General features: G+C 33.8%; 14 protein-coding genes, 2 long non-coding RNA genes and 1 pseudogene across 19 annotated transcripts; 7 read left to right on the top strand and 10 right to left on the bottom strand.

Annotated features, from left to right (window-relative positions):
- Positions 1-2,798: 2,798 nt before the first annotated feature.
- Positions 2,799-7,922, top strand: LOC122591767 (annotated as a pseudogene).
- Positions 7,923-8,168: 246 nt separating this feature from the next.
- Positions 8,169-11,813, bottom strand: LOC122591768 (probable protein disulfide-isomerase A6). The gene is made up of 10 exons (XM_043764011.1): positions 11,772-11,813; positions 11,537-11,634; positions 10,886-10,941; positions 10,239-10,356; positions 10,118-10,145; positions 9,934-10,025; positions 9,638-9,794; positions 9,037-9,161; positions 8,850-8,949; positions 8,169-8,519 (listed from the first exon to the last, which is right to left on the bottom strand). The coding sequence occupies exons 1-10, from the start codon at positions 11,811-11,813 to the stop codon at positions 8,454-8,456; spliced, it is 882 nt and encodes a 293-aa protein (XP_043619946.1). The 3' UTR covers positions 8,169-8,453.
- A 2,705-nt stretch (positions 11,814-14,518) lies between these two features.
- LOC122591119 (GTP-binding protein SAR1A) lies at positions 14,519-17,357 on the bottom strand. The gene is made up of 3 exons (XM_043763335.1): positions 17,175-17,357; positions 16,928-17,059; positions 14,519-15,069 (listed from the first exon to the last, which is right to left on the bottom strand). Exons 1-3 carry the CDS (start codon positions 17,301-17,303, stop codon positions 14,749-14,751), a joined length of 582 nt encoding a protein of 193 aa, XP_043619270.1. The 5' UTR covers positions 17,304-17,357; the 3' UTR covers positions 14,519-14,748.
- A 2,150-nt stretch (positions 17,358-19,507) lies between these two features.
- Positions 19,508-24,020, bottom strand: LOC122593437 (pyrophosphate-energized vacuolar membrane proton pump 1-like). The gene is made up of 8 exons (XM_043765849.1): positions 23,781-24,020; positions 22,545-23,119; positions 22,073-22,452; positions 21,906-21,992; positions 21,083-21,413; positions 20,393-20,803; positions 20,019-20,078; positions 19,508-19,881 (listed from the first exon to the last, which is right to left on the bottom strand). The coding sequence occupies exons 1-8, from the start codon at positions 24,013-24,015 to the stop codon at positions 19,675-19,677; spliced, it is 2,286 nt and encodes a 761-aa protein (XP_043621784.1). The 5' UTR covers positions 24,016-24,020; the 3' UTR covers positions 19,508-19,674.
- A 2,397-nt stretch (positions 24,021-26,417) lies between these two features.
- Positions 26,418-29,321, top strand: LOC122591769 (pentatricopeptide repeat-containing protein At1g25360). The gene has a single exon (XM_043764012.1). The coding sequence runs from the start codon at positions 26,418-26,420 to the stop codon at positions 28,812-28,814; it is 2,397 nt and encodes a 798-aa protein (XP_043619947.1). The 3' UTR covers positions 28,815-29,321.
- A 704-nt stretch (positions 29,322-30,025) lies between these two features.
- On the bottom strand, positions 30,026-33,709 carry LOC122594482 (RNA pseudouridine synthase 1). Of its 2 annotated transcripts, none has more exons than XM_043766929.1 (3): positions 33,323-33,709; positions 30,990-31,716; positions 30,026-30,379 (listed from the first exon to the last, which is right to left on the bottom strand). In XM_043766929.1, exons 1-2 carry the CDS (start codon positions 33,627-33,629, stop codon positions 31,058-31,060), a joined length of 966 nt encoding a protein of 321 aa, XP_043622864.1. In that variant the 5' UTR covers positions 33,630-33,709; the 3' UTR covers positions 30,026-30,379; positions 30,990-31,057. The 2 variants fall into 2 exon arrangements, with proteins under 2 accessions (XP_043622864.1, XP_043622865.1); XM_043766930.1 differs by lacking the exon at positions 30,026-30,379 and adding an exon at positions 30,401-30,657.
- An 811-nt stretch (positions 33,710-34,520) lies between these two features.
- On the top strand, positions 34,521-39,249 carry LOC122594481 (peptide chain release factor PrfB2, chloroplastic). Its single transcript, XM_043766928.1, has 7 exons — positions 34,521-34,977; positions 36,033-36,245; positions 37,021-37,122; positions 37,478-37,615; positions 37,925-38,229; positions 38,558-38,711; positions 38,826-39,249. The coding sequence occupies exons 1-7, from the start codon at positions 34,573-34,575 to the stop codon at positions 38,958-38,960; spliced, it is 1,452 nt and encodes a 483-aa protein (XP_043622863.1). The 5' UTR covers positions 34,521-34,572; the 3' UTR covers positions 38,961-39,249.
- Positions 39,250-40,985: 1,736 nt separating this feature from the next.
- Positions 40,986-42,452, top strand: LOC122594483. Its single transcript, XR_006323019.1, has 2 exons — positions 40,986-41,126; positions 41,512-42,452. It is a non-coding gene; the product is annotated as an uncharacterized LOC122594483 (long non-coding RNA).
- Positions 42,453-48,683: 6,231 nt separating this feature from the next.
- LOC122594208 (nicotianamine synthase-like) lies at positions 48,684-49,855 on the bottom strand. Its single transcript, XM_043766678.1, has one exon. The coding sequence runs from the start codon at positions 49,811-49,813 to the stop codon at positions 48,842-48,844; it is 972 nt and encodes a 323-aa protein (XP_043622613.1). The 5' UTR covers positions 49,814-49,855; the 3' UTR covers positions 48,684-48,841.
- Positions 49,856-54,212: 4,357 nt separating this feature from the next.
- On the top strand, positions 54,213-55,346 carry LOC122593477 (nicotianamine synthase-like). Its single transcript, XM_043765892.1, has one exon. It carries the CDS (start codon positions 54,257-54,259, stop codon positions 55,223-55,225), a length of 969 nt encoding a protein of 322 aa, XP_043621827.1. The 5' UTR covers positions 54,213-54,256; the 3' UTR covers positions 55,226-55,346.
- A 725-nt stretch (positions 55,347-56,071) lies between these two features.
- LOC122592640 (protein SEMI-ROLLED LEAF 2) lies at positions 56,072-64,372 on the bottom strand. The gene is made up of 20 exons (XM_043764923.1): positions 64,217-64,372; positions 63,649-63,787; positions 62,609-62,683; positions 62,391-62,506; positions 62,177-62,291; positions 61,383-61,511; positions 61,221-61,268; positions 60,907-61,100; positions 60,177-60,373; positions 59,780-60,063; positions 59,538-59,687; positions 59,071-59,451; positions 58,805-58,954; positions 58,629-58,707; positions 58,410-58,534; positions 58,129-58,320; positions 57,604-57,741; positions 57,351-57,485; positions 56,526-56,723; positions 56,072-56,419 (listed from the first exon to the last, which is right to left on the bottom strand). The coding sequence occupies exons 2-20, from the start codon at positions 63,781-63,783 to the stop codon at positions 56,318-56,320; spliced, it is 2,943 nt and encodes a 980-aa protein (XP_043620858.1). The 5' UTR covers positions 63,784-63,787; positions 64,217-64,372; the 3' UTR covers positions 56,072-56,317.
- A 14,575-nt stretch (positions 64,373-78,947) lies between these two features.
- On the bottom strand, positions 78,948-83,675 carry LOC122591770. The gene is made up of 2 exons (XM_043764013.1): positions 82,333-83,675; positions 78,948-79,623 (listed from the first exon to the last, which is right to left on the bottom strand). Exons 1-2 carry the CDS (start codon positions 83,673-83,675, stop codon positions 78,948-78,950), a joined length of 2,019 nt encoding a protein of 672 aa, XP_043619948.1.
- Positions 83,676-84,816: 1,141 nt separating this feature from the next.
- LOC122591771 lies at positions 84,817-85,320 on the bottom strand. The gene has a single exon (XM_043764014.1). The coding sequence runs from the start codon at positions 85,318-85,320 to the stop codon at positions 84,817-84,819; it is 504 nt and encodes a 167-aa protein (XP_043619949.1).
- Positions 85,321-88,692: 3,372 nt separating this feature from the next.
- LOC122591773 (protein ALP1-like) lies at positions 88,693-89,856 on the bottom strand. The gene has a single exon (XM_043764015.1). The coding sequence runs from the start codon at positions 89,854-89,856 to the stop codon at positions 88,693-88,695; it is 1,164 nt and encodes a 387-aa protein (XP_043619950.1).
- Positions 89,857-93,194: 3,338 nt separating this feature from the next.
- LOC122594236 (UPF0481 protein At3g47200-like) lies at positions 93,195-95,013 on the top strand. The gene is made up of 2 exons (XM_043766707.1): positions 93,195-93,277; positions 93,369-95,013. The coding sequence occupies exon 2, from the start codon at positions 93,405-93,407 to the stop codon at positions 94,863-94,865; it is 1,461 nt and encodes a 486-aa protein (XP_043622642.1). The 5' UTR covers positions 93,195-93,277; positions 93,369-93,404; the 3' UTR covers positions 94,866-95,013.
- Positions 95,014-104,778: 9,765 nt separating this feature from the next.
- LOC122591349 lies at positions 104,779-115,850 on the bottom strand. Of its 3 annotated transcripts, none has more exons than XR_006322694.1 (3): positions 114,727-115,850; positions 113,796-114,611; positions 104,779-105,277 (listed from the first exon to the last, which is right to left on the bottom strand). It is a non-coding gene; the product is annotated as an uncharacterized LOC122591349 (long non-coding RNA). The 3 variants fall into 3 exon arrangements; XR_006322693.1 differs by lacking the exon at positions 104,779-105,277 and adding an exon at positions 106,923-107,183; XR_006322692.1 differs by lacking the exon at positions 104,779-105,277 and adding an exon at positions 106,923-107,183 and having other exon boundaries at positions 113,796-114,599; positions 114,727-115,849.
- LOC122591347 (UPF0481 protein At3g47200-like) lies at positions 104,811-107,668 on the top strand. Its single transcript, XM_043763611.1, has 2 exons — positions 104,811-104,952; positions 106,131-107,668. Exon 2 carries the CDS (start codon positions 106,164-106,166, stop codon positions 107,445-107,447), a length of 1,284 nt encoding a protein of 427 aa, XP_043619546.1. The 5' UTR covers positions 104,811-104,952; positions 106,131-106,163; the 3' UTR covers positions 107,448-107,668.
- Positions 115,851-129,320: the final 13,470 nt, after the last annotated feature.

The raw sequence follows: 129,320 nt of genomic DNA on the forward strand, positions 1-129,320 counted from the left end.
TGCCCTCAGATTGGCTATATTGGTGTTGTGGTCGACCTTTATTGAACGATGAATAGACAATGTCGCTGAGTCCAATCATTGAAAAGATAAAAGTAAAAAAATAATTAACCTCTATATATAGTTATAAACAATATATCTAGATATTTTCCATAAACAGAATTCGTACTTATATTATTTATCCACAATTTTGATTTTTGACTTGTAATTAATATGTCTTTATTTTGACCAAAATGAAACGAGATGTAGCCGGAGAAGACAATGGATGCTTCCAGCCCTCCCGAGTCTACCGATACTTCTCTCACTCTTTGATTTTCCTTTTTGCAATTAAACACATGAAGAAAATATAGTGGATGCTATGCTACCACCCCATATAATACCCACGGAGAAACACAAAAAAGCCACCCCATTGACACTTACAACAATAATTACCAAAGACCTGAAATTAGAAAGATACTAACAACAATAATTATATGCTTCTCTGACTCTTTAATTTATTTTTCTAAATTCAAACACATAGTTAATATGTTGTCACATAAATTAATGTAACTATTCAAAGATCATATGTTGTCACATAAATTTTTTCAAAATATATGTCAATTCTTTTGACATAATAAAATCATGCCAAAACCCAACTCTTTTTAAAATTTTTAGGGCTCAAATTGGAGGTTTAAGACAAAAGAAAATTTGTTATATAATTACAGATTTTGTCAAGGGTTAATAGCCTTGCGGTAAAAAAAAAAGTTCTTCTGTGAGAATTTGGATTTGGGGGATCCAGATTCGAGTTTAAGGGACAAGGTTTTCTCCTAATATATTATCCTTTTTTTTTTTACGGATTATTAAAGGACTTTTCCATCTTTTTAGGTATTGGGTGAGTGGACATTTTTTGTATGGACCTGGTTAAAACAATATAATATAGACTCTCCATTATAATATTAGATCCGCACCTGTCACATATATGTAGTCGTTAGGTAATTTGCCTATAACTAGTATACCTATGTTGTAAAACTTGGTTATGTTGTTAAAAGAAGTTAAGTAAATATATGTGTATTGAGTAAGTTTTTATGGTCATTCTATTCTTACTACTAGGTAACTATTTGAATTTGGCAAACTGATTTTCATGTAAAAATTTGAAGGTTTACCCAAGTTGTCATCTAACGGGTTGATGCGGGTAATGTGATCCGTTTGGTCATTGTGATATTAAAATTGTGTCAAAAGAGTTTGTTAAGTCCATATACATATGTTTGAAGTATTAAATTGGTAATATGTGTACTTAGTCAAATTTTATCCAAGCTGTCTCGTGGTGGGTAAATGACCCGTTTGGCCATCTTTTGATCAAAATAGGGGTTCAACTTGTCTTAGAAACTTGTTATGGTCAAATGGTTAACTTGTTAGTGTATTAGTGTCTTTGTCTGATCATTTTATAACTTGGATATTGTAAGAAAAGCTGTTACAAAACTGCAGCTGAAGCTGTTATACAGTTAGTCCTAAATCCGTTAGAAATCTGACTGCTGTTACAAAACTGATCCTGTTTTTTGTGCAAAATCAGTCCTGTTTACTGTTTCTGTTAATCCTGTTTGCTGTATTCTGTACAAAATCAGTCCTGTTTGCTATATTCTGTACAAAATTAGTCCTGTTTGCTGTTATAGTTTGCTGTTACAAAACCTATCCCGAAGCTGTTAACAGCCGTCAGGGGCTGTTATTTTTATTTTTTGTCCTTTTTAATCGTTTAAGGGTTATATTCAATTGTTCAGGTATGTGTGGTCTATAAAGGAGTCTAATACACATTTCCTTGATGTATTTAGTATATGCATATAAATTTTAAAAATACTGGGGTGCGAGACTTGTGTTTATTTACTTGTAAAGTTATATATATATATATATATTTTCGTTTTTGGGATGGGTTTTTACACCACCTATCAAAAATAGAAATAAAAATTATAAGTGTAGTTTCTATCAATTAAGTTGGTCAATTTTAAACATTGCATGTACAATTAATAACTTTGTTTTGATTATTTATATTGGATTGCAAACTTATTAAGATTTTCCCCCAAGTCTTTTTAGGCCTGTTCTGCACGGTTGAATTAGTTACCATTGGTCAACGAATCACTTTGGACGGAGTTTTTGGGCTTCAAAATTAGATTACTTGTTAGAAAAAACCTATCATTATGTAATTAGTTATAATACTTCATCTCTTTTTAACAATTTTTTTATAATTATTTAAAAAAAGGCAAATACACCATTTAGTTATATAAGAAGTAAAAAGTTCATGTCAATTTAATTATTTTTCCCCTTATCAACCAGGTTTTCTTTGCAACTGATTGTTCCCGAGTTTATTTTTAAAAATAAATGATAAAAAAGAAATAATTTTTTTTTAAAAATGAAATGAAAATAACAATCATATTATTTCTTTTCAATCAACCCATTTCTAAGAGACAAAAAAATATGATAAAATATAACAAGACAATTACATAATTTATTTTAAAACTAGTTTATTTTAAAATGAAAATGATTTATCCTTTTAAAAATACAGCCTAAAAATCCCCCAAATAGCTTTAAATAGTGACATGTGAATATCACTAATTTTTTTTTCTAATTTTACTATCTCATTATCTCATTTTCCACATGTTATAATCCTATTAATTAATTAGAATTAATCTTATTAATTAATTAAAAGTATTTTTAGGCTAAATATAGTTTTAGATTGGAAAGGAAATACATAAGCGCGGGAAGTGGTTTTTTGAGTGGGGAAAAAAAAGAATAAATAAAAATGGCGAGAAATGACGATGAGAAAAGAGAAGATGGAGATAGAAAAAACAAGGTTGATAAAGTTGGCACTTGAATTAGGATTTGATCAACAATCTGCCATCACTTGTTTAGATCATCTTATTCATCTCTATGGTATGGTAACTCAATACTAACTCCCTCCTTTATTAACCCTAGAAATAATCCTCATTTTTTAATTTTTTTTACATTCTTACTGACTGATTTTTACCCCTTGTTTCATAAATTTTGTTTGTTTTAAATAAAATTTTGGTGGGTTTTTTTGGGATTGTTTATTTGACCTTTTAAATATTGTTATTGTATGTATCCGGATTGATGTGTCATCCATATAAGCTGCCACATCACCCGCTTACAAGCTTTTGAATTTTTGATCTATAGTGGTCAGACGCCTTCGTGTTCTCATAAGATGTCTTTTGGTAACGGTCACGGGGATCCCCGATTAGGCCTCAAACACATGAGTCAAAGACTCGCTTTTCATGGGTAAAGCCTCAACTGTTTGCTCGTTAGTTACATCCATGAATAGCAATAGTAAGAAGTTTTGATATACATATTGGCAAGATATATCTAAGTATGATTGTAGCTGTAGGCAGTACATATTCTAGGTTTAACATTATAGTAATTTACTGAATAGTTGTTGGGTTGATAGCCCAATGGCAAAGGGGAGTCCTTCTAATGAAGGCTTGATTCAGGGTTCGAGTCCTGAGGAGGCAACGTGTACCCCTATTAATTGTCGCGCTTTCAGGCAAATTAGTAGGGTTTTTTTCTCCTACTAGGTATTGGGTGATAGGGCTCTCTAGCGTGAACCCGGTCAAGACAACATAGTCTAGACCCCCCGTTGTAATATTTGATCTGCGCCTGTTTAAAAAGTAATTTTTCATTTGTTTAGGCAATGATGGGAGGGACTTTATTACCGTGGAGCACTGTGGTGATGATTTTCTTGCGCCACTTGCCGAAACTATGCAAGATAGTGAGGAATGGGATGATTTACAAACTTTGGAGACCCAGGCTTCTGAAACCTAGGGAGACATGTTTAACAAGGACGCAATGATAGATGATGAAGCCGTGGATGATGGACCTTTTGTCCATGTAAAAAATGACGCACCTGAAATTCAGAAACATCAAAACTTGATGCATTTGGATTCCACTAGTAAAGATGAAGACCTGGACTTTAGTATCTCGAGCAAGAAGGATACAAAATCTCCCTACTCTGGATCCAGTAGTAAAATGCACCTATTTGTGGATGGCAGCACTTCAAAAATCAAGGTTAGACTGCTTATTTTACATATTCTCTAAGGCATTTTTAGGATCTCCATTATATAAATTGCTTAAGTCCTATAATAGAATGTGTTTTCTATATCTATTGTTTACAAGGGTGTTTAAATTTACGATTGGATTTATGTTTGGATGAACCGATTCTGTGTAGATAGTCTGATTATTTAGAGGTCAGGTACCTAGCTTTGGATAAAAAAGCAATAAGTATAGTTTTATAAAGAGTGGACAGGAAAATCAATAGATTGATTCGGTTAACCTAATTAAGATACTTCTTTTACTCCCATTTCACGAAAACATCACTTATTTTTCAATTGCTCATTTTGGTCATTTCACCTCTAACATCCTTGAAGTAGTTAGAAATTTCCAAACACTGAAACATCGTATTGCCTGATTAGTATTTTAAGTAGAAGAAGCACATCCAAACGCTATCTTCTATGGCTCGTTTTTGTACACATCTGGTTCTGATTATTCAAATCACATTATTTCTTTGATTCTTTCAAAATGCACATCCACCCACCCACCTTGGTTGAAAGCATGTTAGTTAAAAATATAATTTAAGAAGTATGCATATTCTAAATTATAACATTTAAAAGATATTCTTCAAGCAAAGATGTGAGTTTTGCATGGGATTGATCCAGAAAATTTATACTTTAAATAGATATCTTTGAAATAGGATTATTTTAAAACGAGAGTCATACTGTATTGGTTTACCATGAACATTGATTTGTTTGGTACTTAATGTCGGATGGCAAAAGCAAAGCTACACAAACTTCAGTATTATCTTTCATTAAGAAGAATAGCCCCACTGTAGAAAATGATGGGGAGAAGGGAACTCTTAGCTATGAAGAGTTGAAGAAAATAGATGATCTTGAATTGGCAGATTTTGTGATATTCAGTAACAAGGCATTACTTGGAAGAAGACATTATACCAAGTCAAAAAGGCTTACTTGGAAGAAGACATGTCAGTACTTTTGAAAATACTGACTGTTCTTTTAGATTGCAGTGATGAACCACCTGCAATCTGGAGTAGAAGTTACCTATTTAGAAATTTAGTTTGTATTAACGGGTCATTTAATGCAATCAACCTTACTCTAGTTTTACTAAATGCCATTGTTGGCTGGTCAAGTGACTATAGACTAACACTATAGAGTGATTAATAAACTTTTATTTTGTAGGAGAGAAAATCCATCATGCAAGCTCTTGTATGTGACTCCAGAAAGGATTGCTGGGAACATATCATTTCAAGAAACCTTGCATTCTTTGCACCAGAAGGTTTGGTTCTAGATTTATAGAAGATAGGCTATGTCAACAGCTCACACCAAAATTTTATAAACCGAATTTTAATTGCCATTGATGAACAATGTTAATCTTTATACAGAGACAACTAGCTGGATTTGTTGTTGATGAAGCACATTGTGTGCGGTATGGCCTTGCTTTTGTTATATATATGTTAATAAATCATAGATTTATTTATGCATATAGGTTCATTTCTCTATTGCATCAATCATTTTAGTTTGGAATATTTTTTCCTTTGTTAATTCAGCCAATGGGGACATAATTTCCGTCCAGATTATAGAGCATTGGGGTCTCTTAAGTTTAATTTTGCAAATGTTCCTGTGATGGCGTTGACTGCTACTGCAACAGAGTCAGTTCGTAAGGTATTGCTTATTTGGTTATGGACAGGTCGAATGGGTTGGGTAAATGGTCAAAGTAGTACTGGGTCAACAGGGGTTCTGGTTGAAACAGGCCATCTTTTAGGACTGCCTGATACTGTCAAGTTCGTGCTGGCCCGTACACACTTTTTTTGTTCATTTAAAGGTTTTTTATATAACGCATTATCTCGATTACAAAAGAAGATTGTTATAGCAACAATCTAAATCGTTGAGAAAAAGTGATCAAAGGGTTATATGCACTAACAATATACTTTGGGAAACTTTTAACCTGTTTGACTTGTTACGTATTTTGACTTGACCCATCTAAGATAAATCACAAGCTAAATTGACTTTCAAAGGTATATGTATTTGAAATTGCCACCTCTAGTTATACATTATTATGGGCAAAGTTCATATAACAATGCCTATAGTAGTTTGTTGGACATTCTGAAATCTTTAAAAATCCCACGTACTCTTGTTCTAGAGACAAGCTTTCGTAGGGCCAAATATGAAGTATGAAGTGATTGAGAAAAACAAAGAGTCTTTAAGCAGCTTGGAAAATTACTGTCTGATCGCTTCTATGATTCTTCTGGGATAGTGTATTGCCTTTCAAAAACGAATGTGTGGAAGTTTCCAACTTTTTAAATGAGAAATGCAAGTTAAAACAGTATATTACCATGCTGGTTTGTCTGCTTGTCAAAGGACGACTGCTCAGTAGAAATGGTACACAGGAGAGGTGCATGTGGTGTGTGCCACTATTGCTTTCGGCATGGGAATAGACAAGCCTGATGTTGTAAGTGTGTGTGTGTGTGTGTATTTCCGATTTTACTCAAAAGTTAGATAATTTAAGAATCAAGATATGACTTCTATCCCTGCTTTGATAGGAAGCTGATAGAATTAGCGTACCTTACCAAGTGTATAGGTAAATAGGTCACATGGGTTTTTTTTTGTAACTAGGAGAGTTGACAAAATGGAAGGGTTGTTTGCTTTTGGTATCATGTTCGGGTCAAAAGGTGTATCTTATATAATCTTTCCATAACATTTTTAATCCTCAAGAAAACCATATAAGGTTTTCCTCTTTTCTGCATACCAATCCATAACTGGAGTGGTACCCGTTAGGCCCGTTACCAATGCAACTTCGGCCCACATGTGAAGTTGAGACACCCGGATCGATCCTTAGGGATGCCCAAATCATGTGAGTATTAAGTCAAAGCCTCAATGGTATTTTACCGGCATGATAACCCTTACGGGGTGGGATGATGGGGACCCCATGTGGTGCCGAGGAAAGTGCTCTCCTTTATTTTTTCTTAGGAGGTTTTATGCATCTTAAATACATGCTGTGCAAGTGTGCAACTTATTTCCTTTGAGCCATCTGACCGTTTCTTTTAAGCTACAGTTTTCAAAATGTACTTACTTTTATTATATTAATCGCTTTACACGCTAACATGACTTGTATCAACTCCCTAATAAGTTAATAGGCCAACATTGCCGGCTATAGTGTATGTCGATCATCATTTTCAGCGGTTTGTGATTCACAATACACTTTCAAAGTCTATTGAAAGCTATTATCAAGAACCTGGAAGGGCTGGAAGAGATAATCTCCCTTCAGAATGCCTTGCTTTGTATCAGAAAAAAGATTTTAGCAAGATTGTCTGAATGTTACGAAGCTGAAAAAGCAGAAATTAAAGAAAGTTTTAAGATTGCAATGGATCCAGCTGGTAAAATGAAAAAGTATTGTGAACAGAAGGTTAGCATAGTTAGGTTTTGCCAACAAGTATATCTGGCTACTGGCTTACTTCAAAAATCATGGTTTTATTTCGATACACATAGATCTGATGCATCTGTGAATTTTGCAGGCAAAATGTCGTAGACAGATTTTACTGGAGCACTTTGGGAAATCTTTCAATCCAAGATTGTACAAAAATGGATCTAGCCCTTGTGATATTTGTCTAAAGTCACCTTCGTGATCAAAATTCACCAGCTACACTGAACAATGGAGAGTTGATATATGCAGGGATGATCATCTTTTTGTAGTCAACCTTAAATACTATCTATGTTAAGTACGAGTAATTATTAGTTAATAGTTGACAGTGCCCCATTCTCGAGGGCATATAAGTGCTTGCAGGGCCTCCACTTTTTTGGGACCCCCAAATTCAATAGGAAGGGAAGTTTGATCAAACACTCTAAAAGTTAATCTATTACTTATACTTTTTCTTATTCATTTAGTCGAATTCCATTTTTTTAGCCAATGGGATTGGTGGTCAATTAGTAAGGTTTTTGACGTTGGGTAATAATCTACCAGTGTTCAAATGTGGATTATTGAGGGGGATTTGTTTTTTATTTAAAAAAAACACCTAACCAAGTTAAAACCTTCACCCAAACTTCACTTTCTGAACCATGTAATTAGTGTTTCGGTCATATTGCGAAGAAACTTGAATTGAAACAAGGCAGTGAACATCGAAATATAGTTTTGCATGTGTCATTTCATGTAGATCTTGTAACATGCTACAATAAACCATACAAGTCTACTATGACATGCCTATCACTTATTTATTCTAATCAACTAATGTTCTTCCCTCAAAACTCCCTGCTCTAGGCAGAGGACTTGCAAACACAAAAACACCTCGTGAGCTGAGGTAGCTCTCTGTAGTAAAACCGATCTAACTTACCACTGGAATGACCCCCTTCCTACTTATGTTGCATAGCTGTAACTCAAACTTTTGGAGCCTTACTCATCTGTGTTTCTTATCAAGCAAATGCAGATAGTATATTCTTCTTCAGCGTGAATTCATCTGCCTTAAATGGGCTAATCGACTGCAAAGCCACAAAGTAAATATAACCTTTCATGGATTGTTATATAGTCAAAGAGTCAAAGATGTAAAATCAAACCATAATAATAAAATCAGTCATTCAGTTGTGTAATTCTGAAATGTTTGGATGTGGGTTTCCAAAGTGATATTGTGAAATTGAATCATCAGAATCTCTATAAACAAGTTGTAGAAGATGTATAGTGTTTGAATATCTTTTTCCCTGTTTGAAGTTGTAATAGTTATACATGAGACGTTTGAGTGTTCATTAAGATATGCAGTACACATTGCTACGAGTAATAAAATGATTATGTGGACAGATCATTGAAATTCTTACCTTGGAAAGTATACGTTCTATACGTTGGGTTTCATTCTTTGCATAGTCGACACCTTTAGCCATACAACTGTGGGCAACTTTAATGTAGATTTTCCCATATCTGTTTCCAATATGTATCCAAAATTTAGTTAAAAGAAATAGATAGAAATGCAAGTAAAAGAGTGAGAGCATGAATTCTGACAGTAACCTTGCCATAGGACCATCGAGATTTCCAGCTTCCTCCTCAATCTTGGTGAATACCTGTTTCTTATCATCATCACCAGCGTTCATGAACTCCTTCACCAAGTTATCCAAAATCTTAACTATTCCAGCCTGTTATCAGCAGGATTATAAACTATCAGATTCAAAAGATACAGTGAAAATGGCAATTTTGACATATCTACCGATGTGTACTTTTATAACAACCTTCAAAATAATTTTTATTCAAAAATTTGCTATCATTACAATAATTTTGGTTTTATAATTAACCTTGACAGCTTAAAGTTCTATAAAAAGTTTAAAGAAATGGACATTAAGTGTTACCTAATCAACAATTCCTAAACCGGGCCATTCTGACTCTGGACCAGATAGTAATACTTTAAATAATACTCAATAATAAATGCACTAATTAGTTATACATATGGGCAGGAAAGCGCTTATGGGGCAGTCCAACCAGACCCGAGCCATATAAATCACTACTAAAATGTTTGTTGTGTTACTCATTACCCAAGCCAGACTAACTCGCCCATCTTGCCACCTCTAATTCGCAAATGGCTTAAAGCTTAGTTTTCAGGTAATGAAGTACTAACTGAGGAGGTAAGTCGTCCTTTCCCATCACGGCTAGTACCACACTTGTCATTTATGAAGGTCACAAGACTATCTAAATCCAGCCCTCCTTCATATTCTTCACCAGCTTTGTCATTCTTTGAGAAGAATTTTATAGTCGGATAACCATGTACAGAATACCTGCGTACACCATTCCTTAGTTTAAACGACTTCAAAATAAGTAGAAAAAATGTCCTTCAGCGTTCTTATTTTGGCCGATTTTAAAGAACCAAGATTTGAACATTTAGGCGATAATTTGAAGGTCATATGAGTTTCTTACCTCTCTCCAAGATCTTTGTAATTGTCAGCGTCAATATTTGCAATGACTACTTCGTCCTCATTTTTAAATGCGGTTGCAAGACTTTCATAGATCTGCAACAAAATATAAAATGAGGGAGTTAAACAGATTTCTGAAATCAAAACTTTCCATTTAGCAATGAAATCAGAAGAGAAGATTCACATACAGGAACAAGGTCATTGCAATGATGACACCTGCAATACGACACATAAAATTGTGAATAAACATGAGCAGTTATTGCTAAACTGGCATATCTTAAGTTCATGGACGATATGAAAACGACATACCAGGGTGCATAGAACTCAACCAAAACATTTTTAGTTTTATCCAAAACGATATCGTCAAAGTTTTCTGAATTTAGTATTGCCACATTTGTTAAAATTGGACCTAGCTTGACAGCTGTCCCTGAAAATAATCATAAAAGTTTGCTATGTTAAACATACGGTGACACAATATATTTGCAACCAAATACCACTTAGACACTTAGATGATCATTGGAATGTCATTAATAGGTGAGAAGATCAAGTAGTTGTTCTAGTCCACTATGGATTAATTGTAAGTATATGCATATGTGTGTGGGTATAATCCTTTCAAATTATATAATAATCCAGGATTCTGAAAAATATTGGACTTTTGACTGTCTATAATCAGGGTTAATACCAAAAAATAGTAACTTATGTTCACTTTTGTTCCAAGGTACTTAATGTACTCTGTAACCTACCTTGGAACAAAAGTGAAAGTATGTCGCTATTTTATGACATTTACCCGATTGTTACTACTAGTATGAAAGTATGGAAGTTCGATAGCTTATACACATCACAGAGCATAAAGACATAATGAATGGATCACCACACAGAAGATAAAAATGGCAATCAAATTTTGTTTACAGAATCAAATAACACAGATAAACACGCGAAATAGAGAAGGAATCTACCTGCTTGAGTATTTATATACTCTGCAAGTTCATCAGCAGAGCGGGCACCTTCATATCTGAGGAAAATAAATTCTAGCTAGCTTAATTATGCAATTATAATTATGTTAATGCTTGTTTATCTGATAACATAATCGGGCAACAACAAGTGATCGAAACTTGAAACCAATAGTACTTAAAATGAAATTAGGAAACATATATATATATATATATATATGGGAAAGATAATTTGAGACCAACTAAAAAAAGTCCAAAAAAGGACCATTGATTTTCGTAACTTACACACCACCATCATCATCTACTACGATATACAAGACTTTTTTGTAAAAACACTAAGACTTTCCAACGACGGGCTCACCAGAAAATCATGTAATGGTCCTAGTTGATCCTAAAATAAGAGATGGTTTCAAAATATCTCACCCCTATATATATATATATATATATAGGGGAAAGATAATTTGAGATCAACTAAAAAAAGGACCATTGATTTTCGTAACTTACACACCACCATCATCATCTACTACGATATATATATATATATATATATATGATGGTGTACAAAAATCAATGGTCCTAGTTGGTCCTAAAATAAGAGGTAGTCTCAAAATATCTCATCCCTATATATATATATATATGATATATATATGGACTCACTCTATGGGTTCCAAAGACCCTTTGGGGAACCATTTGATGGTTGGATAACTAACAACACCGAATTTGGTGCAAAGAGGCTTATGCTCATCACAGTCCACCTATAACACATGATAAAAAAACAAGATTTATATGTTATAACTTATAACATGTAATTTTTACACAATTTTCACAAGGTGATCTATCGAGAGTTGTAAGGAAAGAAGTAGTAGAAAATCGGTGTCTTTGTAAAGATAACTGAGAACGTACGATATTGCAAAGCTTTATATATCAAAGACATTACCTTTGCTACCAACACGGATTTTGTCTTCTTGAAGCCAACACCTAGTCTTTCGTATTCCGGAGCAAGTCTTTTGCAGTGTCCGCACCTGATATGACAGTAAGCGTAAATTAACACTGAAGTAAATATGCCACAGTGATGACAGTGTTATATGATAGACAAATTTTGTATCCATGTCACAAAAAATAAAAATTGCGCGAACGCCGGCTAATTGAAAATTGAAAATTCAAAATAAATGAATATAATGACAAATGAAGCGATCTATACTACTTTATAAATCATTTATTTTATGAAAAGTGACAAATCTTGATTGAAAAATTGGTACACTATAACATTGTGACCAAAACAAAACATAACTTTATACAAAAATTAATATATTAGTAACGTAAAACAAAAAGATGACCATCGATTATCTCATTTTTACGGTGAACATTTCAAAGATAACATGAAACCAATCACACATTCTCTATACATTTACCATGGAGTGTAGAACTCAACAAATGCGCCACGATCTTGACCAACCTCTGTGTCAAAATTAGTCGGGGTCAATGTGACAACATCAGCGATGGCCGGAGAAACAACGAATAGAGCTACGGTTACTAAGATGAAATGGATCCGTGATCTCGCCATGTTATGGCTAGCTTTTTCTTCGTGAATGAGTTTGTTTTAGCTCGGACATGCAAATGAGGTTTTTGAAGGAGTAAAACAGTGACCATTGTTTTAGGATAAGTCCTCAAACTATTACCAAAAGTCATGCACAGTCCCCATACTTTAAACTTAGTGATTGATTAGCACTGTGCAAGTATGTGGATGGGATTGAAATAGAAAATGTATGTAACCAATAAAGTAAAGGGTTAGGTATCTGTGTGTATATAATTTGTCTTTCAGTTACTATTATATAGAAGAAACTTAGTCGGGTTCATTGTATGTTTGACTTGTACAAGTGTTCTGGCACCAGTATAATAACCTAAAATTTTTATATTATGTTTCAAATTCGAATCCTAATTATTAATTATAGAACTGGTCACGAAAAACTTTTGAAAACAACCCTTAATATCCCGATTGAACGGTCTATATTTAAGTTTAAAAAAAAAAGAAACTCCCAATGCCATCTTCCATAGATTTTGGGTCCCAAATACCGTTTTTGACGGTGTATGGTAGAGGTTGAAATGTAGACAATCTTATCCCTACTAAAGATAGAGAGACCGCTTTTAGGTTCTACTAAAGGTAGAAAAGGATCTCCAGTCTTACTGGACATGAAGATCGAACCCTTAATTTCTGTCTCCAGATGCAAGAGCTTCAACTACTGATTCAACCCAGTTAAAATTACCCATCAATATTCCTAAAGACAACTTCATCCATTTTCTCAAAACTATATCTGTTCGATTAAAGTGTTTTGATTAAAACATAAAAAAAAAAAATTGTCATAAATTTATCATATCACATCATCAATTTATAAAAATGTTACTGTAAATTGCTAAGCTTACCATCAATATTCATAAAGGGTTTAGTATTTGGAAGTGTAAGAAACTTTTACACTTTTGCTATTGTATGAATATAACTTAGATTTGGTGCATTGTAGGAAGAAACTTTATATAATTGTTCAAATAATGTAAAAGTGTATACGTGGCAAATTATATAAGCTAGCACGTGTAATTTTTCGATTGGAGCATGTCAAAATGTTACATTATTTGAACAATTTTACAAAGTTTTTTCCTACAATGCACCAAATGTAAGTTACATTCATACAATTGAAAAAGTATAAAAGTTCGTTACACTTCTAAATACTAAACCCTATTCATAAATATAAACATGAAAACTTCAACTCATATGGAGGTATGGAACATAAAGTGTATTAACTCGTTATAAACCTACAATCATAGATATTGTTATCTCTAAGTGTAATAATTATGTTGCAAGAGAAATATCATACCTCATTTAAGCATCTTTAGTTTGTAGAAATTGGCTCAAATCAGATTAATTTAAAGGGAAATGATTTTTAATTTAGAGGGAAATGATAATCTTTATCAACTCGATTATATGTGTAATTCGTTAGTTTTTTCTCTTGATTTTATTTTATCATTTTACTAAGTGTCATGATTCAATTGATAGACTATGCTAATTTTTTCTAAAAATCTTACAAGCATAGATACAAAAGTTGTTTTACGAATAATTTTTAGAGAACAATAAATTAAGATGTAATAAAACGAATTGACTTTTCGAATGACAATGATTCGACTTTTATAAATGTATGACGAAAACCCAAAGAAAGAGTCATTTTTTCTTCTTGACTTTTTGTATTTGGACCTTCCAATATTATAAAATCTGGTGTTAAATGTCTATTTCATTACGACATATTTGGAGCTGACAAAAGTCTTGCCTAGTAACCCATAATCCTTCCTTGTGTCTGACTATATGGAGATCTAGTTCAAACTAACTAGTTACAGTATGAAAAATACGATGAACTTGACTTGTATTTCTCAGAGTGAACACCAACTATAAAAACAAGCACGAATTGTATTACAATCCAAGTTTGACCTTGTAAAAACTCGACTCGAATTTGTTTGAAGCTATTCAAGCTATGGAGTCGAGCGATCTTTCTCGAGCTTGCCATTATGAAGGCGCGTCAGCTATCAACTCAAGTTTGAGCTAATGTCATAGTTAAATGCCAAAAGAAAATATATTCCTTATAATACGCAACAAAATAAGAACGTCTAAAACTGCATCCAACTTACATTACATTATACTCCAATCATCAAATCCACCAAAGTGTTTACAACGTTATATCACGCACCAAACCTTCCACAGCTTATATGTCAAATAACCCGAAACAGCACAACTATATATATATGAAATAGTATTTGAGAACACCCAACCCCACCAGTAGGAAATAAAATCTCTAAAGAACTGAAACGATCACAACTTTTTTGTTTGCCTACTTGATGTACTGCGATACCCACTTAAACCCTTCACCATAACCCATTTTCCTGACAATGCTACACATGAACACCTCAATAGGGCGAACACTTGAGTTTTCCAAATTTACACTACCCTTGCCAGTGGTCAGGCCTTGTAGACCCATGAAGTATCGCAACTCTTCTTCTGATGCGGCAGCAGGGATGTCGATTTTGTTTCCCAGGATCAAAAAGGGTACAGTGGCTAATGATTCGTCTGACAGAAGTGCATCCAGCTCTTTTTTTGACTCTGCAAATCTTTCTTTGTCGTAAGCATCCACCAGGTAGACAACAGCATCAACCTTTAGAATTAAGAATTAGAATTGTTAATTGATCAATAACAGAAAAGCCATGAGAATGATAAAACTAGAGGTGTCAATTCGACATACTTACGAGTGTGTTTATGTCATATATGAACAGCCCAAACATGTAAACTGGATTTAAGGATCTTATATAGCAATAGGTTGAATGTCGCCCAAACTGAATTTTGATGTACAGATTCTTCTAAATCATGTTATTTAAAAATTAGATTATTACTATCACCCTAATATTACTTCTGTAATCAGATTTCACATGATAAATATTTATTAGAAGCGCTATATGTTTGGGCACAAAGTGCTTTGGGTCTTGATCCAACCTGTACCCAGTAACTACCCAAATTTGACCTGAATTCATTTTGACCCATTACCGGACCCGTCTACTTTTTCATCTCTAATGAAAGCAGAACACCATTTACAGATCAAGCATCTACTGTGTGAAAGGAGTTTCATGAGGATACTACACGCAATCAACCCGCAAAGACAATTCACAAAGCAACAATTCCCTCGTCAGAACTTCTAACAAACAGTTGCTGGGTCAAAATATGTAGTTTAAATGAGCATACAAGAACCTAGTTTGGTGAGTTATATGGATGGGGTGATGTAGAGTTTTTATCGATAATGTATCTGCAAAACCTCATAATAAAAGTTGGACAGGATTTAACTATATTGTCATGTCAACAAAGAGAGCAGAACAACCAATACCAAACACATATATAATAACCTCCTTCAACTTCAATTTCATAAAAAATGGTAAAGAAACCTCCTATCTCCACCAAGTGTAAACAAAGGATACTATCTGGACAAATAAGAATATGCATACTATGCACCTGCTATTTACGTGTAGTAATTAACTTAAACATAAAAGTTGGATACAGCAAGTGTAAACTCGGTTATCTATGTAAAGTAAAAAACAAGAATCTTTAGTCGACTAGGGATTGTGGGTCATTTGACTCAAGTCAGAATTGACCCTAAAGTCCTCTACTAGATATATAAATCAAATTAAGATATGTATACCAAAACATGGAAGCCAACAGTAATGAGCGCGGTCGAGTGGAAAACTTGAATGAATGTAATTTAAAAAGACGAACATGGAAAACAACTAGTCACATAATGTATACTACTTTCAAACAATAACATTAGTTAAACACAAACATCTCAATGAGTATGTTTTAACTACCCATATCCAAAAAGGGAACCGAAGTTGAAAAGTATCTACCTACCTAAAATAGTCAAAAGTGCATCACTTATTTTAAAAGTAGAGAACATGGTTACCAATATTGACAATGAAACATTTATCATGTGTTGTATGCAAATCAACTCAACAAAAACATGGTGTGTCGTCTAATAAAGATCCGATCCAACATCCAACTCTGAATAACAAACATTTAGCCTTTTATATGCCAAACACATTCCCTTTTTAGTTCCAAATCCACAGGAATGTTATTAATATAGTAATAAAACACACTAAACTAATTTTCTGGCTTCTCGGCTTATTAAGTTTCCAAAACGCCGACAAATTCTATATAAACCACTTAAGAGTCTAGCAAATCAAGCTTATATCTTATGTATTAGGCCAGCTCAAGTTATAAGCATGTTTAAGTCCATTCGCTTAAGTCGATAAACTTATTCTAAGCACATCAGCTGAAGTTAATAAGCAGACAAAACTAAAATTTTGTTGGCTTTTCGAAAACTAAATAAGCCCACAAAAAAAACTTCCCCAAACACCTAACAGGCTAACAGCTAAAGAAAATCAAAAAAGATGTCCATATAGCTAGAAACATATATGGTACTAAAAAATCACATGTAACATACATCTATATATATATATATATATATATACCTTGGCATAGTAATCTTTCCAGACTCGACGAGCGATCTGATGTCCCCCCAAATCAAAAGCTTTGAACTTAATTCTGCCAATACTCAATTCTTCTGAAGTTGGGTATTGTGTTGGCTGGTGCTGAACAAGCCTCTGCCAATATCAACACACCAATTATCAACATCAATACATACATATAAATATACATTAATATATATAGATATATATAATATAATTAGAAGAAAAAAGCAAAAAACAAAAAACAAACCTCATCTTTCAACATATGAAGGAGGGTGGTTTTACCAGCATTATCAAGGCCTAAAAACAAAATCTTAGCTTCCTTTTGCCATAAACCTAAAGATGCCAAAACCCCATAAAACCAATCTACTAGAAACATGTTTGTTTTTTTTGTGTGTGTTTCGATTTCAATTGGAAAAAAACCTAATAATAATAATAACTGGCATAAATTTACCCTTATTTATGGTCATGTGAGTTGGGAAGTAAGGCATTTATTTTGTGTGTTTTGACAAAATTGACCTCTTCAGATTGTTATTGTCATCGTGACATGATTTAGCCAATGGGATTTTAACATCTAGCACTTTCCTCATGCTAATTATTTTATGAGTTTTGCTAAACAAAGTTTCCAAGGCTTTCGACCTTTCGTTAAAATGTATTAATTAGTTATACATTTACCATAAAATTTAGGAAACCAACATTTAATATGGAAATATACAACTTTTTTATGCACGATAAGTGAAACCCTAAGGGTTTCCTTTAACATTTTTCTTATTTTATTTTATTCTTACTATAAACTATAATATTTTATAAAATTAAAGTTAAATTAAAAATACTAAAGTTAAAAACTAAAATAACATCTAGTTTTTATTAGTTATTATTTAGTTTATTAATTTAATGTAAAATTGGTTTTTATTTTAATGGAATTTTTTAGTTTTTTAATAAATGGAAAAAATGGTAACGTTGGTAATCATACTTTTTGAAATTGGCATAATTTGCATGAATTGTCATGGGTGACAATAGCCTTGTTATGTTTGAATTTGTTTTCTTAAAAATCATTTTCACGGAGGTCGATGATTTTTTAAAACTAGACGTATATCCGTACGATGCGGTGACAATGTGGTGGCTGTGGTGACGATGAGTGATAATGGAAGCGATGGTGACAACGGGTGGTGGGGTGATTACTAATGTAAAAGTTTTTGATGTAAAATGTAATATTATAGTTATTTTATGGATTCAAATATTCTTATGTTAGTTATACGAGTAAATTATTTCATTAAGGTCATGTTTCTTTTATACGAGTAAATTAGGAACTTAATACATTTAGTCAAAATTTCATTTTTTTCCTAATTTAATAAACGAAAATAACCGTCAATTACCTATTTTCTACTTAATACATACAGACATTATCTATACATTCAGACATTTAATACACTCAACACTTAATAACTCATTGCAAAGCGGTTCATCTCTAAACGTCATCCAAAAACATTTACTTTGAGGCTTGCCTGTTCCAAGGGAAGATCCAATGGGGAGGACCATAGTTGCTTCATGGAGTGTGTTCTTCATTGAGCTGGTATACAGTTTGAAGGTGCCTTTTTTCCGGAATTAAGAGTATGCATCTGTGGAAAGATTAACTTGCATGATCTGTGACAAACTTGTTTTGAATTTGCTGTAACTCAGTATGAGAGGCCGGTGGTAGTGTCCACTTTCATTCCAATTGGAAAAATCTACCATTGCCAAGACATTGCCAAGACTTTTGATCATCTAACCTATGGTATATTTAGATTTTTTTTTTTTATTAACATGTAAAAAAAAATTAATATGGAAATAGATGATTAAAAATAATTTATTTATTAGCAAGGGTATACCAATGTTATCCCAATACATAATAAATTAAAATATTAAGTCTTCAATTTTTTAACTTTTTCTTTAGCATATGGTAGATAAACTTTAATCTTCAAATTATAGTGTTTTATTAGTTAACATTTTCATTATTACTATTAACTAGAAACATTGCGAAATAATGCATATGCATAGAAAGGTTAACAATTTATCAAAATCTGAAAGTTTAGGAACAAAACAAATTTATGAATGATATTCCAAAACGTCATTCATGATACATTGATACCCATGTGAGAGTGATACGTAATATGTAAATATAAAAATGATGATGATATGTAGAATATATAGTAGGTTTCTTTAATTTAATGTTGACTTTTTAATTGAAATAATATGAAAAATGGTTAAATAAAAGGGTACAAGAGTACCTTAGGATGTAAGTCCACTTTTAGATGTTCTATATATTCGTAGAGAGAAATAATAAAAAAAGTTGTTTGAAAGATATCCGAATTTGTATTCAGAAAAGTTATCCAACGGTTTTCAATCTTTAATTGAGATAATGGAAAAAGTTACCAAAGTTTAATTTGATTACCAAATGAAAATTAACTAAAGAAAACACTTCAGTAACTTTAGGTCTTTAGCTATATCGTATGGTAACTACAACTTGTTAGTGTCGATATCACTATCTATTTTACTACTCACAATAATCTCAGTCAAAATGAAACATCTTTGGTTAACAGTGTCTAGCAAACAAAGAGTATCAGATCTTTGATTTTGTGCAACATGTTTGTTATGGTAAGGAAAACAGAAAATGTGACGTTATTGTATATCTTTTGTTAAACCAAAATATGATTTACAAATATCTAATCAAATATACTAATATAAAACAAATTTTAAAAAAAAAAAAGATTTTAAAACCATTTGAAGAAAAGACCACCATGACTGGCAAAGAAAGGAGCAAACACCAATGACTCAACGGCCATAAGCTTGATCAAGATATTGAGTGATGGTCCTGATGTATCCTTCAATGGGTCTCCAACCGTGTCCCCTATTACTGCCGCCTTGTGTGCATCTGATCCCTTTGGCCCTAGTGTCCTTGCGTGTTCTGACCCTCCAGCCTGAAAGTCCAAATCGAACATTTTAACATGCAAGTTCTTGAGCAACAACTGTTTTGATACTAAATGAACAACGTCTGTTTCAAAAAGTAGTAGGCGTGACATCAAATAAGTAAATTAGCTTGCATTAAAAGGCTTACCTCAATGTACTTCTTGGCATTATCCCATGCTCCACCTGTGTTAGAAGCCGATATAGCAACCTACAGCAGGTGTAAAAATGATCATTTTTGGTTTTAACAATTTCATGTTATCTCAAAGGAATTGCTTTGGTGACAATTCGGCTTATTTCTTATAAATGGGTTGATTTGGATTGTTTTTCATCTTTAACAACTCAAACATGTAAAATATTAGCTTTAAAGACAATGACTTAAATATTCTCTTAATTGTTTTTTAAACTAATGAGAAGGTGCCACTTTGGTAATCATGTTGACACAAAAGGTGTATTGGGTATTGGGTCTTGATCTGTTACCCAACCCACCCATTGTACCATGCTGAAGAAAAACATATGTTGTACCTGGACACCTGAAACAAGAGAACCTGCAAGCACACCAGCAAGTGATTCAACTCCAAAAAAGGTCCCGACAACAAGAGGCGTGATCATAACTAATGCACCAGGGGGGATCATCTCCTTAAGTGAAGCATCTGTAGAAATCTTGACACAAGTTGCATAATCAGGTTTTGCAGTTCCTTCCATGATCCCTGGAATGGTATTGAACTGACGGCGAACCTCTTCAACCATTTTCAAAGCTGCTCTTCCCACACTTTTCATTGTCATTGCAGAGAACCAGTAAGGAAGCATTGCCCCTATCAGTAAACCTATGAAAACTTTTGGAGTCAACACGTTGACGGTTTCAATCCCAGCTCTGCTCACAAACGCTCCAAATAGAGCCAAAGAGACTAGTGCAGCTGATCCGATTGCAAAACCCTGAGACCGGATTACAATTACTGATGTAAGGTATGAAGTAGTCTTTTTCAATTCATAAAACTTTTAACTTTAGAAGTTGTTTGATACGACTACATATATACCCTTTGACTTTGGAGATCATACATACTTTTTGGTAACTTAAAAAGTTGAAATGAAAGCTAAAATATATAGAAAAAAAAGTTTAGCACCCACTCTGAATTTGCTTTTTGAAAGCTATTATGTGGAATAAGAGTAGAAATCACTTAATTATGTTCAAATACTCTCTGAATTGATTTGTACCTTGCCAATAGCAGCTGTTGTATTTCCAGCAGCATCAAGAGCATCGGTCCTCTCACGAATGGTGTGGCTCATTCCAGCCATTTCCGCAATGCCACCAGCATTGTCACTGATTGGCCCATATGCATCTATTGCTAAACCAGTTGATATAGTGCTTAGCATTCCCAGTGCAGCCACTGCGATCCCATACATGGCAGCCAAGCTAAAGCTTACATATATGGCAATTGAGATAGCAAATATTGGAATGATAACGGATTTATATCCCAAAGCTAGTCCGAATATCACATTTGTTGCAGCACCTGTCCTGCATGAATCTGCCACATCCCGCACTGGACTGCAAATTATTCGACCACCAAGATTCAAAATTTATTGACAAAACCATCTCATGAGTACAAAAATATACTATTGAGTTACTACTTCATATATCAACAAGATTGACTTCTACTCGAATGAATCGGTTTGTATTCAAAATCAAAACATTTGTTGTTTACAAAATACAAAATGAAACAAAAAGTTGGTCGAAGCCGAACTGTTCAGTTCCACACATTTTTGACCCACTACCCATCCGTTTTCCCTATTCTACTCACTCAAACAGTTAGACTTTGACTTTTCATGTCAAAAGGACTAACGTCCAACTTCAAGATTCTATCTAGTGTTTAATGTCTTTTAATGAATCCTATGAAAATATTTAGCCTACAGAAGATGCTAACCAAGAATGGTATGATATTTCACTTTTGGAAGGAAAAATATTTCTGTTTAGATTTGACCTCTTTAAAAGTTTGACCCCAAAAGTCAAACCAATTGGAAAAGAGATGAAAAACTTTACCTATATGCACTGCTAGTGTAATACTCAGTTATATATCCAATAGCCAGACCAGCCCATAATCCAATGGAAACACAGAAGAAGATGTGCCTGAAAAAAAACAATAGAAATGAATAAGCCCGTAATACAGATGTTCTAAAACAAAGTACAAATCGTAGATCAGAACTTACCAGTTCTTAACAATCTTATCGGCACCAAAGTCATAGATAGTAAATCTTGATGGTAAAGCAATGAAGCTGACTATAGCAATCCCACCAGTCATAAGTATAGTAGAAACTAACAGTTGATGTTTAAGAGACGGTTCTATGTCAGCAATGGTTCTTATTTTGAAAAAATCAGTGGCAAAAAATGTTGTGATTAAACAAACCATGATTCCCATAGCGCTTATAAGGAGAGGATAAGCCATGGCTGAGAAATCATGATTAGTACCAAAGGATGAAATGGAGGCCACAAATAAAGCAGCACATGATGATTCTGCATATGAACCAAACAAGTCAGAACCCATCCCAGCAATGTCACCAACATTATCACCAACATTATCGGCAATAACCTGCAAAGATTAACAAACCATGTTTTTTTAGGTGATTATTATGTGCATTTTATTTAAACATGAAAAGTAAAACTAGGAAAAGAGACTATTACAGCAGGGTTTCGAGGATCATCTTCAGGAATGTTTCTTTCGACTTTTCCAACTAAATCAGCACCAACGTCTGCAGCTTTGGTGTATATGCCTCCCCCGACCCTCCCAAAAAGTGCCATTGAAGAACCACCAAGACCATAACCAGTAATGGACTCAAATAATCCTTCCCAGTCATTTCCGTAATACAATTTGAAAACATTGATTGAAACGTAAAGAACCAAAAGACCATTAGCAGCAAGAAGAAATCCCATCACAGCACCAGACCGAAAAGCAGTTATGAATGCATTTGATACACCTTTTCTTGCTTCTAATGTGGTTCTAGCATTTGCATATGTTGCTATTTTCATACCAAGAAAACCAGAGAGAACTGATGTTAAAGCACCTAGTAAGAAGGCGAGTGTTGTAAAAAAGGCATTGGCTAATGCAGGTTTGCATATGTTGCCTTTGTTGTAAGTGCATTCTTCACTCTTTGTGCTGAAACTTTTTACTGATCCAAGGAATAGAAAAATTATGGCTGAAAATATCCCTGTGAAGATTGCCAGGTACTTATACTGTGTATAGAGAAATGATGTTGCACCTGGAACAATCAAACAAAAACGTCATATTATTTCAATCTGTATGTGTCAAAAATAAGCGAATAATTAAGAGTGATCTTTATATGCCTTAGTTTGATTGACCATATAAGATCTAACCGATGCGTACGGACAGGACATGTTGGGTTGACCTGACAACACTTTTTGGGTAGTTTTGATAATTTTATCCTTGGTGAATAAGTGAATAACATATAAGAGCAATATATTTTCTTCTTTTTTTGTTTGCTTTCTTTTATTATCATCAAAACTAACTATCTTTAAGTGATTACACAAAATGGAAGAAAAAAAGTAAGTTGCTATTATAAGCAACCAAAAATAAAGGTAACTACTAACTAGGGATCGACTAAAACTCAATCTAATGGACCAACAAATTAAACCCCCACATAGATAGCATGTAAACACCATCCTTGACTGGATTGAGTATTGTTATTGTTGATCATGTCGACATATGGTTATCTTCTCCGAAAGGCAAAGATAATGTATTAACGAATAAAAGCGATTGAGAAAAGCTCCAACTATACGTTGACCAGTTACAAAAACACATTTTAGGACAAATGAACCAAACTTTAAACCACCCGAACCACAACCAGCTTAAACTCAACTAGTATGAAAGAGATAGAGATAGAGTCGTATATATAATCATACCAACAGAAATAGCACTTTGAATTTCGGCACATTTAAACACAAGTTGATCAGAATCAACACCAACTTCTTGATCATCTTCTTCAATCAACCTATTCCTTTGGCCATTTTCGCGTACTAACCCACTTGTTACTTTCACCTTTGAAACCAAAAACCATTGTATCAAAGCAAACCCGATTCCGATTAATGCAGAAACTGGTATTACAACTTGTGTGACACCTTCACTAATCAAACCCATTTCTAGTTTCTTGTTGTTGTGGCAATGGAGATCGATGGGTCTCTCTATATTTTTATGATCATGCAAAGAGTGTTTTAGTTAAAAAATAAAGAAAGAAAGATAGAAATTTGATTGGTAAGTTAAGTTGAGGCGAGAAATGATATTATAGTACGTAATTTGGTTGCTTCTTGGCGCTTTCTTAATAACCGTTTTTTTTAATTACTTCTTTTGGACCTTTTCATTCCCTTTAGACTATGATGCTTAATAAACAAGGTGTTTACTTTATTTTTCAAATACTATAATGATAATAAAAGGATACAAAATTTAGGTAGTCTAAAACAATTCCCGATATCATACTTTAACCAATAATTGTTTCGAGTTTTTATCAAATAGTAAACCAGATCAAAAGGTTTTTCTAATTTCCTTGTAATCTGGAAATCAAAATGCGATATGAGTTTCGGGGCAAAACAGAATGCTTCGGAGTTCGGTTTTCATGATATTTAATGCATTAGTTGTATAATTATTTTTTTTAAAAGAAAGGAAAACTTCAAATTCGATCCAAGATTCAGTTATGTGATATTTAATGCATTTGGTATACTTTTTTTTTTTCATTTTGTTATGAAAAACTTCAATTATGATTCAAGACAAGTTTAGCGTAGGAGTCTTTCAATGGTGGTCAGAACTAGTTATACAAGGTGTCTTTCGCCGTTAGATAATCCCATATAGGCAAATATAAATCTTTGTTGTACTTAAAATAACAGGAAAACTTCATAATTAGTTACTCGTATATGATATTTATGCCATAATGATACAAAAAGTTAGGTTGTCAGGTTGGTTTAGTAGGCGGCCAATGTATGATTCTGAGGTTCGAAATCCACTTACACTAATTGCAATGCAGTTTCCCCCAAAACTCAACCTCCAAGTCGTACGAAATCCTTGCAAATTTCTATTTTTGGGTGATTGCATTTCTAAAGCTCTTGTAATTTAACAGCTTAACTATATCAACTTAACTTTTAATCCTTTTTATTTAGGTGTCTTTTTTTTCGTAAGCACTATTAACTTAAAAGAAATGATATTCGTACTAAACATTTTATTAAATCTATCACACAAGACAAACCTTCTGAACACATTATACACATTACCAAAACATGCATGTGTTAGATTTATCAAAACCTGTGGTACGAATATCACTTCTTTTAAATTAATGGATTGCATTATTGCTATATGTAAACAATTTATTTATTTATTTTATTCAAAAAAACGGATATTTTTGACTCAGATAGAAACTGTCATTTACATTGTAAAAGGTAATTACATGTCCAAAATCTATAGTCCTTTTCACATACAAATGGTTTATCTAATTTTAAATTTTTAAAAAGTATATTTATTTAAAAGATAGTGTTAACTTTATTGGGTATTTTTTTTTTTTTTTGTTTCCAGCCGCCATCGCTCTCTTTTGTTCTCTTCCAACTCAACCTTGTTTCCAGTCACCAGCCATATTTTCGATGACGCTTGTGATGTCCACAATTGCATTTTTCTTATATCAACGGATTATCAAAATCATATTGAACTTTTTAATTTTATTTCTATGGACTAGATATTTCAATAAACATCTACAAAGCTTTACTTTGTAATCTTGAATATTTCAATATTGGCTTAACATCATTTAATATTGTAATATTGAATCGTTAGTTGCAAACATGAAGTTCATTTAAAATACTACTCGTATATAGTTAATATTGATATTGATATTGATATTAAAGGGTTTAATTAAGATGCCTTTTTACTATTTAAGATGTGAGTTTTTATTCGAAATGGTAACATGTTTTAACACCTAGACCAAGTATGCAACACTTAACAAAGAAGCGAATAGAAGTCAAAAGTTGACTTTCTCATCAATCTCTAATATAAATAAAAGATAATTGTCTTTTAAAAATATTTTTAGAAAAAATGTGATATAACAAATCTACAATTTTATTTAAAAAGTCTTTATTTTAATTTTTTATTTTAATTATGATGTCATAAATAATTTACATTATTTTTAATTAAAAATAAGTTACTAAATGCTTATTTAAAGTTATTAATCTTTACTACAAACAAAGAAAATTACTTTATATAGATACATAATATTTTTTTATATTTTGTTAATACAATAGGTACTTTATCAATATATAAATATTGTGTTATTCAATTTACTATCTCCAAAAATTATATGCATATTTTTTAATTTTATAATTTTAATTAAACTGTCCGGGTTGAACTGGGTAAATTCGCTAGTATTATATAACTTTGAACTTTGAATTTTTCGAACCTGCCGTACATTGCTCTATTTTTCTTTTTAATCTTACAAATTGATGAAAATAGACGAAGACCCGAACAAATAAAAAATAGTGGGGCACGTCGTTTCAAAATTACTATAGTAAATGAAAGAAATGAAAACCAAGGATGTGATCGGTGCGTTGGCCAACCTTTATGCGACACAACTCAATCTATGTTCCAAACATCTTGAAACAAATGTCCCTAAGATGATTCATGCTCACATGATCGCTTCTGGGTTTAAACCACGAGCCCATATCCTAAACCGATTAATGGATTTGTATTGCAAATCATCGAATTTTAAATATGCACGCCAACTGTTTGATCAAATTCCTCAACCAGATATTGTAACAACAACCACTTTTATTACTGCTTATTCCGCTTCTGCTGATTTAAAAATGGCAAAACAATTTTTTAACAACACCCCGTTATGTATCCGCGATACGGTTTGTTACAATGCCATGATTACAGGTTGCGCTCATAATAACGACGGTAATGCGGCGGTTGAGCTTTTTCGCGAGATGAAAAGATATGATTTTCGGCCTGATAACTTTACTTATACTAGTGTGTTGTCTGCATTGTCACTTGTAGCTGAGTATGAATCACATTGTCAGCTTCTGCATTGTGAGATTGTTAAATCCGGATTAGGGTTTGTCACGTCGGTTTTAAACGCTCTTATTTCTGTTTATGTTAAGTGTGCTTCGTCGCCTTTTGTAATGGCTTCTTCCATGATGGCGTCGGCTAGAAAAGTCTTTGATGAGATTCCGGTTAAAGACGACTTGTCGTGGACTACTATTATAGCTGGGTATGTAAAAAATGATGATTTGGAGGGTGCTAGTGAAGTCTTTGATGGTATGGATGAAAAGTTAGTTGTGGCATGGAATGCAATGATTTCGGGATATATGCATAAAGGGCTTGTTTCTAAAGCGTTAGATATGTCGAGAAAGATGCATTTACTTGGTATGAAGTTTGATGAGTATACTTATACAAGTATTCTTGGTGCTTGTGCTACTGGTAAACTGTTTTTGCAGGGAAAAGAAGTGCATGCTTACATAATTAGAAATGTTAGAAACCCATCTCGGGATTTTTTGTTTAGTGTTAACAATGCGTTGACTGCTGTATATTGGAGATGTGGTTATATAGATGATGCTAGAAAAATATTCGATAAGATGCCTGTAAGGGATCTTGTTTCGTGGAATACAGTTTTATCTGCATATGTTGATGTAGGGCGAATTGAAGAAGCCCGGGCCTTTTTTCATAATATACCCAAAAAGAATGAGTTGACTTGGAGTGTTATGATATCTGGATCCGCACAAAATGGGTTGGGTGAAGAAGGTTTGAAGTTATTTAACCAAATGAGATCATCATGCGAATGTCAACCTTGTGATTATGTGTTTGCTGGCGCCATTATTTCATGTGCAGTTCTTGCATCACTAGACCATGGGCGGCAACTCCATGCTCAACTTATCCAATCAGGTTTTGAGTCGAGCTTATCTGCATCCAATTCGTTAATCACTATGTATGCTAGATGTGGGGTTTTGCAAGATTCACAATCCATCTTTCTTTCAATGACGTCTTTAGATTCAGTTTCTTGGAATGCCATGATTGCAGCTTTGGGTCAACACGGGCATGGTGGTCAAGCAGTTGACCTTTTTGAACAAATGCTGAAAGAAGACATAGTTCCTGACCGAATAACATTTCTCACAATTCTGTCCTCTTGTAGCCATGCGGGTCTAGTTGATATAGGGCAACACTATTTCAACTCAATGCAATCATATGGCATAAAACCAGGCGAAGATCATTATGGTCGTTTAATCGACTTACTTTGTCGAGCCGGAAAGTTCTCAGAAGCAACAGAAGTGATCCAAAAATTGCCATTCAATCCAGGAGTGCCTATATGGGAAGCACTACTAGGTGGATGTGGAATCCATGGAAATATGGAATTAGGGCTCCAAGCTGCAGATAAACTATTTGAGCTAATTCCACATCATGATGGGACATACATACTTCTCTCAAACATGTATGCAAATTTACACAAATGGAATGATGTTTCGAGGGTTCGAAATATGATGCGTGTCCGTAAAGTGAAAAAAGAACCCGCTTGTAGTTGGATCGAAGTTGACAATATGTTCCATGTATTTTTAGTAGATGACACTAGACACCCTGACATTCAACAGGTGTATAGGTACCTTGAGGAACTGGTTTTCAAGATGCGGGAATTAGGGTATGTTCCAAATACAAAATGTGTCTTACATGATATGGAGAATGAACAAAAGGAAACTGCATTATCTACTCATAGTGAGAAGCTTGCAGTCGCTTATGGTCTTCTGAAGCTTCCATCTGCAGCCATGATTCGGATTTTCAAGAACTTGAGGATTTGTTTGGATTGTCATAATGCTTTTGGGTTCATGTCACAAGTTGTGGGGAGAGAACTTGTTGTAAGAGATGGGAAGAGGTTTCATCATTTTAAGAATGGAAAATGTTCTTGTGGAAATTATTGGTGAGACAAAACACCGGGGTACAGTATTAGGAGTTTAGGACTCATAACTCGTGAAAAACAGTATTGAGTGTCACTTACTTACAGAACACGGGGCACTGTTTTGGTTATCAACAGAGACAGAATCAACATATAGAAGCTTGTGTATATGATCATTGATATATCAGTATTTTCCAACCATTTGTATTCGGCATCTAAGACCTTGTAAAGATGAGAATTGTGCCGCTTTGAGGAGGAACAACCAACTCAATCGGTCGATTGAGTTACGACCATCTGAAGCTTGTAGGTAAACGAGCAACATATCTTTGATCTCAGGTCCGCACAACAGTTTGACTCCAATTTTGACATTCCCCAAGTTTAACTTTTTCTTTTTTAAAATTATTTATCACGTAAGTTGCGTGAAAACAGGACTTCTGTAGAATTACATTTGCAGATAGGTAGACAAGTCAATATTTTAGGCATTATATGAAATGTGGTTATGCGTCATATGAAAATAAGTTGTGCCAATGTTCATAATACATATCAAATTTTCAAACATTGTTCAAATGTGACAATAATGATTAATGATCATAGCTAAAACAATACCTGAAAGTTAATGACCGATATCTACTATTTTAGAACAGTATCATGATAGTTATTTTTTTTTATATAAAAAAAATACTAGGAAACAGCAAGACCTTTCTTTCACATGTTTCTGTAAACAATTTGACTTCCAAAAAGTCAATCAAATTAAATCTTCCATCCTGAACCTAAACTACGACTTCCTCTTCATAAAATATGAATCTACAACAGCTTCCCTTTACAAGATAATATCTACATCTTTTAACTTAACGCGTATTATGGGCAACTTTGAGATTTTCGTGGTGTTTTAGTCTAGATTGTCCGGCGATGGTGTTTAAGTAGTTTGACCTGTTAAAGATTTTTCATTTTCCAATGTTAAGTCATCATTTTAACAATGAATGTTAACTTGTTGTAAACATCAAAAAGAATTGGTTTCACACCTTAATTAATTTCCACTTGTTGAAGAGAGAAACTTCATGAAAAGTGCCATCCTTAGGTGTATCATCTATTCCTTTGCAAAGTACAATTCCTAATGTAGTCCTAAGATTTGGCACATTTCATGCAGTCATAGAATGAGAATCCCAAACAAAACACTGTCACATTCAAAAATCAAAATGCCCATCTTAAATCTAATTTTTATAATAACCGTTCAAAATATAGGTTTTTAAGGATCATTAGATATATATTGATCAAATTTCACACTGCAACTGTTTATACTTTATAGCCCAATAACAAAACGGAAATGAACTACATACTTACAATACAAGGATGAAAAATTTCACATCCCATCGAACTGAACAGATAGAAGCTTTGCTACGAATCTAAAATGTGTCCCTTTATCTTCTTGTGTAATTGCAACTCTAGTTTGGGTCAAATTATAAAGTCAACAAACTTGTTTAGAACGACTTTGGTTCCTGTCCTCATGTTTAAAGAATCAAAAAGGTACCAGCATTCTCTGGTAAATGCTTTTCCTTTATGTACAAGGAAAGAGGAACATGTCTCAAAGTCAATCTGCAAATGAACAAAAGAATATTTTAAGATAATCAATATGCAGGTTGAGATCTGAAATTTGAAAACGATGTTTTTCAAACAATATAATCTGTTCTGCAATTGCAATCTGAAACACCCACAACATTGTTTACAGAATTTTGTCAACTAATACTAGATTTTGTAAACAAATGAGCGTCCAAAGTCCAACCCAACATAGCTTATAACTTTACTGTATGCTTGTTCCCACATTCGGGATTTTGTCCAGAAGTTCAATTGACTCAATCAAGTGCAAATAACATCTGTGCAAGGAATGTGATAGACAAATGATTAAACTAACCTCTAAACGAAATTATTAGGGTAAATGATCAGTGCAGAAAAGTAGAAAACTACATGGACGGTTATGTGCAGCAAGTAAAAAAAGGAGGTAAAATGTAATTTTGGCACTGTTGACAGCACATAAGCTTTCCCCGATTTATATAAAACTAAGTACAACATACGACTTGATTAAAATATTGCAGAAATCAAACCCCAAGATTCATCAAAGCCGAACACGAAAATTATCGAATTCTAGTATTTATATATATATATATATAGAAAAGTAAGCCTAACTCAAAGAGACGGTAAGTAGTACCTTATTGTATTGCCAATGAATGGTAATGAAAAGCCTTAAAGCCACATTCAAAAAAAAAAATTCCCTGCTCACTCAGAAGACGATTGCATCACTTCACGAGCCCATAAAGGCAAAGGGGCATGAACGACAATAGGAAAACCTGTCACAGGATGGTCAAAAGACAAACTTTCGGCATGAAGTTCATGACCATCATAAACTCTCCCATTCCATTCATAAACACCTTCATACTTCACATCTCCCCTTACAGGAATTCCAAGATATTGACAATGCAACCGAATTTGATGTGTCCTTCCACTTCTAGGAAACGCCCTCACCAAAACCTCATCCTTATTTCCATCACCTTCAATTGAAGATTTATCTTCAACAACCACATCTAATTCACTCAACTCTTTACTACATTCTGCACCGTTTATTGATAGTACTTCAAATAAAGTTTCCATGTGTTTAATAGAAGATCCACCTGGTAACATCCTACCAACATCATTTGTTGCATACACACGCCAAGCACCAAACTTTGATCGACCATGGCCTGATTTAACAGTAATCTTTTTCCATTTTGGAGCGTGGCCAACACAAAGAGCAATGTATGTCTTTCTCACTTTGTGATCCGTGAAAGCCTTAACAAGCTTTGCAGCCACTTTATGCAACTTGGTTATTAATATTACACCACTTGTATCACGATCAAGTCTATTTGCAAGATGTAACTCCGTCTTCTTTGACTGGGTACCTAAGTATAAAGAAAGACACGATCTTTTATCATAAAAAAGATTGCAGTGTAGAATAACACAATATCCTACACGTTTACAGCTCAAAAGTGATACCACACATATGTTCACTTTTACAAGTTACACGCGCGCCGATGTTTTTCAGGGGAGTGCATCATGCAATCAAAATTTTTGATCTTATTGATAAATCGATGTCTTACTCCATAACTTTGAGGGAAGAAGAGAACAATTTGATTTAAAGAAGCAAAACAATATTGACGAATCTTTTTTAGAATCGATTGAAAAACTAAAAATACTCTTTAAAGGAGATTTTCCTTTGCAGTTAAGATGGACTGGACGTTTGAATCAATTGAACCAAAAAATGATGAATAATATCCAGATATATGGTCTTCTGGTTAGCCTCATAAATGTAAGAAAAATTACTATATCCTATATTCAAAGAAAAGAAATTAATCCGGATATAATGAGGAGGCGTTTAAATCTTACACAATTAACGAAAAAGGGAATATTAATTATGGAACCTGCCCGTCTATCTATAAAAAATGGACAGTTTTTTATGTATCAAATAATAGGTATTTCATTGGTTCATAAAAGTAAGCACCAAAGTAACCGAAACCCCAAAAATGTTGCTAAGAAAAATTTTGATGAATCCATTTCAAGACATAAAATAAAAACTCTAAATAGAGACAAAAAGACTTTTGATTTGCTTGTTCTTGAAAAGATTTTATCGTCTAAACGTCATAGAGAATTGAGAATTCTAATTTCTTTCAATTTGAATTTAAAGAATCAGAAGGGTGTGCATAAAAATAAATTCTCCCATACATAAGAAAAGCAATGAAATTCAATATGGACTATCAAACTCAACTCCATGACACGGATGTTGGATAAAAATCTAATAGGCTTGGTGCCAAAAAAGTCTAAATTCTTGTTCTTTAAGATCCAAACATACTAGTTATTAATTCAAAATTTCACACCCACTTATAAATGCTTACTGTAATAGTTGTGGTTGCTAAAGTACAAATGTTGGGCCATGGCTGGAGCCTGGATGTGCGTTTTACCCTAATTTGAGACAAACCTATCTATATCTATATCTATATCTATACTATATTATAAAGCAAATTAACTTTCAACTTTCAACATTCAATTTCAACAATATACACATATTAATGCATGATGTACCATACTTCAATGCATACAACTTTCTCTCTCTTCCATAAATCATTTTTTTCCTCTAATTCTTTCAAAATCTTTTATCTCAAAAACCGTACATCGATAAGTTATAAAAATTATATGGGTGTTCTTAAAATATCATGCTCTTTCATTAGAGATGTCATTCGATATACTTTCGATGAATTTTTAAATCCGAAGGGGGAGCCCGTACGGCTAAGGCATTTGGCTATGACACTCTATGACATATAACCTCCTATGACCTATCATACTTTATGACCTATCACCCTCATCATTTTACCGCCGCAACGCGAGGGTACTTGCTCTCGTAGTTCAAAAAGTAGCAAACACCATGCATATCACTGTTCATCATAATATCTCAAATACTAAACTGAAATACAAAAAGTACTAAAAACAAGTAAAAAAGAAAAAGAAACTCACCAAGTTCAACTGAGTCAAAAACAGAATCACTGAGTAGACTCGGCACAGAAGCCAAAACAGTCTCACAATAAACACCCTGAGGTTTATTCAAAGCAATAAGCCATTCATCTTCAAAAAGCACATCACTTTGACTTAAAGAAAAAAGACTTGATTTAGAAGAAGCTGACATGGCTCTCTTGAGCTCTATATCTTTAGATATAAGTGGCAATGGTGGTGATAATGGAACTGGGTAATTTTGTAAAGATTTTGGGTCTTCATTATTATTATTGTTATTATTATTATCGAATTGGGTTTTATGGGATGCCATGAATGGAGATCGGAGGATGAAGGTGTGGGAGATGAAAGGAATATGGTGGCGGATTGAGAGGAGAGGTGAGTGAAAGGGTATCATTGTCAATTTTGTTATGTTGGAGGGTCAGTTTTGTAAGGGTTTTAGGGTTTAACTAGAACTATCCTTTTTACCACATCATTACCACATTTGTGCATTTAGTATTTGTACAGTGTGTAACAATAATTATACATTATGATAAGAATATTAAGACAAATGGTACAAATATCATCCCCTTTTTAGTTTTGAGTTATATTATTGAAAAGAAAAACTTATGCATTTCGTGTTTATTCGAACAGAGTATTAGTAAGATTATACGGAGTAAGGCATTCCCATTTACGATTTACACTGAGAACGACCTAGAACACCGATGGATTGCCAGTAATAGTGTCCCGAGGGGCGTTCCCACTGTTATAACCTCCCACGCCAAATTTTATTTTACTTTCTATTAAGTTGTAGTCTTTCGTTTTTGTATGAACTCGTTTTCTGTTTTAATTAAATCACATTTCTCTATCTATTACAAGTTATTTTTTTTTAAATGATGGTGATCTGTACAACACACGTTTTTAACAATACACCACCAAATATATTTTATCGTCTATATAAGAGTAGAGAAGACTCAATCCAAATAGTCTAAAGGTAGGGATAGGGAAAAAAAAAAAAAACTCGACCCTCTCCATTAAAATTTAGAATCCATCATGCTTTTGTAAAAAGTAAAAACTTGGTATATCTATTTTATTTAGTAATACAATTCGAACATGGTAAAAACTTCGAATCATGAAACCATATTGGAGCCATATGTAAAATAAACCTCAAGAACAAGGAGCACAGAATAAACCCTGTTTTTCCCCAAAAATATTGTAGGGGTTTTACAAAATTGAAATAGGCATTCAAATTCAATAAATCATTCACAAAACAAATAATGTCATCAAACATACTAATCAAAAGATCATACAAAATATCATCTTCAATTCTATCTCATTTCACAAAATCCATTTCCACACTTTCCCAATTTCCATTAAATCCCCAAATTAACAATAAATTACAAAATCATGCACCTGGGAATGAACCTTTTTCCAAGAATTCATCTGGGTTTGTTTCATTTTTGCATAAAGGTTTGATCTTTTCATGTGGGTCTATTTCGAACAACGATAAAAGGCGGTTTTTTGGTAGTCAAGTAGCTGCAGAGCCATGTACTTCTGATGGACTAACTGTTGATGACATTGTTAATAGTCAATGGACTATTCTTGATGAAAGTGAGAGTGATTGGAAGAGTCATGCTTCTGCAATTGCTCAGTCGATTCGATTGATCAAGAAACGGTTGCAGGTATACGTTTAATTTTGTTTATATAGGAATGGTGCATTTTGAGGGTCATTGCTTGGTTCCTTTTTATATAAATGAGCTAATAGTTGGTTTCAATATGTTGATATATGTACACGGTTTTAGCTCAGTGCCTGTTCAAATTCGGATTACCACACCAATCACATACCCAAAGTATCCGAACTCGGGGCTTTTAGTTATGGTTTTTTTGGTGGCGAGGAAGAAATTATAGATATGATACCTAGCATTAGTAAAGAAGTTGATGCATACACTTTAAAACTTAGCTGTACACAACTGTGTAAACTATAACATTTTTGTGCATGACTAATTCTTGTTATGTACGTATTACCTCTCTTTAGTAAATGTAATTTCTTGGACTAGTGAGATACTTTACCAATTTTAACAATGATGATAACATACTATGGAGATTATTGATTATATTAATGTAATTCCACAGTGCTACGGAAATTCAGCAAAATGAACCAAAATTGATTGCTATGGTAGCAAAGAATTGAGCAAATAGCTTTTATAAGATAAAAACTGCAAATTTATTACTATTATTGACTATTTTCTTACATCATCTTAATAGGTAAACGAAGTAAAGAATCCTGTTATTCTAAGCAGGAAACTCTTTTAGGTATACCCTTTAATGTGGTGTATCCTTGAAAAGACAAAATGAGTCCTATTCACTTCAACTTTTAGTTTGTTAATTCAAATGCATATTGTTAATTATCAAGACTGAAATGATATCTATTATAAAGGAAGCAAAAAGTACATAAATAATGGTGCTACCATAGACAGGTCTAGCTAAAGAGGACTAGGATTGAATATTTCATTGTCTTTTTGGACTGACCACTAATTGTGAACTTGAATGAGTTTTGTTATTCATGCATAACCTTAGGCATCTATATTATTGCTAAATTGTACTTGTATCAAGTTATATGCTATCATAGGAATGCAATAACTCTCTACCGAGTAGTTTGATTCTTGTTAAGTGATGTTGTCCTCTTGTGATCAAACTCCAATTTTCTTTTTCTTAATGTTATGTTTTGGTGTAATAGTGGAAGAAGTTACAAGTAAGGTTGGAGTTGCTCTCATTTCAATTGGAAAAGCCAGACCTGTGGGATGATCCTGTCCATGCTGGGAAAATAAGTCGTGAACATGGCTCACTCATGGGTAAAATGAAGGAAGTTAATGGACTTGAGAGAGAATTAATAGAGCATATTGACATGATCAAGCTTGCTCGTGAAGAGGACGATCCTGATATGGAATCTGTAGGCCCTTAATTCTTGTTTTATTATCCTCCTTCCCTCTTTTTTTATATTTACTGCCACTCATTCTTCCTTTTATTGTTTTCATTGTTTTTCCAATTTTGCGGTTATTAGGGGTGGCAAATGGACGGGTTTGGTTGCTGATCAATGCAATACGTTTGGGTATTTGTTGAAATAGCCGCATCTAGTTATTGTTTCTTTTATGAAACATCTAGATAATTAGATATTTTTATGATTAAAAAAGCAATCAATATTTCTTATAAAATGATTTTAGAATGTTATATGCATTTGAAAGATCTTATAATGACTTTCATCTCATTTTGCTGACTCAATTCATTTGCCCGATATCCTTTTCATTTAGTTTTCTAGGTTAAGCTTTTTGAGCCATTAGAGATAAAACATATCCATAATATACAATGGGTCAAAGTTGACGCCCCTGGTTGATTATATTCGGTAAAGCCCCTGTCAGATATGGAGTCTGTTAATGTTAGAATTCAGTTTGTTGGTGGTTAGGTAGATGGAGATTGTCTCTTAAAGTTCTAACATTATAGAAAACCGATTTTGTTTCTCGATAGACTATTGAATTTACTAGATATAAAGACTCCTTTCAACAACTGCAGATGCAGGAAAATAAACAAGATAAAATTTTGTCCGGATTTTGATCACCTATCAAAATTTACGCAAACAATATTTACTACACCATCATACAGTGAAAAAGCTTTTCAGAATGTTGAAGTGATATAATTTCACTCTTCTTCTCACGTTTATTGTGCAACAGGAATCGATTAAAGCACTCTTGCAGATGAGACAAGGCGCGAAAGAAAAGGAGCTTGAAGCTTTGCTAGCCGGGGAACATGATTCTTGCTCTTGTTACATAGAGGTTTGTTTAATATTGTATTTTCATGGAAATCTGGGCCCGAAAAGACATCTGATGACCTTTTTTGACACATAGCATAAATTATACACTTCGTAACTGCGACAATTTCGTTGTAGGAAAGTCCCACTAAAGTGCCCCTTTTTGCGTCAGTAATCACTACGCAAACACTTACAAAGAATTTGGTCCACATGATTTCCCCATTTTGTGATGGTTGATGAGCATTGTAGACTATGCGTAAAACATGGGTTTGTAAACTAATATGATAAACATCACCTTTTTGGTCTGCACAGTGCGGACCATACTTATTTTCTTTTGGGTGGCAAAGTTTAGTTTTCATTTTATTGTTATGATATGTCAGGTTCAATCCGGGGCAGGTGGCACTGAGAGCATGGACTGGGCAGGTATGGTGATGCAAATGTATATAATGTGGGCCCAACGCCGTGGATATAGAGTCACAATTGTGGATGAAATGCGTGGTGAGGTTGCAGGAATTAAGGTTTAGCTTGCACAATCTCTCATACAATCTTTTTAATATTTTCTGTAAAATGCAACTTAAACAAAATCTGAAACAACCGAAAGAGACTTGCATAGACTTTAAGTGCTAATAATCAAATTTGCCAATACTTTAGGTGCTGTTTATATGATCAGCGAAAACACATCCAAATGGTGTCTTTTTAATAAGCAGTTTTACTCCGAAATACTATCTGACTATTCAATGTCACATAATTATTTTTTAATGCACATTTAAACACCTGGTTGGACTAAAATATGCATGTGATTGGTGTTTCTTGTTTTTTTGTACCAGAGAGCAACTATTAGAGTAGACGGTGAATACGCATATGGATATGCAAAAGCAGAAGTAGGAGCTCACCGCTTAGTACGCATCTCACCTTTTGATAGTGCCAAGCGCCGGCACACTTCATTTGCTGCAGTTGCTGTAACCCCTATCTTAGGTGATGGATCTCACCATGTTCAGATTAATGAATCGGATCTAAGAGTAGAAAGATACCGATCAGGGGGGGCAGGAGGCCAGCATGCCAATGTTACCGATAGTGCTGTACGGATAACTCACATACCTACTGGAATCACCGCTTCTTGCCAAAACGAAAGGTATAATTTACACAATCTTTCTTCTGTTTGCCAACTATTGTCCGCTATAGGTTGGAATGGTGTGTCTGCCGACTTGAGTAATGAACGAGCTCGAGTTGAAATGAGCAGTAAAAGTAGGCTTTGGGAGGTTATTATGAATAAAAGTGATTAGGGAGATTGTAGCATAAATAATGCTCTTTGTGGAACTTTCGGCCCTTTGACCCACTTAACCTGTCCCTCTCATCTTTTTTTTCCTCGACACATTTGAGATAAACAACCCAAATCGAACCATATACAAGAAATTGGGTGGAAGTTACACTTTTTACCGACCAAGCTTTTCTACTTTTAGGTCACAGCATCAGAACAAGGCCTCTGCAATGGAGGTACTACAATCACGGTTGGATCAGCGGGAGATGGCTCGCCAAGCTCAGATGAATGCGCAATATACACAGTCTTTAACAGACAATAGCTGGGGCAATCAAATACGTTCATATGTACTCCATGTATGTGTGCTCACTTTTTCTACTATATTTCTTAAAACGAGTCACATTTGACTATCGAGTGTTTATATATAACTTACAAATGGTTGCCTTTTATTCTGTGATGAATGTGTGCAGCCTTATCGGATGGTGAAGGATCTTCGGACCAATTTTGAGGTTTCAAACACTGATTCTGTACTTGAAGGTGAAATTGACGACTTCATTTTGAGCTTTCTAACTGCGTCAATGGATAAAGAAAATGAAGAGGTATAAGATACGGGTTCAAACTCCACATCTTTATTGTTTGCATTGTGAAGATACATTGATACCAAGATATCTATAGTGGTGGCCCATGGCTGGCCTTTTGATCTAATGAAACGGGAGTAGTTTATTGGGGTGATGGATAGAGAGAATCTATGGCTATTTGTCCTCTTAGTTAGATATTTGTTTTAAAGGAATGCTTCATTTGTTCGGATGTGTTAATTGAATAACATGAAGCAAATAATCAGCTGTAATACAAGATATAGGATATAGTGATCAAATATGTTTATGTTGTTTACCATTTGTAGTGTTTGTTAAATATTGATCATTTTTAAAGTTACTTTGATAATGACTCAGAAGGTACAAGCGACATTCTGAATATTAGTTTATCAAATACTATATCAAGATTAGCTATTCGAGCAAGCACGATTGATCAAATGTTATCAAAATGGCTCCAATAACCCAGTGGTCCATTGTTTATCTGATTTGGTTTCTCAGCATGGTTTTTCAGCGTGGGCGTGAACACAGTGTGTAAGCAACATTTTATCTTTCTTCATTTTACATGTTCTGGGGTATTCTGTGAGGTCTTGTGGGATGTAGTGTACAATTTACTGAAGTTAAAAAGTTTCAGAATTATTCGCAGAAAACGTGTTCAAATAAGATCTGAAGAAACTTTGCATTAAAACCGAAAAATTACTAACTTATAAGTTATGACTACATCAGTCCGCCTTTGAGAGGCAAGTCCACACCATTAGGTGAGACTCGTCCTTGTCTCGTTCGGTAGTCTCGTCCCTTGTGCTCGTTCCTGGAGAGACGAGTGGCTGATAACTTTTTATTTAAAAAAAAAAATTTTTTTCAAGGCAACGGCTATATTAGAGGAAGAAGACAACCAACTCAACTTTGAAAAGTTGGCAAAACAGGCCCCTTAACGGCTATTTTGACCAAAACAGGTTCCAAAAAGTGTCAGTTTTAGTCCTTTAACGGCTAATTTTCCGAAAATCCTATATATACACTTCCATTCCATTAAAATTCATGTCAGTCTTTCATATACTCATAAATTATTCCCTTTCTGCTATACACAAACACATTTACCATGGCAAACATGACCATCCGTGATGCAAAAATGGGCATGCAGGGTCACATACTTGACAATGACAGACATAAGACTGAAGTTAGCAATGTGATTCAGAGCATCACCTCCAACAAGGCGGCTTACACAGCCGAAATCGGATGACTTGAAGGTCGGATTCGTAACGCCGTCGAAGATGAGTATCTTATTTATCTTCGACAAAAATTGGATTGGCTGGATCAAACCATTTTCCAACTTACCGCTGTCACTGCCACTTTAAACAACACTCTAAACGACACGTTATTCTGGCAAGGCGCTATCGGTGGTGGTCGTCCTGATGATTAGGAGATTGACCCTGGGGAGGAGTACGCATCTCCTCAACCCGGTGACGCTATCAGGTCTCCTGAACCATACCCATACATTCATCGCAACAACGGCGAAAGTACGGTGGACTCAGATTATTCCGAGTGTTAGTGTTATGTTAGTCTTTATTTGTTTATTAATAGTCTAGCATGTATGTTTTAGTGTTATGTGTTTTATTGTCATGTGTTTTATTATTTATTATTGTCATGTGTTTTATTATTTATTAATAATCTAGTATGTATGTTTTAGTTTGTAATATAAATATAAATAAAATATTTGTTTTATTAGATTTTGTTATTTTAATGAAGTATGTGTTTTAAATAGATTTTGTTATAAATTTAGAGGGTTAAAAGTGTAAAGTTTAGATAAAATGGTAGAATTAAATAATTGGTGGGGCAAGATTAATCCTTGAAGGATGAGTGTATTGGGTGTGTATTTTGAGAGAATTAGTCCTTAAAGTGTTTTTTTTGCTGATGTAGCGCTGAGAGAGCCGGTCCTTGGGACGAGTCTCTCACATTGGTAGCCTCTAAGGATGAAAATAAGCAAATGATATATAAGTTACAAAACAAGCATAAGGATGAAAATCAGACTTTTGATAGGCGTTCCTCACTTTCTGAAAGCATGTGCAGAAACATATAAACATAGGACGTTATAGCAAAAGAGATGAAGGGTAACCATACTAAACAAACATGTGTCAGATAAGTCAAGCTGACGGGTACCTCAAAATATCCGGGACGATGAGAAAGGTAAATCACATAACCTCTGCTAATAAGTTTTCTTTCCATTATAGATTGATACTACCATAGTGGCCACACTAAATCAAACCAGACCCATTTGAAAATAGCTAGACCTGATAAGACCTATATTCAAGCCCATCTGAAGATGAGGGGTTATCCACAGTATTACAGAAAGATTTAGAACAAGTGTTTAGGATTAGTAATAATAGTAGGTTTTCTTATCTATTTGAACAGTCTATGTTTTATTTGGGAGATTTGTCATCTCGAATTGATCTTCATCCTATAAATTTCCACAAATAGAATTGTATCATCCATTTATCTTTATTTAATTTATGGAATTCTATTATTTGCTTCCATTGCAAGAAATTTCCATGCTAATTAATACCCGGAACAGTCCAGATAAGGAGATTCAGAGGCTATCATATGGACGAGAATTGAAGACCAATTAGAGTCATTGGTGGTATCGTTGAAGAATGTTATTGCTGCTGTAAAGGCTCGGCAACCTGAAACACACTCCAGATGTCACGACTGTGAAGCTACTTCCTTAAAATCAGATGTTCCTTCCGTTGAGAATGACAAAGTTAAAGTGTTGACAGTCAAAGATGTGATTGATGGCAGAAACAATGGTGGAATTGGCTCAACTAAAATGGCTTCTCCTTTGCATCTCAAAAGCTGAAAAGCAAGCACCCTACCCCTACGAAGGAGCAACCTTTTGGTCACATCCATATGCTCACGAGGACGATAAGAAACGGTTGCACAAACGATTAAACTGATAAGCCTATGGTAGTCCATTCTTCTTATGGTTGCGACTACAAGGTTTGGACTAATGATGATGAAAAAAAAAAGTTAGGTGGAAGCAGAAATGAAACATTTTTGGTGCCCTTGAAAATTTTCTTTTATTGGATCCCAATTTCACTCGACTTGAGGACAAGTTGATTCTCTATGCTGGCTGCGAGGGTACAAACACACTAAATCAGAAGAGACCCGTTTTGAAAATAGTTGGACGGTTGGACCTAATTCCTGATAAGACCTATAGTCAATCCCATTTAAAATAAAATCATACGTGATGGCCTTATCAGGCCATGCATATAACGCAACGTATGATTTTATTTTAGATGGTCGGGCTTGATTACAGGTCTTATCACGTCTAGCCACTTTCAAATGGACCAGGTCTGATTTAGTGTGGTCATTCTAGTATAGGGTTCGTATCACATAGATCTTACTTGCAGTCACAGAGAAAGCATCAAGTCTTTCCTATGACTGACATGGAAGCAAGATTCTTAGAATTTCATCTCGAATAAAATTCTACTAATAAAACAACAATCATTCAATCAATAATGTCTATATGTCATAATTGTATATCAAATATAAGTAACATTTCCAATTATTTTAGATTAATAAGAGTTAATTAGACAAATAGTTATAAGTCTTTTTGGTATTAATAATATGTCTACCGCAGTTCTAAAAAAATAGTTATAAGTGTTTTTTGATAAGAAATATAGCTTTAAGTCCATACACAATGATCATTTTCGTCAATGTAAGGTACCTGAGGATGAAGTCGACATGAGTACCAAACCTGAAGCTTGAAGTTAACTTAATTCAAATTCTCTTGAGCTATTATTTACATTTTCAAGTTCTAATTCCAATGTCGACTCAACACTTTTGAGCTCTATTCGGATAGTACAATATATAGTAATAGCAATTGTATTATATAAAATTATATACGGTAATATACAAAAGGTAAAATAGCAAATTAGCACAAGTTTGAGAAGACTCGGGTTTTACGAGGAGTATATTAACATTTTTAGCTCGACTAGACTAATCCCAAACAATCCCACATATCTTTCAACTCAAATTCAAGTAGTTGATGAATAAGTTTGACACGATTACACCATAGTTAAAAACACATTTTCAGGAAAAGAAAAAATATCAAAATTTTCTCTTCTACATGAAGTGTTAAGAAAGTCTAAAAATTTAGTCAATTTATCTGATCAACAAGCCCCGGAGATGAAGTTATTGTTGTTGATCAACTTTGTGAAGCCCATTTCCTGCAAGTTCCATTTGATTGACCTCATTATTACCAACATTGCTGAATTGTGGCATGTTATAATCAAAGGGTTGCCAAGAACTTTGTTCCGGGAAATCAAATTCTATATTAGGTAGACCGTTGTCTACATATGGCAAGTGACCGCTACTGAAATCCATTCCGAGTCCAGCATCAAAACCAATCCATGAACTAGCATCCGGGAAAACGATTTCATTGTTGATATAAGGCTGATCAACCATATTAACAATTTCAGGGTGGTTTAAGGTTGTATCAAATGTGAAGCTTGTCTCTTGTATGGGAGATTTATCAGTATCCTGACTGTCCATGTCATTCGTAGTCCACGGTTCCATCTCATCACTTGGTAGAATATAATCTTGTTCTCCAGTATGAGTGACTGGAATTTCTGGAAGCCTATCATTCCCAGCTTTTTGATCCCAAACTTGATCGCCATATGAAACTTCTGCTTTTTGAGCCAAATAAGGAGAATTCAAAACTGGAAAAAACAGAATACGAAAGGAATTAATCAAACACTACATTATTAAAGACGAATGAAATCTACATAAATAAGCTACAAAACTTAAACCACGGCGTTCCCTCTAGTGTAAATGCTTTGTGGGGTCAGTATGAAGGACGTTGCTAAAAAATGGTCACGGTGTTTAAAATCCGTTCCACTCCAAAGGATGTACCCAAAGTCAGTTAAATATCGTCTCGGGCTGGTCCTTGGAGAATGGTCATTTGGGTCCAAAAGAACACGGGTTAAGTTTCTCCATCATTCTAAACCATTTGCCAGAAACTACAACATTAAAAATGTCTACCTGGCTCTGGAAAGCTGTGACTAAAATGTCCAGCAAAAGAATTCATGGGTGGAACAAGATTCTGGACATAAGGTACCATTGCTCTCCGTTGATCATTATTTACAGCAGGAATTGAAGAACATCCAGGGACACTTTGGTTGCACGAGAAATCAAGGACTTGGTTATGGAAAAGTGGAGAGTTGTTAGTAGGGAAAGGTTGTTGACTCAAGCTGAGTAGACGGCTATCACACTGTAAAAGCTTGTTGAAGGGCTCATCAAGAGCTTTTGGTGCAAATACAACTGTATGCCGCCTGCAAAAAATACCATCAAGGGGAGAGTGACATATATTGTGTTTCAGTTAATTAGTGTACTTTCAACGCAAACCGTTTTCCTATAAACTAGTTCCAAAATAGTGTTATGTACATACCTGCAAATTGGAGCTTGACCATCAGTAAAATCATCCAAGGTAGCCTCCCATTGAGTATGTTTTTTCGCTTGGTACTTAACCTCATTAAATTTTTCCGGTTGTTCATTCAACTGCGAAAAACCATCCACAAACAAGATTACATTTTATATCCATGTTAACAATACCCAAAAAAATCAGAATACATAGGTTGATTGAAGAAAACCTCGATTTCAAGACATGTATTGTCTTGGTCCACAAAGGTGTTAATGGCAGTAATTTGTGTCCATCTAATTTCTATCTTTTTCTTCAAAGAGCCAAAGAGAAATTCCCACACTATCTTTTTCTTTCCATAGTAAAACTTAACAGCTAAATCTCCTTCGTTTTTGGATGTCCACTGCCGAAATTTGAAAGCATATTTAGTGTCAACATATATATAACATTGTATTCTTTTCTTATGATGAAACTAATTGAACAGATGCCAAAAGTGAAAGAAAATCCAACCTGCCAAGAGCCAATTGTCAAACGAAGAGCAGGAATATTAGATGCTTTCATCTTTTCAGGCTGTGGTTCATGAGATAACATTAGCTCTTGATGTTCATTCTGTTGAGTTTCTTTCGACGACATTGGCTCAGGGTGGTCCATTACAGTTTGCATACGATAGGTTAACCCAATTGGACCCTTTTTCTGCTAAAAATGAGCGTATTAGCGATTGATCTTTGAAAAAATACATTAGTTTAATATGATCAACACATATTTGTTTTAAGAGAAGAGATGAACATGTAACCTGTGGATCCAAAATTACATTGTAGGAGCTTATTGGAAGTTGAACATTTTGAACTTGATGTTCTGTTTCTTTGTTTTGGCTATCCTCATGGTTTTCTACACCAGCGTCAGTTGATGTCGACTTCGATGATGTAAACCCGGCATCCGGACTCTCAAACTGCGGAATATATATGATCAACTACGTACACGTACACTACATAACCGTGCTACACTACATATAATCGTTACTTATTTATATATGATGAAGTGATGCACTTTAGATACATATACTGCAATGACTGCTAATAGCTAGTTTTGTCAAATATACCCTGACTAATTAAAAGACGAGATCTTTTATGAACATTGCTACATGTACCTCAAAGATACGTGCTTAAACCAAGCTACTATGCTAGCCTGAGGACTTAGCCCAAAATGCATCCCATTAGTCAAGGCTGTCACCTTACGAACCTCTAGTAGTCATTTTGGGCAAAGTCCAATTACGAACCTTTTTATAATTAATGGTATTTACAGGGTCCAATTATGCCTAAAAACGTATCATTGCCCTAAGCACGCATTTCACCAATAATCACATAGAAATCGAGTAATATCTAACAACCGGTAAAGTCTTTGATATTGGTTATAGACAAAGACCATTAGTAACTATAGCTGACAATTCATGTAATGTCAAGTCAATTAACGGGTTTTAAGTTGATAAATTGATGGGTTTATATACCACAACCTTCAACTCCTTTACCCGAACCCTAATTAACCCAAACCTTTTATTATACTTACAAGTGTCCTACTTTGAATATTCAAAAGTCTTTATTTTTAAACTTTGACTTTAAATATATATATGTATAATTATAAAAAAACTTTATAAAAATTATATCATTAAAAAACACGTCTAAAACACAATTAATTCAAATAACTTTCATTAAGTATTATCTAACACAAATAAAATTATTTATGGTCAAAGTTGTAAATATTAGACTTTGAAAAACATGACACTAGTGGGACGGAGGAGGTACAAATTAATCATGACAAATTATTTACGCATGGACTGAAATAAAAGAACATACTATAAATTCATATTTGTTTATATTTTTAAACAGCAAATCCTTCTTTACTACTATTTGACTTTATAAACTATAAACTCCAATAAACGCCTCATGATCAGGATTGATTCGTGGTCTTCTCTTCAAGAGGCCAAAATCATTACCAAGTGGACTAATCTCACATTAACATACCAAACTCGGCCTCAAAAATACAAGAGTGGTATGTCGGATTACATAATTTCTTTTCGTATCAGTCATATATGTCGGATTGTTGGTGGTATGGGTAGCAACAAAAAACGGTTACAAATTTTCGGTCTTTACGACCTAAAACAACCGGGGCCTTTTTGATTATGGGCCATTTATACAATTTGGTAACTCCTCAATCCTCATGGATATGTTCTTGTAGAAAACCTAAAGTCTTAGTCCAATTAGTCATGTCAAGTCTTGTTTCCCCTTACCAACTAGTTGTATATATCATTCTTGTCACATATAGGCCAATGTGCCACATTATGTGTGTAGTAGCAAAAATCTAACTAGCTAGCTAGTAAACAGAAATCACATAATATTATTAATAATACCAAATTTGAAGAAACTATTATAATAAGACATATATATCAATAATGTGAAGTTGTGAACCGTAACTAAAGCTTACCTAACAACAATATATACGGTCCAACCTTTATATCCAATAGATTAATATCTCCATAAAATTAATAATTTGTCCAAACCCAAACTTCAAAGAATCATTGTAAATCAACACTCGGATAAATTAAAGACTCGCGAAATTAATAAAATATCTATATCCCAACGTTATTAATTTATAGAGGTATTCCAGTACACAATACTTATATAGCTATATATTTAGAGTTTATGACACAACGAAGAGAAAAACCTGTTGATGGACAAGGGTCCTGTTTAAGCAGTCACCGAGCCGAAATGCGGAATTGTTGAACCTAGCAGCTGCTTGAAGTCCAGCAACATGACCATTATTGAGACTACTACTGCTACATGCATTATGAGAATTATGGTCTTGATCAATTTTGTCGCCATTACCAGCAGCCATTTATTTGATAATGACTACAGCTGGTTAATTATGGAATAATTATCGTAATTAAGCACCAGTTAATTAGACTAAATCTTGATATAGATTATATGATGATGATAATTATCCGACTTCGATATATGTGTTATATATATATACCCACCTGGGAATGTTTGTAAACCGTACAAACCGTACAAACGCGAGTGGTAGTAGGATTCATGTACGTAATATATCCAAACATTAATGTTTTAATAAATAAAATATTAAAAAAACTTTTATTATTATATAATAATATAAAAAAGAAATAATTAGCTGTCATTAAATTATCTTAACTCGTATGTAATATATATATATATATAATATTAGCTGTCATTATTTTTTTAATGTGAGATATAAAGTTTATTTAAATATATAGTTTTAATTTTATAATTAAGGTTGAATATATATTTTTAAGGTTTTAGGTAAAATAAAACAAGTATTAAAGTAAAAAATAAATAAAACAAATTGTTTCTCTTTACTGAAAATTATCGTGCATTATGAAAATCATCAATTCATCATGCATCAATTGTTTCGTGAATCTTCGTACATCAATTTAATCATGATCTAAGGGTCAAAATCTTATCCTATTTATTTTACTTTAATACTTATTTTACAATAATTATATAACCAACCCCTATACCTTAATTATAGTTTAATAAGGAAAAAAATAAATTCAAAAAAACTCTTTTAATGACCAATAGGAATCATTTGTAAATTAATTACTTTGAATTAAAAGAAAAATTCTCTCGAATTGAATAATATTTATACTTACAATAAATATGAACTTTTTTATAATAATAAGAGTTAATTTCAAAAATCGTCCTTGTGGTTTTACCAAAAAATCACTTTTCATCCTTTAAACTTCGAAATGACACTGGTAGTCCTTTATACGCGGATAATGGTCACGTTTCGTCTTTTAGTCGATCGTATAAAGGACGAAACATGAACATCATCCGTTAGATTAAAGGACGAAATGTGACCATCATCCGTTAAATTAAAGGACGAAACGTGACTATTATCCGCGTATAAAGGACTATCAGTGTCATTTTGAAGTTTAAAAGATGAAACGTAATTTTTTGGTAAAACCACAAGGACGATTTCTAATAATAATTTAGTAAAAAGATATCTCTCGTTCTTTACTAAAAAATCTCTATGGATTAATTAGCTAAAAATGGCTAAATATTATTAATAACCTTTTTCTCAATAAATTTAAACCAAATTTATACTTTCCTCATGTAAATACCAAAAATACACCTTTTTACTTAAAAAATTTTCATGATAAAAATGAATACAAAGGTATCAACTTCATGTTTACGATGAAATGACATTTTGGCAGGTCAGGTTTGAGCCATGACGACGTATACAAACAAAATATAGATTCAAAAAGCTTGCTTAAGTACTTAAGGACATTGCTTTAAAAGTTTAAATATAGATCGATCGAGGTGATCCTTTATTTCTTATATATATGTAAGTAACAATAGTACAATACACAAGAACTCAAACATTCAATCACACACTATTAATTAGACATGAATATGAGTATATATATAACATCAAAACTTCAAGACCAAATAATGACCTACTCATGGATCATTTTCATACGGCTCAAGGGACTGTTGAACGCTTGGAACTCACAATACTTGCAACTTGATGGTATGATAGAGCCAATTCCTGCTTCACCACGATTATGATCACGCTCAGTGTTCGCCATGTCCCCAAACTTACGTGTGATCACAACCGAGTTAACAACATCATCATCTGGATGAAAAATCGAGAGAACATCAAACCCAACTTGAAGAACTTCAGGGTCCACCACCGGATAAAGAAAAGCACGGGCACCATGGGCACTCCTTAGCATAAGGATGGCACCCGGGGACATGTACTTAGACAAATGTTCGATTACTTCTACTTTCTTCTCATTATCTATCCCCACAAGTGCAGCCAGGAAAACCACATCATAGTCTTTCAACTCATCCGTCACATTCATTATATCGGCAGTATGGAAGACCATCCTTTTGGACAAGTCAGGATCAGACGAAACAAGACGTGAGGCCATCAAGTTTGCGGAATGGTCAATGTCGTAGTTGTGAAACACCGTGTCCTTGAGATGATAAGAAGCCAAGACAATAGAGGTAAGAGGTAAGGGGCCGGACCCCACAAACGCGACACGTTTTGGGGCTTCTTTTGTGGAGGAATAATGTTGGTTGAGGATGTTATACTCAAGAAGACTAAGCTTGAGGTAATTGGAGTAGTAAGGGAAGAGAGTGAGATGTTGTAGAGGATTTTCGAAAGAGCCTAAAATGGTAGAGAAATGGGCTTCAAGATGACCCTCAGCCTCACCACAAATTTTGATGAGCTTAGACCTCATTTCTTGTACATTGAATGGGAGTGTGTCAATGTTGATAGAAGAATGTGGGATGCACATGAGGACAAGTTGAGTCAATAGATTATTGACATCTTTTGAAGGTTTGAGTGTTTCTAGCTTTGAAACTTTTTCATAAATTTCACAAACTTTGTTAATCAAGATGCTTTCTTGTTGGAGGGATTCCATTTCTAAAAGTAGTTATACTCTAATTTGTATGTTAATTAGAAGAAGAAGTGATTGAGAATGATTGAATTTGTAAAGGGGTAATGCACTTATATATGAGAATGTGTTGGTCCCACAGACCATAAAAAGGGTGTGGATCTTGCTTGGTCTTGCTCAATTTGACTACACCGGTTACCTCATACTAATATGTTATTGTATCAAATATATATTTCCAATATAGGAAATTACGTATCAAGCAGTTAGAATTTACCATTGTTTTTAACATTCATTGTCAGTTCGTCACGGATCTGTTGTAATTTTTTTTAAAACGGTGTTGTTAATTGTTGACTTTTGATATGTATCAAGCTTGAGGCGCCTTTTAAAAGGCATAAGCCTTTTAATTCCCATCTAACGTCATGTATGTGCTAATGGAAAACAATTAATCCTTTGTACATGGAGTATCAACTAATGAAGAATTTAGTATAGGATAATAGATGAGTTAATAGGCAGGGTTTACAATGGCTAAATAATCGAAATTCATTGTTTTGACCAAAAATTCTTTAATACTATAATTTTGTAATCAAAACTCGTAATGTGAATTAAAGTAGTATCCTTAAATGATCTTGGTTAAAAATAAAGTAAAAATATAATGAGTAAAAATATCACAAGGATGTACGAGGATATATTACTTTAAGTAATCTTTATAGATTGCCAGTGTAAAATCTGGAGATCGAGTTTCTTGCCTTTTTTTTGTTTAATTATTAAAATTCAATATTATTACAATCCGAAGGTGCAAATGATAGTTCGATCGAAGTGAGTAACTTATGTGTGGATTGTGTTTTTTATTTAAAGGCGGAACACCGGATAAATGGCCACTAACACCCCACAAAGGTGCGCCAATGCCAGTTTAATTACTCCTGGGGCAACGCTCTAAAATGTTTGTTCTTCATGTGTTAAATGATATAGCGTTGCTAAGACTCTTTCACCACATTTGCATTTGACAGGATTTGAACCTGAGACCTTTCAGGAGGAAATCGCATTGTGAAAAACCCTTACCGCCACTAGGCTAACACCCCAATGGCAGTGTGTTAATTGTGTTGTGCTTATGAAACAAGAAAATGAGCAGCTTCTTGTGGTGAATAAAGTGAGTGTCATGTGTCCTTTTAACTAGACTCCGTTTAATAAGGTGGACTTAGCTTAGTCTGCGAAAATGAGCAGCTTCTTGTGTTGTACTTATAAATTTTCTAAGTTTGATATTATATATACTCTTTGCTAATTTGATTATGACCATTAAATATTTGTTTATGTTATGTAATACTCGGTATAAAGAATAGATATATTAATAAATTATGTTTTAAATATATCTATATCGATATAATTTTCATCAAATATTATAATAACACAATTAATTATGATTAAAAATCCAAAATCTTTTTAAAAGCATTCTTATACTATATATCGTTAGGCACATGTTATAAAAACCATAAATATAGGTATATAAATATTTGATCATTAGATATGGAGGTAGTGTGAACACAACATATGTGAAAGCATAAAAATTTGAAGCATCTATGATTAATTCTCCCAATCCAACGAAAACTAATACCATTTCACTATCATTGTTACGCATACTTGAAAGCAAACAAATGTGAAGCATCTATCTATAAATTGAGGCATGCTACATGCGAATATATCTATATCTACATGTAGGCGTGTGGCAGCCACATTGCATTGACGTGATTCTATTTTTATATATATATATATTCTTGTCGTATTCTTGTGGTATAGTGGTGACTGAATTGGCAATGATTTCAGTAAATAAAGAATAGTATTTAGTGTAATTAAACAAAAGACAACCACTAGTTAAAGCCTAGATATATAGCCATTTCTTTGTTTATCGAATAATTCATGTGTACCTTTTCTTTCATCCTTTTTGGTATCGATTAAAATAATCTTTGTCCTTTGGAAACAACTGGTATTCGTGTGTTACATCGAAGACATATAAGAACGTACGTTGGCAGGGGAGGCTATTTTCGGAAGGGTACACAAAATTTTGAAAATTATATATATACTTCACGAATTTGCTATAAAAAATGCTAAAAAAGTTTTACAAATCATCAATTAACTTTCTTATATTATGATTTTGTTATATGTAAAATGTTCATTTGAAAATTAAAATTTGTGTGAAAACCATAAAATTGACCAAACACATTATAATTTTGTTATATGTGAAATGTTCACCACCACCACCATCATCTCTCTCTGCTCCTCCTCCGGCAACGCCATGGTTGAGCCCTGGTAATAAGGGCAGCGCTCGTACCGTATCAAACCACCACACTATCTCTTGGATAGTCGCCCACAAATCAACATATATTATTCCCCTATATGCGTCTGACTTCTAACCCCTTTATAAATTTCTCGATGTAGGCTACCGAGAAGGGCGAAGCCCCCCTGAACGGCGCAACCGTTCGATTAACGACTTCGTCCGTACCGTATCAAAATTTCCGGCAATGGTGTTGCTGGTGGTGGTGGTGGTGGGCAACTATAAACATATTGTGTTAAATTTCAAATCACAGTATATTTAATCAGTTTTCTAGTTTTCACACAAATTTTCGTTTTCAAATAATCATAACTACTTTTTGTTATATATGCATAATATAATTTGTTATTATAACGTTAGTTATCATCAATAAAAATCTAACATGACTATAAATTTTGATAGACAAATAAACATGCACCGATGGCTGAACTGAAATTACAATCAGACAAAATTACTGATTGCCTTAATAAAACTAAGCTGAATAGGCAGTTTAAACTGAAACATATCATCTTTAGACCAACGGCATTAATATAGTTATTTTAGGTAAATATATAATTGATTGAGGAATATTTTGGAAAAGTAAATATTGAAATTTAAAATTTAGACAGGAGTAATTTACTTTATAATATAGGATATAGATATAGGAATTCTTAGGCAAAACTTTTACTTAACCGCATGTTGACCAACGGCTATTTTACCATGTATTTGGTTGAAAACATTTGAATTTCAGTCTCTTGTCGTTACATAATTTGATGGATAAACTTGAATTACCACGATTCTAATTTACAAACGAAGGCACTATTCAGAGAAGATAACTATTTAGTGGTGATCCGTACACCATATTTTTTAGCCATAATAACTCACCTGATAAGAATATCGTAATTAAGGAGTTCGTGTTTAATATAAGACTCAAAAGTACCGAATGAACATAAGTTTGTTGATTACAATATACATAGAGGAAAATAAATTCTTAAAAGTGGTAACTAGATGTCATTCACTTTACGAAATTTGTTATTCTTATCTTTAGCTTCGGCGTGTGTATAGTAATTAAATTTTTTCCTCTCTAGCTATAAATTATACCAAAAGCTAATCGTGAATGTCATCATTTTTCATTTTTAGCTGATTATAAGGTCACTTTAAAAGTTATATATAATCTGAAGAATGTGCATTTGCTTCCAATAAAGAAAAGATTACATCAATCAAAAAATTTATACGGAGTAATTAACAACCATGAAGTTATATCATACAAGGGATAACATGCATAGACCAGATTAAAAAAATATAGTCTACCCTAAGTGGTACTCACATTGCGTGGTGAGTATTTTTTGTTTTAAAAGGCTTACAATTACTGTAATTTATAATTGAATTAATAAGTTTAGCTCATAATACCCTCATGAAAGCATACCCATAATTGCATACATTTTTCATTTATAAAGTATAAACCAACAGACTAATTAGATATTCAACTTATACTTTTTACATCTACTCACGAACATATTTGCATCAAAGTTAATATCGTTCTAGCAAATTAAACGATTTTTATGGTGAATTTGGTTCCACGTAATTCATATACAATACATTGTCATCTCTAACTCTCTAAGCATATTTGCATTATCATATACGGAGTATTATTATTTCCCATAAAATGAAAATGCACAAATAAAAAGAATTTTCTTTCTTTTATTTGTTTGGATCATCTCCACATATACGAATATGGATTCTGAAAGAGTTTTAGGTCCAAATCAAAACCGAATAAATCAACTTGTGGAACTTGAAAACCGACTCAATTATCACCCTTATGGCATAAAGTTTTAGATTACTTTCAACCGTGATCACCAAAAGGCTGGATTCCAAATTAACTATCAACTTTATAAATAAAATAAAAAACTTATAGTGCTCATCCTTCTTTAATTTGATAAATACCCTTTGAGATTTTGAAAAAATATATATAAATAAATAAGTTTGGTCAACCATTTTGAAAATGAAAAAGATTGGGTTCCATTAAGCAAGATTCACCCCTTTTTGAGTGTGGTGTAAGACCTACATGTACTCACTATATAAGATGCATTTGGCCTTCACAATTCTACTCATTCTACACCCAAATCAGTTACTAACTCTAATAGAAAATTTGTTAACTACTTTTCAAAATGGATTCCCTCCAACAAGAAAGTATCTTGATTGAGCAAGTTTGTGAGATTTATGAAAAGATTTCAAAGCTTGAAACACTCAAACCTTCAAAAGATGTCAATAATCTATTCACTCAATTAGTCCTCATGTGCATCCCACACTCTTCTATTAACATAGACACACTCCCATCCAATGTTCAAGAAATAAGGTCTAAGCTCATTAAGCTTTGTGGCGAGGCGGAGGGTCATCTCGAAGCTCACTTCTCTACCCTTTTAGGCTCTTTCGAAAATCCTCTACACCATCTTGATGTCTTTCCTTACTACTCCAATTATCTCAAGCTTAGTCTTCTTGAGTATAACATCCTCAATCAACATTATTCCTGCACTAAAGAAGCCCCCAAGCGTGTCGCATTTGTGGGGTCTGGCCCCTTACCTCTCACCTCGATTGTCTTGGCTTCTTATCATCTCAAGGACACGGTGTTTCACAACTATGACATTGACAATTCTGCAAACTTGATGGCCTCTCGTCTTGTTTCATCTGATCCTGACTTGTCCCAAAGAATGGTCTTTCACACTGCTGATATAATGAATGTTACTGATGAGTTGAAAAACTATGATGTGGTTTTCTTGGCTGCACTTGTGGGGATGGATATTGAGAAGAAAGTTGAAGTAATCGAACATTTGGCTAAATATATGTCCCCTGGTGCCATCCTCATGCTCAGGAGTGCCCATGGTGCCCGTGCTTTTCTTTACCCAGTGGTGGACCCTGAAGTTCTTCAAGGTGAGTTTGATGTTCTCTCAATTTTTCATCCAGATGATGATGTCGTTAATTCAGTTGTGATCACACGTAAGATTGAGGACCCGGTGAGCATTGATCGTCATAATCATCATGAAGCAGGAATTGGCTCTATCATACCCTCTAGTTGCAAGCATTGTGAGTTCCAAGCTTTCAACAATCCCTTATGTTGTATGAAAATGATCCATGAGTAGATCATTTGGTATTGAAATTTTGATGTTAAGCATTATACTTGGTGTGTGATTGAATTTTATTGTCTGGATGTTTTTGTATTACTTACATATAGAAAATAAAGGATCCCCTTTGATGTTTAAATCAATGTGCTTGAGTACTTTTTTTTTCTTTTTTTCTTTTTCTGAAGTGCAAGTCCTTGAGTACTTATCCAGCTTTTGGTATATATCTTGTGTTTGTTTCTATTATACACGACATGACCCAAACACAACCTATTTTGTGTTGTGATATAACGAACAAGTGCTCTTATCATACATCAATTTATGTTCACAACACGCTTGCCATGGGAGGTTTGGACACATTTATGTAACCATTATAGGCAAAAGAAGTTCCAAGAGTCACAATCTAACATGGAAGTATGGAAGCATGGAAATTTCCCCTTGGTGAAAAAGTAGAAAAGTATGTCAAAATTTCAAAAGCTTGAAGCTCTCGAAACCAATATCAACAGTCTCTTTGCCAAAGTGGTGGTTGATTGTACGCACATCCCACACTTGCCACCCAGGCTAATATTCAAAGGATTAGGTCTAACTACATCAGGTGTTGTGGTGAGGCCAATGGTCATCTTGAAGCTCACTTCCACCAATTTTAGCTTTCCCTAACACCTTTTAATCATCCCAATATCTTTGCACATCCCACATCGATAGACTTGTCCGAAATAATGACCTACACCACCATTATGTTGATGTGACGGATGAGTTGAAACGGTATGATTTTCTCTTCTTGGCTGCACTTGCGTAAATGGATATCTACGAAAAGGTTAAGGGTCATTGAACATTAGGCCAAATACATGCATCCAAGCAAATGGGAGATTCAGATGAAATTTGTAATCTCTGACGGGTTCTCAAGTGCCCAAATCTAACAATTTAATTAAGGCTAAAGGGCTCACATATTTGAAGTCAGAGATTAGTCCAAGTTACAAATGTCTTGCAACCTAAATAGCAACAATAACTAAGATACAATAAGTCCTAGATGGGTCGAACTAAGTACATTCTTGAATTCCTGACTAAATTTCTTACATCAATCACTACATCCAAGTAATTAGAAATTCATCTTCCCTAAGCATATCTAGCTGCTTTTAGGAAGTTATCAAACGGACTGGCAGGAGGTAATCTCAGACCATTCGTTCCTGCACGAGTTGGCTCGTCTTCACCCAAAATCTAAATAACAAATCAAAAGATAAATACCAGTCATGGAATGTGGAATCACAGAACGAACATTTCAATATTCAACCATCAAGGAATAATGATATAAAGAAAATCAAACCTTCATGACAATTGCATTTTCACCATTGGGGACATCATCCTTTTCGGCTGTTTGTGCACCATTTGCATGAGAAAGCCAAGTAGAGAGCTTTTTCCTTGAATCTGTGCCGAGAGCTTCACATTGACCAGTCATGGCACTGAATGGAAGAGGCGAAGTAGAGACAGATGCTCCAGCAACTTGACCAGCCGCTTCTAGTGCCTATGGGACAAAGTGTATGTGTTGTTTAGAAATACGGACCTCCCACAGTTGGCAAACAAGCAAATTCTATTTAAAAATTTATAGGAGACTACGAAAGGTTAAGAAATGTTCTATCTACATGGAGGGAGTAAACTGAACTATTATGCATTCTCTGTACAAATAGCAATCACTGAATCACAATGTTTTATTTAACTATGTTCAACTAAACGGCCGAACGATACATGTCAAACTCTAATACATATTTTAATGAAGATAAGACATATTTTTTAATAAAATCTCATGCACCCACATTACTGACATTATAGCGGGAAACACAATTAGTCAATAACCAGCCTTTTATCTTTCAACAACAAAAAACAGATCTCAGAATGAAACTTTACGAAAACTTGGGGAATCAGAAAGTGCAACCATTGTGTATTCTCTGTTGTCACTTGTAAAATTTGACTTTGTCACTAATTATAGTAACATACTAACATGTTAACTGATAAAAATCTAAAATAACCTTAGATAAGAAACAAATAAAATGCTCTCATGTGCCAAATCAATGTCATTGGGATTTACTAAATTTAACTCAAAAGTTATAATGGTGTAATGTGTGGTTAGAGACTGAAGGGAGGAGGGACTTACAGATTCAAGAAGTTGTCGAATACTAATAGCATGAGACATGGAGCTAGGTGTAGGAGATTTAGTTATAAAGCGGGACAGATCTGAAACAGATGATTCACTGCTTGCATCATCTTCAACTAATGATGTAGGAAAATCCTGAAAAACAGCATATTCTATTCATCACCACATGTAGAAAGCTGAGGATGACATATAAAATTTAGACGTTTGGCAAAAAAAAAAAAAAAGGATGGCACAAAAATATGTAAGAGTCTACCGTCTCAAAAGAAAGAGATTCTTTTGAATGAGCAACTCTGTGACTGTGATCCAAATGAAGCATCGATTCTGGACCGAACATTGCATCGTCGGGAATGAAAGTATCGAATAACTGAATACGTAGTTCTTCTTCCTCCATCTAATAAACGTAGAAAATGAACACAAAAGAAAACCCATCAATCCATGATCCGTCAAATATATATATATATATATATATCGTTTTAATAAACACACACACACACACTTGCATAAGCTGCTCAAATGAGTTGAAACTTGCCAAAGTGTAATGCATACCTATACTAAGATTAACTTATCAAAAATAAGATTACCATTGTGATAGTATTGTTTTCATAATCATATCCAATATTTGTAAATGAAGTTATAGGTGGAGAAAAGATGGGGCACATAAACTCAACATGAACCTATTTGACCTACTACCCAAGCTGCTGAACCCCTCCATTTGGCTAGCTCTAAAGAAAGAAAAATCAAACAACATACCAAATTATTAACTGACAAGAAACTATACCTCTGTAATGCCAGATAACTTTTGGACTAAAATATCAACAATTCTCTCGTAAGACTTGGACATTTTGCTTTGCAACTTAGCAAGCAAAACATTAGCCGCTTGATTATCATGGTCAGAACAATATGCTTTTACATCAGCCTGTGCCTTTGTATAAACTTGAAAGTCATCACTGATACCCAAGTAGTTGTCAGCCTAAAATGAAAAGCAAATCATCAAAAAAAGATAGAAGGTTCAAAAACACTAATTTACAATAAATGTCTTTTGGTTTTTGTCAAACTTACTTCAGATTTAAGCATTGGTTTGAGTAAATCAACAATATCAGGAATTTGATACATCTTTGCTGCAAACATCAGCATTGCAGTTGATAATGTAAAAAGTGATCTTTGGTGTGCCGGGCATAACATTCCTAACCAGTAACAAAAAAACAAGTAAGTACCCATAATCTTTTTTAACAGTATAATATCTCCAAAATTAAATGTATCAAATGAAGTTTCACATACCGTTGTTATGATCCAATGCTACTTTCAACAATGATAACGGAAGTTGGAATATGCGAACCACAAGATTGTGATTGGGATTCTGCAATGATATATGTCGGAAATATTAAAATATTAAATACAGCCCACAACTGTATATGGCGCTATATGAAACATATAGAAGATGAATGTCATCTCACCTTAAGCCGCAAAGAAATGACTGTTAAGCAGAACGAATAAGCTAGAGCTTCAATATTTGCAAGATTATTATCAGGAAGATTGGCTTGTATCCAAAAAGCAGACAACAATTGAGTAACCTGATCCTCACTAAACTTCATAACAGATGGTTCCTGTCACAAAAATTAAAAATTAAAACAGAAGATTAAAAACAAGTTATAGACTTATAGCTATCTATATTTATGTCTTACATATATATTATATATAGATCAAGATGACAGGTTCTTACTGCGTTAGATGATGCTAATTCTCCAGCAGTAATGGAACTTATTTTCTGAAAATTAGGGGATTTTTTGGGTCCCCATGCATGTTTCCTTTCGGCATCTGTGTTTTCATTTTCTACAGAACCATCTTGAATACAAACTTCACTTTTGCCAACTCCTGTTCCATCTTTCTCTTTTCTAAGCTTATCAAGTAAGGATGTAACCGAGGCAAATACAGATGCACTGTCAGCACTCCATCTCCTTGTATGATTAGAAGCATCACGTCTCAAATGGTTAGAGCTTGGAATTAAAAGAACAGAAAAGATTTGATGCCCGCTCAAACGTATTTCAACATCTGGATGCAACATTAATTTTAGAAGTTGAAGAAGAAGACCTTCGGGAAACACCTGATACAAGTTGAATAAGCACAAACTTCAAATTTGGAATAATGTTATGGATAATTAGCACCAATTAAGAAAACACCTTATATTACCTGTTGTGTGTTTGAGGAAACAGATGCTATAACAATCATGTGGGCAAGAATAATCATCGATCCAGTAGAAGCCCTTGCCACGACACTACTAGGAGAAAGATTCTCGAGTGTTGTTGACATTACATCAAATAGAGGACGAGCATCGGCTATCTAGAAAAGGCGTCATAAAGCTCAAATCAAAAATTAAGAATCATACACCCAAGTAAAGTTAAAGACTTAAAGGGAAATAGTCAGTGTCCTACCCCTCTAGCAATTTCGAGTAAGCAATCTTCTATTGAAGATTGGAGTAAGGAATTCAAGCTCAATTCATGTTCACTGACTGATTCAGCAGTTGCTTGAAGGCTTTTCCTTAAATGCCTGCAAAGATCACTGACATATCCAATATCTTTGAGTGCAACTTCAGACCTAACTTGCCGAGCCAAAGCAGTAGTAGTCTGTATGACATATGACTTCAGCTCGGGATCATGTGAAACATTTTTGTGATCCAAATGGTGAACAACTGAAGCCAATATCAACTGCTTATTTTCTGGGAGACAAAAACCAATATAATCACTAATAAACCATGCAAAGATTTCATGTTCATAATTTGAGGTCATTTAAAGAAACCGAAGCAGATTAGAAGCAGGCAAATCAAGGTACCTGGGCTCTCTACAAAGTAGGCCATATCAGAAAGAACGGTTAAGCCCAACCCGTGAGGAAGAACCCACTGTCGGTTAGTATCAAAATAAATAAGCATTGGGTCCAATATTCTACGCATTGTTGTACTTTCCTTAGCAAGTTCTACCATTCTTTGAATGCAAATTTGAGCCCATACTTTAGGTGTCTCGGCCTCTTCTCTGTACCACATGCAAATAAACAATTCACATAGTAAATACAGATGAATCATCCATGCTAGAGATGGCACTTTACACACATTTTGGGTGAAGGATGGTACCTCCAGTATAAATTTATTTTATTTTCAAAAGTTGTATTGTAAAAGACAATGATTGGGAGTCCCGCAATTTGAAAACTACAATCTCATTAGAAGTATATACTTATGCATAGTTCAGCTCAGGTTACCTAGCATCTTTAATGAGTTTAACAAGTAAAATAACATAAAACAAAGCTAAAAAGGCAGTTTAAATGGCAGAAAGTTGCATTAAGTGCAGTTTTAATACATAAAGCCTCCTAAATGATTTAATTCAAAGAATTATTGTTATCAAAAATTATATAACTTAAGCAACCTAAGCAATCATATTTGGCACACTAGCTACTTAAAACTTCAAATTCTTCAAATGTTTACCCATTCTGAGCCGAACATATTTTGTTTAACTCCAGAGCTTGCAATTGAAGTAAAAAATTTTAATCTTCTGAAAGGAATGATAATAACCTAGTCAAAAGAGAAAGATCCTTCTTTTCTGCCCGTGGCTTGACAATCATATAGCTTGAATCAGTTTCAGTGATAGCCCCTCTCGCTTCACATCTAACCACTTCGTTCACCCAATTATGATGTACTTCCCCCCTATCATCATCTTGTTCAGTGTTTCTATTTGGCTCAAAGTTGCCCAAAATAACATGTACAATCTGCATTTTTTTATAAAAACAATAAGATATTTGATAATCCCGCAAGTGATTCTTTGTTTATTGCATAAACCAGCAAAAAAATGGTAAAAAAAATGTTTAAAGTGGGAGAAATAGACAAACCTCATCAAACTCAGCAAACATATGTGAGAATTCTGTCATAAACCAAATCTGCATGAAAATTTGAAAAAGTGTTATTTACAGCTAATGAAAAGACATTTCCATATTGATCTACAAGACAGGTTGTATTATTTATCAAACTTGAAACGCTTTATTATTACATACCATGGCTGAGAGGCATTGCAAGCTTGCTGCCCTTAATCGTGTTTTTTCATCTTCTTCCTCCGGCTTACGGGCTAGCATACAAACCTTTTGAACTAAATTTTCAATATTGTACGTGTAAGTTCCATCCACCTGAAGAGTAACCATATCAAGCAAGACAGCATAAAAAGAAGCAAAAGTCATATTAAAAAAAAAAAAAAAAAAAAAAGAGGTGGCAAAATTGGTGAGTTGGTAACTGCTGAAAAGGGTTAAAACAGGTCAATTTGGGTGTTCCAAATCTCTTTTTGTCTAAAATCTTAATTTCACTGATAGATAATTAGTGTGTCAAATATGATTAGATCATTTATAACTATACTATTTGCCCACTATCTATCCTATAACATAACAGTTTAGGAGGTTTTATGCATTAAAAATACATTTCATGCAGCTTCTGATCCATTTGACCCACTTCCTCTTTAGATTATTTTTTTAAGCTACTTGACCTACTAGTGATAACGCAGAACCCAAATGAACCATTTCATAAATAGATGGGTCAAAATTGACGCTTCTAACAAAAATCACCTTCAAATTATAGGCTGCTCTTGTCATGGCAAATTTATTAAGCTTCCCATACCATGCAACTTAAGACTTATTTAAACAATATGATACGAGTTGTCTATCAGCAATGACTAAAAACTAAAGTGAATGTAAGATTACCTTTTTTTTTGAACAGCCAAAAAATAATTATATTATATGAGTAAAGCAAACTAGCAAAACACGAGTTGCCAAAGGGTACAAATGAATGAATGAAAATTTACCTGATTATAGATAAATTTAGTCAGTGTCTGACATCCAATTATCTGGACTGTATCTCGTTTAGAATCATCCAAAAGCTCAATAGAAACATTCAGCAGGTTTGCAGCAAAATATGCCCTGAAAAGTTCGTAAAAGATGACACCATTAGTTCAACTACATACAAGATACATATTAGTCAAAAGACATATAGCATAACTAAATGAATTAACAACTTACATTTGATCCTTGCACACGCATATCAACTTACTATACACATCTGTAATAACATTAACCAGTTGTACATGATCCAACCGCAACTCCTTGTAACATCTTTCTTCAAGATATTGTGCAATCTATAAGAAACACTTACTTTTATAGCAATTCTTTAACTTTAACAGTAGATATATCATGTCATTGAATCAATAAGATAATACAAAATGAATTTGAGCACTAACCTTAGGGATACGAAAAGGGTTTTTAGCTGCATATTCACATAATTTCACAATTTTCCGCTCGTTTGGCGAAAAACCCTGCATCAATAGTAGAACTTCACTTTCTTGAACATTATAGGAAACAAACTTCTTCAAGAGACATATTTACGCAGCTTCTTGGGGTGTGGCAAGATTGACAGGTAGCTTAATGGATCAAAACGATTTCAGGATGAGACTGGTCATTTCCTACAATGTTTAGTAAAAGGCATGACCCATTGACCCCACTAACACATGTTTTGCTCAATTTAATTTTGTTTTAGGTTCATAAAGAATGTGTTAACAATGAATACGAAATAGTAATATTATTAAAATAGCTTTTACTCTTGGGTTAATTATCTAAAATATTCACCTTGTCCCTTAATAACTACTCATAGTTAATTTGTATGTCTTGGGAAACCACCGAACTTTTAGAATTTCTCCTTGTGTAACCATTTCATAACTTGAATACAGATAAAGGCGGCTGAATCTTGTTGATCTAACAATAATATGACATGTTTTAGATTTTAAGCTAGTGATGTGAGAAACTGAGAATTCTTTAAGACCTCAAATTCATAGTGTTCAACAACCATAATGCGCCCAAATTGGGTTGTATCATCCACGTACACTAAATTGTGCCATCCCTTATCTAGTTTGACAAACCTTACTATCTTTTTCATTGAAAGGGGACAATCTATAAAAATTTGATGGTTTCCTTGTAATAAACATGTAAGCTTGTTAAAAAAGGGACATGGGGAAAAGTGGAAAATCACATTGTTATTTAAGATAATTAACCCTTTAAACTTCATATAAAGAGATATACAATCACATTAAAGTAGACTTTCACAGCTGTCTACATGTTTAACGCATTTAACCCGTTTGAGATATACATCCTAAAATTGACCAAAATTGTCACTCTACTTCGAAGCATCAAAATGGAAGTTCACAAATCACTAATAATCAAATTTTCCACAATGATATATCTACAACACTAAAAGCAAACAAACAAGAATGTAGATAGTACTAACAGGTGATTTGGGAAAGATTTCTGCAAGTAATTTCTTGTATCTTTTAACAGGTTGTCTTGAACGCGATCTTAAAGCCGGACAGCAAACACACATATTTACACATGCTGGAAATAACTTCCTTGAAATCACACCCATTTTCCTGCACAATTTCATCATCACATTAACAAATTCACATCAAATTATATACGACTAAAAAACCTTAAAAAACCAAAATACAAACTTTTTAAACAAAACGAACAAAAAAAACATGTACATCCAGAAAATGCACCTAAAATTGCAAAATAATACCATAAAACAGCTCAGAAGCCCAAATTAAGCTACAAACAAAAGTAAAGTAAATTCCAAATTTATAAAGCAAACCCAAGAATAATATATATATATATATAATGTATAAAAAAACAAGGGTAATGCAAAAACTAAAAACAACCCAGAAGCCAAAATTAAAAACCCAGAAGAAATTAAACAACTTTTTTACGAAAAAACAAAAAAGCAAAATCAACAATTAGGAAGTAAGTCGGAAGTAACGGTATTAGTACTAAAAACAAGAAAAAAAAAATAATTTTTTTACCTTGAGCCAGAAGAGAAGCAGATCTGGGTGAAGTGTTAAAATTGAGGGGGTTTAAATTGGATGTGAGAAAGACTGTGTGTGTGTGTGTGTATGTTTGGGGGGAAGAGTTGTAGGAGGGAATGGTCACGTGGGTGAGAGTGAGAAGAGAGAATTGGGGGAAACTTTTGTCAGTTTCCTGGGAGACTGGGAAGAAAAAAACACACCAAATAATGACTTTTTTTTATTTGTTTTTGTTACACTTTTCTTCTTTTAAGCTTTTATTATTTTAGCTTTTTTACTACTACTACTTTTCAACTACCAACTTTTTTAATCTTTTGTTTCTCACAATCTCAAAGTCTCAACTATGATTTGAAATTTGAAAGTTGTTACTCAACATTTTTTGAATTGTTTTATTTTGATTATATCATTTTATATTTTATGTTTTTAAAAAATCATTTTTTTTTGTTATTTTACTGATTAAATATGTAGTTGAAAGCATTCAACATTTATTTGAATTATCTAACTCGTGATTGGTATCATATTCATGAATTGTGGAAGATATAATTTAGACTAACCGGAGTGGAGCGATTCCCCCCTCCCTATCGCCTCCCCATCGCCCCATACATTGCCCCGCCCGGGCGACATGGCAAAAAAAAGGGTTTGGTGATAGATTTCGTTCACCCATTTCTCCCCTTCGACCGAGCCTTTTTTTCCGTGTCACCTATTGAAACGACTAGTTTTTGCTTCTTTTTTTTCTTTCTTCTTTCTATATATACATATCAAACACTTCTTTTTTACATTCAACCAAAACAAAACCAACATACATTTCACAATTATATAAAACATAGACTACACTTTTTTTCATTAAGGAAGACATCGATGATTTTTCATCTTCTAGTTCCACCTCAAGTCGTGGTTCGACTGATCTAGACGAGGCTATCGAGAGTACGATCGTTTTGACCATTAACACAATGTTAAAAACCGCAAGGGAAGAAGAAGAGGAGGGGGCGCGCCAATACCGCGTGTTCCCGATTTTAGGTGAAGGTATGGTGTGTAATGAACTTTAATAATTATGTATTTGAACTTCAATAACTATGTAATAAATTTTTAGTTATTATGTATTTTATTTATAGAAAGATGGATATTTAAAAAAAAAAAAAAAAAAAAAAAGAGGTGAAAAGAAAAAACAAATGATTAGGATGTGACAAGTGTCAGAACCCCCCCCCCCCCCCCCCCCACCTTGCAAGTAGCCCCACTCCTCTCTTTTTCTAACAATTTTCCTATGGTGACATGGCGCAAGTCCCCTACTCTTGGAGTAGGGGTGTTATCGAGTCAAGCCGAGCTCGAGCTTAGCATGGCTCCAGCTCGACTCGAACAATTTTTGCTCGGTGCGAGCTCGACGAGCTTTCAGTGTGTAGGCTCGAGCTCGACTTGTTGTACCTACAATACGGCTCGAGCTCGACTCGAAAAAGGCTCGATTTTGGCTTGTGTCTATAAACATGACTCGATCTCGGCTCGAAAATATATATTACTTATAACAAAAATTATACAAACAGCCCTTGTGGAATTAGAAATTTACTATTTAAGAATTATATATATAAATATATACATAATATATGGAAAGCTCAATAAGTATTCGAGCCAAGGATATTTATACAGTTATAATATTCTCATAAAATTAGTTTTTTACTGTTATCTCATTCCATTTTGCTAAATACTTATAAAATATCCCAATCTCAATTTAACAAAAAATCAAATCAAATTAATAATATCCAAAACTTTTAAGTTACATAATATTCCAAATATCTAAGAAACAAATCATCTCATGATATTTTTTTCATGTAAAGAGGTTGGAGGTCCAACAAATTGCTGGTTAAAATTGTCTTCAGTTCGTCTGAATCGAAACTGACCTTCCAAAAAAAAAACAAAGTACAACATTTAACCAATATGAACCCTCTCAACGCATTGTTTTCTAAAAAAAATTTTAAAACACCATTGGCAGTGTTGATTTCTCAACTATTTTTTCAAGGAAAATGTGATATGTTTTTATGGTGTAGAGATGGAAAAAAAAGAGGGGTTGGGTTTGGAGTGGAATCATTGATCACATGTACTTCTCAAGTCTCAACTAATAAGAAAAAGATGATGTGACACTAAATGATAATTAAAAATAAGTGGAAAAAAATTAAATTATACTTAGGTAAGTCCTCAGCCAACCCTACAGCTTTTCCTGGCTCTTCTTCATCAGTTTTTCTCTCTCCTTAAATCACCTCTTCAGCCAACCCTGCAGCTATTTCTGACTCTTTCTCACTATCACATCAACTTTTCTCTCTCCTTAAATCACCTCTTCCTACTCACTACCAACCCTACCTCTTCCTCATCTCTTACTCAACTTTTATTTATTCTTATTTTATATTTATCTGAAAATAACATAAACTTAATTTTATTAAAAAAACATTACATTAATAAAAATAAAACACATTACAACTAAATTTGAAACAAATTACATAAGTCACACATTACAATTAAAATTAAAACTAGATAAAATTAAAACATCACTAACTAAAATTAAAACTACATTAATAAAATCATCTAAAACTACTCGTCGTCCTCCTCGTCGTTATTGGCATCAGCATAAAACTTGCTCCCCCACTTTTTTTGCAAGTGTTTTCGATATGACATGTGCGCCTTTAAATCTTTCCTCGACAGACTCGTTGGAATCGGCTTGGCCAAAAACTTCAAGGCATCCCTAACATGTGCCTCTTCCAAAGCTTCTTGTTGCATTCGAACATATTCAGTAATACTTTGGGTCGCTTCCAAACCCGACGACCGGTTAAATGTTGCATCAGACGAACTAGACAACCTACGGATTATGTTGCGACCCACTAGTCGCCTAATTGGGTCATCACCAAATAACCCTTCAAATGAGGGTCCCATTTGATTTGGGGTCGCACCACGTGGTGAATCATCGACAGTCAAATCAACAGCCAGAGTCGGTGGCCTACTCATCGAGGCGTTGTTGTTCCAAAAGTTGACCACCTTTTGAAGATGCTCCCAACACTTCTGGTAATGCCAATGTTTCTCCCCTGTTTGTTTCTTGTTCAAGTCTATGACCGCTTGGGACACCTGTTTGACATCCGCCCCGCTTTGTCGACTGTGCTAGGAAACCTCATTGTACGTCGCGCCAAATTCCTTATCCGTCTTTTTAATCTTACTCCATTTTCCATGAACTTGGCTTTTGGTACGAGAGTCGTGTCTCGTCTCTTTGTTGAACATTGCTAACACTTTATTCCAAAAAATGACATCCGTTTGACTTTTACCCACGATCGGGTCCTCCGAATAATGCACCCAACATTTTGCCAACAGCTCCACATCATCATCCTCCTAATTTCTTTTCTCTGCTGGTTGTTTGCCCCGCCTTCTCCGCCCCGCTGTTTGAACTTCTTCTACTTCATCATCAGCCGATGCGACGCTACCCGCCTCGGGTGCATTTTGAGGGTTCTGTTATTGTTGTTGTTGAAAATCGAAAGCCATTTGAGCTTGAGCTAATGCCATCCTTTGAGGATCGTTCCAATTGTGACCCATAATTGGGTTGTAGTTCATGATGTTATAAAATGGTTGTGAATATGGGTTAACGACATAACTTGCCGGAGGACCCATATGGGGGGATTGGAGGGGCCTGAAAGGTGGCTTGTTTGGCTTTGATTGGTTGATGACATTGCCGGTTGCGGAAAATTGAGAATTTGTTGCCACATATCTTGAAAGGGTTGATTTTGGTTTGTATTTTCATTATTTTGAGACATGATTAGGTGATGATTAAGAAAGGATTAGAAAGAGTATATGTGTGTGTTTGTAGTTTGAAAGAATAATGTATGTTTGTGTGTTTGAAAGAGTGAGTAGTGTTATTTAAATAAAAGGTGGAAAAGAAAAAAAATAAAATAAACCACCAACGATCTATTCTTTCAAATTAAAAAAAAAGGTTTTGTTTCTGTTACCTTTTGACCCACACGGACCCCACAAAGCCTCATCTTGGCTCGGCGCTACAAGGAAGGGAGGGTGAGGAAGAGGACTCACGCCGAGTACGTGCCAACGCGGGAAGAGGGAAGACGAGTGACGAAGAGGATTTCACGCCGGGGTTGGCACCGGCCTAAGGCACTAAGGTCTAAACTATCATTAGGTTTAAAAGGAGAATAATTTGAAAATTATAGAAACAAGATTCGAAATCACAAGTCTTCACTTTCGAGATTTCAAGATGGTGGTGTAAGATTATTTTTTATAGGGTGTTGTTAAACGAAGTCAGCTTTCATGATGGTGTATCAAATTGTTATACATTTACGATAAAATTCAGAGGGTGAATTTTTGATATGAAAAGATGCAATTTTTTATACACATTAAGCATCATTTAGGTTTTTTTTTTTAACTAGTTATTCGACCTGTTTTATAAGTCAACTAATCTCAGTGGGATCAATATTCTAATTTCTGTTACAGCAGATTCAATCAAATCAAAATCAGAAGAAATGGACACTTTTGAATTTTTTTTTTGTTTAATCATCATTCATATGCCACATGAGTGGTTTTGGCACCAAGTTTCTTTTCAAATAAGAAAGAATATGATTGAAGATGTTCAATGACTTTTAAAAATAGCTTTTCTTTACTCTAAACAATGACGACAATATGTGGTTACCATAACGACCAAATCATACCATAAATAATAACTTCTTAATACAGTATCAATCTCATAACCATCTTAGAGAACCCCCGTAATGTATTGGAACGTATTCAACTTCGACAGTGCCAACCCTGAAGGTGGACGGACTGGGCGACCACCCAGAGATATAATTAGGGGCAGAAGTTTTAGATCCATCAACAGTGTTTATAATCTCAGTTTTAGATGATTGAATATAACTTATAGATGTTATTAAGATGAACTTATGTTTTATTTAATTCAAATGTAACTAGTAAATGTATAGAAAAGAAAAAAATATAAGAAAAAGCTTGCTTTTGCGCTTCAATGGAAATTGGCAGGCGTTTGGCCAGAATAAAAAAAGAAATAATAAACTATCCTAAACTTATGGCTTAAAAATCATCTTAATTATTAGATGAAGATATGCGGCAAAATTAGGGGACAAGATTAAGAAAAAGAATTAGTGGATACCACATGTCATTTTCTTATAGTTTAAAGACGATTTTAGTCCTTCATCAAATATCATCCTCTATTTTTTACCCTTTGATTAGAATGATGACATCACCTTTAACTGTAGTTTTAGTTAAAGACGGTTTTAGTCCTTCAACTTCATCACAAAATTAATTACATACTCTTATCTACTTGCATCCTTAACAATTTAATAGTCTTTCACTCTTTCTTTCTTTTATGCCTTTGCAATCTCATCTACAAATCTAATCTCTAATAATAATTGGATCCATCAGGTTCAAAATTATATTTTTCACTATTTTTTTCAATTTTAAAATTGTTTCGTAATATATATGTTATATGGTGATTTAGATAATAAAAATTGCTAACAATCTGACAAATGACTTTTTATAAAGTTCTAAGGACTTGATTTGTATTAGTGATTTACAAAAAATTGTTTAAAACAATATTTTTTCACATATATATAGTGATTTACAAAAACCTATGAATTCATTCTAAAAACAAATTTCAGATTTTCTTACTTTGTATTAGCAAAACAATTTTTGAAACTTCGATCCATATTCTATATTTTAACAAGTTCATATTTTCATAAATGGAGATATTTTTTTTTGATTGATACTCTTACTTAATTTCTGTGTGTATAATATAGATATATGGAAAGCGTTATGAAAATTGTCGAGAAATTCGTATATATTACTGTGTAATTTGCTCCATCATTTACTCTAATATGTCTTCATTTTCAATTCTAAAATACAAGATATGAAATGAGACATGAGAAATGGAAATGAAATGTTTTCCACTGTTTGGTTGGTCATAGAATATAGTACACGGAGAAATGTATTTTCCCGGAGATGTCGTTCCTTCACATTTTGATTTCCACTCATTTTGTGAAGAAATGAATTTCCCTCATAAAATTTCTCCGTGCCTCTTTACTCGAGAAATTGGTTATACCTAAAAAAAAAAGTATATATTATAAATCACGTGACATGCACATTCAATATAGATTTGAGAGAACCCTAGGCCCTTTTTGTCTCCGGCGATGTTTTGAGATTCTTTTCATCTCATCTAATTCCATGGTTGTTTGCTTTGGATCTCCATAAATTAGAGGTATCTATATTGTCTTTTTTTCGATTTTTCTTTCTTTTATTGCGATTAGAGCCATTACAAGTCATTTTCAGCTTCTTTTTTTAATTTCCGATCTGTATTTGTTTTTTCTGATTTGGACTAGCCGACTATATATTTAATGTTTCTACTTCTGATTTATTATTTGTTTTAATTTGCACTACCAACTATTGTGATGCTCACAAGTTTTTGATTTTGTTCTTAGTTCTCTACTTGAAGATACATCTCGATGATGTTATTGCCTTGTTGGTGATTGATGATGATTGTCTTAGTCAAACCCGACATGAATCTCAACGCAAGATCAAATTTAATGTTAATATCGTAAGTGGTCTTCTTGCACGAACGATGTTGTTGCGGTTGTTTGTTTTGCATCCTAATGACCATTCTTGCTTAAGTTCCAACTTGCTGTTACTATTAGTAGTAGGTTTTCTTTGGTTCATGATTATGTTCCAATTGGTAGTCTCGAAGACGCCATGAGGAGGAGGACGGATTATTGATGCTGCAAATGGGTTGGGATGCGAGGCTACAAATTGCGATTGGGATGTGGCTTAGACAGCTTGTAGAAACAGGGTATGCTCGCGAGGCTCTTGATAAGAGTCTTTTGGGACAAGAAATGGAGGAAGATGAGATGTTGATGGCTGTAAGAATTGCGGTAGTTTGTCTCTCTGATATGTCTGTTGATCGCCCTTCCAGCGATGAACTTGTTCCGATGCTCACCCAACTCCATAGTTTTTGATACACAGTTGCCTGCGGTGCAATTAGTATTACCATTACTCCGTACAGTTTGTCTCTCTGATATGTATTTTGGAGGTTATCATGGAACTTCATTTTCATTTTGATAGCTCGATGGTTTAAGGAAAATGTAAGGTGATATGTGTAGTTTGATTAGGTTGATATTTTAAATGTAATTTGTTAGTAAAAGTTCAAGTTCGAAAATGTATTCGTGCTGTGCATTTTGTTTTGTATACATTTAGCCATGAGATCATTATCATGTGTGTCAATATTTGGTATTGCAATACTATTACTTTGATAGTATTGTACTTTGTATGGGTTGTTCTAAAATTTAATGTTGCTTCTTTTATTAAGTTTTCAAATTACAAGATAATATAAGTATAAAAAATAATAATAGTTATAAAAACTTATAACTAGAACTAAATTTCATTTCTCTACAACTATTTACCAAACAATGAAATTTACTTCTTTCAGATTTCTCAGGTTAATTCTCTGTCATTACCAAATAAAGAAAATTACTTAAATTCTCTATCAATTTCATTTTTCTGCTTTATTTCATTTCACTGAATTTCTCCGTACCAAACGTGCAATATACAACATATATCTAAAATGCAAGATACAAACACTCAAGAAAAAGATACAAGAAGATAATCATAATTGTTTCCCCTCCCCATTTAATATTTTTTTATAACTTTTTTATTTTTATTTTTCATTCTCTCTAATTTTTTTTATACTTTTAATTAATTTTTTTGGTGCGAGTTTTTTATATGTACAAAATTAGTTATTTTATATGTTTTTTTCGCGTTTTACGCGGGTTATAATCTAATATAAGTAACATTATATGAGCTTTTTTGTTATCATGAATTTTATAATCTTATATGAATTAAGTTAGATCATTTAAATTTATTTATTTTATATATACACACAAATTTTCATATAAGAATTTTTTTTATTTATGTCCATTTTTATTACTTTGCATAATTTATTAAAGCCTCTAGCTCTTCTTCCAAATACTTAAATTTATTAAAAAGTTTTAGCTACCAATTATCAGTCACTGGCTACTAGCTAGTTGCCTAGTTTTATCAAAGGTACATAGAAAGCAATTTTGGTAAAAATTTTGTCGGTCGATAAAAAACAATTCAAATAAATTGAGCAACTTTTTTAGCAAAACATACTTACACTTAAACCAATTACGAGTATAAGTTTTTGTACTGATTAGTATCCTAACTCTTTTAATAAAGTCCCATCTAATAAACCAATTACGAGCATAAGTTTTTGCACTGATTAATATCCTAACTCTTTTAATAAAGTCCCATCTAGAATGATGATATCATTGAGGATGTCAGAAATCTACGTGAATCGATGACATACTAAGTTCTTACGTACTCGTATTAATTTTGATTCATAAATACCAACTTGACTTTCTACCTACTCTTCTTCATCGTGTATCTTCCATTGTAATCTCAAATCTTGCTAATTTCTTCTCTTTTTATTAATAAAGATAAATGTTTAAAAAAAAAAAAAACATAATTGGATTTTGTACCAATTTTTCTCTTCAAGTGATATATACGTCATTAACCAATATATTTACTTAATAATTTAATTAACAAAGTTCCCTTTAATTCAACAAAAAAATATAGTCTTTGGATATATGCTTTGAAGGTGCAAACAAATCCACTAATGTTTGCACATTGGTCTTGGATATTGTTTAAAGGTGTAATCAAATCCATATAATGTTTCATTTGGGAATTTTTGACACATGAACAAAAGTCCATTAGCCGACGTTACATGCTGATGTACAAATATAATCCCCATAGAAACGTAATTCATGCATTTATTTATATACTCTAGCAATCAAACATCTTTTAAAAATAATCTAGCAACCAAACCATTCAAGTCTACATGTCCAAATTATATATTCAAACCCAAAAATAATCTAGCAACCAAACCATTCAAGTCTACGTGTCCAAATTATATATTCAAACCCAGTATTCGGTTTGGAATTGAATATGATGATAAACTCGACGGTCTAAGACACCTCTACGTAATTAGGCCAAAATCCGCATAACCGACACGTTACATTATGTAATGGGTCCAAACTTTACAAGTTTACATTATATAGCCCGGAACGCTGAATATCAATAGCTTAACAGGTTGTTTCTTCCTGGGATGATTTTTCACTGGCTATGTATATTTAGAGTACCTAAATATTTTTCCTTTATACTTTTGAACTTTTGTACGTGTTTATCTCTTATGCTATGTTCTTAAGTTTTTTTTTTAAGGAAGGGGAAAGAAGAGAAGAGAGGTGAATGGAAGAGATAAAGTGAATTTTTCTTCCTTCCAAATCATCCCAAAAGTGGAAGGAAAAAATTATAACCAAAATGTATTGATTTCTCCTTCCAACTCCTTTCTTTTTTTTTCTCTTCTTCTCTTTAATAAAATTCAAGAACATAAATATTTTAAAAATCCTTCATATTCTCTTTCTTTCTCTTCAACAAAAAACTCAAGAACACAGCATTAGAGAATAATCATAAATCAACATTGTATAGTAAAATCAACTAAAAACACACATACGATTTAATGGGTGTTTGAGATTGTGTTTTAAAAAAATAATTATATAATTAAAATAATCATATTAATTATTTGTATGATATATAATAAAAAAATTTTATATATATATTATAAAATACAACTGACCTAATATCTTATAAATCAATCATAGCTCTTGATTTTATCAAATTAAAATTGATGATGTTGTTGTTAATTTAAGTATAAACTAAAAATTTTAATAATTATTATCCAAATATATTAGTATATTAATATTTATAGAAAAAATCTTAATAATTTTATGTTTTAAACAATCTTCATGGGACACATCACCTCTTTGTTGTTGAACTTTTTATCGTTCCTAACTCCTTATATGCATCGGCAAATAACCCAAATAATTTCTAGGCCAAATTACTATTTTCGTCCCTGTGATTTTTTGACTAAACAATTTTCATCCTTACCGTTAACTTTTGGCTAAACTCATCTCCGTGGTTTGCATTTCGTCCCTGCCGTTATAACTTTCCCGTTAACTCCCTCTCATGCAAGTCACGTGAGGAACATTTTCGTCTTTTTATAGAGTTAAGTGCAAAAATCGTCCCCGTGGTTTGTCGTTTTTGCATTTTTCATCCTTGCCGTTAACAAATCCGGGAGAAGTTTTCAAACAAAACATAACAAACAAAAATTACCAGTAACAATGTAATCCAAAAAAAACAAAAACCTATATACCTACATTTGAGGATCTGGTCAACCACTTTCAAATGCAGACATGTATATACAATGTTTTAAATACCGGTAGTATTATCCGTAATACCGGTATCGAATGGTACCCCGAAACAACTATTTTCGGTATTTTTTGGTATTACCGTTCTAGTATTTCCGGTATTCTCATTTTTAATTTTTTGAACTTTTAAAAAATTATTTTTATAATACTTTAATGTAATTTTTTTTGTAATTTGTGAACTTTCTTATACTTTGTTATAAAGTACCTATTTGATATTAATTTATGAGTGAATTGTAATTATATTTTGACTATTTTTGTTAAATTGTAGTAAGTTTTATAACATTGTTTTAAAAAATAAAATAAATTAAATTAGCCGTACCTACCGGTATTAAATTATATCCTCATATGTAGGTATATATATGTTTTCAATTTGAGTTTGTTTTGGTTTTGATTAAATTTTTGTTTGGAGATTTGTTAAATACAAGGATGAAAAATGAAAAAAGGACAAACCATTAGGACGAATTTTGCACTTGACCATAGGGACAAACCATGAAAATGGGTGAATAAACATAAATACCCCTCACGTACAAGGCACGTGAAAGGGTTGACGGATCCAAGGATGAAATGCAAACCACAGGGATGATTTTAGCAAAAAGTTAACGACAGAGATGAAAAACGTTTATTCGAAAAACCACAGAGACAAAAAAAATATTTTGACCTAATTTCTATAAAAATCTTCCTCTCCCATCCCCATATATTTATTCTCTCATCCCCACATCTACACTCCATTAATAAGCAAACTACCCCACCCCCTTTTAACACCTCTACCTTTAAAATGTCTTTTATGCCCTCCTAATTTACACTACCCTATTTTTTCTCCATCATGCTCATTACACACACATACGTTCATCCGATTTCTGATTTTCTCTCCCTCCCCCTTCTCTGATTTTCTCCCCCCATAAACACCATCCACCACCGCCCCAAAAACCACCATCAAACCACCATCCACTGCCGCCGGCTTATTTTTTTTTCTTTTTCATCGCCGCCGCCCCACAAACCACTATCAAACCACCGATGTTTTTTTCTTATTTCCCATTGTATCGCGCGGGTACAACGCTAGTATTTATACAAGTCCACCTAATCCTTTACAAGAAAGATAATGAAAGGTCTGGACCGCACCGTCCACCAAATCTTTTTTAATCTTATTTACTATCTACTTATAAATATATTTATCTTTTTTTTTTCCTTAATAATTACAATAAATGTCTATTGTTTAATCTTATTTACTAAGAGAACTAATTAATCAATCCGGACATGTTAATTAAAATTTTAAAAATTATAAAATTTATATATAATGTTTGTTATTAAAAGATTATAACTTGATATAAATCTAATAATTCAAGTAACACCATAATTATATAGTTAATAAATCAACTAGCACAATAAAAAAAATTTAAAATAAATATGACTACCGCATTAAGTAAATAAAAAAAATATTTTATTTGTAATATTATATTAGAGATAATTTTTTATTTAAATAAATGGTTAATACTTTTATTAAACATGTAAAGGGTTATTTCTATTTTATTTATATATGACATCATCATTAAATAAAAAAAAATTTGAAGGCGAAATATAGATTTGCCACAACAAAAACTTTCTAAATATACTTATAGGAAACAATCTTGTTTTATTATATATAGAAATATGCATCTTTATAAATTTATTTATCTGTATATATTATTGTTATTAAATTATTATTTTAATAAATATTTGATGTGTTATATAAAAGTTCCAAAAAGAAAGCTAGATAAAAAAGAATATTCTAAAAAGAATTACCAATATAGTGACGTTAAAATAGCTAATCACTTGTATCATGATTCTTTCACACCGACATTAAAATACTTAACAATTCTTATTATTTCGCACTTTTTTATGATATATATCTCTATATAACTATTAACTAACAGAAGATATGTTTTCTCTTAGTTGACAATTGTAAACGAATGTCATATAAAATTTTGTATGATTTGTCATTATTACATTAATTTTCTATTTATAAGTTTCCATGTCATTTATAATTTATATTATTTATAATAAGATCAATCCTGATCGTCATTAATTAATTAGGAAAAATTCTTGCCAAATTGAAGGACAAAATTGTAATTTTCTAGAAAATAAATAATGCAAGTAAGACAATTGTTTATATATTTTATATGAAAAACGACTTTTGGATGGATTGACTTTCTTTATCATTCCTTTAACTCAACTAAACGCCTATATATATACCCACACATCAACTATGATCACACTTGAATTATAAGAAACCGGCCAATTGAAAGTTTGAAACCATCCAAAACAGAAAATAATGGCAACTAACAAACTCTTCATGCCAACAAGAATAATGTGCCATAATGTATCTCATCACTCAACCTCTTCATCAGGTCACGTTTACTCCATAAACGTCCCTAGTAAATTCAAGAAAGATGATATAAAGATAGAGGTGGAAGTGTTGTTGAAAGTGAACGGTAATAAGGGCCATTCCATATTGAAGGACAAATTAAGCGCGAAACAGAATTTGCAGCTGAATGCCGATTTGGAGAAGATAACTGCAGACCTTGAAGATGGTGTGTTAACGATAGCGGTACCAAGGGACGTTGGTCGAAAGGGAAAGGGAACAACAAAGGTTATCGATATTAATGCGAAATAAAAAATAAAATAAAGTTTGACTTCATAGCTTTAAGTTTGAAGTAACAAATAATCTATATATATGTTATCATTGTGTAAACGGTTTATGTTTGTTTACTTTTCATGTTACGTACCATTCGACGATATTTCGATCTACTTACTCTTTTCTCCCCAAAGTCATGTTTTGCTAATTAGTATATTCATTTTTATGCCAAGTAACTTACATATTAGACCTCGGAGTATTGTTCTTGATATGTTTGTACCAAATATGTTTTAAAATTTTGTAGAATACAATCGTGTAATATTTGTTTGGTGGTGTATGGTTAAATAATAGTGTCGTATAAATTATTATCCTTTTAAAAAGTGTATTAGTATATGTAAGAATTGAATTGGTTAATAATGTTGAAATATAATCACGTAAAATAAACGCATGTCTGGATTATTTAAGCCTACGGGGTCACACAAAATGACACGTAAACTCTATTTAACTAATTAGTATATTAAATGTAATATATTGATTACTATAATCATGAAATAATTAATAAACAAAAGTTAAATGTGTAATATGTGTTTATTAATTAAAAGAGGAGGACTTAAGTGAAATTAGGAATTTGTATTGTTTCCTAATTCCACCTATGAGGGCCGAAAATTCTAAGGCTTCTAGGCCTTGGGATTTCTTGCCGATCAAGTTGAAAACCCTCATAATTAAGCCTATAAATAGAGGGTTAAGGCTTAAGGGTTTCACACACATTCACAAGACAATTAGACTTGTAAAATCTCTCCTCTCTCTCCCTCTTTCTTGGTTCGGACGACTTCAACAAACAAAAGGGGTTTTATGTCGAGATCTTTCTCAGGGAAGAGTTCTGCTATCATACCCTCAATATCTTTCTCAGGGAACACTGCTCGTAAGTTTATGGAGGAGGAACTGACATCAGAGGAAATGAGTGAACGAAAAAATCTCTTGGTTCGTGGATTATGTCGAGAGTATGAGTATTCCCAAGATATGTTGAAAGAGTCGCAGTTGGTTGCTGGCAGTTTACTGACAGAATCGCAGTTCTCGAGAAATGTTTGTCGGAACAAGATGTGGAGATGAAGGCACTCCGAACTGGGTTGGAGAGGCGTCATGATGAAATCCTGCAGAAGGATCTGGAGAACCTGTGCTTGCAAGAGAAGGTGGAGGCGTTTGTGAAGATGGTGATTCCTCATGTGTGTGAGACTCTTGCAACTGGTCCTCTGGCTATCTCTCTAATTGACGCTGTTGTGAATGCTTCTAAGAAGGATGGGGCTTTTTCTGTTACTAATTCCGAAGATTCTCCAGAATACTTGGAGGCTAAGGAGGCGTTCGACCAATCCATTTTGAAGCTGGCAAGTTACCATAGTAATTATATATATGATATTACTCATCTTGAGGACTCCGGGGCGTATCATTTTCTTGTTGTTAAGCCCCGTTTCGATTAGCCATATGGTATGGAATTTATGTGTATCAGACTTTTATGCCTTCTACTTGGATTCCGTTATGTTTATATATGTATTTGTAGGGTCGTCTGTTCAGGCGTCCCTGTAACTTTGTCCCTTTATGAGGTTGCGATCCTCTTATTTGAAAGTGACTAGTCTTTTTTGTATGTCCCTCGTGGGGCTTTAATATGGTACGTAACCATGTGTGAGTAGGACTATGACCGTCTTTCGTTTGATTTGTAAAGACTATTGGTCCTTTACATATTGCAAGGTTTCTGCATTATTTAGATAAAATAGAGACATATATGAAAAATGTTTATGAGAGAAAGCAAGAAAATCTAATAGTGGAATTTTCTTAAGTTCGAACTGTTCCAGGTTCTGTCTACCGGAGCCCTTTCGAGTGTCTCTAGCTTATACGCCCCATTTCCGAAGGCTGTTTGTACTCGATATGGGCCTTCCCACGTCAGGCCTAACTTTCCGGTGTACTCCTTCTCACTTGCACTATTTAGCCGCAGTACGTAGTCTCGTGTTTTAAATGCTGTGGGGTTTACTCTTTTATTGTAGTATCCTTCAATTTTCTTTTTGAAGGCATCTTCTCTGATGGCCACGATTTCTCGCCGTTCATCTAATAGGTCAAGATCTATACTTAATTCTTTCGAGTTTCCTTCGGTATTTAGCATCAGATATGTAAAGACTTGAAATTCTGCTGGTGCTACGGCCTCCGTCCCGAATGCGAGACTTAACGGGGTTTCCCCATTGCTTTGTTTGGGCGTTGTTCTATTGGACCAGAGAACCAGTGGTAACTCATCTATCCACCCTTCATGACTTCGTCCAAGTCTTTTTTCTACGCCTTTTATTATTTCTCTGTTGGTCACTTCTACCTGTCCGTTTCCTTGGGGGTGATATACTGATGTAAATGACTGCTTTATTAGCAAATTTTTGCAGAATTCCGGAAAGATTCCCTTCGCGAATTGGGGGCCATTGTCAGATATTATTGTGTGTGGTATCCCGAACCTACATATGATGTGCTCCCATATGAATTTTTTCATCTGGTCTCCATTCGTTGTGGCTAGCGGCTTTGCCTCTACCCACTTAGTAAAATAGTCAATGACCACGACCAAAAATCTTTTCTTGTTCTGCCCCTCGGGGAGTGGTGTGACATCCGTCACCAAAAACCGGTACTTTATTATAGTCACTAACTTGAATTCCTAATTTCTTGACTAGGCTATAGTACTAATATAAAAAAAAAAACCAATCATAATGTTTATAATAATAATAATACCTAAAGCTATTAAGGTGTTGAATGTTAAATTAATCTGACTAAAAAGATCCCATATTAAAATGTATGATACATCACAAATTGGATAAGCCTCCTAATTAGCTAAATTAGTTCGGCCATAAAGTGATTTACATCCCATTCAAATTCAGTTTCTCATAACTTCAAGTCATAATTTTAGATAACCACTTAATAAACTCCAATTGAAAATATAAAACTCTTTTGTTCCATGTAGTCTTACGGCTAAACAAATAAAAAAAAAAAATCAAAAGAAACTCAAACAACAAAACTCTTTTCTTCTCCTTGCCATTCGATTCAAGCATCACCACCAAGAGTCAAATTTTAATCATCTCATTGTCAAAGCAAACTTTGGTAAGTTTAATTATAATTCTATTGAATCTTGATTTAAATTACAATTAATAATAAAATTCTTAAGATTATATTCTATTCTTTTTTTAAAGGTATCTAAGAAGAAGATCATCAATCTTGGGGTAAAATCACTTATATTCTCTTTTCATATATATTAGTCTTTTTATTTATTAAATATATATATATATATATATATATAAGCATATACTTTCTTTTATTTATTAATTTTTATTTATAAGTAACCTATTTGATTAATATATATTATGGCAAATTTATAATAATGAATGAAAGGGTTTTTTTAAGGTTAAATCAAAAGCTTGAAGTATAAATCATATTAATGTTAAAAGTTTATGTATTTATTGTATTATAATAATTAATGTAATTAGAGAAATTCAATTATGAAAGCATGAAAATCATAATAACAGATGTAAATAGGTGTTGGAAAGATTTGAAAGTTTATATATGAATATTAGTTGTAGTAGTCTTTAAAACAGTAAGTTTGGGTTATTTCAGAATCTGGACAGATTCTGTTTGTTAACTTTGAAATGTCGTATCTTGGTCATGGAAGATGGTTAAGTCACGTTTTTGGTGTCTAAAATTTAATTTCAGGAAGTCTACTTTCTGGTGGAAGTGGTTTCGTGTCAAAATATGAAGTTTAAGGTTGTCAAACGGATTTTATAACAAAACTGCGCAAAGCTGAGTTTTCAGAACAGATTTAGGTCGACTTCAAATAGTCATATCTTGGTCGATTTTATGAACTGGAAGATTATTTTTTTCCAGAAACATTTTTAAGATGTTAAGAGTGTACAGTAAAAATTTGGATTTTTTTTTGAAACTTCGAAGGCGCTTAACTTTTATAAAACTTTTCTGTGCGCAAACAGTGAATTTATTAACTAGTCTGTAATTATCGAATTTTTAAAAATAGTTCAAGAACAAAATAAATTCTGTAAAAATTCATTTAAGTATCTAACACATAAAAGTTACTGTGGTAAAAATTTAAGGACTTGGTTAGTTCGGGTGATCTAGAATAAAAATTGATAAAGTTACCAAAAATTTTAGCGAATAAGAGCTTGTAGAACTAAATCATAAATCATTAAAACAAATACTCTATATTAAGTTATGTGACTTGTAACTTAATAATAGATGACAAATCAGTTGGGAATATTTTGAAAGTAGCCATATATGTATATATCATCAAATACGGGTTACAATGGATGGTTCTTGACCATGTCTATAATTGTAACTTGTTCATATATATGTTGTGTAGATTCTAGCGACCTTGTTGGACTTTGCATAACTACTTGCTTGTTGAGGTGAGTTTCGTGGCCCCTTTTTATATTATTTCTTTGGGGGAAAATGATGCTCAAAACACTTTTCATTTCTTTACTAGTTGTGCCAAAACTTGTTTGTTTTCATGGACAAATACGTGTAATTATGAAATGTGTATGTTAGCTTGCTTGTATTGATTTCTTTGATGCAATAGATGTCTTTTGGTATCTATTGAAGACTATTGGAAAACTATCAACCAACTTTACACTCCAGCTGGTAGTTGTTGGTATTTAAAGCATGATTGAGATGTTGGCAGGAGTGATGGGGATTGTGTTGTTGGATAACTATGATGGCATTGATCAGTATTTAGTATGCTACTATATGTATATATTTACACTATTGTCCAAACCTCATATATCATGCACAACAAACTCATTTGTATCCCTCTAAACCTACGAACTCACCAACGTTATGTTGACATTTTTGAGCATTCATTTTCAGGTGATAATAATGCTTAAGAAGATTGAGCTTATGGACTTTAGGAAGACCAATAAAGAGATCCTTCATGGACTCCTAGATTGCATGTGAAACATTGAACACTATTTGCAATTGTTACTTCTTTGCTATTTGAGGCGTGTTGCCTAGACTTTCCGTTTGTGAAAATTACATTTATTTGAATTTCATTTAGTATGACTCTATTATAAAGTCCATGTGCTATAACTATATCTTTTCGTCATATCCTACGATTCCACCTAAGGTGGGGTGTGACAAGTGGTCCTACTAAATCAATTCCCCACTGCATGAATGACCATGCTGCAGTTACCGAAATCATATCATTTTTCGGTTGTCGCGGAACATTGGCACGGAGTTGGCAAGCTTCGCAATTCTTTAATAATGCGGTGGAGTCTTGATGCATTGTTGGCCAGAGGTACCCAAGTTGCATAGCCTTCGTTACGACAGATCTTGCTCCCGAATGCGCACCGCAAATTCCCTCGTGTATTTCGCGAATGATCATTTCTGTCTGCTTAGGCCCTACGCAACGAAGCCAAGGTGTAACAAAGCCTTTTTTATACAACTTTTTGTCCAGTATCTTATACTGTGGGGCTTTGACCCTTATCTTGCGGGCTTCATCTTTGTCTGCTGGGAGTATCCTACTTACTAAGTACTCGTAGATGGGAGTCATCCATGTGGTGCTTTCTTCTTTTACGAGATCCAACACTTGTCTTTCTCCAATTGACCTTTCTTTCAGAACTTCTAGCAACACCTGTTTCCCCAAGTGTCCAAACATGAGAGAGGCTAGCTTGCTCAGGGCGTCTGCCTTTTTATTCTGATTTCTTCTTATATGCTCAATTCCGAAGTGACTAAAATACTCTATTAACTCTTGTACCTTTTGTAGGTACAACTTCGTGGTACCCTGTTTTGCTTCATATGTCCCTTTCACTTGGCACGCCACTAGTTGAGAGTCAACGTACACTAGGATGTTCCGTATCTTCATATCCTTTGCGATACGGAGCCCTGCTAGCAGTGCCTCGTATTCAGCTTCGTTATTGGTCACCTCGAACTCAAACCTTAGTGCGTAGGTGAATTCTTTTTCTTCTGGGCTGATTAGCATGAGTCCGGCCCCACAGCCGTCGGAGCTGGCTGCTCCTTCGGTATATAGTTTCCACGCGCCATTTTCGACATTCCCGACTACTTCTAACGACACGGAGTGTGTCATGGAGCTTTTGCCTTCGTGCACTTCATTAAAGAAATTTGCCAATACCTGCCCTTTAATTGCGTGTTGTGCCCTGAACTCTATGTCATGTTCTCCTAGCTCTATAGCCCATTTGGCTACTCTCCCTGATTTTTCGGGTTTCAGCAATATCTGTTTTATGGGTTTATGGGACAACACGACAATGGGATGGGCCTGGAAGTACCTTTGTAGCCTTCGTGCCGCATGAACTAACGCGAGGGCCAGTTTTTCCAGTTCTGGGTAACTGGCTTCAGCTCCCTGTAAAACCCTGCTCACAAAATAAATTGGTTTCTGCTGCCTTTCCCATTCAGCTACTAACACAGCGCTAACACATTCCGCTGAGGCTGCTAGATATACGAAGAGTGTTTCTTTGGGTTCGGGGGCTATAGGTGTTGGCAGATTGCCAATATATTCTTTCATCTGTTCTAGGGCTCTTCCCGCTTCTTCTGTTCATCTGAAGTCTTTGTTTGTGACACATCCTTTCAATATTTTGAAGAAGGGTAATTATCTATCGGCTCCTCGAGAGAGAAAACGACTAAGGGCAGCGAGTTTCCCGTTCATCTGCTTCAACTTGTTTACCTTTGATGGGTTTGCGTGAATGCCTTTGTTGCTTACGTAATACCCCAGAAACTTCCTTCTTCTACTCCGAACGAACACTTTTTAGGGTTAAGTTTCATGTTGATCCTCAGAAGGTTTCTGAAGGTTTCGTGGATATATTCTATGAGGCTTTCCTCATCCCTTCTTTTAATGACCATGTCGTCGACATAAGCTTCCAGGTTTCTCCCTATCTGCGTCACGAAGGCCTTATCCACCTTTCTCTGATACGTAGCCCCTGCGTTCTTCAGACCGAAGCGCATTTTCCTATAACAGTAGGTCCCTTTGCTAGTGTAGAATGCAGTCTTATCTTCATCTTCTTCAGCCATCTGTGTTTGGTGGTAGCCTTTGTATGCGTCCAGGAAACAGTTTAACTTATATCATGCTACTGATTCTACTTTCCGATCTCGGATAGCAGGTAACAATCTTTTGGGCATGCTTTGTTTATGTTGGTGAAATCGACGCACATCCGCCACCCCCCGTCTCCCTTATTGACCATTACAGGGTTTGCATTCCAGATTGGGTACACCGATTCCCTTATTATTCCTGCTTTTAATAGTTCCTCCACTTCCTTCTTTGTAGCTTAATTCCTATCAGTGGAGAGGCTCCGCCTCATCTGTTGAGTTGGTTCTACATGCTTTCGCTCATTCAGGCGATGCTCCATTAGAGAGGACTTGCCTTCTAGTGTGATGACCCTCGGTACCCCGGTCATATCTGCGTACTCCCATGCAAATATATCCATATTTGATTGCAGTAATTTCTGGAGCTTCCGTTTGCATCCGTCCGAGAGTTGAGCGCCTATGGAAATGGTTTGATCCGGGAACTTCGGGTTAATTGTGATCTTGACGATGCTTTCTTCTTCTGAAGATTACTTCGAGTACCCGACTTCCTCTTCCATTCGTTTTACGTCATTGATTTGCTTCGTCTGCTCATAGGACGAGCGGATCGTGCCTATCCCATTCTTACATTAGAATTTGACAAGCTCGTGTATCACCGAGGGGACCATCTCCATCTTTTGGATAACAGTCCTTCCCAAGAGGATGTTGTAAGGCGAGGGAGATCGCACTATCGATAGGTCCAGTGTTTCGGTCCTTTCATATGCTCCATCTTTGATGGTAACATCCAAATCAAGTTCTCCCAATGGCCATGCGTGTTCCCCGAAAAAACCGACCAGGGGGCCGCGGGGATCCGTTCTTCGGGCTCTTAGGGCCTCCGGGAGCTTGAGAAAGCAATGTTCGAAGATTACGTCGCATTCGCTTCCACTATCCAGATAGTCCCTCTGTACTTCGATGTTTAATATCATGGCTTGAATGATAAGAGGGTCATTGGAAGGTTTATCTTTCTCTAGTGGAGGAAAATAAAAACCTTCCTTCGAGTTTGTGACTGGGCTTGAGTGACGAGTGGTCCCTTTGCTGATTGCCAAGGCTGACCTTCTACCGCTCAAGGATCTGCCCTTATTTTTCTTTACCATTTCTGGCGGGCGTACAAAAATCTTTACAGTTTTTTTTAGAGTGATCGGGTCCCACAGATGGCGCCAAATGATTGTACACCAAACTGAGATTTGGTTAAGAAAAAGGGATGATGGGTGTTTTTGGTTGTTTGTTGGCGATTCCCCAAAGGTAGAGTTTTGATCTCTTCGCCAATCAATTGTGGTTTGATTGTTATCCGATTGAGATCGTGCTATTATGTTTTAAGTGTGCTCTGATCTATTTGAGTCTTTGTTAATGAGTAAGAAAGAATGAATGATGCCTTCGTGAGGTCTTATGAATCTCCTTTTATAGGAGAATTTATCTTGAAGAGAAAGTTAAGCCTCCTTAGGGTTTTCCTAAATCCTAGGCCAGGAATATTATTTCCTTAATTATTGACTGCAAGTGATAAGATCAAATCCCTGGACTGTAGGAAACAATTCTTATCTTTTTATCTTACAGCGGGAACCTTCGTGACGAATGACCCTTCGTATCGCAACTCCTTATGATAGGCCCTTCGTACTGACAGAGGGGTATGTCATCAGAATCTGCTGAGCGTTCCACTATTCTTGGTTCATATTCGTTCCGGTCAGGTGACGAGATAAGTGGATGTGGTCCGTGAAGGACATAGACGGATTTTCAGTATAGGGTGTTCGGTCATGTGTTGATGATTTCTTGCTCCCGTGTTGTACTTCTTATGCTAGTTGGGTGCCGAAAAATTAAACTGAATATTCATGCGTCACGGATTATTTAATTAGGATCGTCGGGGTAAATCTTATCATAAAGGGATTGACGACATTCCATCTATTCTCTGTTGTATTATGATATGTACCAATGAGGTAGAGTCCTCGTGCCATGTGTTTACTTAGAGGGTGTTTGGGAATGCATTTTGAAGTGATTATCTGATTATTAGGTTCGTAAAACGCAAATAATCTAAAAAAATGTATGTGTGAAAAAGTGATTATCTGCTATGAAAACGCAGTTTTGAAGAAGCATGTACCTACCTTCTTTTTCAAAACGTAGTTTTGAAAACGCATAATCTATTTTGAAAACGCAAAATCTGTTTTGTAATCACAATAACAAACACCCCCTTACTGCCCGGTTATGTTATACCTATCAAACACATTGGAGAGCAAACTCTTTAGTGCACTGTCAGGAATCAAATCGGTATGGGCGTATCCGCGTGGAGTGTTTGCCATTTATCCGTTGCTGTTTTTAAAAAAATAAAAAAATTGGTCCATTATTTCTAAGTGACTTTTTTTTAAAGACAAATAATATTTACTCTTACACTAATTACAACAAATCTATACTATATTATAAAAAGAATAGCTTTAATGTTAAAAGTTACATAGAGAAAAATATTTAAAATATTCTTAATAATAACACTATCACTCTATCAGTCATTTATCTTTTAAAATCTATCCAGTAACCATTTACATCAATTATTATTATATAATTTATTTACACTACTCGACCCCGCCTCTACCACCTTCAGTCGTTCCCTGCTACCACACTGTCGCCGCTACGAACACCACCGCATTGCACAGATACCATGCTAGTAATGCTAAACTATTTTAATGTCAAGGATTGAACTTTGGTCAGTATCAAAAGAGGCAAAAGCTTCTACTACGTGGTTAGATATGGGCTCGCTTAAATTTCTCTCGCGAGTTGATTTGGCGTTCAAGGTGAACGAGCTGCGCATTGAGTATACATATATTTGTGGTGTTCGGAAAAATTTATACAGGTAAAAAAAATGAAAGGGTTTGATGTTTATACAAACTTTCTTTAGAAAATTTGTGAAACAACGAAGACCGATGTTGTAGACATCAGCCTTGTCCAAATCATACCGGTTTTAAAATGTTGAAGTTATCTTTACGTTGGAATAAACATGATTCGTATTTGATATAATGGAAATATGATAATAATAATAATAATAAACCCACCTGACAAATATTTAGAACCTGTAAGATCATTCAGCCAGTGGATTCGGGTTCCCAAAACAAAGTGATGGATTAATAATTAATAATGGGAGTGAGGAATTCGGCTATGATTAGAGCCGAAATTAGAGAAAGAAGCCACACAAATGTAATTAGTGATTAAGAGATTAAAATGGACTATATGAGTCTCTTTTTATTTATGGGGAGTGATTAATCCTCCTAATTCATCAGCGTAAAAATCTTCCTAATTTATTGGATGGTGACATGTGAAATTTAAGGGGGAGATTAGGATAGAGGTTGAGTGTAATCCATTTGTCACATTCATAAGGTTTTAGAAAGATTTTTAGGCTAATGTTTAGGAAGATTAATCAATTTTCTTTATAATACGAGAACTTATAATTTTAACCTTGGTGTTTTTGATGTGTGTTATTAATCCCTGGAGATCCAATCACCTAATGGAAAACTCTATTGTATGTGTTTAAGAGTAAATACGTCTATCGTATATTTACTAGACGTACGGATTTCAGTTATCTTCAATTATGATATCATTAATGATAAATGATTAGTGACGGTAATCTTAACGTAGTTTTAACACTTTCTCAAAAGTACCGACAGGTTTTACCATTTGATTTTATTGTTAATTACTCGTTTAACTAATTTTGTATAAAAGTTAAGAAGTGTAGTATTTCTTGTAATGAGTGGTGACTTTTTTTTTTAACTCCCTTTCCAACAGGATAGTTTTTATTTATAAAATACGCGCTTAAAAAATATATTAAGAGAGATCACAAATGCCATAATGATGTTAAGTGGAAAAAATAAATAAAGTTGCAATAGTGTGAAATTGTACTCGTAGTAATTATATTTAAACACATAAAAGTTTTATAAATATGTGTTCCAAAATGAGTGAATGACAGTGGCCCAGTGTCTCGGTACTCTGCATCACGGATGATTGATGATATTAAAATGGTACAGTAGATGATTAAAAGTCATGAATATACGAATTAAATAAGGGGGTGGGAGTGGTTTCCCCAACCCCAAACTTCCCCAAATTTTCACATCACCATCTTCCAATAAAAACCCTCCACCTCAAACTTTCCCAATTCACCCCAAATCACCCCAAAACTATGGCGCTACTCACCCCAACCCCAATTTCCAAATCATCATTTTTATTTCCATTTATTTTTACTTAACAAAATCACAAATTATTTTAAAATTAAAAAAATACCCTTTTATTATATTAAAACAAAGAAACATTACATAATACTTAAAAAAAAAAAACATTACATAATACTAAAAAACAATAAACATTAAATAAATACTTAAAAAAAAAAAAGAAACATAACATAATACTAAAAAAAAAACTAATCATCGAGATACGCCAAATCTTGAGCCCATACGTGCTCCGTAAGATCATATCGAAGGCGATGGTGAACTTCTTCGTCAATCAACTCCGCATACACTTTCATCGAACACCGGTTGCACTGGCGGGTCCATTATATGGACCGGTGAGATTGCTCTCCCGTCCCTCTTAATGATCATGTTGTGTAAGATAATACATGTATAAACATACTTTCCAATCTTGTCTTTCGTTAGAGGTCGAAGAGGTCGTTGAAGAATTTTCCATTTACCTTTAAGGACACCAAAAGCTCGCTCGACATCTTTTCTGGCCACCTCTTGCAATTTCTTGAATCTTTTTTCCTTAAGGTCGGTTGGATACGGGTATGCTTTAACAAGTGTTGACCACTTGTTGTAGATCCCATCACTAAGATAGTAGCCACGTTTATAATCTCGCCCATTCACGTGGAATGAAGAATCCGGGGCCGTTCCGTTACGCGCTGTGACATACAAATCGGATTGGTTCAACACGTTGATGTCGTTGTTCGACCCCGGGACACCGAAAAAAGCATGCCAAATCCACAAATCATGTGACGCGGTGATTTCGAGCATAATAGTTGGACCGTTGTGGTCACCCCTTGTGTATTGCCCTCTCAAACGTCTAGGACATGCCGACCACTCGACATGTGTGCAATCGATGCTACCAAGCATCCCAGGCATATGATGACGAAGCTCGTGGGCCTCGAAGATGCGTGCAACGTCGTGTGACGTCGGCCTGCGTAGGTACTCTCGGCTATACAACCGAATGATGGCGTCACAAAAATAATCAAGGGTCTCTCGTGCGGTTCTAGCTGCCATGCACAAAGACTCGTCATACTCGTCTGGTGCGTTACCCGTCGCGAGTTGCCTAACGGCGGATGTGCATTTTTGTATCGCCGTAAAACTTTTTCTTCCTCTTGCATCGTAACGTTCTTGGAAATACGGGAAGTTTGCTTCAATGTCGCGCACGATATCTAAAAACATGGTCTTGTCCATTCGAAACTTCTTTCGAAAGTAATCGTCTTCGTATTTTGGTTGTTGAACGAACCAATCGTTCAAAAGAGTATCAAGACCAATTTCCCGATGCCGGTCCGTATACCGTCGAGTTTGAGGAGCACTAGAAGTTGCCGTATCTTCAAGAAAGTGTAACGCGTTAACAAAGAATTCCATAGAGCTATTGTTTGACTCGTCGGGAGAGTCGCTCGAATTATCCAAAATACCGGAAGCCATATTTTTTGGTGTTGGGTGTAAGAAATTAGTGATGAAAAGGTTGGGGTGTTTGAATTTTATAAAAATGTAGTGAAAATGAGAATAGTTGTGTGTTGTTTAAAGAAGAAAAGAGTGTATATATATAAAGAAAGAGGTAAAAGAAAAAAAAAAAAAAAGGCAACGGTCACTTCCTCCGCTCCCCTCGCCACGTGGCAAGCCACCAGTGGCTCCTTTCCTGCGCGCGGGCCCCACGATCATTTCTCTCTCCTCGGGCTTCCTTCCCCGCTTTCTTCCTCCTCTTCCCCACCCCGACCCGCCGCCGCGAGGGGCCGGGGTTCACCGCGCCTCACACCAAAACGACTCCCACCCCCCTAAGCATGTGAACAGCTCATAACAACTTCATAAGTCAACAAAAAGTCTATACGAAGCCAATGTTTAAAAAGAAAAATCTCTTTACGGGGATTTAAATTTAAGGAAACAACCTCAATACCTAAAATTTTAAAATAATTTATAGATTTACCTAAGTTTTTTTAAATTTTTACAAAATACTTATAAAAAGCACAATAATTTTAAAACATCACAAAAATAACTTTAAAATTATCGTAAAGAACATTGAAAATCGCATAAATATTTTCAAAATTGTATAAATAACTTGATAATCGTATAAAGAACTTAAAATCTCATATAGAACTTCAGATTTTACAAAATATTTACGAGATTTATAAAATATTTATGCAATTATGTTAAATCTTTATGCGATTTTATTAATTTTTCATGCAATTTTGGGAATCTTATTGCGATTTTATAAATCTCATTATATATATAAATGGTGTCCATACTATATATATATATATGTATATATATTTACACATACGTATAATATCTATATCTATATTCATAATACATATATATATATAAACACTAAGATTGAAAACGATACACAATACCAGCAACTACAAATATGTAATGAAAACGATGATTCGTATGTTTGAAATTTTTTTTCGAAATACACAATAATTCAGTATGAAAACCACGACTTTAGGGTATTGAATATGTTATTAGTTGCTGTTTTTTTCAAGTATACATGTAGTTGGACATTCCATATATATATAGTTTTGAAATCGATGATTCCTATGCACTAACATCTTTTGATCCTATTGAACTACGTCAAAATCGTTGATTTCTATGCACTAACATCTTTTGATCCTATTGAACTATGTCAAAGAACCATTCCCGATATGTCATAAACCATTCCCGATATCTGATGCGAGACAAACGCTGCAGACTGACGTGGCAGTGCCACGTCAGTCTGCAGCGTTTGTCTGGCATCAGTCGATGGACGTGTCGGGGGTCCCACTATTAGCGGCGACGTCGCCGCTAATAACCTGGTGGGGTTCCTGGTGGTGTTACCCAATGCCTTAAATAAGCATGTGAACAGCTCATAACAACTTCAAAAGTCAACAAAAAGTCTATACGAAGCCAATGTTTAAAAAAAAAAAATCTCTTTACGGGGATTTAAATTTAAGGAAACAACCTCAATACCTAAAATTTTAAAATAATTTATCGATTTACCTAATTTTTTTTAAATTTTTACAAAATACTTATAAAAATCGCAATAATTTTAAAAAATCACAAAAATAACTTTAAAATTATCGTAAAAAACATTGAAAATCGCATAAAGATTTTCAGAATCGTATAAATAACTTGATAATCGTATAAAGAACTTAGAAACTCATATAGAACTTCAGATTTTACAAAATATTTACGAGATTTATAAAATATTTATGCGATTATGTTAAATCTTTATGCGATTTTATTAATTTTTTATGCGATTTTGAGAATCTCATTGCGATTTTGGGAATCTTATTGCGATTTTTGAAATTTATTGCAATTTTGAAAAAACTTGGGTATATTGATATATTTTTTTAAAAAATTGGGTATTATGGTTATTTTCTATCAAATATAAGGTAGATTCAGTTAAATTTTAGATTGAAAGACTTTTTTTTAATATATTGTTGTGTTTTTAGGCGTATTATTAGAAGGTTTTTCCTCTTATTAGATATTGGGTAAAATAACTTTTTAGCATGGACCGATTATAACAACATAGTCTAGATATTTTATTGTAATAATTGATCCGCACTTATAAAAAATAGAATAAATAAATAAAACCAATGATACCAATTCAATAATTGGTAGCATAAAATTCTACACGAAGCTTTGAGTTTCGTTACTTGAAGTGACATCTCTTATAGGATTTTTCTTCGAGTCCTTTGATGGGCTTATCAAGCACAATTAGGATACTCAATATTTAAACCATAATAAATACGCCATCCAACAAATAATCATAATAGAAAATGCTATATATCTTTTTAATTAAACATTAGTCTAAAATTTCTATTAAAATCATAAAATATAACATATGGGTTTACATTAAATTTCCTTTCTTAATTTTATCATTTGATATATTCACATAGCTGTTAAACTCTTATGAGTCATGAGTCGATTTTTACGAGTTGCTGTGTAAACTTGGATTGAGTCACCAGTCGCAAACTTAAAATTATTGTAGTTTGATATTCGTATTATGGTTTATTTTATATTTATTTCTATTTTGTGTGTTATTTATGTAGTGGACATTTTCCCAATTTAAAGTTTTAACTTTTCGGTACGAAAGATGAGAAACCATTAAATTTTTTATTGAACAAGGTACATAGCATATGATTTTGCAAAACAAGTTTTGATAGAATGTTCTTTTTTTTTCAAATCCAGTATACCCGACACTCTCAATCACCACAAATCAAGAACTTGACAAATCATAATAGACATGTGATTAAGGCTTTGCAACTACCATTAAATGACCCTGCCAATAGTAGTGTCAAATTTAGTTTGTCCGTCACTCACATTTTGCCAGGAAATGAACCCGACATTGGTAGTGTCGGATAAGGGGAACTTGGATGAACCCATCATTGCTAATTCGGGTATATTGATTTTGTAAATTTTATTCCTTCAAAAATTAGTTTTGCAAAATTATAGGAAAAATTGCCTTCTTTGAAAAAATTCTAAATCATTGGAAGGTATTATAGATACATGGTTTATAAAAACTTACAAGTAATTTATAAATTATACATTCTAGCCACTTTCTTAAGGTTGTGTTTGTTTTATAGATCAATAATAATGTCATGTGACCCGGAGATTTTATCGAAACATTATAAGATTGTTTGTTCTTTTATCCATATAATATGATTTAAAATAAATAGAATAATGATTTTCATTTATATGTAAGTCAACATTTTCAGTCGTCTTTTAAACTTTATTTAAACTTTAGAGTGGTCTATTAATAATCTAAATTAAAGTACGTTAATATTTGAAATAGTAATTCGATCACCCTTTAACAATCATACATCCATCGAAGAAGAAGACACCGGCCTTGAAACAAGCAATTCAGGTAACCCATTCAAATTGTTATGTACTGTAGCACATTCTCAATTTTTAGTCTTCTCTTTCACTAAAATCTTTTTGTTTTGTGTGTTTCATAGATACTTTCAAAGAAAAATAATTAGTTTACATTACTAATGGCATTGGCAAATGATGATCAAAAACGTAACTATGTTCCTATTGAAGTCGAAAGCCTTCTTCGTTGGGCAGAGAGCAGAGAGGGTGGATTTGTCAACCAGCGTCCATCTATTTGCAAAGTTCCTAGCATACTTCGAGATCTTAGCCCTGATTCATTCAAACCTCAGTTGGTCTCTATAGGACCTCTACACAAGGAAGAAACAAATGTGCAAGAGATTGAAAGGCTAAAAAGGACTTATCTGCATGACCTATTGAAACGTCCAATTTCCCCACCAAAGCAGCCCAAAACAAAATTAGAAGACTGTTTGGAAAAAGTCAACTCTTCAATAGCAAAAATCAAGTCGTCTTATTCTGCAACGGAATATAGTGAGGACCAACTTGCCAATATGATGGTCATGGATGGTTGCTTCATACTTGAGTTCTGCTTAAAAGATATTTCCAAGGAACAAACCTTGTTAAGCAAGATACAAACGTTTCGTATTTCCATTGACTTGATGTTACTTGAAAACCAAATCCCTTTCTTTGTTCTTCAAGATATCTTTGATCTCACCAAACCCGATTCCATAAGTCTTTCCCTTACTTCCCTTCTCCATGAGGTTCTATTAAAGGATGTCCATCCGTTTTACATTTCCCCAAACATGGAATTCCCAGATGAGTTTTCACTCCCGGATGTCTTAAATAATTCAAATCATGTTCATGTTCTTGACTGTCTACACAAAAGTTACCAATTTAAGTCATCGGCGATTGTAGATACCTCTTGCGGTGTGTGTATTGTCCCATGGGTGACACTTTTTAAATATATGTATAATATGTGTGGATTATTGTGTAGTTGCCTTTCAAAAAAATTCGAGACTGTAGCCGCTCGGACAGCCTTGAATTACAATCATACTGTTGTAGAATTGGAGAGGTCCGGGGTGAACTTTAAGCCGCAAGAAGACAAAAATAAGGCAATGGCCATGCAATATGTCAAAGCATCTGCTTGCTTTTGGTGGCCTTGGAGGAAGCCTATTACATTTGTTATGCCAACACTTATTATTCAAGATTTTACTGAAGTAGTTCTGAGGAACTTTATTGCATATGAGCAATTTAATCCTCAAGTAAACTACTACTTTACATCTTATTCGTGTATCATGGATAAGTTAATCGATAACGAAGCGGATGTTGGCACCTTGGTAGAATCACGAGTCTTGATTAACCATCTTGGTTCATACAAAGACGCTGCAACGATGATCAACAGCATATGTAAAAACATACAAGTTATTGATGATCAATTCTATTACTCCGAAGAGATAAAAGCATTGGATGAATACTACAATTCTTACTGGCCTAACAGTTTTGCACATTTGAGACGTACATATTTTAGTACTCCGTGGAGTTTTATCGCTCTACTTGCTGGTATCACCGTGCTTGTTTTTACTGTGGTTCCGGGCATATATACTGTCATGTCCTATCATAACTAAATCACTTTGTGCTGATTGAAGCAATGTTACCAATGGCCGAATTTCCATGCTTGCTTTTTCTTCTTTTGTAATTTGTCACTCATGTTGTAAAAGTATATGTTTAACTTGCTTGATGTATTTTTAGTGTTGGTATGATAGATTTCATTTTCATGACACTTGGTTGAGTGTGAACGCCATCAGTTTGCTCTAAAACATCACAAAAGTGGTCATTGCAATTGTTTGCTCTTAAATTTACATAGAAACCCAATTATTAAATCTCTGAGACCAACAACTTAAAATTTCCAAATACAAGTAGTTTGGGCCACTGGCCAATCCGTCCGGCCCAACACAAAACCTTGGAACCCGTCCATTACCCTACCTGTCCATATTTTCCCGAGGCTAAGAAACTACTGACTAGTGACTACCATATAAATTAAAGATATCCATACAAAAGCCATCTAAGATTGTTGTAAATTGTAACAAGAAACAAATAGCAACATTCTACATCAGAAATCGGATTATGTGATATAAAAAGTATTAAATTGGTATTTCATTTTTATCACGAAGGTAACACTAATGCAGAAAACTTTGATATAAATAATTAAATATCACCTATTATTTCGGTATTTCTTAATGATATTCAACATATGAATATATTCGTGAAAACATAGAACTCGTTAACAGCAAAAAGTTTGTTGTGTTTGTTAATTGTTCCATGTTCTAAGGGCTACTCTGCATTCATTTTGCAACCAGAGTTCTCTCTAATATATGTTCTTAGCTTAATTAGTTGATGTGTGGATCACCACATAAATCCTTGAAGATCTTTATATATGAATTTTGGAGTTGAAAATTCTTATTCGATATGATCATTTATATAGTTTTGTCTATATAACAAAAATCTTCCCAACTTATTTTGATTCGAAATTCATGTCATGTCAAATAACATATTTAACTATAGTTTTTTTTTTCATCTGTTTTTTTTATATATAAAAAAAGTTGTCTTATTTTTAGGTTGAGTCGTTTCATTCTTAAGACGAGATTGCATATAGTTTTACATAAAGTAAGTCGTGTCCGAATCTCGAGTTCTGCAATCTTTATACGGAGAAAATGATGATGAAGCGTGAATATATCAAACTAATCTAACGTTTAATTTTCAAATTTGAATTATTATGTTAATCTTTTAATTATGTTTAAATTTGAAGTTTGGAATATATTTTTTAAAGTTTTATTACATATAATTTCAAAAAATACTTATATTTGTATATAAAGTTCCAATCCGAGTTCTCTGAGAGTCAAGTCTGATTCTCCAAAACCTCTTGACTCCTCACTCGCCGAGTCGAGTCTGGGTCATAAATTATCTAACCTTATAAAAAACACAAAAGTTATATATATATATATGAAAAAGTGAATATGGGGTTGTTCTTCATTTAAGCTTAAATGGGAAATCACTCACATTCAAATATTTTAATATTTGTTTGTAATTTAAATATAACAATGGGTCTCCATGATTTTTATGATTAAAAAAACAAAATGTGAGGTATTCCCCATCTAAGCTTAGATGGGGGACAACCCTATATATAATATATATATACTAGTTTTAACACCCGTGCGCGATGCACGGTCGGTATAAATTTATCGTTTATATAAAAAGAAAATTTTAACATGTATTTTACAAATGTAAAAAAAACATGTACTTTACACTATCAAGTATGATTTTTAATACATGTAATTTGTTAGATTATTAGCTTATCTATTATTTTCATTGGTATATATTCTCTTTTTTTTTTTTTTTTTTTGAAGTATGGTTTTTTACATTTTTATTAGAACTTAATTACATATGTCTATCACTAATATAGAGAATAATAACTTTGTATTCATGTATAAGCATATTACAATTAAGGATCATATCTTTATCTAATAATGCAACAAAATTTTATGTTGGTGATCTATTCTAAAAGAGATGACATAATTTGCATGAATGGCCGGTTTCTATATGACGGAATGTCATAAAAGTCTTCATGAAAGTTTTCTTTTGCATGACAACATTTATCTAAAAAACGGAATGTTATAAAAAGTCTTCGTGCAAGTTTTTGTTTGCATGACAACATTTATCTAAAAAGCTTAATGATATCATATCATCAGATTGGGATCATGAAGTGACATTTGCGTATATATTATATATATATGGTTATCTAAATAATTCATAATCACAATATAAATATATAAACCATACCTGATAATCATGAAAATGATGCAATCTCCAAGCTCCAAGCCTTTTGATCAGGAATATTGAAGTTTCTCTAATAACTGCATTACACTTTGCTCCTAAAGTTACTAAATTTGTAAACTTTAGATTTAAGAATAATATACATATGTGAAAACCAATAAATTGAAAACAGCAAGCGAACATCAAATTAATCATTAATTACCTTATGATCTTATTACTAAAGTCAATGTTTATATTAACTCGCACAAAAGATGAACCATAATCTAAATTATGATATAATAAAAACAACAAATCACAATATTAATAACACCATAATGGAACTTCAAATTATATGAAAACTAAAAAAGGATTCTAAGTATGCACAAACAAAGCTAAACACATACTAATTAAAGAAACCTAAATTACAACATAAAAGACCCCGACCCAACTTAAAATAAACAACAAAAAGATTCATAAATTCATCTTATGTTGTTTGTACATCGAACCGAGGTTAGGATGAAAATGGGACCGTGGATGTTTTGAGGTTGTTCGTTGGTGATTTCCCGAAGTTAGGGTTCTAGCCTCTTTACGCCAATCGAACAAGATGAGTGTAATGTATGTGTATATGAATAATTTGTTTCGTGTCTTGAAGGCCTTTGGATCTCCTATTTATAGGAGATGATTTGAGCGGGAAAGGAATGGCGCCAAAATGGAAGAGTGATTTTGTGTTTATGGAGTCTTCTCTTTTTCCTCCTGGTTATGATTCTGTTGTGGATAGAAGTTTGTTGTGTATCCATAAGAAATATGAAAATCCTATTCCTGAGTACATTGTTGATGAATTCTGTTGATATATTCGATCGAATCCTATAAGAGTGGTTTTGTATCCTGATGTTATATAAAGAAAAAGTGCTTGGTTTTTTCCCTGGTGCTGTAGATATTAATGGTAAGGCTCGCTGTTTTATTATTCCTTGAAAATTTGGGTTTTTTTGTATTTATGTAATCTGTTTTTGTTTTGTAGATATGACTTTCAGGAAATTTGTGAAGAAAGGTGTGAAAGAAGTAACTGTGGTACCTTCTGGGGATCAAAAAAGCAATGTTGGTGGTAATCCTTCTCAAAATGCTGAATCTCCTGGTGTTCAGAATGATCTTCCTGAGATCTCAAGGTCTGTAAACCCTTCTGCTCCAAATGTGGATGCTTTAGATCTTGAAGTGTTGGAGGTGTCTGCTACTGACAAGGGAAAGAAGAAGAGGAATGGGGCTGGTTTTGATGTTCCAAATATTGTTGCTGGTCGTGTGAAGAAGAGGAAAGTTGGAGATGATGTGAAGGCTGCTAAGTTTCAAAAGCCTTCTGATTCCAAAACAGGTATCTTATTTATTATTTATGTTTATCATTTTTTGTGTTCAGGCTTTCCTGAATACATTTCTTTCTTATAGGTTCTCACGGAATGTTTAGTTGGATGGAAAGGGAAGACATGAATGCTGAGGATGTGAAGAGAATGGATGGGATGGATAATGAGACTTTCCTGAGAGTGTTCAAAAAGGACCGCCAACTGCACACATATCTGGATTCGGTGGCTGCCAAGCGTTTCACAAGGATGTCTTTGGACCTTAGATCGAAGAGTCTGGAGGTGCAGTCTATGTTGGCTACCATTGATGATCTCAAGGCAAGGGAAGCCCGATTTGTTACATCTGTGGAATCATCAGATATTGTGCAAGACTTGAAGCAAAAAATGAACGACCTAAAGGTAGAAAATGTTGTCCATGGAGAAGTTGTGGCCAAGGTGAACCAAGAGTTGGTTATGGAACAGAGCACTTGCAGGGTCTTGCGTGATGAGCTGAACATGTTGAAGGATGAGAGGGTTAGGATTGTAACAGAGGTCATCCCATATGTTTGTAAGTCATTGTTGTATTCTGATGAGGTGGGCCAGCTTTTGGGTGAGTTGACGTCTACTGAGAGGGCGGAGGAGAGAGCCACTGTGTTGGATGAGTTTGCAGTGGAAGGGAAGTGTGACGTCCGTTGCAGGGCTGATTATGTTGTTGATGTTGCTCACCAGGTGGACCTTGTGGACCAGAGGTGGAAGGATGTTGTTTTTCCTTACTTGGCCAAGGTTGTTGCTGACCCTACTGCTGCTGTGGATGACCTGCTGAAAATTGTGCCTGATACCATCGTTCCGGATCCTGAGGTTGATCTTTAGTGAAAAAAGTTGCTGGCCTGTGTGCCTTGATCTTGGCGTTTGTGCCTTTTAAGACATCTATTATTCTGCAGTTTATGATGCTGCTTTAAACAATTTCTTTTGTTATGTGAATATCTTGTCCTGCTTTATGTTGCAGGTGAATATTTCGGACTAAGTATGTGGATACTTTGTCTTAATATAGCTGGTTTTCTATATTTTGTGTTTTGCTTATTTTGCAGGAGGTTTTATATCCTCAATTTGGCTGTGTTTTGCAGTTTATGACTGCTTTTATATCAACACTTATTTTATGGATACCTACGATTTTTATCATGCTTTTTTATGGATATATATCCGGTGGTGATGTATATATTTACCAGGGGACTACATTTTGGAATTCCAAAGAATTCTTGTCCTCTTAAATTTTCTCCGGAGTTCTTTGGGTTGTATGGGCGTCCCAATTTGGGTGCTCTTGGCACATATTGAATGGATTAAACAAGAATAACGAGCCTTTATTTAATAAAGATGAGGTTACAGACCATAGCCTCTAGGCTTTTTCATGATAAAAATGGAAAATAAATTTTGTGGGACAGATGTCACATATTCAATCGTCCGAGGTAAGGTCCTTCGCTCCATGAGAGCCAATGCGGCCCGTCATGCCTTTCCTCGGTCATTCTTCTTTCCTTCGTTTTCAGGGTCCCAATTCCTCCTTCCGACTGCTATTTAATCATCCCGTGCACCACGGATGGTATCATTTCAAACTTCTGGATCCCAGGTCTCCCAAGGATTGCTTCGAAGGGTAAATCTCCTTGCACCACGAGGAATGATATTTTATTGTGCGTTCCCATCATCTTTTTCCAATTGTTACTTTGGCTGTTAGTTTTTCGATGGGTTTCTCGGTTCCCCCAAAGTATCCTTGGACCAGAGCATCAGTTCTTTTGAAATTCATTCATGACACATGATGTAATTTCCAAAAGGCCTTTTCGTAGAGAACATCACATTCACTTCCCGTACCCACACAAATCTCCTTCACCTTTGAGATCTCGAGCATCGCTGAGATTGTGAGGGGATCCTAAAAGGCTCGGGTGTTACAGATCGAGGGGAATGTGATGTGCATCGTGTTACCCCTATATGTCTTCGGGAGCGGACGTTCTTTCCCTGTTCTTTTTTTGATGATGGTGTAAATAGTTTTCTCTGGTCCTTTTTTCTTCTCTTATAAGTCGTCCTCTTTTTTTTTTTGTCGTACGGTTTTGACCAAATGCGACAACTTTCCTTCGTTGATTGCTTCCTCGATGGCTCTTCGGAATTGCCAGCAGTTGTTGATGTCGTGCCCATTGTCCCTGTGAAACTCGCAATACTTTTCTGGTTCCCTTCTGTTTCTTCCACTCAACATAGACGGCGTCGGGAAGGTTTTCACGACAGACTCAGTAAGTAGGATTTTCCTGGGGCTTTTATACATCTCCGGAAGGTTAACTTCGACTTGTCCTTTTTCTTCTTTGTAATAGGGGTTGTATCGGGAGGTTTTATAATCTTTTTCGTTTCCCCATTTCCCTTTTCATCCCGCAGGGGATTCTTTGTCCTCCGAGGAACCGGAATTTCCCTTCGAGGCGGTGTCCCTAGCATCTAGGTATACGTAGGCCCTTTTCTGAACCGCCTCGTAGGTTTTCGGCAAATCTATGTATAGGAATTCAACCAATCCCGGGCTCCTAAGGCCATGCAGCAGAGCTGAGATTCTCTAAGACTCAGGCAGGTCCATTATGTCTTCGGTTTCATGGGTGAAGCGGTCCAAAAATGTTCTGCTCCCCTCGGTATCTCCTTAGCCCATGGGCGGCTACGTGAAGTTTCTTGTGCTTCTTTTGCTGGCTGAAACGCGCTCAGAATTTTTCTTTAAGGTTATCGAAACTGGTAATAGATCCTTTCGTCACGCTCTTCAGCCATTCTCTGGCGTCTCCCTTGAGGAGGTGTTTAAATGCTCGACACGCAACAGGTACATTCCTGACTTTCACCTCTGATACTCCTTCGAATGCCTCCAGAAAATCGTCAGGGTCGCTCTTTCCGTCGTACGTACCCAGGTGCGAAGGGTACTTCAGGTCCTTTGGGAGGGGATAGTTTTGTATCCATGCTACGAACGGAGAGTTTTCAACATTACAACCAACCGTTTGCAATTCCAGAGGGTTCTGAACGACTTGGACCCTTCGTCTCGGTGGATCGTAAAGCTTTAGATCAACCACGGGTCTTCTTTCGGTACGAGGACAATGCTCCGTATGCTCTTGTGTCGTATCTACGGATGCCTTCTTCACGCAGTTTGCCTTGGGGATCTTGGTATCTTTCAAGCTTGCGGGTAGTGTCATCTCCCACAGGCGCGGACCCCATCTAATGATTGCTATCCTAGTGGACTCCAAGGTTCGTTCGTCCCCGGGGGTCCTTAGGGGGCGTCCGTTCCCTCGAGGGAAGGCGCCTCTCAGATCTGGAAGCTTCGTTGATCTGAAAGGACCTTTAGTCTGAAGGGGTACAAATCCGGAGGCCTTCGCTGTTGATCCCAAAACCGTAAAGGTTTCTTATTCCACCTTGGGGGAGCCTTCGGAGTCCCCTCGGTAGCATAATCGGAATGTACCCTTCTTCTGTTGCTTCATCGAAGTCTAGCACCCTGCTGGTACTGCCAAAGGTCCCGATACTTCTCAGGTGCCTCACGGTTCTCTGAATGTGATCATAATTTCGAAGGATCTAGTTGGGGTCGAATAACGGCGGGTCTCTGCGAGGGGATCCTGCTGAGAATGTCCCTTGTTCTCCTCTCGTCTGAGTCGATCGGTCCGAGTTCTGATTAGCCTGGTGATCGGTTTGTTGATCGCCGTTGCGAGGTATTTCGATTGCTGGTGGAGTGTACCCGGTTGAGGCATTTTCAACCGTTTCCTGTGTGTTTTGTTCAGAACTGGGCGAAACATTGGCCATTTTTCCTAAGATTTGATTCGTCGTAAAAAACAGAATTAGGGTTTGAGGGATCTAAATGCCGGGTCACACGGATGGCGCCAAATTCGTACGAGTATTAATACTAGTAATTAATATGACATGATTTGTATCACTAGAGAAAGCCTACAATTTAGCGGAAACTAACAAACCAATGTTTAGTTTGTTTTTTATATCTTAAAAAAATAAATACATTTATTTATGACATCATAATTATTAACTTTTAAAATAAATTAAAGAAAGAAAGGATTTTAAATGTGCCAAATAAGACTTTGTTTTAGCTAAATTTTAGCATTGGACTTTAGGTTTATATATATAAAAGATTGTACGGTATTATAAAGAGTAATGCCATCATGAGTTGATGACGAACTAATAACAAACAAAATTTCTACAAACATATATATTATTAATTAAATTAAATGTAAAAATATATTTTTTTTAAAGGTGCAATGCCGAAGCATTTCCCACCATAACATGATAAGAACCAACTCGGCAAAGAAAAAATAAATTTACATAAAATTAGTCAACCACATTTTCGCACCGGCTTGTAAATATTGTAATTTGTAAGATATTGTAAAGAGCATTTCTTCTTAAAAGGTTTTGTAATAGTTAATTAAACTTATAAGTATTTTATTCATTCTAATCACTTGAGATTCTTCTTTTTAGATCAAAATGTCTCTATATATTTTCCTTTATCGATATTACCGTACAAATTAATTAAACTTATAAATATTTTATTGATTCTAATCACTTGAGACTCTTCTTTTTAGATTAAAATGTCTCTCTGTCTTTTCCTGTATCGATATTACCATACAAATCATCAATTACTTTCAAACTTCTCAAAAAAATAAAAATTATTGATAAACCCAAGCTATTTAATATAATTATAATACTCTTAATAATATTATTTACAACATACACCATTCAATTATTAATATAGATAATTACTTGTTTTACATCAATTACTTTACATTAATAATCACACTGTCACCACCACCATCATCGCCATCGTCAGTGACACCAATGATCACTGTCATCATAACTTCACATCGCACATAAACATGTTTAGTCCTTTTAAAATGATGTGACCCAATGATTTTATTTAAACTTCAAATGAGTGTGTGATTTTATGATCATAACAATAAATACTCCAATGAAAAACTCAATGTTTCTAACAATAATCTAACTAACAATAATACAATGTAATTAACTAAAATCAGATCTAAAATGAACCATAATAGATCCAAAAGCAACTAAATCTTAAAAATAAGTACAAAATAAAAATAAAAAAGAAATAAAGAGATAAAATTAAAATTTAATCCCTAAGAAGTTGAGAAACGCAAGATTAAGAAAGAATATTTACTAACAAAATTATTTTCAATTTTTTGTGAGTGGCCTTTTAAAGTTTATGAATTTAATTTATGGTGGTATAAAGGGTTTGTTTTTTCATATTTGGGTGAATATATCATTACAATAGCCCTCTCTCTCTATGTCTTTGGTAGTATTTAAAGTCATGACCTATATCATTACAATAGCAATTTCTTTGGTAGTATTTGAACTCATGACCTCCACTGGACCAAAATTAAGTTTTTTTGTTTTTGAAAGGTTTAGATTAATCATCGCAGCAAAGACTTTAGCCTAAACTAATTTTAAGTATTTTTTTTTACACTCCAATATCCAGTAAAAAGAAAAACCCCCTAACTAACCGCCCAAAGCGCAACACTAATCCGAGATGAAACCGTGCTCCCTCCGGTTCGAACTCTGGTATCAACCATCATTGGAAGACTTTTTGCCTTTTGTGTCTGCACTGGCAAGTGGCATGGACCAAATTAAATTAACATTTTAATATTTAAATAGTAAATTAAGTTAACATATTAAATAGTATTTTGACCAACCTTAGAAATTAATCTTATTTAACTGGACTAATAATCATACCTTCATACCATCAAAGAAGAAACATAAACTAGTCTTAAACAAGCAAATCAGGTAACCCATTCAAATTGTTATGTAATGTATCTTTGATCTTTCTCAATCTTTTAGAACAATAATCTAATATATGGGCAAACTAGCTTACATCTTCTCTTCAGTGGCGGATCCAGGATATTAACTCATGATGGTCATTGAGACATAGTCACATAAAATGTGGTACGCTTCGGTACGGGTACGCAATTCGCTCTTAATGACGAATTCGGTACGTAAGGGGTATACTCATTTCGGTACGAAGCGGTATGAAATGATACGATATACTGTGAATTCGGTACCAAAAATAAAAAATAAATAAAACAAATTTTCATAATATAAAGTTGAACAACTTTTGTAAAGTTATAAAGTTAAACATAACATTAGAAAATACGATATAAATAAAAACATCAATTGAAATCTAATCTACTGATATCCTATCCTTTTTCCTCTAGCATCTTTTATGTATACTTTAAAGAAAGACCTCATTCTTTATTTTTTCGACAAAAACAGTAGAACATCATAAACTATAAGACTATGACACATCAATAGAATAAACAAATGCCACTTAAGAAATACTCCAAAAAAGTAGGTAAATAGCAAGTGACAACCAGCTGTATGCAACAAGTCAACATTTAATAATTATAATATACTATTGATTATTATCATTATTTAATATACAAAGACATGCGGCTGCTTTTCACTCTTCGTTACTTATGATACGGCGGTCCTTCATCTGCTTCCATGGCGCCATGACGGTACTTCTCTGATGGTGAATCTTAATAATGGGATGGATCTTTCATCACAGGTAATCCATATAATTATATCATATATTTCTATTTCTCTTCCTATTCTTCTTCTTCTAAAGTGATGTCCGGCAACCACCCATCGAATACCACTATGTCCGCCGACCAAAAAACGAAGAATTGAATTCGGTGATTGCGAAACAGAAGTCGACGATTGGAACTGACTCAGTTCGTCGTACCCTGCCGACTCGGTTCACAGTACCCTATCAACTCGGTTCGATGTACCCGCATCGTTCGGAACGTTTTCGTATTGCGTTCCGTACATTTTGTACCAATACACAGGATTTTGAGCGTATTCTGTGACTATGCATTGAGATTTCACCACGACTTAGTCACGACGGGAAAAAAAAAATAAAATGGATCAGGTCGGGTCAAAAATATAAAACCAAAAGTTATTAGATTGAAGTTGTTGGAGTTGTCACTCTCCAATCCTATATTTTCAATATCAATTAAATTAAATAATTTACTAATTTCAAATCGGTGACTACTTCACATATTCACACCATCACAATAAGGTATAAACCCAATATTCATATTTTTATTTCGTTTTGGAACTACCCAGCTTCTTATTTACTCTATGTCTCTCGTACTGTAATTAATAAGAAAACAAAATGCCTACGATGGAGTGTCTGTAAGTGTGTGCACGTGTATTTTTCATTTCACCATCAATATTCATTAGTTATAGCCCATAAACTCTATTAGTCATTCTCGATGGAGCTTGTGTTTGGAATTGTTAAAATGGTAGACAGAAAGTAAATTATGTATTTTGTCTTTTTTGGATAGTTAATTAATTGGACTTTCTTTATTGTTTTTTAAGAACTTATGGGGCTTTTTTTCCTAAGGAGGTTCACGCAAAAGTTGTTAGGGGTTCCGTCATATTTTTATGGGAAACTGCGGGGTAAAGCAAAGCTTAGGTACTACACACACAAACATGCCCCTTGATTTTACACTTTTATCCTTCAATTTATATATGTATCAAAAATGCCCCCTGATTTTTAACTTGGCTGTACCTATCATATGTACAGCCGCTGTACGTATGATATCCCCTATTTTTATATGGACTTTGTAAAGAAAATAAATTTGCAATGGTCGTCCATTGAACCCTATAGTAACAATGTGAATCCGCCAGTGCTTAATTCTCTTTCACTAGCTAATACCCTTTTTTTCTTTTGTTTCATAGATTCCTTCATAGAAAAACAAGTCAACATCAGTAATGGCAAATAATCTACAACATAATGTTCCTATTGATCATGTCAACCAACGCCCATCTATTTGCACGGTTCCCAGTGTACTTAGAGATCTTAGCCCTGATTCATTCAAACCTCAGTTGGTCTCTATAGGACCTCTACACAAGAAAGAAACAAATGTGCAATATATAGATAGCCTGAAAAGGACTTATCAGGATGACCTATTGAATCGTCCAACTTCCCCACCAAAGCAGCCCAAAACAAAATTAGAAGACTGTTTGGAAAAAGTCAACGCTTCAATAGCAAAAATCAAGTCGTCTTATTCTGCAACGGAATATAGTGAGGACCAACTTGCCAATATGATGGTCATGGATGGTTGCTTCATACTAGAGTTCTGCTGGAAAGATTATAAGGAGGAACCATCCATGTTGAAGAAGTTACAAAGGAATCGGATTGCCGTTGACTTGATGCTACTTGAAAACCAAATACCTTTCTTTGTTCTTCAAGATATCTTTGACCTCACCAAACCCGATTCCCTAAGTCTTTCCCTTACTTCCCTTCTCCAAAAGGTTCTATTAAGGGACCTCCATCCGTTTTACATTTCCCCAGATGAGTTTTCATCCCCAAATGTCTTAAATAATTCAAATCATGTTCATGTTCTTGACTGTCTGCACAAAATTTACCAATTTGAGTCATCAGAGATTGCAGATGCTCGGACAGCCTTGAATTACAGTCACTCAACTGTAAACTTGATGAGTTCTGGGGTCATTTTCAAGCCTCAGAAAAATAAAAATACGGCAATGGCCATGGAATTTGTCGAAGCATCTTCATCTGCTTTGGTTCCTTGGGGGAAGCCTACTCTTGTAATGCCAACACTTGTTATTCAAAATTATACTGAGGTAGTTTTGAGGAACTTCATTGCATATGAGCAATTGTTTCCGGAAGTAAACTATTGCTTCACATCTTATTCATTTGCCATGGATAAGCTAATCGATAATGAAGCAGATGTTGTTAAATTGGTAGAATCACGAGTCCTGATACACCATCTAGGTTTCCACAAAGAGGTTGTCAAGTTGATCAAGAGCATATGCAAAAACATAGAAGTTGAGCAATTCTATTACAGCAAAGAGATTAAAGCATTGGATAAATACTACAATTCTTTTTGGCCCTACAATCTTGGAGATCTTAGACGCAAATATTTTGACAGTCCCTGGGCGATTATGAATGTACTTGTTATTTATCTGTCTTTGATTCAGACCGTATATGCTATCTTGTCCTATGTTGACAAGTCCTCATCAGATAAGCGGTAACTACTTTGTGCCGATTGAAGCAATGTAGCAACGACCAAAATTCCAGGTTTGCCTTTTATTCTTTTGTTGGTCATCCATGTTGTAAAACTACGTTAAATTCAGTGTCCAGCTTGATGTAATTTTGTGATGATATGTACTTTCCTTAAAGTTCTCGTTCGTTTTTGCATTGTGTAATAATTAATTGACGTACAAGAAATAATCCAAACTTTTGGTTATAGCAATCACTCTCATGAAATATTTTAGACTTGATTCTTGTAGTATCACAGTATTCATGTCTACTTAAAACAAATATATGATATTGCTAATTTTGGTTGTTCCTAAAGTCGATTGTTATAGATATATTCACCAACAATTGATAGATTAGTATCGCGGGTTTGACACTTAGAGGTCGGGTTCATATCAACCAAAATGCTTCTGATATTGGAGACACGGGTTTTTTAATGACGAAATTCTTTTAAAAATTTGAAATTAGGTATAAGAAGACGCCACTTAGCCCAAATAAATTTTTTGTTCAAATATATATAATGTAGTTACTTTAGACTCAAAGGAGTGGGGGACTCCTACACCGTTCTTTGCCCAAAGTTCGCACACCGCCCCCCTTCGGCAACTCCCCTTTCAGGTGACTTCCACAAGTGGCTTCTCCTCTTTTGACTTTTGCGTGGATCAAGAAAAGGACAAAGAATATTCCTTCTTTATTATTATTTTTTTCTCTTTCCCTTATATATATATACAACACTTCTTTACCCCACTTGTCATATGACGTAAATCGCCCCACTCTTCAAAATTCACCAATTTCCACTTGGGCAACTCTTCTTACAACACGACACATGACGCAAGTCGTCCCTCCCTCCCTTTTTTCCCACTCCTCTTAGTCTTAGAACTCTTAAAAAGAGTCGAGAACTTTTAGTATTTTTTATGGGAAAAATACATTTTTCGTCGCGAAGTTGACAAGATTTGTACTTTTCATTCATAAAGAGAAAAAATAGCAAAAAAAACTCTAAGCTTAACAATTTTTGCATTTTTTTTCCTAGCGACTGACGTCGTTAAATTATCTTCATTATATGAGGGTATTTTCGTGAATTCCCTATCATCTTCTTTTTTTTCTTCCCTTTTTTTTCATAGGTCTTTCTTTTAACTTACTTCCTATCCATCTTCATCAATCAATCCATCTAGATCACATCTATATCCATATCTATATCCATCAAAACAACGTATATAGAGTAAAACTATTGTAAGAACAAAAAAATTGTCGAGAACTGCGAGAACTAATCATTTTTATTAGATTAATTAGATCAAAGGTTAATAATAGACAATGGCATTTTTGTATAACTTTGTCCATTTAAACACCATAATTTAATGAAAAGGGTAGAATGGGTATTTAGAAAATAGGATATTAATAACACAATTAATTTATTAAAATTCAAAAATATCCCATCTATTTTTACGATTAACTTATTAATCCGTTAACCACATAGCCATTGACTTTTCAAATATAAAAAAAATCATAGCCAATTGGAATCATGATTTTCAAGTAACTAAAGGAGACGTCGCTCTTTAATTTATTTCATAACTATTAATGGTCGACTACAACGGATACATGTGTATATACACCCATTAAACAACTTGAATATGTTTAATCCCAACAAACACATTATAAATCCTAACCACCCCAAAATCCCAATCCAAAAAATTCAATATCCAAACCCTCACGTTTGTTCTCACTTTTAATCCTCTTAATTGTAGTTTCTATCTCCGCAATCGCCCCACAATAAAATTACAATCAAAGTTTGGAAAAACGCACCACACTAAAGCCATAATACGATATTTTGAAAAAGGGGCAATAAATATGTCTTGCTATATGTTTCTCTACTGATTATTTCTCCGGTAACTTGAGGTACTTGTCTGAAAGTTTTTCCGGTAAATAGATCAAAATCAAAATGAAAATGTGATTTTCGTAGCTTCTTCAGTTGTATTACCCAGATGAGAAACAATAGTTCCATACGTTGGCAACCTTATCCATTTTTTGGATCTGAAAGATTTTCATCATACAAGTTGAAACAAGGGTAAAACGACCTTTTGCTGTTTTCCGGGGAGTTTGATGCGTTTCGTTATTATAGAAAGCTAATTTTTAATTAATAAAACACTGTTTTAAATTTATAAAATGTTATACAAGTAAATATCTCAACAAAACGCAAACTAACGAGCAGTGGACCCGATCAAAAGTAGATAGTGTTGTGGTAAGTACAAGATCGTTCGCAAGGATGCTTGCACTACCGAACCTAGGCATGAGCACGGGTCAAAATATGGCCCGATTCGAACCGGACCGGGAAGGCCCGAAACCCGAAATGGCAAGAAAGTGAAAACCGAAGCCGGGCCCGTTACCCTATCGGGAGGCTCGGTTCGGTCCGGGGTTAAACCTGGTCGGGTTCGATTTTTTAAGGCTTGGCGCGAAATGGAAACAACAATTGGTTTGGAGCATGATTTTGTTTTGAATATGACTTCACCATGAGATGTGTTGGTTTTTAGATGTTGGTTTTTAGAGGTACAAAAGAAGAAAAGAAAATACTTCTTTGTTGTGAATTGTTTGGATTTGCTATGTTCCTTGATTTTGATATTCTTTTCTAGAAAACTTGGTGCTTCAATATTGGGCCTTTTATCATGTACCACCATTGGTGTTCCTTAGCTTTGATAGTGTGATCCGTGTTTGCCTGGCCTACTTTGTTTGGCTTTGATGAAGTTCACATACGGAGGATTGGTACCTCTCTTTTTTCTTTGTGGATATTTTGTTGTAAAGTGATATATGAATATTTTATAGATATAGATTTATAAGTAAATATAAAAAGCCAAGAGTGTTATCTCTTTTTGTAACATCCTCTATTTTCACCCGTTTGACTTTGTGTGTAATTTAACTAACATTCTCATTTAATGATATGATTGATTTCGTTTTGTGACTAAATGACTAGTTAATGTGTTTGACGGGTCGATTGACCAACTTATTATGTGACTCGGTGTATGACAAATACTTAGTTTAACTAGTTAATGTGATGGGTCAACCCATGGGTACCATCCTAGACTCATGACCCAAGACTTGAGCCAACCATATCCCCTCCCAACTCTTACACCCATTCCCCCCATTCATTGATTATCCTATCTCTCTCTAAACCTTACAAGACACACACACAAACTTACACCTCTCTCTCATTTAATTCTTATACCATTTAATGTTTTTAAGTTAAATTAATACAAGAATCATCATCATTATATCTTCATTATCCAAAATTTAGGAATTCAGGGTGCAAGGAATCTCCATTTTAGCTCAATTTTGGATTTATCTTCTTAGAAGTGATTTTGTAAGTTAAATCTAACTCAACTTCATCATTTCTTGTTCTTATTTATGTTTCTTGGTCAAATTTGGGTTTAAAATGAATATGGGTCAAAAATTAGGGTTCTAGTTTATTTTAGAGTATGATTTGGTCTTTGATTGTGCTATGGAAGAGTTTGGATAATGGGTTTTGGTCAAATTATGCTAGTAACATGTTTGGTAGCTTCAAAATGGTACCAAAATGGTCAAAAACGAGATTGGAGTCGATTTTAGTGTCGAAAACCCCTTTTGGTTGATGAACAGCCCAGAAATGCACCGCACAGATTTTGTGCGCCGCACAAAGCACCTCAGTAAAAATGGAAAACTCATTTGTGCGTCGCATGAATTTCATGCGCCGCACATCTCGTGTCAATTTTGGAAAAACTCATCTGTGCACCGCATGGATTGCATGCGCTGCACATCTGGCCTCAAAACCTTTGGAAAGTTTGCTTGTGCGCTGCACAAAGTTCGTACACCGCAAACCTTCCCTTTTCAAAGTTCAAGTTCTATTTCCGTTATTTGAGCTTTCTTTGGGGTTGTGGTATGGCATATCAAGTTAGACCTTATCGTTTGGGGCACCTTGTGTTGACTTAATACTTGTGAAGTAGGTTGGGATCGTTGTTGAACGTTGGAACAAATTCTCACGTTTTTGGAAGCAGTAGATTGCGAGATTGCGTTAGATGAGTTCTGTAGCTCCCTACTCGCTTGAGATTCGGGTTGGAAAGTGTACATGTGTTGTTTGATTGATTTGATTGACAGTTTATTGATGGTTTGGTTGATTTTGTGTTGGATTGTGATATTATGAATTGTTTTAGGATAGTTGTGCTTACATGGAAGTCGGTTATGCCTTCAAAGGGTTTTAGATGTGGTGGGAAGACTACGGGTGACCCTATATATAAGCATCCAGAACTTGATGAAAGCAAAACCCTCTAAAGTGTATGTACGTGTTGTTTAATGGAATTGATGGATACTGGGATTGTATTTGGAATGAACATTTACGCTTTGCCACTTTTGAATTGTGCGGTACACACGCAAGCATACTTTTGAATTGTGCGGTATACACACAAGCATACTTTATTTGTGCGGTACACATGTAAGCATACTTTATTTACGCAGTACATACGCAAGCATACTTTATGTGTGTTGTACACACACAAGCATACTTAAATTGTTGCATCGATGACGTCGTTGATACACATTCGATATACATTATGGCATTGCATACATATGAGGCATGATTTGACGTTGGCATCACTTGTGATAATTTATTACACGTATTCACTTTACTCCATATGATCTTGTTGTGATTTGACATTGTGATTAGTAATGATGGTTCCTTGTGAACCATTACTACGAACTCACCAATCTCGTGTTGACTTGTTAGTACACTTTTCAGGTAACCAGGTGAACCCAAGACAAGATGCTTGATTGATAGATTGATGAACCCGAGCTTGAACTTTCATGGATCAAGAATTCATTTGCCCTTCTTTTGCATTATGCTTAGGATCATTTTCCATCTTTTGGATTGTTTTGTAAACGCTTGATGGCTATTTGCTCCCTATGCATTTTGTGGTTGTATTTGATTTAACTTGTGGAATTCACCGAATTCATTTAATTTCATTTAGTTGCCTACGATAATTCCATCATGTGCTATTTAATTTCTGTGATATTTTGAGCCCTAGCTCGGGGTGTTACACTTTTGGATGAGTAAGTACATAAGTGGTTGATCATACTCGCTTCCACGTACTCCTTCTAGTGACCTTTAGATTAGTGCATCTACCACCTTTAGATTAATGCATGTGGCTCATTATTAACATCATCCAAAACTCTCTTTCTTTTTTGCTTTATGACCGTTTTTCAATATGAAGAAGGCAAGAAAACACATTTCTTTTATCTCAATCAAACAATATTGTTTGAGCATGAAAATGTGGCGCTCAATCAAATAAGGGGTTTTAACCAATAAAATCATCAAGATCTCTTACCAAGTAGTGCAAACCTAATAAATTTTTAACGAATCTATGGTGTTTGATGATTTTCCCTGAAAGATGTATCGATCTCAGGAGGATATGATTGATTGATGATAATGTATTGATTGATTGTATAGTATATATATTTCTGAATATTATATATATATATATATATATATATATATAAGTTAACTTTCTGGTGAGAACAAGATTAAAATAATAATAATAAGAATAAGGGGTAAAATAGGAATTTTATCATGGGATGGATTTTTTTTATTTTAACTTCCATTTTTCTATTAATTTGAAATGTAACCACTTGTTAGTTCCTTGACGCTTGTTAGTTTCTTGACGTAAGGAACAAAAATTTCCATCATATCAATTTTTTAAATAACAAAACTTATATCATTAATCGTTTCATCCTTTTTAATTTTGTAAAATAAATTTATGGATGCACAAAATTATAAGTTATAAATAATGGATGCACAAATTTATAAACTATAAATTATGGATGCAAGTTTACATACACAAACAATAATGGATACACCAAATTTATGGATGCACATATTTATAAATTATAAAGTTATGGATGCACAAAATTATAATTATAAATAATTGGTGCATAAGGTTTTACGTACACATAATTAATGACATAAATAATGGTGGATGCACCAAATTATATATATAGATAAAAAGTTTAAGATTAGCAATTTTACATATACAATTTTTTTCTATAATAAAACATGGATGCACCAATTTTTATATACATATAAAGGATGGATGCACCAAATTTTAAATATACAGAAAATACAAAGAATTTATAATTCAAATTCAAAACCATTATGTATCTATCATAAAACAAGATTTATTAGAATTCAAAAATATTATTATTATTAAAACACAATCATTCATGCGCTAATAAATTAAATGCAGTATGAAAGCACATGGAGTCATCCATTCAATTTTATCAGTACAAGTCATATATATTATATATATATATAAAAGCTTCGCATGAAGACTTACCGATTGGGCCAGGCCCAACTCTTATGTAGGCTCGCCGAATTCCAATGCGACACTTTAACACTTCTCCTGCAAAGCTTAATCGAAGTGAGGCTTCGCAACAAGGAAAGTTCGCTGACACTTCGCTGCCAAACTCCCTTGACACTTCGCCTTTTATCTTTAAGTCCGGCTGGGCTCCACTCCAACTATTATATAAATATATTTAGCTTAGCTTCGATTAAGTCATAAAAGAATTGGAGACTTAAAGGTTTGCTGTCGCCCCTCTCATCTAATCTCGCTTAAGGTTAGGCTGTGGCCCACTCCAAGCTTCGTTGTGGGTGCACACGTCTTTTGTCCGGTTGTGAAGGCTCGTTGCTTAGACCATTTGTAGCCGTTCACCTTTTCACGTACACTTTTTCTTGTCACATAAGTATAACCTTCCCATTTTTTTCACATTTTACTTTTCTTCTTAACCAATCACCTTCAAATTATTACCCCACTATACTCATAATCTAACCAATCAAAATAAAGTGAAGCTAAATAATAAGATAAAGACAATTATTAGGGACCACAAAACCATAGGTGAACATAATCACTTTCTTCTCATCACCTACCCATTTAACCTATACCCCTTAACCGTTAACCTACTTCACCTTCTTATTTCACCTTCCTTCTTCACCCACCCTTAAGAATGGTCTTAGGTGAGAATCCCATCGAAGCTTAGCTGGATTCGTACCTCTCTTCTCTAGGCCCGATTCTCTCTCCCCATCCTTTCCTTAGCTTCGCTGGGTATTCTTTCTTTCTCTCAAGTGAAGGCTCGACATCCTTCTATTGTATTTTCTAAAATATTAGATTGTCAATTATGCTAAGAACCACAATTGACTCATCCATTTTAAGATCATGTTGTGCAAATCAACTAGTATGATAAATAAATTGCTCAGAGGAAAATTCTTACTTGAAGCGGCTTCTACTTTAAAATCATGAAGAAAAGTACATCTTCGCTATCTTCGCTTTCCAACATCAAAATCTGGTCCCTCATACTTTCAAGTTCGGCAAACATATTTCACACACCATGAAACGACTCGCTCGTATCAATTGGAACAAATTTAGAGCATTAGTGGATTTAAAATAATTAAAATCCAAGCATGCATAAGGCCTATATATATTGATCATCTTTCCGAAGTAAACCACAAAATGTGTCAAACACTTTGTTAAGAGATTTCAAACAATTTTAAAAGTGTGCCCAAACTATAGTTTGCCATTTAGTATAACCAAAAAGATGCAGTGTAAACTTGTTTGTTCCGGGTACAAATTAATATCGCTCGAAATTAAAGTGTCAAACACTAAATTAAACCCAATCCGACTATAATCATCGAATCAAATACAATCTAGTGAATAGAGACAATATCCAAATATCTGAATGCCAACAATTTTGATTGTATATTTAAACCCAGAAAATCCATATAACCAAACACACCAAAATTGTCCAATTAATGTCCAAAAGATTTGAAAGAGTTAACACCGTACCCAAATGTCCAATTAATCTCAGGCCATTAACCGGAGTTTTAAAACTTTTAATATTATAAAATTTATATACATCAATCTCAATGGAATTGATTTACAATTTGATGTACAAAATGACGTGCATATAACGTACACAAACAAATAAATGAGAATCTTTATTTGTTTCATGCGTGCAATCAAACAGGAAAGAACCATCGATTCATTTTGATTTACTAATCCAATAACATTGAAAACAACCATCGAACAACACCAAGTTTTAACAGTAATCAAATCTTAATAATGGTTTGTTCTTTGTTGGGAATATGTTAGAAAACGTACCGATTTGATCCCGTAAACATCGCATATAGACCTGTTCATGAGACTCTCATAGTCTCGTACCCTATCAACAAAATAAATAAATAACTTGGATTGAAACTAGAATCGTGTAAACATTTTCAGTACAAACCATTTGGAGGTACGCCCAAATGTTTGATCGGATAAGACTGATTTCCCAATCAAGAACTAGATTTTGATTCATTGAGAAATCTTGTACCAAAGAATATTTGATGGTTCGGAGTTCTTGCGTATTAACTAAAAGACACAAAGAATTCCACAAAACTAAATTTTGTGAGTGTGCCCACAAAGTAAAACATGGACGGTTGAGTGTGCCCACAAAGTTTGTATGTCATTTTGACAGAAAATTGAAGAATTGTGTTTTTCTCTCTATCTCAAAATGAAAATAAGATACGGTTATTTATGTATGGAGACATCTCTTAACCCAAACGACCATATATCTTTTCGTGTAGTGCCTGCCAAAGTATGGCCATATATATATTTTCCAAAGTTGATATATAACTACCAATATATACATTAACACTCCGGTAAAAACACTTTTAAAAATAAGAACGGTAAAAATATTTAAAAAAATCATTTTGATGCATTAAAAGTCCATAAAACTAACATAGTCAAAAACTAATTATCATTATTTAAGTGTTTAAAAACACATTGAGCTGTCAAAATCGAAAAAATCAAGTTTTTTGTTGGATGTATCATTTTGAAGAATATGTATCCAAGATAGATGCACACAAAAAAAAACTGGTATAATGTGAGACCTCCATCACCAAAACTGGTAATCTATTATAGTCTCTAACTTTAATTTCAAATTTCTTGACTAGTCAATGTGCCTATATTGTATAACAAACATAGAAATGTGGTGATCATTTACAATATGGGATTTCTATTACTTGGATTCCAATAGTTTAGGATTTAGACATTTGATCTTCCTAAATATACACTACTACAAAAATGGGCATTTGTCTATCTATATTTTACACAGTTATCCCGAAAACTATGTTAAAAAGAAAAAAACGGAAATTTTGACACAGTTGTAAACAACAACCTGTGTAAATAAAGTGACACGGAAACTTTCATACAATTCGTCACCCAAACTGTGTAAAATAGCATGTAACAAAAGCCCCCTTGGATTCCTGATTTAAATCTTTACACAGTTGGTAGTATTAACTGTGTAAAAAAACTGGTAGGTGTACGCATTTAATGTTGGACGACCATTTTACACAGGCATAAAATAAAACTGTGTAAAAAAATTCTGAAAATACCATTACATTCCTCCAGCCGTTGGAGTCTTATTTGTCCACAACTCTTCACTTTCCAAGATTTTCTCTTCAATAAAATTCTAAATTTTTTTTGCCTTCAATGCTTCTACTAACTATATAAGTGAGTATTTTTACATTATTATACATATTAAATATTATGTATCCTTTCATATTTAATATATCTTTTGTACTTTATATACTTTAATAGTAATAACTGCATTATATATGCATTTTGTTGTATTTGTTTTAATTTTTGTATCATATATATGTTTTTAGGTAAATCTTGTTTATATGGAATTGAAGAAGTTACTAACTTGATTATGGATTAAAGAGATACATGTGCTTTGATAAGGTAATACTTTTTCACTTCACATTAACTTAATTTTGATTATGCATATTCACTTGTATAATTGTGACATATATCATTTAGTATAGAAAGTTCATGTGTCGTAGGTCACCCGTCCGAAATAAATCCAATAGGGATTAATTTCGGATAGTCCCCGTTTGGGACTGTTTTTTGAATAATTTGTCTCATTTATGATGTGAATGCATATAATGATTTGATTATTTAAGAAAAATTTGGTAGACATTTCTCTTTGTTCCTACGAATATGTATTTTATATACATATTTGGGGAGTTAAGGGGAAATGTTGTCCAATTTTTCTTAAATTATCAATCTATTATATACATTTACATATGAGACAAAGTATTCAAAAAGCGGGTTACGATGACCACCCAACTTGTCCGGGATCGGTAATCATCATGCATTTAGTTAACAGTAATTTTTTAATGTTACAGATGGAACGGAGTTATTGGATGTACGAATAATACGGGTTACAATGGACGGTCATTGACCATGTCCATAATTGTAACTTGTTCTTACATATGTGTTGTGTAGATTCTAGTGATCATTTTGGACTTTGCACAACTACTTGCTTGTTGAGGTGAGTTTCGTGACCCCTTTTTATATTATTTCTTTGGGGAAAATAATGCTCAAAACACTTTTCATTTCTTTACTAGCTGTGCCAAAACTAGTTTGTTTTATTGGACAAATACGTGTAATTATGAAATGTGTATGCTAGCTTGCTTGTGTTGATTCCTATGATGCAATAGATGTCTGTCGATATCTATTGAACACTATTTACGGCAATAGATATCTGTCGATATCTATTGAATTGAAGACTATTTGATAACTATTAACCAACTTTATACTCCAGCTGGTAGTTGTTGGTAGGCAATGTGTGATTGAGTTGTTGGCAGGAGTGTTGGGGTTGTGTTGTTGGATAACTATGATGGCATTGATCAGTATTTGGTTTGCATACAGGCTGCTACATGTTTTACACTATTGTCCAAACCTCATATATCATGCACAACAAATTCATTTGTATTACTTTAAACCTACGAACTCACCAACATTATGTAGACATTTTCGAGCATTCATTTTCAGGTAATAATAATGTTTAAGGAGACTAAACATATGGGCTTTAGAAAGATCAATAAAAAGATCCTTCATGGACTCCTAGATTGCATTTGAAGAATTGAACTCTATTTGCTATTTGCTATATTTTTCTTTTGCTATTTGAGGTGTGTTGCCTAGACTTATCACGGTTGTGGGAATTACTTTTATTTGGATTTCATTTAGCAACACTCTATTATAAATTTCATGTGCTATGTTAAATCATTTCGTCATATCCTACGATTCCGCCTAAGGTGGGGTGTGACATAATGATAATTAGTTATACATTTTGTTAGTTTTATGGACTTTTAATGCATCAAAATGTAGTTTTTAAGTGTTCTTATTTGTTCTTATGTTAATTTAGTTCTCATTTGATGATCACCCTACATTAATATTAAACTAAACTCACGATTTTAATTTAATACCTAATATTAAACCAAATCCTCAATACGCAACCATCTTAATATACTCAATCGAGTTTGTACTCCCGCATCACCTAACCCGATTAACTGAATATTAAGATCAACCAATTGATAAGTTAATCCAATACCACTACGGAATATTGATATCGCTAAGATATCCAACATGTTTCATAGATACTTTCAAAGAAAAATAATTAGTTAACATTACTAATGGCAAATGATGATCAAAAACGTAACTATGTTCCTATTGAAATCGCAAGTCTTCTTCGTTGGGCAGAGAGCAGAGAGGGTGGATTTGTCAACCAACATCCATCTATTTGCAAAGTTCCCAGTGTACTTAGAGATCTTAGCCCTGATTCATTCAGACCTCAGTTGGTCTCTATAGGACCTCTACACAAGGAAGAAACAAATGTGCAAGAGATTGAAAGGCTATTATCTGCATGACCTATTGAAACGTCCAATTTCCCCACCAAAGCAGCCCAAAACAGAATTAGAAGACTTGCGAATACCAATGTAAGTAAATATATTTACGAATTAAATAAATCCTATTGATCATGTCAACAAACGTCCATCTATTTGCAAAGTCCCTAGTATACTTAGGGATCTTATCCCTGATTCGTTCAAACCTCAGTTGGTCTCTATAGGACCTCTACACAAGGAAGATACAAATGTGCAATATATTGAAAGGCTATAAGTTTGGTTGAGTGTAAACGCCATCAGTTTGCTCTAAAACATCACAAAAGTGGTCATTGCAATTGATTTATAAATTGCTCGGTTATTAATATTAATTAATTGCACACTTACAACTTCTTACTTCCAAAGACCAATAAGTGACAACAAGTGTGTGTTTTGATGTAGCGTGTGTTCAGTTTTCACACTACCTTTTACACTCAACATTTTAATTCCAACCATTTACATCGAAACCCAATTTTAATTTTTAAATCCTCTGAGACCAACAACTTAAACTTTCCAAATACAAGTAGTTTGGGCCACTGGCCAATCCGTCCGGCCCAACAAAAACTAGGAACCCGCCCATTACCCTACATGTCCATTTTTTCCCGAGGCTAAGTGGCTACCATATAAACATATCGAAACAGAAGCCATCTAAGATAGTTGTTAGCTGTAACAAGAAACAAATAGCAACATTCTACATCAGAAATCAGATTATGTGATATAAAAAGTATTAGATGGTAATTCATGATTTTTATCACGAAGTTAACACTTACGCGAAAAACTTTGATGTAAATATCACCTACTACACCTTTCAAAAAAACAAAAAAAAATTTCAACATATGAATATATTCGTGAAAACATTGAACGCGCGAAAAGCTTGTTGTGTTTGTTAATGTTTCCATGTTGTAAGGGCTATTTTGCATTCTTGCAACCAAAGTTATCTCTAATATATGTTCTCAGCTTAAGTAGTTGATGTGTGGATCACAATATAAATCCTTGGAGATCTTTTTATACGAATTTTGTAATTGACTTAATATGAAAACTTCTCCAACAGAAATTCAATGCATGGAGTTCAAAATTCTTACTCGATATAATCATATATAGTTTTGTGACTTTTGTCTATATAACAAAAAATCTTCCTAACTCTTTTTTATTCGTAATTCATTTCATGTCAAATCACCCCACTTTCCAAACACAATTATACATGTTTCAGATTTGGATTAATAGTGTGGATCAACCTTCTACCTTTTGCTTTTCATTTAAAATATTATTAATTAAGTACTTGAAATTGAATCTCGTTTTCAGCTTAGGATTAATTGTGTAGAGTATTTGAAATAGAATGACTAGACTAAAAATACAAGCAATTCAAAGAAACATAAGGTTATCAATGACTAGTTTGAAATAGGTATTTTTTTTTTAACACAAAAAATAGGTATAATTAATTTTGTTATTAGCTATTTGATAATCTAAGACACAATATCAAAACTAAAACTCGATATATATCTGAGGAATTATTGAATTTTGTTCTTTGCGTGGATGCTATTGTATTTTTACATGTGTAAAACTGTGCTTTCCCATGTGAAAGCATGTTTAGGCCTTCACAAATTAAAACATTATATTGTTCTACAAATAGCCTTGAACAAATTTAGAAACCTTTCAAAAAAAATACTCTTCGTCTCATTTGAATGTCTTATTTGACCTATTGAGTCTTTTATTAAATTTTGAATGTAAATAATTTTGTTTATATTATATAACACCTGATGTAAATTATATGATCTTATTGGGTTTTAAATGTACATCTTATTGGTATAACTTTTATCAACTGAGTATTAAATAACACAAACACAAATATTTACAGTTAATTTTTTTAAAAAAACTTTAAAAATCAACTTTAAAATAATACGGAAAGAGTAATAAATTAAAATGTTAAACCATAAAACCCTTTATGAATAAGGGGAACCCAAGCTGAGGATTATTGACCCCTTAGCATCACTACGTTGAGAGCACTCATTTATTTTTTCCTTTCTTCTAACAATAGATGACTATTGATATAAATCTTTTTAATAAATTAGAATTTTCAAAATCAAATGACTAAAATTGGTTTTTACATTTAATTTTTCCTTTTAAAACAGTAACATATATGTATATGTTTTTGTCATGCATTAAATATTAGATGTATATATATATAGGGCATCTTCAATGACAATTTGTTTGTCAGTATGCATATTGATTATAGTTGTAGCTTCCATTTGCTTTTCCGTTTGTTGGCTTCAATTTGTTGAAGGATATACAGTAGTATACTGAAATATCTGTTGAGTTTCTTTCCTTTTTTTTTTTTTAACTCTTGTTGGGTTCATATACGTATAGACACAACCGCACAAGTAAACTGAAAATCAGTGTGGTAAGTTGAAAGTAAATAACTGTTCAATATGCTAAGGCTGGATGGTACGCATTAGGCAAGGAGCGGGCACTGGATAGGCACCGGAGCACACACCGCCCCGCCTATTCGGCACCGGTGGGGTGGGGAGCAAAAATCGAGACCATGCTGCCTATTCTCGTGCCCACTTTTGTTAACAATTTTTGAACGTTGAAGTATCTCTGCTTTTGTTTTTTTTTCAACAAAATTGCATTTTGTATATATAATGCGTATACAAGGCTGTCGGGTATCTAAGACTAGGTGCAGAACACTCACATATTGTTTTTTTAATCCATAAAAATCATAGGAGCCCATGCATTTATTCTTTAAACAAGAAATAATAAAATATTAGTATGTAAGGGTTCCACACCTAAACTTAGGTGTCGGATAGCCTTATATTCCTTTTTCCCATACATATATATGTGAGTGGTTCAGATTCGCAGACTTGCAAGTGAAAGACAACCACCAAAATATAATTTATATAGATAATGATAAATATGCCTAAAAGTATGTCTAATTAATTAAATTTTGACATATGGATTCCACGTATTCTCTTTCTTAATCATTACCCTTGATTTTGTCATGTGTCAATCATTTTTAAACCTAAATTTTAGGCACATTAATCATTTTCCAATTTATATATATAACTCAATTTTGCATTTTAACCCCTAAAGTGTATCATTTGAGAGTTAGTATTACACCAAGAGAGCTATTTATAACTATTTATAAATTGAGATATAAAGTATTTTGATAGAAAGGGTTGTCTTGTATATTCATTTCAATATCACTTACTTTTCAAAAAGAAAGTTCAATTTTACTATATTCTGTATTTTCTAATTTACTGGCAACGTATTTATTAGTTGTATGTTTTGTCTAAGTGTTTATTTTTCTAGTATTATATTTGTCTTTTTTATTTTAACATTGTATTAGTTTTTATATTTATTTAATGAAAAATCTTGTTAAATTATTTTGTATTAGTTCTAAATATTATATAATAAATTAAAGTTTAAAATATAAAATAAAAAAAAAGAAAGAAAGAAAAGAAATGGGGAAGAATAGGCAGGCATTCCTTATATGTGGGGAGTAATAGGCCTGAATGGTAACCAGGAAGGGTTAGGGAGGTATATCATCCACCCTAATTTAATATATAAAGTAACAATTAATATATGAAGTAACAACAAAAACTCTGCTTGAACAAACTGATTTATGGATTGGAGATGGCCTAAACATGTTTATTTTGCAATGTCCACTTTTTCTTTTTGAAATGTGAATTTTGCTTGAAATTTTGTGTCGCGATTCGATAGCGGGAGGTCTAATATACGTTGTCTTAACCTGGACCGCACTAGAGAGATCCTTCAAAGTAGAAATGTCTATTTCCAATACCCGATAAGAAAAAATCATTTACTAATCCGCTTGAAGACACGACGATCAATAAGGGTAAACCCTACTCTCCTTGGATCTGAACTAAATTGGGTATACCAAAGTCAATCCCTCGTAGAGAGACTTCTTATGTTTACCCTAAATCTTGAATGGAAGAACTCTTAGAATGATCAAAATCCTTTCAAACAACTAAGCTAATGTCAAGGGCAATTGTCCACTTTATGAATGATATCATGCAGGTTCAAAGTAAATGATGTAACCCAATGACGATACAACGACGTATAAAACTTAAACCTAATAATATTAAAAGTCTGTCCACATTAGCTAATAATTAAGGGTTTGGTAGGTAGTATAGTCTGTATGTTTAATGTAATATTTAAATTCTATTCGCGTTAGCTCGCTTTTGGGTAGTAAACACGTAGAGAAATCAAGTTAAAAAATTGAAAAATTCTCAACTCAGCAAACAACTAGCCATGTTCAAGGGCACAACTTTTAAAAAGAGGGACCCCGATTTTTATTTTTTACAATTTAGGAGTATATTGTTTTTATTGTAGAAAAATTTCAATTTACTTGGTTTCGACCCTCATTTTAATTGTGAAAAAAAAAAAATTAGATCCTGACGACCCACTGAAAATTTTTAAATTTCGCCCCTAGCCATGTTTGATGGTCAATGTGAAAAATGGAGCTAAGTCTTACTAGTGCTAACTAATCACTAATCAATTGTCACTCTTTTTAAAGTGGAAAACATGTCAGCATTAATTAAAACAACACATAGTGGTGAGAAAAGTACCCGATCGTTCAGTACTATATACTATATATTAAAAAACTGAAAAGACAAGCCTTCGATTGTTCACGATCCGGACTCATTTTTCAACCCAAAGGTTGTTAGCAAGGTTCACACGTCATTGTGTGAATGGATGGTTCATTAATCATTAATACTCTTAGTTTTTATTGGAAAAGATTAATTTTTCTAACTAAATAGCCTAAGGGGCAAGGGTGTAATGCCGATTTGCTAAATTTTTACCAAAAAATTATCTACTAACAATTTGCCATGTGGCAATGTAAAATTTGTCAATTTGTTGTCAATTTGAGCCAATATAGATGGTGTAGTGCTTATGGAACCCAATTTGCCAATGTATTACTTTATATTTAATACATAAAATATTTCACACTCAAAAACCTTACCCAACGTTCACATTCATCGACCAAATATAGCCACACCCTTACCGATTGTTTTTGCCGATTCTTGCCAATAGATGTGGTGTAACAAAGCCAAATAGCCAATCCTTGCCAAACTAACTTGTCGATGCTTTTTGCTGACTACACCCTTGCCCCTAATAATCCTCCTAATTATTAGATGATAACATGCGGAAAAATTAGGGGCAAGATTAAAAAAAAAAAATTAGTGAATACCACATGTCACCTTAATGTTTTAGGAGGATTTTTAGGCTAATCTTTAAGAGGATTTATCATTTTCTATTTTTTTATTAGAAAAATAATTAATCCTTCTAATTCATTAACCTAAAAATCATCTGAATTAATTGGATGGTGACATGTGAAAATTTAAGTAGAAGATTATGAAAGAAATTAAATGGGAAACTCTTATTCCTCTAATAAAAAATGGAAAATGATAAATCCTCTTACAGATTAACCTAAAAATCCTTCTAAAATATTAAGGTGACATGTGGTATTCACTAATTCTCTTTTCTAATTAATCTTGCCCCTGATTTTTTCACATGTTATCATCTTATGGTTTATCATGAGATTAAAAAAGGGATTAAGTGGAATTCACTTGTCACATTTAAAGATATGCAAATGGCCCAACCCGGCCCGCGACCTGCAAGTGCGTGAAAATAGGAACCGTGACCCGACCCGTGAAGGTTCGGGTCAGGTCGGTTCAGATCGGGTTCGGACGGATCGCAGATTTTTTTCACCATTTTCGGTTTTTGGCTTGATCCGGCTCGACCCGCGCAACCCATGACCCGGCCCGTTAGCCCTACGGGGGGGTCGGTTCGGCCCGGTTCCAGGTCGGGTCACAGTTTTTTTTCTCATCCCTAGTCACATTTATAAGATTTTAAGAGGATTTTTATCCTAATATTTAGGATAATCTGATTTTCCTATTCATTAATATTATAGACATTATATATATATATATATATATATATATATATATATATATATATATATATATATATATATATATATGTTAAGGCTGAGAGGACTGGCGATGAAAAAGGATGAGACGACATACGCCATATTGCATGTAAGGTAAGAAGAGTTTCCCATTAAAATAAGTGCAAATAAATGGATTTTAAAAAGTGAGGTGACTTGCGTCATGTGATATCTTTAATTAATGATTTTTTTTTCATTTTTTTTCAATTTGTATATAAATAATAATAATTATAACAAATAATACTACTGATAATAATAATAATAAGATTATATATGTTTGTATTTTAATAAGTGTAGTGATAAAAGTGAGAGGCCAAATTAATAACTACTCCATAAAACATGAAGTCATCGGCGTCATCATCAGTACTATCACTTTGTGGATCTAGCAGCCTTACGTCCGACCATATTCCATTACTTCTGATCGTAAGTTTTTTTTTTTTAATACTCTCTACACATTATATATAACTATATTATATTTAAATGAGCATGGTACCCGCGCAATGCAGCGGCGGTAACGGTGACGACGGTATAGTGGGGTTGGTGACGCGTGGTGATGACATCTACAATTGGTGTCGAGTGGTGTAAGTTGATGTTAAGATAATAGAACTATTTTATAAGATAATGACTTAAAATGTAAATTAACGAGATAAGGGTTTAGGATGTAAATTAATTCATTAAGGGCAAATTTGGTAATTTATAAAAACCTTCCATGGTGGGGTGTTTATTAAGGACATTTTGGTAATTTTGTATGTGACATTTTGGTAACACTTTCCATTTTGAGGGGGGTGTATAATCTTTAATAAGGAATATAGATATATTAAAATGTATTAAAGCCATGAGGGGGTGTGTTTTTTGCATTGAATTCGGAGCCAGTCAAATGCAAAGGAGCGAACGAGAGAGTTCGCCGGGTAAGTGGTTGCCTAGGGGGTGGTGTTGGGGGCTAACTAGGCCGGAAAAAAGAGGGGTTCGACCCTTTTTCCTTACAACTCCGTTCAGTCTAAATATACTTAAAGGTAAATACATGTTTTCGATATTTAACTATGATATGTTTGAGTGAGTTTTCTTTCCGTATATGTATCTAGTTGATGAAGAGCTCTTTTTTTTTCTTCCCGTGAACGCATTCAAGGCCGGCCTTAAGCACGTGCAATAGGCACATATGAGCAGGGCCTCAAAATTTAATGGGGCACCAAATTTGTTACTAAGATACATTAATTAATATATGTATATGTAAGTCAAAGTTCAATTGTAAAATTCTTAGTCAAAGTCCAATAAATATAACTATAGTTATAATTATTTTTTTTTAGAAACGAACAACCTATTCCCATCCTACTAGTAAAGTAGTAATATATATTTTTTGATGTTTTGAAGCAAACATAAATCGCTTTACAAAAAGTAAAAAAAATTAGTTTCAAGGTAACGTAAAGATAATCCTACTAATTATTATATGCTATATTATTTTGATTTGTTAATTTAGTTAAGTTTTTTATTTTTACAATTTTATTTTTCTATAATTACATTATTTATCATTTTAGAGTTAGACAACTTACAAATAAAGAATTTTACAAAGTTGTTTTGATACTTTTATAAATATCTATTATCTTTTTACGGTTAAAGAAAATTTTCGATGTTTGGTGGGCACCATTTATATTATCGAGCAGGGTATATAAAATTTATGGGACGGGCATGAACGCATTAGTCGTTAGTAGGTGATGAAGAGTTTCTTACGAGGGTACATATCAAGGATCGATATAGTGATGGTTTTCTAGCGGGGATCTGATCAAGACAGTTTATGTTATATCTTCCGATATTTTTGTAGTAATTCACATCTTTTAGATATATACGGAGTAATAGGAAAAGTGAAGGTGATGTTGTCACACACCTAAGTTGCATATATATATATTAGTTTATTTTTAATATTAGTATTTATAATTTTTTATTAAAAGAAAATGAAAATATGACTCTTTACTTTTCTTTCACGACCATTTTGAGATAAATTTCATTTAAGATAAAGCTAATTAAAAAAGATGTATATTTTATAATTTATAAGACTATTGTAAAGATAACTTATTAGAATATAATAACTATTTCTATGCGATAGAACTAAAGAATATACTAACGTAAAAAAAAACTGATTTAGGTTGCGTTATTAACATGGCTGAAAACTTTCTAAGTTAGGCTGAATTGTAAAGAAAAAATACTGAAAAAGTTAAGGTTTTAATTTAAAAGTTAAGTGTTTGGTAGGATGAAATAATAAGAGTGAAAAAATAATGAGAAACACTTCTCTAGCTTGTTTGGTTGCATTAGTAAATGAGAATCACTTCCATTCTCATCATATAAAATAATATCAAAGGGTATGCTTGACAAAATCGTATATTTGCCGACATTTCAAAATACGAAAAGTGTTCTATATTTTATTGGACTTGTTTTCTTTTTCTCTTACATTCTCGAATCTTATTTAAAAAAATAAAAAGAGAATAGATTAGAATGGCCGGAAGAAATGAGATCAAATCACTTCAAAGTTCAAATCATCTCAAATGTGGGAGGAATATTTTTTTTAACTAAAACAACTAGATAATCATCTCATTTCTTATCACTTCATTTCTTTTCTATCTTTAAAAAAAAATCAAAAACACAATTTCTTTTAAAATCATTTGGATTTTTTTCTTTTTTTTTCCTTAAAAAAAGTAATAACACAGCGTTAATCCTTCCAACCACTGGGTTAAACCCCAGTGGCCAGGAGTGTTTCACTAAACCTGTTATGCGGGGCCCCGGGGGAGTTTACTCCAAAGTCTCGAGTTCGAGCCTTGGTAGGTTCTACTCGACGGTATTTTCCAATAAAAGAGGTGGTATGGTGAGAAATGATATTTAAGATCCGCTTATTGCGGGATCCTTTCGTTGTACGATTAGCACACATCATATACGTCTGAGGTAAAATTCACTTGTAAAAATAAAAAAAACTACTTTGGTGATGGGGTTGGGATTTTAGAGCCTTCCTACTTTTTAGAGATAAACCACGCTACTTAAATTAGTTGAACAATAGTAAGCACGTATCTTGTATCTTTACGAATTTACAGTACTTTTTAATTTGTTATTATAAAATGATCTAATATATATATTAAAAGAGAAACCTTAATTTAGAAATGAAAAAATCTAAACCTTTGAATGAAATTTAATATTTAATTAAAACCCTTAGATCAAATTGCTTATGTCATTTGCCTTTTATAAATTTAATTTAATTTAATTCAATATATTTACTTAGATATAAAAAAAAAGCCGAATGTAACCATTATAAAAAATGAGTAGAATTTTTTGTTGTTTAGGTACATGTTTTATATATTTTTTTCTAATCATATTATTTATTTATTAAACAATCATTTTTAATTTTATTTTTGATTTCATATTTGTTTTTCTTCTAAATCTTCTTATAGATTAATACTATTAATAAAAATACGCTTTCTTGATTTATTAACAAATAATGATTGTTTCAAAAAACTATGTCGATCCATCTTATAACTTTTTTAACATTTGATTTTCTAATAAGTATTAGTAATTATATTTCCAGTTGCTTAATTTGTGTCAAGTAATATTATGATACATCTTTCATCATAGTTTATTTTCCGTATTTGATTTTCTTACAAATAATTAATAACAAAATAGTTTTGTATTGGATTATGGTTTAAATTAACCTTATGTTATGAAGTATAACTATACACTTGATAATATATGATTAAGGTTGAAAAACAGGGTTGGTATTGTTTAAAGCTAAGTGCGCCGAAATAGCTTATAGGAGATATTATGACAAACAGTCATTATCGTGATATGAAAAATGTATGAATATTATACATCAATAACACATTAGCATAATAAAGATTACATATTTGCTTCCATATCACTATATACAATATCATGGCAGATCAACTTGTATTCGATAATGGCTGACATCGATGCCTTCAAGAAATCTTAGAATATTTGGGTTAAAATTGTCTTGGCTTCAATGAAGAAGATTACATGCTTGTGGATCATAGGCATAAAATCAGTTTCTACAAAACCACTACTATTTGCATATTTAACTATTTTGTGGATACCGTGAATCCTTATAAGTTTTAAACTATACGTAGTTAACTACCTCCATGC

The sequence above is a fragment of the Erigeron canadensis genome, chromosome 3 (genome assembly GCF_010389155.1).
Source record: "Erigeron canadensis isolate Cc75 chromosome 3, C_canadensis_v1, whole genome shotgun sequence".
In the NCBI taxonomy this organism is placed as follows: Eukaryota; Viridiplantae; Streptophyta; class Magnoliopsida; order Asterales; family Asteraceae; genus Erigeron; species Erigeron canadensis.

Coding starts and splice junctions, on each gene's coding strand:
- LOC122594482 (XM_043766929.1), bottom strand. CDS start 33,629: ATGGCATCCCATAAAACCCAATTCGATAATAATAATAACAATAATAAT. Junction 31,717..33,322: donor TTTTGACTCAGTTGAACTTG/GTGAGTTTCTTT, acceptor CTTTATACTTAG/GTACCCAGTCAAAGAAGACG.
- LOC122593437 (XM_043765849.1), bottom strand. CDS start 24,015: ATGGGTTTGATTAGTGAAGGTGTCACACAAGTTGTAATACCAGTTTCT. Junction 20,804..21,082: donor CAACAGCTGCTATTGGCAAG/GTACAAATCAAT, acceptor ATCCGGTCTCAG/GGTTTTGCAATCGGATCAGC. Junction 20,079..20,392: donor CTCTTGTTTCAGGTGTCCAG/GTACAACATATG, acceptor CACCTGCTGTAG/GTTGCTATATCGGCTTCTAA.
- LOC122591769 (XM_043764012.1), top strand. CDS start 26,418: ATGAAAGAAATGAAAACCAAGGATGTGATCGGTGCGTTGGCCAACCTT.
- LOC122591347 (XM_043763611.1), top strand. CDS start 106,164: ATGGCAAATAATCTACAACATAATGTTCCTATTGATCATGTCAACCAA.
- LOC122594208 (XM_043766678.1), bottom strand. CDS start 49,813: ATGGAATCCCTCCAACAAGAAAGCATCTTGATTAACAAAGTTTGTGAA.
- LOC122592640 (XM_043764923.1), bottom strand. CDS start 63,783: ATGGGTGTGATTTCAAGGAAGTTATTTCCAGCATGTGTAAATATGTGT. Junction 58,535..58,628: donor AGCATTGGATCATAACAACG/GTATGTGAAACT, acceptor GTTACTGGTTAG/GAATGTTATGCCCGGCACAC. Junction 57,742..58,128: donor AGTTATCTGGCATTACAGAG/GTATAGTTTCTT, acceptor TACGTTTATTAG/ATGGAGGAAGAAGAACTACG.
- LOC122591770 (XM_043764013.1), bottom strand. CDS start 83,675: ATGAAAGAATATATTGGCAATCTGCCAACACCTATAGCCCCCGAACCC. Junction 79,624..82,332: donor ATTTCGGTAACTGCAGCATG/GTCATTCATGCA, acceptor CATCATATGTAG/GTTCGGGATACCACACACAA.
- LOC122591771 (XM_043764014.1), bottom strand. CDS start 85,320: ATGGTAAAGAAAAATAAGGGCAGATCCTTGAGCGGTAGAAGGTCAGCC.
- LOC122591768 (XM_043764011.1), bottom strand. CDS start 11,813: ATGTCTTTGATATATAAAGCTTTGCAATATCGTACGTTCTCA. Junction 10,942..11,536: donor GGGTCTTTGGAACCCATAGA/GTGAGTCCATAT, acceptor TATTTTCCTCAG/ATATGAAGGTGCCCGCTCTG. Junction 9,795..9,933: donor TACAAAGATCTTGGAGAGAG/GTAAGAAACTCA, acceptor TGGTGTACGCAG/GTATTCTGTACATGGTTATC.
- LOC122591119 (XM_043763335.1), bottom strand. CDS start 17,303: ATGTTTCTAGTAGATTGGTTTTATGGGGTTTTGGCATCTTTAGGTTTA. Junction 17,060..17,174: donor TTCATATGTTGAAAGATGAG/GTTTGTTTTTTG, acceptor TGATATTGGCAG/AGGCTTGTTCAGCACCAGCC. Junction 15,070..16,927: donor GGAAAGATTACTATGCCAAG/GTATATATATAT, acceptor TTAATTCTAAAG/GTTGATGCTGTTGTCTACCT.
- LOC122593477 (XM_043765892.1), top strand. CDS start 54,257: ATGGATTCCCTCCAACAAGAAAGTATCTTGATTGAGCAAGTTTGTGAG.
- LOC122594236 (XM_043766707.1), top strand. CDS start 93,405: ATGGCATTGGCAAATGATGATCAAAAACGTAACTATGTTCCTATTGAA.
- LOC122594481 (XM_043766928.1), top strand. CDS start 34,573: ATGTCATCAAACATACTAATCAAAAGATCATACAAAATATCATCTTCA. Junction 37,123..37,477: donor CTTGCTCTTGTTACATAGAG/GTTTGTTTAATA, acceptor ATGATATGTCAG/GTTCAATCCGGGGCAGGTGG. Junction 38,230..38,557: donor GCTTCTTGCCAAAACGAAAG/GTATAATTTACA, acceptor TTCTACTTTTAG/GTCACAGCATCAGAACAAGG.
- LOC122591773 (XM_043764015.1), bottom strand. CDS start 89,856: ATGGCTTCCGGTATTTTGGATAATTCGAGCGACTCTCCCGACGAGTCA.